The sequence below is a fragment of the Phaethon aethereus genome (assembly GCF_964289735.1).
Source record: "Phaethon aethereus genome assembly, chromosome: 2".
Taxonomy (NCBI): domain Eukaryota; kingdom Metazoa; phylum Chordata; class Aves; order Phaethontiformes; family Phaethontidae; genus Phaethon; species Phaethon aethereus.
In genome coordinates this window covers 55,286,904-55,408,799 of record NC_138582.1, presented here as the reverse complement: position 1 = coordinate 55,408,799, position 121,896 = coordinate 55,286,904, and the positions used below count along the sequence as shown (strand labels likewise).

Sequence of the window (121,896 nt, the reverse complement as noted above, 5' to 3'; positions counted from 1 at the left end):
CATAGATAACTGAACAAGCAGGAGACTGACAGACATTTACATTTGGTCTTGCTACTGAAAGAAAGGCTTGGGGAAGGATGTGCACTGTCATGCATGTGTGCTATATATATACATATATTATGAAATGCACAAGCTATACTCCAGAAAGGACAGTGTAACTCTTTTCTCAGTTAGCAATCTTACAACTTTACAAAAACCACTAGCTATTTTTAAGTAGCAGTCTTTCAAGTTGTCAGTACCCTCTGCATTTGTGCTGTCACTTGTGGTTCCATCTTCAAGTCCACTTTGGCTTGTTATTTTAACAGGTTAACTGTACTCTTGTCTGACTACTGATAAGAGCACAAATGATTTGATTATAAACAAAAAAATGAAGTTGTTCCACAGTTGTCATCACAGACGTTTGTAATCATGTATAATATATTGCAAGTAGGAAGTGTAAGCAAAGCCTTTTCGAAGAAAATGCAAATATAGTTTAATTCTTTAATGCATTTATGTCATTAAAACAAAGAAAGTTCATAAACATTTCCTTACACTTAAAACCAGTTTCACTGCTAAACACAGGAAGTACCCATCCTTGTAGAAGGCAGTATACCAGAGCTTCAGAAATGCAAAATTTTCATCTTCACCTTTTTGGTAATTACAGAGTTTCAGCCTTCTTTTTATAACTGTCTAGAATTTTGGTCAAGATTGACAATAGATCTTCAGACATGAATTCTTCATAGTCTCTGTCAATTTTTGCATTTTGTTCATCAAGATATTTCTAGAAAAGAGTTACAGAAAGTTTATTAGAACTATCATGATCTCTATTGTACTGGTTCTGCTAAAGCATTTTAAGCAGTCATTGCACAGATTAATTGATTTCAGTTAATTCTGAGTGATGTCTACCAGAAGCAGATTAAACCTGACAGGATGTTACCGCTCAAATTTAATGATCAATTCTGATTACTTATACCAAAGATTTTGTCAACAAATTTATTTAATTAGAATCCACAGACTCAGTGCAGCAGCCCTAAGTAACTGATGCTTTATTGGAAAGAGTAAGTTCTAATTTCCATGTTGCAAATGTCTCTAGAAAGATTTAACTCTGAATATCAGGTTTTAGCTTACCTCTATAGATACTACATGAGTAGCAATCACTTCTAAAAGACGATTCAAGTTATCACCAGCTTTCCTGCTCTCTTCTGTTGTTGTTTGCATAACAACTTGATATCTAAAAAGTAAAGACACTCAGAGGGTCATGTCCATTATTATAAAATTCCTGACATCTAAAACAATCACTTCACCAAGTCTGGTATATTGTCATGTTTAACCATAATTTTTTCTATTAGTATTAGCTTGAATCAAGTTAGATTTATATATTAATACTCAACTTAGAAGAAAAAGGACTGTATTGTGCTAACTGGAAAGATACGAAGTACCTTAGAGTCAGAATAGACTTTCCAGACTTTAGGCTGTAAAATGTAGTTGTCACATAAGTTGTAAACAAACTGATTTCCTTACTCAACCATATATATGAAAAAAATTACATGGAAAACAGGAGTTTTGATACAGCAGACAAATATTCTACCAAAATATTAAGTATTGAGGAGAAACATCTGTCAATTGTGACTTTATGAAATTAATAAAATGAGATGGATACCTGCTTACTGAAGAATTTTACATTAGGATTCAAGAAAATGTCTTTATCCTTAAAACACATAAAAACCAAAACAAACTACACAAACAGCTTGAAGTTATGGGCCTTACTGTCGTTGAAGATCATGCAGTTCATTTGTGGCTTCACTGAGACCTTCATTGACACCACTCTCAAGTAATTGTTTATGCTTCTCTAACAATTCCAGTTCATTTGCACATTTTTGCTCTTCCTCTTCTGCCTCCTATAAACATAAGGAAAGAAGGGGGGGAAAAAAAAAAAAGAAATTGCATAACTCAGGAATAATTAGGATTTTTTGCCCAATTACATCCTGATACTTGAATTCAGAATTCACACAAGTAACTCCAAACTCCAGAACTAAAAAAAACCCCAAGGACATGCCCCCAAACCTAACTTTTCCTGTATTTTTGTATCATCTTCCACCCAAAACCAGCCTAACCTTCCCTTTATTTCTCTAACCATATTTCAAGGTCTGTGTTGCAGCTATTTTCCCTTTAATTTCATCTCAAAAAGTGTTATTTACGTACTTTAAATAGCTTAGAAATGGAACATCATGAACGACTGTTTCTAGGTTAAAAAATAAAATCACATTTGAGTAAGAAAATGGCTTTCCATTTTGTGTCTGAAAGAGGAGTACAAAATGTAAGCATCTCTCCAAGGAGAGATGTTGACACTATACTTAGCACAATTAAATGCACAAAACCGAACTAAATTCTGCCATTAACTAAACATGCAATTCTGGTAAATTACTGAAACATCATCCTTCAAAACTAATTTTAATACTGAAGTCTTATGGATAGCATTTTAAAAATTGCATGAGGAATTACATGACTATATCTTACTAGAACCATCCAGATGCAACTGAATGTTTCATGAGCTCACCTTAAGAGAAAAGCATATGCAACAGCATAGATCAAAAGCTAAATTTCAGACATTTTTGAAAGCAATAAACTAAATGAATTGTGTTCAGCCACCTAAGCAGGTATTAGCAACGCAATAGCCCTATTTCATGTTTATAACACAGAAGTTTGGATTTGAAAGAGCAGATGTGTTAACACTAGCTTAGTTCAAAAAGCACTTTTCTTCGGGGCACCACAGCCCCACCAAAGCCACACTGTTAGAGAAGCTGGGAGGTACTGAACCAGCCACTTAGTTGTGAACTGAGAGGGCTATGTTTTGTTGCTAAAGAAGAAGTGAGGAAAAGGATAGGGACTGCTCCCATACTGGGGAAGAAAAACAAAGCAAGCAACAATTTTATATCATTAAAACACTTAATGTGCTTTTAGTCAAATAACGTTTTCATAGTTTTTAATGTGATTAAATGTGTTCACTAAAAACTGTAAATGTATTTATTACATACAAACTGAATAGACAAGGCAGATTCTGTTAACTCTAAAATCTCCTTCAAGCACATGCTTTGAGACATCCTGAGGTCAGGAGATGATTGCCGCTGCTTTTATTACTGGATGTAGTAGCTTATGATCTACAGGATCTGCCAAAGTATGATGCTGGATTCTCTTATGAGAAAGGGCAAACTGACTCACTTAAGGTAGCATTTAAAATATTTCTGAAAAGAATGAGAGAATCCTGCAGGAGGAATGGAAGGAGGCAAGTGCAGAGGTTCAAACAAAAATGCAAACCAAAAACTTACGTATAAATAAAAAGATTAAGGCTATCAGTAAGGATAAATTGTCATCAACCTAAAAGAACTTCTACCTTAAGCTTCTGATGGTAGAGATCATCCAGCTTTTCAGCTTCTTCTTTCAGCATTTTCACACTGCTTTTCTTGTCCACTACCATTACGTTCACCTAGAATGAAAACGTGACCAAGAAAATCTAGTTCAAAAAGAATTCCAACATATAAATCCATGCCATCATAAACAACATGCGATAGCCCAGGAATATTGAAACTGGGCCAGGCTGGGGTGGCATGAACTTTCTTCATAGCAACCTGTATCATGCTTTCTTTTGAATAAGCAGCTAAAACAGCGTTAGTAACACAACATTTTGACTATTGCTGAATAGTGCTTGCACAGCACCAAAGCTTTCTCTCCCTCCCGTGGCCCCTCAGTGAGGAGGGCAGAGGCAGGCAAGAAGTTGGGAAGCCACATAGCCTGGACAGCTGACAAAAATTGGCCAAAAGGATATTCCATGCCATCTACTGTCATGCTTAGCAATACAAACTGAGGTAGGGGAAGAAGAATGGGGAAATAAAATTCTCCTTCTCCCAATCCATCTTGAATCCAATATTGCTAAAAATCTTCCTGATGACAACTTGTCAGTGATGCCACACAACAGCCTGGAATGGGCAGCTTATTAAAAACAAATCTTTCCAATGTTTGTGATCAAATAAACATGAGCTACATAATCTTCAATGCAGAGAATACACATTATTTCAACCAATAGGAGACCCTAATTCTCACAAAAACTTTTAGGTTCCATCATAAAGCAGTCTTCTCACAGGTTAATCTTCATTAACCAACACACCTGTTCCAAAGTATCTTCCAAAGTCATTTTCCGTTGAGTAGCTTTCCTAATTTCTTCCTCAGTCTGGTTTATGATCTCCATAAGGGGAGCCTGTAATACACATACAAGATGTGGCTAATGCAATTTGTTACTTTGAACCAAGATGTACCCCAGTACATCTTTTCTCTCTCCCGTTTTTATTTAGGCTGCTGTACCCTCCAATACCAAATTTCCTTCCTATACTATGATGTAGTTACGGCAATGCATCACACAAGGTTTTCAATGAAGTTTCACGGAGAGGTTAAGAGACACCTTGCCAACATTTCCAAAGAAACACATTTTTTTGTGAATGGTAACAGAAGCATTCAGCGTTGACTCTACTTACCTTGATCTGAGTTCTGTATTTGACTAGGCAATTTGGTCCTGACTCAGGATTAAACTGAATCTCAAAGTCGTGGCCTTTGGAATTCTCAGCACTTACTGGAATTAATTTCAGCTTTCGAGCCAGTTTATGATACTCTGCCAGTTGCATTTCGATCTGTTCAGATGAGAAAAGGGCACAAATCGTAGAAGAAATACAAGTGAAAAGCTTTGCAAAAGGTATTTATGTAGTACTTTAAACAGGTTTCTGAGTTGCTCTGTACAAACATGATTCTGTGTCATGCCACAGTCTGCAAGAGCTGTATGTATTGACAGTCCAGCAGTTTGCATTGTTTGGATTAAGTCTGTTTTACATTCTCTCAGCTTGCTCTGCATGTATGGGCGACACTGAATGGTTTCACCTGTAGTTTTCCCTACTCATCTGGCATATTTTTTCTTGCCTCAACTTTTTGAGGATTAGTTGATAGGGAAGGAAAAACGTGCTTGGAAATAATACAATTAACTAAAATGATGATCAGTCATCATGTTGGTATGCCTCCTGTCACTGGTTTTGACAGTAAATGCCACATAGCCATCTATCATAATAACAAACTAACTTGAGCATACATCTAGACAAAGCTTATTAAATGCTCTACGTTCTGATTAATGAGTACCATTTATATGCAAACACCAAGCAACATAAGTATTTTTCCCAGTTTTATGTGCTTCCACACTTGGACAGTATGAGGAATTTAAGTTAATAGCAAGTACTTGATAACGCATAACCCTGACAAATACAAAACATTTGAAACTTTTTTTTAGTTCTCCATCTAGCAAAAGGAAAGTTTTTAAATCCCACACTTATAGAACAACATCTTTTCATTCTGTTTGAGGGAATTGAATTTGGCCCTTAAAATCTATTAGAACTTCCACGTAAGAGGCCCATCTGGTGCTAAATGCATGCAGAAATATTGATTCAAAGCACTAGTTTTGCATTACTTCCCAACTATGAAACCTTAACATTAGCCTGAAATTGCTTGTGTTACCAAAGCAATTTCAGGCTAATGTTATCCAAGCTCTTGATGCTATAACAGTAAGAGCTGACAGTGGTGCAAATTCTAGTTATGTCCCTTATGATGAAGGAAAAAAAAAAAAAGAGGAAAAGAATACATTTCCATTATGCTTAGAACAGAAAAGGGGCAACACCCTCCCCTTCTCCCCATTTTTCAGACATATAATAACAAATTCGATTTTTGTCACTTTAGCCTGTTGAGACATATCTATGCTGTTAGAGTATTTAGGAAAGAAGTTAGCAATTGTTCAAGTCACAAGTTTAAGCTTGCATGATGAAAACTGATAGCGACCTCTCAGCATAGTAGGGTTTTCACATACCGCCTCTTTATTCCTAGCATATTTTAGCTCTTCATTCCACAGCTGATGTTCTTCTGCTTCCACTTCCTTAGTCAGCTTGTTAATGGTTTGCTGCAACTCATTTCTCTCATGATTTATTCTCTCAATGTCCGCAACTGAGTACTTTTGGTTATCAAAGATGTGCTGCAGCCGGGCATTCTCCTGCTTCATTGCTTCTACTTCCATTTCTAAGTTCACAAAACATTTGTGAAATGGATGTAAAATTCCAGTCTATATAGTTAAACCTAATTTCTCTGTATTTTTACGAGTAAATAATACCTGTATTTCATTACTCTAGTGTACAAACAGCTGTCAGCCAAAAAACCTCTTTATTAGCAATCCATTTTGGAAAGTTTATTTGTAGCATCATCATACACTAAGTATCTCACTCTGTCCTAAAGCTGAGAATTACAATTATTAACCTATTTCTACCTTCACTATCCCATTTGTGACCAAGGCCACCTTACCTGCTGTCTCAACTTCCTCATTAACACCTTCCATTTTTTGGTCAAGGATGGCTATATGAGATTCCAGATTAGCCAAATAAGCCTGGTATTTCTGGACATCTGCTTGGAGAGATGATTTCAAGTTTCGTAGTGATACTCTACGATCCTAGTACATGGATAGAAAGAACAAGCATTGTTATATTAATCTAAAATAATGATCTTACTTTCCAGACAAGACAGCAGAGTAACTGGTCAACTTCAGTAGTATAAATATAAAATTAAAGAACTTTAATACATTTTTATCTCTGTGATAGATGAATCAATTTAAGCATCTTTTAAACAAAAACAAAAAAGGCTGAAGAGATGGTTTGTACCTTAACTCTTGCATTTCAGCATTTAGTCTTTGATTTGCATTAGGCATTGCATTAAGAAAATTCTTACTACAGGTATTTCACAACTTCAGTATAATATACACAAAGGGCAGATAAAACTAAGGCAAGCTGGGAACACAAGCATCACATTCTGCACAGTAGGCAGGAGTCTCAATTTGCCAGCTGCACAGCCACTAAAACATTTTAAAACTCATGAGGTATTAAAAGCAGAATCCATCTTTTCCAACAAAATATTTTCCATAAAGTATATTATTACCACGGAATGCCATGCTCTCATCCCCTAAGAAGTTCTCATACCAACACTTTTGGAAAAGATAACGTTGAAGTTCAGAAAAAAAAAAGTGGTTCAAGTATTTTATTAATATTTCAGCCAATGCATGATCTCATTACCTGAAAATATCTGCACATCATCAAACAAATAGTGACTGAAGACTCCACAGTAAGTGCCTTGTCCTATAATGGTACAGTCTGTAATAACCTGGCCTAATTAAAATCTTACAGAGAACTGAAAGTAATTTTCTATTTGTTGTAACATATCATCAGTATCTTTGTTTAATAATGATGATAATGGTCAATAATAGAAAATTGAACTCCACCATACAAACAAGCATAGACACAATTTACTAACCGGCTCGTTTTCTTTTTCTTTTTCTAGTCTTGCAATCTCTTCTTGAAGTCTTTTGTTGTCAGCTGCTAAACCTTCTATCTGGAATTCATCTATATTAAACAAATCCTCTGTGGGGGGAAAAGAGGGAGAGTGGTGGTGGTCACAAATTAATCTCACTGAATATCATCACCTAATCTGAATATCTGTGCTTTAGCTTCAGCACAGTAAACACCCATTATCTGGACAATTATTTTAAACTAAAAAAAAGCGCCCAAAACAACCAAAACCCCCATCAAAACCCCCTTTAATTACAAAGCAAATAGGCAAAAAACCCAAAACAAACAAGAAAAGAAATTAGTTTTTTAGTCCTCATGTCATCAGAGCGCTCAAAAATCACTCCTGTGAAGAGTTACCAAACTCTCATACAGCCCACACTATAGGATAGTGTTGTTAGATGTTTCATCTGTGCCAGCTTCACAAGGTAGCTTGATTTGTATACACCTTTCTCATCCACATATTTCCTTGCCTCTTGAGACATCTTTTCCTTTACTTCCCTCAGTCTGACAAACAATGACATGATTATTTTTTCCTACTAATATCTAGTAACAGTTTGGTAGCTTATGTTCCCTCTAGAACTGATGGCTCCAGATTGTACCAGAAGTGTCTTTAGTCTAGCTTTTCGTAGGAGGGCACAGAAAACAAGAACTGTTTTTCCTCCTTGTTCTCATATTCTGTTTGCATTTCTGTAATTGATGAAATGAATGAGTAAAAAAAATTAATAATTTTCCATCTCCCCCAAGACAAACACAGGTGCATGCTGAATCATATATGAGAACATTCACAACAGAGTTTGGAACTCTTGCAGACTGTTTTCAGAGCTTTTAGAAGGTGAACTTTCTTACTCATAAGATGTTCATCCTCTGGTAATATTTTTTTTTTTTAATTGTTAACTTTGTCAGGCAGAAACAAGAATCATCTGCATAGATGGAATTTATGTCTTAAGAACTGTATGCTGCTTTTCTGTCACAAAGCCATTGAAAACAATAGGGTTACACCGGTACAGCTGACAGCAGAACATGACCTGTCTGTCTGTACTAGTAACAATGCACAAAAAGAAGAGAATTAAGTCAAAATAGCTGAGAGGTACTTGGGAATTTCAGGTTCCCTCACCTCAGATCACTTTCACTTGTAAACTGAGCAAAACTGATGCTGGAAGAAAAATAAACCAGTAACACAATTAAATACTTCATTAAAACATGAAAACTTACTTAATTTTGACTGCACTTCTGCATCCAGTTCTTCAAAAGTATCTCTCCCTTTCATGAACTGCTCATAGCACTTCACAGAGTAGTCCATGAAAAGCTGAAAACAATTTTAAAAGTGTTCATTTCAATAATTTAAAGGGCTGTGAAATATCTAGATAGTCTAAATCTACTCAACTAATGGAATTAAACAGACATCAAAAATATCTTTCACTGGTTTTACTGCACTTCTGTAATAATAAGTTTTTTTTCATCTCTTTAAACATGGAATGTCACCAGAGTATATCCAGGCAGAAGGAGGCATATAGAATTCACATTAAGAAAGATCTGGAAATACTTGATACATTTTTCTGGGATACCTAACAAGGACAGCAGATTATTTAAGAATTTATTATCTTGAAGCATATGATGCTCTCAGGCTAGTTTATGGAAACTGTAGGTCTGTTTAACAGACCTCTTTAGTAAATGTAACAACTATACATCAGATGTCAGAGAATTGATCTAGAATTAAAGAAAGGTTACCTGAAACAAATTTACTGGAGACTTTAAATTACAAATCTTTCAGAAGCAATTACACCAATGTCAATTTTGTTTCAACATATACACATATGTATCAGTTTATAATACAGACTCAGAGAATCATAGAATAAGCACACATTTAGTTTAAAAGCATTTTTACTTGTCAGCTGTCAGGTTTGTGACCTTAGTCCAAAATTCTGATTTAAATTGATGTTTGCAATTTTCTAATTAAGTGTTCTGACACATCATACAACCCCTTCCAAACATCTGCTGTGAGTTAACACTGTGTTAAATCTGAATGGTACTAATAATCTATGATATATTAGAAAGCAAGCAAGTTGCTGGATTTTTAAGTGCCTGAATTACAGTGCCACCCTATTTTGTGGCTAGGAAATGAAATGTTATGATCAATTTTTAAATGGTACACTGAGTAGGTTTTGTCAGGAGCCACCACATTTATAATTAAATCATTGTCTTTACACTGTACTGCTGTAACCAAGGTGGTAGAGAATTAAAATAAAATAGGGTTAGAAAATAGGTTTGTGAATTTGTAGAAAGTTGTAACTATAAGAACATTATGCACCAGCAATGCTGCTCGAGAACCCACCTAACCCTTCTCATCTTGATTTAATTATCAAGGAGTTAAGTGTAACATTGTGATCATGGTATTATGTTTTGTTCTAATAACAAGTAGTCAGAAAGAAGGAACACCTTGGTCAGTTCTACGGTCCGGTGGGTAGGTAATTATTCATTCTATAGTCTTGTCTTAAAACAAAGGACTGTGGGGTGAATGATTGCATACTGGACTGATAGCCTGTGAAGATCTATTTAGTGTTGCCAAGCTTAAGTGAACTTTGTAGGAAAGGTAATTCCGGCAGGGGGAGATCGCGACCACCGACTCAGAGACCACCCACTCAAGAAACCCTCCGACTCAAAAGATTAAGGAAGTAAAATCCCAAGAAATTATAGTGAGCATGCGTGGTCTTTTACATGGTAGGCGAGGAATACTTAACCAATCATTGTATGGACACTTGATGAATATGTATTAATCTTGCCTATAAATGTTTGATTTTTGAACTGATCGAGCGAACACGATTTAGGAGGAGCTATCCCCCGTGTTCCCGGCGCCGTGAATAAAGAATGCCTGCCTTTTAACACTACATTGGTGTTACGAGGTTTATTCCCGATTTCGGTGACAGTTTTGGCGACCCAGATGGGACCCTGCTTGTGAATCTCGACGGATCCGTGGGATCACAGGACCTCCAGCCGGCACCGAGGGATTCTCGGGGAGAACCTCTGATCCCCGGACCGAAGAATTCTGAGCAAGTCCCCTGGAAAGGTAATAAGGCATTCTTTAAAGGATTGAAGTAACGTGGGTTCGAGTCCCACTAGCTCGCTCGTAAGGCGCGGCGAAAGCTACGCAGAGTAGGGCTGAAAGGTACCTCTGGAAAGGGTGAGGGTACGAGACCCTCACAAGGAATGCCTGCCTATAAGACGCGGCGAAAGCCTCGCAAGGTTGGGCTAGGGGCCCAGGTAAGGAGGTTGGGGGATTTCTAGCAGGGGGCTAGAAGATCCAGAGGGACCCTCGAGGAGAGTAGGGGTCCCTCTGACTAGTGCCTGTGATAGTGCACAATCACACCCACTAGTCTTGGGAAGATGGGAACATTTCCGAGTAAAAGATCTATCCCACAAAAAACACCTTTGGGATGTATTTTGAGGCATTGGAAAGATCTGGGAGGTGATCCTCTGACTCGGAAGCAATTAATTGAATATTGCAATCATTGGTGGCCAATGTATGTCCAAGGTTGGACAGTGGGGAGAAATGGTCAGAAAATGGGACATTGCAATATAAAACCATCTTGCAATTAATGTTGTTTTGTAAAAAGGAGGGTAAATGGGAAGAAATGGCTTATATTGATTTGTTCTTTACACTACAAAATCATCCAGAATGGCAGAGACAGTATGGAATACATCTGTATGATCCCATGGTAAAGATTATGAAAAAGGGAAAATGTGATGAGAACTCGAAACAGTGGTGGTGAAATTAATTTTCAATTACTGATTTAAGATCATGGAAAGAGACTGCAGGTACCTATCAGGAGGATCCCGAAAGAGTGGCTAAGGTAAAATGCTTGAAATTGCTTAGGCTGTATATAACAATAGAGTAAAAGAAAAATAGGTGAGGCAAACCCGAAGGGGTGGAAAGCTACTAGCAGTTTTGGCAGGGAATAACAGGATAGGCAGAGGGAGAGGACAAGGAATGAATATCAGAGAGAGAAGGAAAATAAGCCCCGATTGGCAGAAGATCAATGTGCTGTTTGCAAGAAGTGTGGGCACTGGAAAAGAGAATGTCCTAAGGCAGGAGAATTAGATCCGGCTCTGCAGGCAATTAAATTAATGACTCTGGATGAAGAACTATGAAGGGGACTGGGGGAATCAACCCTAGCTGAACCTCTGGTTACATTGAAGCTAGGGAATGAAGAAATAGAGTTTCTGGAGCTACTTACTCAGTATTGTATACATGTAAAGGGAAATTTAGTCACAAATCAGTAGATGTTGTTGGTGCGACAGGGTGGAAGGAAAATTGGCCATTTTTAGAGCCATTAAAGTTTAAATTGGGAAAACAATGGGTAACTCACCAGTTTCTGTATATGCCTGAATGTCCACTGTCTTTGTTGGGACGAGATCTATTGAGTAAATTAGATGCACAAAGAACTTTCAAAGATGGAGAAATCAAGTTGTTAATGCCAGAATCAAAAGCCATAGAGGCAAGAGTGTTTATGTTACAGGATTCCTACAGGGAAGAACAGATTCCAGAAGAAGTGGAAAATGCAGTTATTCCTTTGGTCTGGGCAAGTGGAATTCTGGGACGATCTAAATTGGCAGAGCTGGTAAAGGTGATTTTAAAACCTGGAGCCAAACCGGTAAGACAAAAACAATATCCTATTAAGTGGGAAGCTCGAAAAGGATTAGAGGGGTTGATTACAAAATTTTTAGAATATGGACTATTGGTAGAGTGTGAATCAGAATATAACACTCCCATATACCAGTAAGGAAATCTGGAGGTAAGGAATACCGATTGATTCAGGATTTAAGAGGTATAAATCAGATAGTCCAAGATATACACCCAGTAGTGGCTAATCCATATATTTTACTGACTTCCTTAAAAGAGGAACATAAACGGTTTACTGTACTAGATTTAAAGGATGCCTTCTTCTGCATACCTCTAGATATAGGCAGCCAAAACATATTTGCTTTTGAGTGGGAAAGTCTGGCCACAGGACGAAAGACCCAATTGACATGGACTGTACTTCCACAAGGATTCAAAAATAGCCCTACGATATTTGGGAATCAATTGGCAAAGGAATTAGAGATATGGAAGAGACAGGACCAAAAGGGAAGTGTTCTGCTATCAGTTTACTAAATTTCCTAGGCCAAGGAGGATATAGAGTCTCCAGAAATAAGGCCCAAATAGGAAAAGAAACAGTAATTTATTTGGGATTTGAAATATCCCAAGGACAGAGACAATTGGGAAATGAAAGAAAAGAAGTTATCCGTCAAATTCCTGAACCAAGTAGCCTGAAAGAATTGAGAACTTTTCTGGGAATGATTGGGTGGTGCTGACTTTGAATTTTGGATTATGGATTGTATGTAAAGCCACCGTATGAGGCTTTAAAGGAATCCAAGGATCAGTATCTAACTTGGACACCACAATGTTAGAAATCATTCAAAGAACTGAAAAAGGCATTAATGATGGCACCTGCTCTGGGACTACCTGATGTGACCAAACCTTTTGAGTTGTTTGCACATGAAAGGCAACATCTGGCTCTTGGAGTGCTGACGCAACAGCTGGGACCCTGGAGACGACCAGTGAGGTACTTCTCTAAACAACTTGACAACGTGAGTAAAAGATGGCCAGGATGTTTACGCGCTGTGGCAGCAACAGTATTGCTGATCCAAGAAGCTCGAAAATTGACCATGGGTCAAAAGACGGTGGTGTACGTACCGCATATGGTAATAACTGTTCTAGAGCAAAAGGGGGGGGGTCACTGGCTATCCCCCAGCAGAATGCTGAAGTATCAGGTTGTCCTATTGGAACAAGATGATGTGGAATTGAAAACCACACCGATTGTTAATCCAGCAATCCAATATTTTTGTCAACAGAGAATCCAACAGGAAATTTGGAACATGATTGTTTGTTAACTATTGAACAAGTTTATTCCAGCAGACCAGACCTGAGAGATGAACCCCTAGAAAACCCTGATCTGGAGCTATATACAGATGGAAGCAGTTTCATACGAGAAGGAAAACGAATGGCTGGATATGCTGTCATCACCACCTCCGAGGTATTGGAATCAAGGACACTATCTGTAAGTACCTCAGCACAGAAAGCAGAATTGGTGGCATTGAGGCGGGCTCTGCAAATAGCTGAAGGAAGAAGGGTGAATATTTGGACTGATTCTAAATATGCATTTGGTGTGATCCATGCTCATGGAGCCCTCTGGCAAGAAAGGGGACTGCTGTCAGCCCAAGGAACATCAATAAAGTATAAAGAAGAAATTCTCCAACTCCTGGAAGATGTGCAGAGGCCGAAAGAAGTGGCGGTAATGCATTGTAAAGCTCATCAATTTGGTCAGACGGCTGTAAATATAGGTAATCAATTGGCAGACAAAGCTGCAAAAGAGGCCACAGAACGAGGTATCCTTGCACTAGTACCAGTAAAACAAAAAAACAGGTGATAGTAACCCTGCAAATTATGACATAACTCACAGAGGAAAAACATGAACAAACACACTGGGGAGTAGATGCTATGGTTTCAAGTTTAAAAACGTCTGTAGTATGTGTAGGAATGACAGGAATAGTTAAATCAATAATAGCTAAATGTCCAATCTGCCTTAAAAATAACGCCATGAACCAAAAGAGGCCACCTCTAGGAATGATAAAACAAGGAAATTCTTCAGGAGATTATTGGCAAATTGATTTCTCTGAGTTACCCAGTCAGAATGGATACAGGTATTTATTAGTACTAATGGATACATTTTCTGGATGGCCGGAGGCCTTCCCTTACCGCACCAACAAAGCTAGAGAGGGAGTTAAAGTGTTGTTGAAGGAAATAATACCGAGATTTGGAATGCCATTGGGAATGTCTTCTGATAGGGGACCACACTTTGTGGCAGATGTAGTTCAATAGTTCAGTAAAGTTTTGGGTATAAAATGGGACTTATATACCCCTTGGATGCCACAATCGAGTGGAAAAATTGAGAGATTGAATCAAATGTTGAAAAGACAAATAAGTAAAATTTGTCAGGAAACATCTTTGAAGTGGCCACAGGCTTTACCACTAGCTCTCTTGAAAATCAGGATCCAACCAAGATCAAGAGACGGTATAAGTCCATATGAAGTCCTGTATGGTAAACTGTACCAGACTCCTTTAATCCCAGGGGATATGAAGGTAGCTGGGGAAACTGATTTGCAAGTGTATCTAATTTCTTTAGGAAAAGTCCTTGGAGCACTTTGGAGATATATTGTGCTGACTAGGTCACTTGCCTGTACATCAGTATCAGCCAGGTGATCTTTAAACTTGGAACTCTGAACCACTGCAGGAAAAGTGGAGGGGACCATTCTAGGTACTGTTAACAACTTATACTGCAATCAAGGTTGGAGGAGTGGAACCGGGGATACACGACACCCGAGTGAAGAAAGCCCCGTCATGGAAGGTCATCAATAGGGATTCAGAGACTGCAAAGTTGATTTTAAAACATGTTTAAGAAATTATCATTGGAAAATATGGAAAAATGGGTTTTGATTTGGAAACTGATGATGTTGGGAGCATTATTTGAGATGATAATAGATCAATTGGAAGGGAGAGTGAAGCAGAGCAGCTAATATACATTCCAAGGAGAACTCCAGAAGAAAATTTAATGGTAGGATTGATAAAAGAATTTGCAAATTTACAAAATGTAACCCAAATAACCGCATGTCTTCCAATTCCAAGAGCAGTAGGTGAATCAATTCCATGGGGAATCTTAACAACAAATTTGAGTGCAGTAAGCACAAGGGATAAACAATTATGCAAAGAAATAAGTAGAGGCCTCCCTGTACATGATCCCGAGGAAGCTGGACGTGTAGTCCATAATTGTGAAAATCAGACTAAGCTAGAGGCAGAGGCTGCATGGGATTCAGTGTGGTCTATGACTATTCTATCTCAATTTCAATATATGGCTAATACTTCATGGTGTTTTGCCTGGGACGGAACAATCTTTACAGTTTTCCCATCAGTTAATGACAGGGGAACCACATCCAGGGAAAAGGAAGACATAGTACCCTGGTGGAATTGTAAAAAGATATGTAATTGCAGTGCAGTTGATAGAGCAGTCCAAGAAGTTCCTCCCTTAGCAGCTGCATTGAAATATGGGTGTTAGTGCAGAGGACTCAAGAACGATTTAAATTTGACTAGTGTATATAAAATTAGAAAGGGATCAATATTTAGTTGTAGAAGATCTACAGTTCAGAACCCAGGACATTTAGTTTGGGCAATGAGTGATGGAACTTGGACCACCCATTTACCAATGGACGGGAAAGTAAAACAAATTACTTTAGGAATGCCAACATTATGTCCAATCTGAAAGAAATCTTCCTTTAGGGGAGATTCTGAAAATTTTAACTTTATGGACAAAAAGATCACAAATTGATGATGATGATTGGAATGAACCCTCGACAGGAGTGAAACTTGGATGAGCCTTAGAATCCTTATTGACTCCCTTGGCAACTTACAGGAATAGGGATTGGTTATATAAGTTGACAGGTCAAGTGAAAAGATTAGCCAAAATAATGAGGAAAGGATTTAAACAACTAAATTTACAGTTACAAGCCACTTTGAAGATGACCCTACAAAATAGGATAGCTCTAGATATGCTCTTACTAAAAGAACATGGAGTTTGTGGATACCTGAGGGATAGGATAGATCATTGTTGCATAGGTATCCCAAATGTTACCCAGGATGTTGAATATGATTTGGACTTATTGAAAAAAATAGAAAAGGATACTCAGGAAATGCAACAAGACATGCAAGAAAATTGGTTTGATAAAATTTTCAGTGGATAGGGATAAAACTTGAGTTCTTGGGTGAAGTCCTTTAATTGATACTGTGTTATTATTATTAATAATATCTTTGAGAATATTATTCATTTATCATTGTTTGAAAAAGAAATTTACAAAAAGAGCTACCATTGATAGCAGAATTACACTTGCATTGACTACAAAACACCAAAATTTAAATGGACTAACTATTGTATGATGGTAGGAGCATTATTAAAGTGATTGAATGTTAATAAGGAAATTAATTTGTAATGGAAGTATTGAAAAGAAATTATTTCAAAACTTCCAAAGGGGGGAAATGTAACCAAGGTGGTAGAGAATTAAAATAAAATAGGGTTAGAAAATAGGTTTGTGAATTTGTAGAAAGTTGTAACTATAAGAACATTATGCACCAGCAATGCTGCTCGAGAACCCACCTAACCCTTCTCATCTTGATTTAATTATCAAGGAGTTAAGTGTAACATTGTGATCATGGTATTATGTTTTGTTCTAATAACAAGTAGTCAGAAAGAAGGAACACCTTGGTCAGTTCTACGGTCCGGTGGGTAGGTAATTATTCATTCTATAGTCTTGTCTTAAAACAAAGGACTGTGGGGTGAATGATTGCATACTGGACTGATAGCCTGTGAAGATCTATTTAGTGTTGCCAAGCTTAAGTGAACTTTGTAGGAAAGGTAATTCCGGCAGGGGGAGATCGCGACCACCGACTCAGAGACCACCCACTCAAGAAACCCTCTGACTCAAAAGATTAAGGAAGTAAAATCCCAAGAAATTATAGTGAGCATGCGTGGTCATTTACATGGTAGGCGAGGAATACTTAACCAATCATTGTATGGACACTTGATGAATATGTATTAATCTTGCCTATAAATGTTTGATTTTTGAACTGATCGAGCGAACACGATTTAGGAGGAGCTATCCCCCGTGTTCCCGGCGCCGTGAATAAAGAATGCCTGCCTTTTAACACTACATTGGTGTTACGAGGTTTATTCCCGATTTCGGTGACACTGCTGTTAACCTTAGAAGACTCAAGTGCTAAAGAGAAATATACCTGAGACCCTACTAAGACAATAAACAAATGGCATAATGACTCTCTTTTTCCACAAAGGAGAACAGAAACAGTGGCAACTCAGAGATAAAGCATTTAAATTTAAACACCCAGTCTTCACCAACAGACTGGCCATGATGCTTGCTCAGAAAGCTAATTGATCAGACTTTTTATATAATGCTACTATACTTCCTAGAGAACTCTGTGAATATAAAAATTAACAGAATATATATAAATAGTTAAAATTGTTGTGTCATATATTTAAATAGTGTTCTTACAGCATATGGCAAAATTCAGTTGAACAATTCTGATAATCATTTACTTTTTATGGTACCTTATTATGTACAATTCCATCATCTGTCTCTCCTCCCCAGCTCTGTCCATCATCAAACGATGGTGCATTTTCCCTCATGGCAGCATACAACTGAAAGGCACAGGTGTACATCCAAAGAGCAAGTGTAAAGATCCCCATTAGTTTTCATCATAGTTTCACGTTCACGATAAGCAGAGGAGTAACATTGGATTAGGATTTCAGCAAGCAGGGTGTTAATGGTTCTGCTTCAGAATGTGGCCAATCACATCGGGGTAACGAGCCTTTGTTTAGTTGACTAAAAGCACAGATGAAGAGGCATTAACTGGCCATTCAACACCGCTAAATTGCCTTGCTAAACCAAACATGTCTTTTCAGAATAAAGGATGGGATTTTCATTTGTGCCCAGTTCAGCAGTGGTGAACTTCTGTCACAGATTCCAAATTTTGCTCAGACCTGAGCTGGCAGCAACAGAGTTACCACTATTAAAAAAACAAAAAACCCCACCCAAACACAAACCCACGCACCCTATATAATCAAAGGACACTTGAATAATTGCTGTTGAAAATTCCATCCCTAGACTTCAAATTTAGGGGAATATGGCAGATGTCACAGTAACTGCATTGAAGATACATGATTATACCCATAAACTTTTCACATTTTTAGGTATGTATAGATTGTCATTCTGCCCTTGCCCCTTCTCATACACAGATTTATCCAGTGCACACAGTAAAAAAATCCAACATAGTATAGCATTAACAGAACAGTTTAAATGTTACTAGAAGTAAAGCTAAGGGCTAGCTCCCAGATGGCAGGTAAGAACACCTACCTTTTTCTTTATGTAAATGTCAAGCAAAGAGATTTTTAGAAAGCATTTAAGAGATCTGTACTGAAACTAACATTCCAGCCTGAAAAGTGGAAATATTTGGCTTAAAGAAGACAAATGCTACCTTGACACAATCGATTAACCAAACCAAAGCTGTCACAATCTGAGGCCACGTGTGTGGTGCTCCCACTGTGTACATGGAGCTTTTTGACAAAGGGAAGGGGTACCTACAAGGCAAAAGAAAATACATTTTTAATAGCTGTGGCAAACAGTGATGAAAACAAAACGGCACATTTTCACATGTAGATCAAGGCGCAGAAGGAAGAACAAACTCAATTGTACTTTATACCGTACGTCAAAGGGAGATAAGCTGAGTTCTTACAGCACTATTTTATTCAATTATCATGGGTTTCCCACTTTGTGATTCTATGAATCATGTAATATGTGAAGTTGGAAGGGACCCATAAGGATCATCGAATCCAACTCCCTGCTCCTTGCAGGACTACCTAAAAGTAAACCATACGACTAAGAGCGTCGTCCAGACGCTGCTTGAACTCTGACAAGCTTGGTGCTGTGACCAATTCCCTGGGGAGCCTCTTCCAGTGACCGACCACCCTCTCAGTGAAGAGCCTTTTCCTAAGATCCAATCTAAACCTCCCCGACACAGCTTCATTCCTACTGCTGGTCACCAGAAAGAGGAAATCAGTGCTGCCCTCCTTGAGGAAGTTGTAGACTGTGATGAGGTCACTCCTCAGCTTTTTCTTCTCTAGGTTGAACAAACCAAGTGACCTCAGCCCCTCCTTGTAAGTCTTACCCTCAAAGGCTTTCGCCATCTCGGTTGCCCCTCTCTAGACACACTCTAATAGTTCAATGTCCTCCGTATATGGAGGTGCCCAAAAGTGCACACAGTACTCGAGGTAAGGCCTCACCAATGCAATGTAGAGTCGGATAATCACCTCCCTCAACCAGCTAGCTATTGAGGAAACGGACTTTTTTTGCATATCCAAAGATTAGGAACGATTAAGGCCTCATACAAAAAAGCATAAACTATTCCTTCATACATTCCTTATATTCATCTTAGTATGTTGCCTTGGTCTTGCTAGCAGCCAGATCTGTCTTTCTCCTTCTGAAGCTACTATGGGAGGAGAGGTGGGCACTGCAGTACTAAGGAAAAAGGAGTGGGTGTCCTGTAAGCACAAAGTGATTCATGATGAGACAAAGACCTCAAAGGAAAGGCAACAAACACAAAGGAGGGAGTAAGAGTCCAATGGATGATGACATCTGACTGGGTGTGCAAGCCTGAAAGATTTCCTAACATATGAAAACAAACAGATACATAGGAGTCCTGTTTTCAGAGCACAAGATTCTTGCTTCTTAGGTCAAATGCACTTTGAAAAGAGAAAAGCAGCTGTCAATCAGCTTAATTTCATACAATTACAGAAAAGAATTTCAGAACAGCTGCATATCAAAGTATTAATATTACCTATAAATACAGAACACACAAAGGCTATACTGCTAATTACATTCTCTCAAAATCTTCTACAGATAAAGGAACACAGAAGTGCAGATTTTATTCCATCTTTAGATTGACAGCTGCCCAAAGTTATTTTAAGAACATAGGACAAGAAGCTACTGATAAACCAACAGTTCTAAATAAGTGCTCATGAGCCATTCAACCTGAGAATCTTAAAAAATTATTTAGTTCCATTTTCTAACTCTCAAAAGACACCTTAAAGTGGATTCTCAAAATAAGTCTTTTTATCCAGGATTACACTCTTGGTGCAGCAGAGTAGAGCCTCTTGAGAGCAACTTCCTTTTCAACATTTCAGGTAGGTCAGCAGTTTCAAATGTTATAGGTTAAACCAAAATTTTATTAAAATACTGAAAAGTGAGCAGAACAGACTTATACCTACATCTAAGGAGCCCTGGTGCTTTGACACCATCACGGGCTCAAATCTACATAAGTAAAATTCACTTCACTTTTTTTTAATGAGCCTGAAAATTCACTGTTTACGACAGGCAGAGGATTTTCCTTCTTGGAAAGTGTTGGTACATTAATGAATCCAAACACTTACTGAACAAGATTAGAAATAAAACGACCAGCTACTTAGTGTGGTTTTTTTTTTTTTAAACCTCAGTGGTCATTTCTGTTAATTCCACCCCCTGCTGTGAAAGCAGAATGAGATAAATTACAAGAAAAAAAGATTTTTAACTAAATGAACTGGATCCAACATTCTGAAATGGTTTTTTAGTTCTTGGATTTTAACAGAATGGACCAGAAGAGTCTGTCAAAAAAATTTGCGTCTGTCTTTCAAAGTTTAATACAAATAAGGATAATTGATTAGATTTTAAATTACAAAGCAAGTTTCCAAGAACCTGTAGTTCCGCAAGTTCAAACATAAATGTGTAGCAGAGCCTGAGAATCAGACAGTAAACTTAGAGCTAAAAAAATGAGACAAGATAATCACAAGACTGTAGTTTCAGAGTTTCAGCTGAATGAGGAAGCCTAGCTGTTCTCCCCGGCTATCATGCAGAATTCTTAGCTTTTACATTTCTAGCTGTATGATATGATTTAGCACAACAGGCTGACAATAATGACCTTACCCAAGCTCTTTAAAAACTCTGGGAATTTCCTCTTCAAATTTTGAGTCAGGCAGTTCGTAAGAAGGGCAGAGAAATCCATAGATAAAAGTGAAGATTTTTAAAAAGTCCTTAACTGATGGAGACTGCAGTGATTTCATGGAAACATTATGCGCATAACCATTCTCAACAAGGAACTGAGAAAAAGAAACATGGCATATTAGTCACTAAAGAAAATGTAAGTTGAAACCATGAAAAATTTTGATTGGTATTTTTTATGTCTAATAATGTACACTTAGAATAAGTTAATAAGTTACCTCACAAAGCTGCTTGATACATTGTTGGATGAATGCTTTGTCATGAAGTGGCCTGGGATCCTTGATCTTTTCTGTACCAAACACACCATACTGACTGTTGCGTGAACCTCCAGCCCCACTAGTTCTAAGAACAAAAAATAAGTAGTTCTTGTGACAATACATATAAAGAAGAGTTCTCTTAATGTTAAGTCACTACAATTGCTATAATTATGTTTCTTTTGCACTTGTTTTGTATGCAAAGAGATGCCTGAAGGTTTCTCTTTATCTAGGATGATTGGGGGGGAAAAAAAAAAATCAACCTGAAAGCCATGATGCACACATGCAACAGAGGAATTACTGCATCCCAGATGAATATTTTCTTCAATTTATTGAAAGAAAAAGTTTTAAAGATCAGAAAAGTACCCCAAAGGTGAAAAAAGAAAATTATGTACATGATTAAAAATAAAGACTAAAATATTCAAGAAAAATTTAAAAGGAATACATCCCTACAACAGCAGGGTCCTATGAAAGAAGATACCTGCAAGACATCAGAACACAGAAAGCCATGAACTAAGCTGAAAGATTATAGAATTTTGGAAGACTTGAATCTTAGAAGAAACTAAGGCAGTGTGTACTGAAGGTATCGTTCTTCCTTAAATAGGCAAATATATTGATGCACTCTTAAGCTTTGCAGTGCATATCATTCCCAAGAGGAAGAACAGCTCTCAAAGCAATTCCCACTCCACAGCATTATTTTTTACTGATCAAAGAGTGGAGCAAGGCAGACCTGAAGTTCTGCTGTCCTCAGATCCATTATTCCCTATAATGAAAATCATAGTTATAGAATAGTTTGGGTTAGAAGGGACTGTTAAAGATCATCTAGTCCAACCCCCCTGCAACGAGCAGGGACGTCTTCAACTAGATTAGACTGCTCAGAGCCTCGTCCAACCTGACCTTGAAGGTTGCCAGGGATGGGGCATCTACCACCTCTCTGGGCAACCTGTGCCAGTGTTTCACCCCCCTCTTTGTCAAAAATTCCTCCCTTCTATTGACTCTAAATCTACCCTCTTTTAGTTTAAAACCGTTACCCCTTTTTCTGTTGCAACAGGCCCTGCTAAAAAGTCCATCTCCATCTTTCTTATAAGCCCCCTTTAAGTACTGGAAGGCTGCAATAAGGTCTCCCCAGAGCCTTCTCTTCTCCAGGCTGAGCAACCCCAACTCTCTCATCCTTTCTTCATAGGAAAGAGAGAAAAAAATATGTCAAGAGAGAATTACAAAGTATTTGGGACTGTTATTGTTTTAATTTATAGTACAGAGATCTAAAGCTATCAATACCTCTTCCCAAAAAAGCTGACTTTTCTTTCCGAAGTTCCAGGTGTAGGTTTGCTCATGCTCAGCTTCCCAAACGTACCTCTGTCCTTCCTGAGGGATAGGGAGAAGGATTCAAGTGACTATTTCTACCATTTCATCTTTTGCTCAGGTAAGAAAACTACAAACACATGCACATAAGCCTAAGCATCTTCAGCAGCATCTTAGAAGAGTCAACTGATTTTAATGCATTATTTGTCCATTATCAAAACTACTTCTGCAAGAAAATTTGTAAGCATACTTTTTCTACATACATGGAGCCAGCCACCTCCTAAGAAATATGTAAGAAAAAGTCTTACAATTTGAAATGTGTCATGGGTATACAAATAGATTAAAGAAAGCTCTTTGCAGAACTGGAACACTTGTGCAAATATCCTTGGCTGCAAGGGGTTTTCTTCTCGCTGCTCCCATTTTTTTTTTCAGTTGCTGCTCACACACTCAAACATACTACAATAAATCTCTTCAGAGATAGTTTTATATACCTATTAGGAAGACAATCAGCAACACTTACATCTGAGGTGTTTGAAGACCCATCTTGTTGTTGTCCTGCACTCTCAGTGCCATCATAGATTGCCGACCACTGCTTCCGGCAGTACTTGAGCTTCGTCTCATTGTGACTAAACTGTAAATGACAGTATGTCAGTACTGGAAAATCCAAGATCTAGCAGTATTTGTTTTTTCTAAACACTGCAATTACTTTCTAAAGGGTCAGAATAAGCAAGTAGAACTGTACTTTGGACCAATTACTGTGACAGTTTCCAGAAATATTGTGCTCTCTAAAAAAAAAAAAAAAAAAGGGGGGGGGGGGGAGAGAGAGAATGGTGTACATCAGACTCCAGAACTACACAGCAGCAGCCACAGCCTTTCAAATCAACTATTTTATTGATGAAGGTGCCAGTGCTTGTTTCAGACTGACAGTATCATAGCACAATAACTGGAAAGCCTATTCCAAGATAATATTATGGCCATCTTCAGACTACATACACAAAATACAAATCAAACTGGAAGTATTTAAATGTCCCCACAGTGGCATTAAGTGGAATTTTGAGGTAAATAGGATTAACTCTGCAAAACCCGACAACTTTTGCCTGCTACGGAGAATTTATTTTATTTGTGGGATGAGCTCAAGTGACTGAATTATAACTAATTGAAAATCCTTCATTACAAACATTAGCAAAACACAGTATCAATATAAATTGTGTTTCACGATCACATTTCTAGTTCCACTTCTTTCAAACCATGACAGAAGGTCAGCTTAGGCCCACTTCATAGGGCAGCTTGTCTGTGACCTCCTTTTCCCTGGGGAAGAAGCTGCATTCTTCCGTTACTTTACCAGGGATCCACTGCAGAGAGTAAATCGTTTTCACAAAGGTACCAAATGATTCGTTTACGAGCAGAGTTTACTGGAGTCAACACGCCAGCAGGGGGAGGGAGAGAAGAAGAAGAAGAAAAAAAGAAAAAAAAAAAAGGTAGGAGCGCGACAGAACCGGTCACAACCACATCTACTTGCATTAACAGCGCGCTTAAACCGTACCAAAGGCAAACGGGAAGGCCAGTGGCGTTCACACGCCGACAGCCCGACACTCCCCCCGCCGCGGGGCCCGGCCTCCTCGCAGCCCCGGTTTTTCCCCGGTGCGCGACCAAGGGCGCTCCCGGGGTCCGGGGCAGCGCCTGCCAGCCGCCTCACAGCCGCCCGCCCCCCTCAGCGGGGAAGGCCCCCACCAGAGAGGGACCCATCCCAAGAGCCCAGCCGTTACCGTTACCAGTGCTGACTCCTGCCTCTCAATTTCAAATCCGCCCGCCGATAACGTCACGCAGCGCGCCGCAGCGGCGTACGTCATAGCGGAGCGACGACGTCCCCGCGAAGGGACGCGGGGGGAGTGTCATTACTTCCGGTTGCCCGGCCGTTCACCCGCAAACTGTCTGATTCCCCCGGAAGCTCTTGGAAGAAAAGATTGTGGCCGTACAACAAAATGGCGGCGGTTACGGCGGGGCGGAGCCGCGGCCGTAAGTGTCTTAGGCGCTGCCGTGCAGCGGCGAGCCTCGGGGCTTTTCTCTTGCCTGCGGCGAGGGTCGGGGGCGGAGGGCAGCTCCCCTTCCTATCCACCCCCGTAACGGCTTGCAGCCGCCGTGCCGAGTCCCGCGCGCAGGCTTCAGCAGCTGCTCCCTCCGGCTCCGCCGCGGCGGTGAGGCGAGTGCTCGCCGTTGGGCCGCTCTTCCCGCCGAGCGGCAGTGGGACATGGCGGGGGGTGGGTCTGAGGAAAAACCCGGGCTGCCGGCCTCTGCGAGCGCTGGGACCTGGCCTCTGCTGCGCTGGTGCCCTTGTCCTGTCGCCGCTCCTGAGCGCTGTCGTGTGAAGTCTTGGTTCGTGTAATTGCTGTGTCGTAATGCTGTTTTCTAACTTGTTAAAAGGGTCATCTTGGAGTAAATCCGTGCTGTATAAAATCATAGAAACTTATTTAAAACATGCTTACTATAAAAAAGTGAAATAAGGGTGAAACAGAAGTCACAGTGGGGAAACCAGCTGAAGTCAGAAGTTTCTACAGTGTGTCCTGTAGTGCGAATGGAAAACTGTCAGAAGATAGGTGCTGCTTTATTAAACAGTGATAATTCTGAAAAGTGAACTCTTAAAAAATTCCCACAGGAGGAGTTTGCTCCAGGAAGTGTGTATGATTGCTGGCTACGGTTTCAAGGAGTTCATTTTTCTGCCTGAAAAGGGGAGCTGTGATGTCCGTGGTACATCGTCTGACAGCAGGGTGGCTCGTGGACCACCTGTCTTTCATCAACCAGTGTGGCTATGAGATCTGCCACTCCTTTGCATACCCTAGTCGTGTCACTCTCAATACTTCTGTCACATCTACTGGAGATTGTCATGCTACTTCTACCTTTGCTGCCACCTCCTCATCAAGAGATGGTCCTTTTCCTGGTCCTAGAGGTGCGATAGAAGGTAAAACAACAAAAACAAGATATGTGTTTCGGGAGGAGTTCTTTGACATTTCTAAGCCCCGTATAGCTGCAGCTCCTGAGGAGCAGCTGTGGCAGGGATGCCCTGAGGTGAGTCTCACAGATGTAAAGGCCAACAGCAACAGACAGGAACATGAAGAGGGAACCAAGAGTGGCGTCGGAGCTTCTGTTGCCAGTGTTAGGAAGGTATGTGCTCCATAAAACAGTAAACTGCAGTAATCCTCCGGTAAATAATATACCATTAACATTGTCTTCCACATTTCAGTTTCCTGCGGTTATGTAGGAGAGCGGGAATTTTTCAACAATAGGTTTCAAGATGCACAGAAAATACAAGCACTTGTGATGATATTCTTGTGTCCCTCATGACAGTAATGTGTATCCTGTGACCCAAAAGCAGCGGGTTGCTCACAAAGTCTTCTGATGTTGGTTGTGGTCAGGCACTTGAGCTGAAACTGTGGTAGCTGTCAGGATTGTGTAGATTAACAAGGAGGGAAGGACAGTATGAATTTACATTCAGTATGTAGATTGTTCGGTACCATTCCTTCTGGACTGAAAAAAAAAAAGAGGAGTCACGGGTGTAAAGCTACAAATGTAATCGTGAAGATATAGCTAATTTTCTGCTGTTATTGGTAAACTGCACTTGGCAGCTGAACAGATACCTTCTGTTATGGGCCCAAAGGAGGCGTGAACATGAACTGTGGCATGCACTAGGTACCTTCAGATCCCAGTGCCTTGAATAACATCACACAGCTTTAAGCCTATGTACTTTGAGAATGCCTGCAGCAGCCTAGGTATTTTGAGATCATCTTTTTGCTTATTGGACTTATACTTGTGATAAAGACAGACATGGAAAGTTTCTTCTGCTTTTAAAAGAGTTAATTTGTAATTCAGGTGTGTTTATTTTTTTCCTTTCATCATGGAGTAATATGGATTTTTTTTTCATTGTTTGCTTATTCTGCAAGAAACGTAAAAGGAAATGTGTATTCAACCAAGGTGAACTGGATGCTTTAGAATACCATTCAGAGGTAAGTCTGAACAAAAGTGTATTTTACAAGTACATAATACCTGACTTTACATGTATGGAGTGCAAAACATGGTTGCAAACAGGTTCTGTTCTTGTAGCTTGTTCTACTAACGACCAGGTCATCTCTCAAGTCCTTAAATGAGTAAGTACATACAGAGAATGTCTTCTGTGTACATATATGTGAAACAAACTAGACATGAAACTGCAGCTGAGACATTTCAAAGAGCTGGAAGCTGCATTCACAAAATATCTTTTACTGTTAGGGGTAACTGAGCATTATATAGTGATGAGTTGAATATTAATTGAACAGGAAGTTACTGATTTGAAATAAATACCATAACCTGTTCTGAAGATCAGCTCATCTTTAGTGTATCAGGACACTATGCTGAAGTTATTCAAAGCTTCTCTGACCAAAGGTGCTCCAAGATGTCTTGTTCTGCTAATGAGAAGGAATTTTTCCCTCTAACATTTCACATTGTCATGCTAAAAGCATCATGAATGAAGTAGAATTCAAGCCTCCATTTAGGCTCATGTCAGTGATGTACGGGTGAAGTTACAACTGAATTTCACAGAAGCTTGTTAGTAAATCCTAAAAATGTTATCTGTGGATGATGTTTGATGTAGTCTTACTGCTTTCCTAAATGGTGATGTGAACCTGAACTAGGACTTATTCTTGCTTTGTTTCCTCTGACAAAAGTGTTAGTCATATTGGGCTTTTTGTTTAATTCTGATCCGGTTGGACTGTATTTAAATGACTAAATTTTTCTTCTTTTACATGGTAACAATTTTGTAGTAAACGTGCAGTTTGCTATGATACAGTGTAGAGGTCCTGTAATTATTGTTGTGAATAAGCTATGCATGTGCAGAATCGCCTTAACGGAGAGAACTTTGAAGTTCAACATCAAACAGAGGTTTGTGAGTGTTATGGTTTAGCCCCTTATGAAAACCTTTAAATTAAAATGAAGTCATTCAACAGTAGGAATAAGGGAAGAAATGAAGAGAAGAAGTTTGATGTCTTGGAGGCCTGTGTAACTTCAAACGTTTTTTGGTGAATATGCACAAAAGACGCAGTTTTGAAAAGTCTGTGATCCCAGTTAGGCTTTGATACCTTTCACAGATTAGAATGTATTGCTTTTTACTGTATCTGTAGTGTTAAATGTTGTAGCTCTTTAAGTCATTTCAGATTATTTTGGCACTTATTTATATCTTTAGAATTGTTTTCCAAGAAATTCCCCAAATTTGTGTCCGCCAGTGAAAGTAGGTGTTGAATCCATTTATAAATTTTAGTCAGAGTCAGCATAGGGAACAGTGTAAAATATGCTTAATTCCTTCAGCAGCCATTTGTTAAAACTACTGTTTAAATTACTTGATAGTCAAGAGGCTTTGTCCACCTGCAAATGAACACATGGGTGTAAGAAGAAAAGCCATCTGCATTAATTCAGCTGTACAACTTGTAGCGTTTCTAAAGATATTCATTAATTCTGTTAAAGGAGTATGGACTTTAACTACCGCAAACCTAGGTACTAAAACTTTATGACTCTGTCCCCTCGGGTATCTTGATGGTGGCACTGTTTTCAAACAGTTTTTCAAACCCTTTTCAAACCCTGCCCCCCATTAATTTGGAAATGGTAATAAAAAGTATTTTGTAAAAACATCTTGTAAAGTTGAGGATTCCGTAATCAGGAGCTTTAGAAACTGTAGGAAGTATCTGAAACCTTTGATAAAGCCACTGTAGCTGGCGATACTGCTATTCTAAATTATCAATGAGGCATTTTTGTTCATTAAAACTCATAAAGGCTCAGTGATTTTGGAATAAACTAGGTCTCTCAATTTTGCAAAGGGAGGGTGCTGAAGAGAATGAGAGTGTATATAGATCTAAGAAACTTGTCTTCCTGGCATCACTGGCAGATTATTTGAGAGATGTGTCACGTAGAAAAGTTGCAAAAACAAATCATAATAATTCAATTTGACTTACTGATTGTACTTCTGTGTTACTTTTAAAATGCATAAACTGTTGTTTTTTGAAGTGAATAAAAATGTTGAAAAATACTGATTTTTAAATCCCAGTATGCCTCTCAATTAAAAATATATTTATGGGCACAGTAACTTGAAATTAGATTAGAATTTTAACTTAAATTTCAAAGCAATAATTTGAAGTATATATCTGTTTGGAACAATAATATTCCACCTCTGTTGTCTGTGAAGTGTTTTATTCAGTAATCTCTCACTCTTTCTTTCTCCATGCTTCTAATTATTGTAACTTTACAAAAAAAACCAGCAATGAAAATCAGCGTGGCCTTATTATCATGCTGTTGTAGCTTTTGAGTCAATGATCTCAGTATTTGGCAAGGATCCTTTTCCCACTCTGCAGATTGAAAATGTTTTGATTTCTGTTGCCTTCCCTGGTCAAGTAGATACTTGAAAGATTGTTTCTTTTTCCCTTGTTTCTTTATGACCATACAGGTCAGGAAGCTCATTTGGGAAGGCACTTTGCATTTAGTCCAAGAAGGACTCAAAAGTGGTTTTCTTCACCACACTGCTGCAGAACTCGATTGCCGGAAGAATGTCATTCCTGGACATATTGGCTGTGGGTTGGCTGAATTATGTGAAATGGCGAAGCAGTTTCCAGCTGTGAATGAAAGTGACCAACAAGCTGTACATGTGCTAGATGATGAAACCTCCATTTCAGAGCAGGACCTGCTTTCGTGTGTTACAGAAAACAGCTCAAACTGTGCAAAGATAGTTGTGTTAATGGGGCAGAAGTACTTGGTGCCACCAAAAAGCAGTTTCCTTTTATCTGATATTTCATGTTTACAGCCCCTGCTGAACTGTAAGTATCTTTAGGCATTAGAATTTACCACCTCTCTCCTGCCTGAGAAGGGCAGTTAATGTCAAGATGACTAAGGACTCAATGAACATGAACATATTTTCATATACAGCATCATGCTGACAGGAAATGCTGCTGCAAGCTTTCGAAGTGGTATTTCTAACTTTGTGCAAATAGGTGAGGGTTTTCAAAGGAATCTTGAGTGGTTAGGAGCTCATGCCATGTGGGGATTATCTATCTCCAGGAGGCTCCTTTCAAAATACGACAGTTTGTGAGCATGTTCTGAGCCACTGTCAGTATAGAAGTCATGTAAATACATTAAATTGGGACTAGCTACACTGCTGGGTCCCTGTCCCACAGGATGAGGCTTTAACATAGATAAGTCCATGCTGCTGCTGGGGTGGTGTTCCTGCTGTCTTAGTTTTTAGCTAAATTAGACCATGGGAATGGGCTGAAACTATGCACCTTAAAGCAAGGGTTCCCTTACAGATTCCTCCTGTTCAGTGGCAGGGTCTGTTTAGATTGGCATAAATTGATCATGAAACCAACCCCAGTGTCCCCCAGAGAAGGTAACAGTTTGAGGGGCTGCTGCACTCAGCTGGAGGTGAACACCGCTTTAGAAAGACCATGAGTAGCAAACATGAGTTGACTTCTTGGCTGCTGCATTTCACAGCTGAGAGTATTGGCTTAAGCCAAAATCAGTGACAGGGAAATGGTGGGATTTTAGAATTAATAACTCCTCAGTAAAAGTAAATTAAAAGCTGTCCAAGCCAGTATCCCCAGCCTTAACAGCCATGTAGAAAGCTTTAAGCTGACAACATGCAGCAGTCTTCACTGTACTTCGCCATTCCATTAGCTTTCAATTTGACCTTCATTATTATTATTGGCACCTAGGCTTCATCAGTCTTCTAGGAAAGATGTTGCCTGTGAGCGAGAGATGGAGATTACCACTGTACCCTGTAATCAGTAATTTTAGATTTGTTAGTTACATGTTTCCTCCCTTCAAGTACGCAAGTTAAATGTTCACTGATATTTTTACATTTTTTTTTAAATTTATTAAGAAGACATGCAGGAGGTGGAATCTTATTGTCCAAATAATTTTATATTTGAAGTCCAGGATTTAGCCAGCTAGCTGTTTTCAACAGTATGAAAGAAGGAAGATCACTATCACTGTGCTATTGCTGTGCATAGCTGTGCATAAAGGAAGTTTGGATTCTTCCAGAGGTCAGAGAGTGGTCCAAGAAATTTAAGAAAATTCTTTTGAAGTAACCAACAGTGAATGTTAATATAATGCCATGACTTTAGATTTCTTTTTTTAGGAAGTCTACTGTCCATTTTAATTATTATTTCTCTTCTTCCCTTTCACCTGCCAAAAGAGAAGTATTTCTTGTTGGTAAGCCCACTGTCAGGGTAACACCTCCAATGTTAAAGGAATAAGATGTAGAAAGCACATCTAATGGACATTAAATATTAAGCTGCTGTTCTTATTAGCTATTTAAATAATTAGCATCAGACTCAATGAAGGAACAAATATGTTCTGTGGAAAAAATAAAATTGGAGAGTCCTGATTTTTCTTGGATGTGTCCTGTATCCAACTAAAGTAAACCCAGCTTCTCCCATGAAAACTCTTTCAGTTCTCTTCCTCTTGTACATTAATTTTGATTTCATACACTGGGTCTAGCTCTCTGTCTCTCTTCACCTCCAATAGTGCAAAACACAGTTTTCCAGGGCTGGTTTCCCTCTCTGTGTGTCCCAGTTGGCCTGCTGAAAGATCGAACAGGACAGCAATCTTGCGTTCAGGGCTGCAGCCTTTCACTCATCTGGGTGCCTTATTACATAGCTTAAACTGAGGGAAATTTTCATCTTTGAGACTTGCACTCTGCTTTCATTTTTTTCTGGAAGTCCCCCAAGATGTTAAAAACTTCTTGGTGGGATCTGACACAGATCACATAAACGTTCTTTCTTTAGGTAATCAGCCTAAAAATCTCTGAAGTGTATGATTTTCTGAATTAAAACAAGCATGCTAGAACTTTAACTTCATATTTGGAAAGAACAGAGGAGAATTTCAGTTTTGCTGCATAGTTGGCTCTGTAAATGTTGGTCTCTATGTGGGTCACTAAGCCTTTATCAGTTTTAATTAGAAGGTTTATTTTAAAACTAATTTACTGCTTTTTTTTTTTCTTTTGGTAATTTCACTTCCCAGACAAGAAAAAATATGATGTAATTGTGCTTGATCCACCATGGGAGAACAAGTCTGTTAAAAGGAGTAACAGGTAACTTTTGTAGTAAAATCAAACAAACTTTGGCGATTGTCTCAGCTTACAAAGGGTAATGAGCATTTTAATATACTGATGCAATTCAAGACCAATATAACAGTGAGACTGTAGCTTGTACTAGTAAATGTTTCGGCACATGCCTGTCTTCAAGTCTATGAAACGTCTCGGGGATTTCACTGAAGTGGCTTGGATGCTTTGCATACAAAATATTTGCAAGAGTAGATCTTAAATTACTTAACTGGTGAAAGAATGTTAGTCCTTGAGACTTGCAAGGAAAGCCTGGAGTCAACTGTTTTGTAAGTGATAATGCATCAGTAAAATCCTCAAGTGCAATAGGAACTTTTCTGAGTACTGTAGTTTATGAAGTCATTAACTTAAATTTTTTTGGGCTTCCTTCTCCACTGAGTAACGTGAGGCTTATGCCAGTGGAGCTGTCTTGATTACTGTAGGATTGTATCCATGTGAAAGAAGGGCAGACCGGAAATATGGCCTTACAGCTTTCTAGAATAATGTCTACTGTAGCTTTTGAAGCTTGTTATGAAGACATAATTTGAAAATGCTGGTTTGTAGATTTTACTTTGAAAGCCTTCAGAATCCCCTAGAAACTCAGAGTTAAACTCATTCAGGTGTCTTTCTTAACTATATAAGTTACTCAAAGGAAAATTGTAGTTATTCACAAGCATGAATTAGCCATCAAGACTCTCTCTCCCTTACAAAATAAAGGCAAAAGGTAGAAGAGGTATCACTGCTTTTAGTTACCTTGTTGATGGCTAATCTTTGTTAAGTATTTCACATTTGGGTTGTGAGTCGTCTTTTCTCTGGGCAGTCTAGTCCAGGAGGTATTTTGGATTGTATCCTTGTTACCTGTACTCACTGTATAGGGATGCCAGGTACTCGGATGGTGGCTGTCGATTCCAGTAGGCAGTGTGCTAATGTTTTTAATACTGCAACGTGTAGGTTCCACGAGTTGCAACTCACTAATAGTGTAGAATAGCATCATGAGAAAAGTGGTAGAACAGGACAGAATCTGGAAAGCATATTGTATTCACTGATGTAGCATACAGTTAGCTCAAAAATGTGCAGAACTGTTCTGAATAACCTAGAGAACTTTTACTATGAACAGTAATTTAAAAATAATGAATAACTTCTGCAAATAATTGAAGAAGTGATTACTCTTTTATGACCTTTTCACTTGCCAGTCAAATTAGTGTTGCCCTTGCACTTTCTAAATGACTCACTTGTCATTTTCATTCAGAAGAGAGATTGCTTATTATGAAAAGTGAATAATGTTACATTGGCTAAAGAGCTACTTTTCACTAAATAGCTTTGTTCTGGTGTAAAGATGAGAGTATTGAATTACATATGATAGTTATTAAATTAAACGTGGGCTTTTAGACTTACTCAGAATCACAACTCATAATACTTTATTTGGGGAATAGTAGAAATATGTAGTTAAAGGTTCTTAAGTACATGCACTAATGATTCTCTCTCAGAATCCATTAGATTTGGCCACTGGGTGTCAGTCTTCATCCATTTTTATGTCTTGTGTTGTTGGGAGATAATGCTTGAAACATCTTGGCTGTGTAATTTCTTTATCCATTTGTGTTGCTTTGCAATTTTTATATTTGGTATATGCTAACTTGCTTTCTCACTGTATTGGCATATAGATACAGCCACTTGTCTTCATGGCAAATCAGGCAGATTCCTGTACCAGCACTAGCTGCTCCAAATTGTCTTGTAGTCACATGGGTGACTAATAGACAGAAGCACTTACGTTTTGTTAAGGATGAACTTTATCCTCATTGGTCTGTGAAAACACTTGCTGAGTGGCACTGGGTAAAAGTAAGTTCTCAATTTGTTTTGTTGCTTTTTTAGTGACTAAGAGAACTTGCACTATGACACTGTTTTGTAATTTGTCTGTTTAATACCATGTGCTCTTGTATTTGAAACGTATGGTATCGTCAGTATCTTCCTTTTTATCAAAGAAAATGTCTCAAAAAAAAAAAAGTCTTCCACTGTGTATTTTTAACCCCTTTGTGTCAGATTACTAGAGCTGGAGAATTTGTGTTGCCTTTGGATTCTTTACACAAAAAGCCCTATGAAGTCCTTGTATTGGGGAGAGTTCAAGGAGATGTAAAGGAAGCCTTAAGGTATGCTGGGATATTTATGGTAAATGTATTTTTTTGAGGCTGCTAGGATTCTCTTTGTATGTATCACTTGTTCATAATGCAATGTAATGCCCCAAAATCTTCTCTTGGCGTCATCTTTTGCCTGATTGTGGACCTAAAAATAACCTTATTAGCTTTAGGTTAAGGGAGTGCTTTGGTGAGATTAAACAATGGAAACCTTGGTCTGTTCCTTTTATCTGTGTTGGGGAACTGGCTCAGATAAAAGGCTCGTGGACAGGACTTCCTTTTCTGACAGGTTCTTTTGGACCATGAGTCCTTGGCACAGGCTGACGCCATTTTGGGGATGCTGGTGTTTTTCTACACATGCAAACGTACAGGACTACGTTGTTTGTTCTCAATGGCTTTGTATGGCTATTGTTAACCACATTTTGTCTAAAGCCTCAGTGATTTCTTAAACTGTCCTTTCATATGTTATGGCTGAGCAACATTTAACTTTCCTTAGACTTACCTGAAGTTTGACTGTGAATGAACGTTCTGTGTGTTAACTCCCATCTGAAGTAGCTCTGTGAGAGCTGCAGCATCACGTTCGGTGGTATTCATTCTCATACTTCTTTTCTTGTTCTGATTTATACGACAGGAAATCTGAAGATGTAGTTCCAATTCCAGAACATAAGTTAATTGTCAGCATACCCTGTAGTCTGCACTCACATAAACCTCCTCTTGCTGGTATGTCTTGTTTTGTTGCATAATGTTTCTGGGGGGCATTGGACTTGGATGTCTGAAATGATGTACCTAGAATGAGATACTTTTATATATGAAGTGCCTAATTTTCCTATATGCCAAGCAATTTTGCTTAACAGGACTTGTGGTTCCTCAACATTTCTAAAATGTTGTCAGACACCTAAGTCTTGGTCTCTAAAAATTAATATGAAAAGTAGAACTTGAAGCATTATTGTTTGAATATTTTGGGTAACCATGTAAAAAAAAATTGCATTTTTAAAATTTGTTTTTTAAGTGCTGCAGGAACAGTTTACAGATACTGTATGTATGAAGTTATGCCAAATGACCTAAAGTACCTTGGGGGGGAGGAGGGAACTTCTTGAATATATAAAGTAGGGTATCTTCTACATAGTTAATAAAAGCAGAAACCTCTTTATGTCATCCTGAAAGAAATGTTTTTATTTCTGCATGAGTTGCTTATGCACCTTCAGTACAGTTGTGCCTTTAAATCCAAAAACTTAATTGTTTTAAAACTCTTAACAATAGGCAACAAATAAGGCATGCCCTGCTTATTTCTGAAGAGCTGTATTTAATTTACTGAAATTGGTGCAGTAACCCCGGCCAGCCAGTTAGTGTGGGTATGAATTCAACTTTTCAGAGTTTACTCAAAAGGATTTGAAGATTTCTGTGTGATATGTTACCTTTTGCACATTGTTCTGGAGCACTCTTACTTTGACTAATTTCATCAATAGAAAGTTGTACTTCTTTCATCGTTATAGCACCTGAGTGCCTTAAAATGCTATGGTAAGAAACACATTTAATACCTCTCACAAAAATTATTTCATCCTCCCCCAAGGGGAAAACTCATGATGAATATGCAAATATTCCAGGTGCATGTGGTGCTATGTAATCACATCAGAAAAGGCAGGTAGAGGAAATGGATAATGCTGTCGGAGAGGAGAGGCATCACAGTTTGCTTCACTGACATGCTTTCCTTTTTCTGTTCCCAAGGAACAGAACAATTTCAGTTAGGATGCTGATCTGCACAGTTATCGCATGTTCAGGGAGGCTCTAAAATTTGTATTTTGCTCTTATATTTATTAAATTAGCATACATATATGTACCTGTTCAAAAACTATTCAAGATACATACTTTGGTTAGCTAAAAATAAAATTAAAAAGAAAGCAATTCTAGGAGGATCTTTTTGTGGTTCTGAAACCACATCTTTAAGAATTAGGGCTAGAGCAGCAAGTATGTGTTTTGATTTAAGCTAATGAATGGTAGAGTAGTGATTTGTGAGGCAACCACCTAGGGCCTCTTCAGAAAACCAATACTTAGCAACACACTCAGACACAAACAGGAAACTTGTGAGGTATCCAAGCGTGCAAAATGGCAGTTTGTATATATTATAGAGAATCCTCGTGCTAGAATGGTCATTAGAGCAATTCTTTTGTAGGGCAGAATCTAGAAACTGTATTGGGGTATCCTTTATAAATGATGATCCTGAATGGGTGTTGAAAGAAATTGTCCGTGCTAATTTATTTATTTTTTGAGTCTTTACTTGAATGCTGGTATTTGATACCGTTGTGCAGCATTTATGTTTCTATTTGAAAAAATGAATTTGCTGTTGAGCAATATCAGTCACTTACAAGGTTTCTATAAAAATCCACATGTATCCTACAGTTTTGGTAGCTCCCAGAATGTGGTTATGGAATGAAAAGGTAGACCATAAGACAAAAGCTAATTGCTGATGCTTTGACTTCAGTGTTGTAAAAAAAGTATCACTGTCATTATCAGACAATATTCTCAGGTGGCCAGTAGAGAGCAGCTGAGCCACATCCTAGGGTGGTTCAGAAGAAATTTGAACATAAGCAGACATTTGGCAATGGGGGAGAAGGACACTTGATGAGTCACACACATTCTTTATGCTTTGTTTAAGTAGTAACAAAGCCAAAAATATTAGTATTTAGCGATGCTGTCTGGCACTTTATTTCTTATTACTACTATAAAGGCTGTATGTTGGTACATATGTATCCACTTAATGACTGATTATAGCAGTTTATCTCTCTGGGGGGAGAGAAAGATGTAAATTAAAGTAAGCCATCAAAAAGAGATGTTTTGTTTCCTACAGTGCATTTAACCATGAAATTGTGACCGTAGGGGTTTTTGGTGATGCATGTGCTGTGTTCAGTGCTTAGAGCTTTAATATGTCATTGTAAATGTACTTAAGCTTCTTTATGCAAATGCATTAAAATTAAATTTTATTGGTCGTGGTTTTGATTCAAGTAACAGCAGGGTTATCTTCCTAATTCAATTCAGTGCTGCTCTTAGAAGACTTAGAAGGTATTGTCACACAGGTGATGTGAAGTAATGTAGAACTTCAAACATCTTTTTTCCTTTTCCTGTTTTAAAGATTGTTATAGCCATTTCTCCTCCAGTTTTAAGTGCATAGGTTTATTGTTAGAAAATAATATTGTCATATAGGAGTATGCCTAAAAACATTGGAATTAATTCTTGGCTATGTTTTACCTGTTTTGCATATTTCCAGCAGAAGAGTGCCAATGGGAAATTTTGGGAACTCTCTACCCTGTCTTGATAGGCCATGTTATAAAAATATTCTTGTAAGTAAAAAGAAGTAAATGCATTTTGTTTCCTAGTGAGCCTTTACTATTAGACTAATTGACAGGTGCATCAACATCTAGGTTTAACTTGAAGCCCAGGAAAGATGCAGAGATATAAAGACATCCTTGTGCTGAGTTTCAGATTTTTTTCTGGTTATACTCTGTTCAGGGATTAGACAAACTGGGCAATAAGGACCTCTACATTGCAAACTCTTTTGAAGGGTCATTATGAAACTAGTTCAGTTATGTCCTTTGTGCTTTGCATGGCTCACAAATAGGACAGTGAAAAGCTGACAGTCACTTTTATGTATCCAGTTTGCCATGCAGAACTTGCTATTTAGATAATGGAAGTTCAAAAGATAATGGGAATCTGTTGCTCGTTTCAAAAATTATTCCTTCTTTTGCTTATTTAAACATTTTTAGTAGCATGCATCTTCAATATATGTTTGAGATTAAAGAGTAGGCAGGTATGGCAGGTATCCTGCCTAACTGCTGGATCATGCTTCAGAAGGAAGTGGATGTTCTGGAAGACCAGTGTTATTATCTACCAGCTGGCTTTGTGCTAGCTTCATGTGTCCTAGGGCATTAGATAACCACTTATAGATGCCTGAGTTGCTGTCATAGGGTTTATGACACCTGCAAGTGGTAAAGAATAATCTAGTTATTGTCTATTTAAGCTGTTTATTGTCAGTGATATCTGTAAGTGGATAGAAGTAATTGTGTGGGGTTTTTTTTTAAAGCTATTCCTATGGTAAAGAAACATAATATTTAATCTTTCTACTGATGTAGATCCTCTAACGTGTTTGCAGAGGAAAAAACTCCAGAGTTTGCTTAAGGGCTGCAAGTCAGATCCATGTGTGTTAAAACAGCCTTCTGGTGATACAAAAGCTAAGAAAGAAGCTCTAATTTGTAACTTGAACACTGACTTTTCCTATTTTAAGGAAACTAGCCTAATGAGATTTTATGCCAACAAAATACAGCCACATTATTGCCCTCTTGATATGGTAATTTCCATTGCAGTGCAAGTTACTGCCTGATATGATTATGTAAATACCTACAATCTAGCAATGAAAAATCATACTATAATGTGATCTTGAATCTGTAATCTGTCTCTGCTTTTAAAAAAAAATGACTTTACAAAAGACACTCTCACTGGCAGCAGGAGAGGGGGAGATTCCTGGGACTTCCTTTTTAAATTCTATAACCAAGTCAATTGAAAGATTGGCACAGGCTTCCTGCTTCTGCTGAACTCACAAGCCTATGGGACCGGATGGGATCCACCCAAGGGTACTGAGGGAGCTGGTGGAGGAGCTTGCCAAGCCACTCTCCATCATTTATCATCAGTCCTGGTTAACCGGGGAGGTCCCAGATGACTGCAGGCTTGCCAATGTGATGCCCATCTATAAGAAGGGCTGGAAGGAGGTCCTGGGGAACTACAGGCCTGTCAGCCTGACCTCGGTCCTGGGGAAGATTATGGAAAGGTTCATCCTGAGGGCACTCACAGGGCATGTGCAGGACAACCAAGGGATCAGCCAGCACAGGTTCATGAAAGGCAGGTCCTGCTTGACCAACCTGATCTCCTTCTATGACCAGGTGACCTGCGTGGTGGATGAGGGAAAGGCTGTTGATGTTGTTTACCTGGACTTCAGTAAAGCCTTTGACACTGTCTGCCACAGCATTCTCCTGGAGAAACTGGTGGCTTGTGGCTTAGACAGGTGTACTCTTTGCTGGTTGTAAACCGGCTGGATGGCTGAGCCCCGAGAACTGTGGTGAACAGAGTTAAATCCAGATGGTGGCTGGTCACAAGTGGTGTTCCCCAGGCCTCAGTTCTGGGGCCGGTCTTGTTTATATCTTTATTGATGATCTGGATGAGGGGATCGAGTGCTCCCTCAGTAAATTTGCAGATGACACCAAGTAGGGCGGGAGTGTTGATCTGCTGGAGGGCAGGAAGGCTCTGCAGAGGGATCTGGACAGGCTGGATTGATGGGCCAAGGTCAACTGTATGAGGTTTAACAAGGCCAAGTGCAGGGTCCTGCACTTGAATCACAACAACCCCATGCAACGCTACAGGCTTGGGGAGGAGTGGCTGGAGAGCTGCCTGGGGAAAAGGACCTGGGGGTGCTGGTTGACAGCTGGCTGAACGTGAGCCAGCAGTGTGCCCAGGTGGCCAAGGCAGCCAACAGCATCCTGGCCTGTGTCAGAAATATTGTGGCCAGCAGGAGTAGGGAAGTGATTGTGCCCCTGTACTCGGCACTGGTGAGGCTGCACCTCGAATATTGTGTTCAGTTTTGGGCCCGTTACTACAAGAAGGACATTGAGGTCTGGAGCATGTCCAGAGAAGGGCAACGAAGCTGGTGAGGAGTCTGGAGAACAAGTCTTATGAGGAGTGGCTGACGGAACTGGGATTGTTTAGTGTGGAGAAGTAGGAGGCTGAGGAGAGACTTTATCACTGTCTACAACTACCCAAAAGGAGTTTGTAATGAGGTGGGTGTTGGTCTCTTCTCCTGAGTAACTAGCGATAGGATGAGAGGAAATGGCCCCAGGTTGCGCCCGGGGAGGTTTAGATTGGATATTAGGAAAAATTTCTTTCCTGAGAGAGTGGTCAAGCGTTGGAACAGGCTGCCCAGGGAAGTTGGTGGAGTCACCATCACTGGAGGCGTTCAAAAAATGTGTAGATGTGGCACTTTGGGACATGGTTTTGTGGGCATGGTGGTGTTGGGTTGACAGTTGGACTTTATGATTGTAAAGGTCTTTTCCAACGTTAATGATTCTGTGATTTTATGATTTTTTTTTTTGGTTACCTCTTTTTTTACTTTGTGGTGATTGAATCTTTGAGGTTGGTTGAATCTCTTAAGTATGCTTTTAAAATTTGTTGTCTTAGGCATGGAATTTTTTGGTGTTTAGTAAAACTGCTTTTGATTACTGGATTTAGTGCTGTGATGATATTTTTAATCTATACATTTTAAGAACAAATGTCAATATTACTAATGTGCTCTTAATGAAATCTGTCACCAAAATAATTGCTTCCTCTACTTAGAAGCGTATATAAAGCATAAAATGGTTCTACTTTGTTTTTATATGGAGGGGGAAAAAAGCTATATAAAGCCTGACTCTGCAGTAAGCTCTACATTATGATCTTATGCCCGTTAGGGTCAAAAAGATACCCTGCAGATGTCCAGATCTTGTCACAGAGAGCTTATTGAAAGCTTTGGAGCTTTGCTTTCCACAATCTCTCCCTTCTCTTCTGTGGAAAAAGTGCAACCTCCTGCAATGTGGACTTTCTTAGGTGATAAAGAGAATAGATTTTTGGAAGACCTTTGTTCAAGTCATAGAATCATAGAATAGTTTGGTTTGGAAGGGACCTTTAAAGGTCATCTAGTCCAACCTTCCTGCAATGAGCAGGGACATCTTCAACTAGAGCAGGTTGCTCAGAGCCCCATTCAACCTGACCTTGAATGTTGCCAGGGATGAGGCATCTACCACCTCTCTGAGCAACCTGTGCTAGTGTTTCACCACCCTCGTTGTGAAAAATGTCTTCCTTGTATCGAGCCTAAATCTCTTAAAAACTTGAAAACTCTTTCAGTTTAAAACCATTACCCCTTGTCCTATCACAACAGGCCCTGCTAAAAGGTCTGTCTCCGTCTTTCCTGTAAGCCCACTTTAAGTACTGGAAGGCTGCAATAAGGTCTCCCCTGGAGCCTTCTCTTCTCGAGGCTGAACAACCCCAACTCTCTCAGCCTTTCTTCACAGGAGACGTATTCCATCCCTCTGATCATATTGGCAGCAAGTTGTACACAAGAAATCCTCAATTAAGTAGAGCATGGAAAACAAACAATAAATTTTATCACTTTTTTTTTTTATATGGTGGATTTGCAAAGTAGTATAAAAGCATCTACTCATAAGTGGTGTCTAATTAGATGAACTCCTGTGACACCAAACAGCAATGTTCAGTGCAGCAAGTTTTCTGTTAAAATGTACATTTTCCTTTAAGCTTCCCAGACTTTTCTCTCCAAATGTTAGATTTGTTTAAACGTTTTATCTTGCCTCTAAAAGAGGAAGGCTTTTAGCTGAAGATTCTTGCTGGTAACAGTATTTTTTAGATTAAAAGCTGCTTTGATGATAACCCATCTGAGACATTCATTTGACATTTGTTGAAGATTGGGGGAAGGAGAGTAGATTTATATGCCATGCCAAAATACAGGAAAGTTTGGAAATACCCATTACAAAACATTTACAAAAAAGTTTTGCATGAATTGGAGCTTTGGAAGAGGCGATCATGTAGGTAGCAAATGCATGTGGGGTTGGCTAACACTCACTAGAAAGTGAAGTGGGTGCCTGTCTTTCTGCAACAGGAGCATTCCCTGACAAGATCAGCTCGGGTCTCACACAGGGGATTTGTGACTGGCAAACTTGGTGCAAAAAGTCAGAACTTGGATTGCACCAAAAAAAAAAGTATTCCCTCTCATAGCTTGATGTATGCTGATTGGATGTATTTTTGCTTTCTGCAATGATCATATCTGAAGAGACTGAGTAAAGCAACATAATGTTGGATTTATGAGCTGTATTTTTAAGCTACAGAAATTCAGAAACCACTGGGAGAGCTGATAAAAAGTGACCAACATATCCTTTGGAAAAGGAAATGGTTTCATAATTTTTCTTCTTTTGTCCTCAGTAACAAAAATAAAGACTGAACATGTAATTTTTAGTATAGATACATTTTTCAGTCTTTCTGCCCTATTTGCATTTGATACTCCTTAAACCTGTGCTTCTCACCTGCATTTTTTTATACATAATAACTTTGTAGCTATTTCCTGAAACCTAGTTAAGTGTTTGACCCAGCCACAAACTAAATGGCTCTGTATGACAAGTATCATGTTAAACAATAAACTGTTTGCAATAATACTTTTCAGGCAAAATGCAAGATCTTTTTCTGTCACTCCAATAATACCAGTCATAATTGGTGACACAATTTATGTTAATGACAGGCATCTATTTATTTGGATTTAAGCAGTAAAAATGCTGACATGTAGAAGAAATTTGAGCTTTACATTACTGAATGGAAGAACACGGTTATATAAATATTTTTAAAATAAAATATTATTATTCTTAAAATAAAAGATGCAGAGGAAAAGAGTGTGATCTTAATTAAGGAAAGGCTTTATTTATTTATAAAAATGCTGCCCCAGTGTTACAGGAGCTAAGTGAGTCTTCAGGAGGTGTTTGGTTCGTATTAGTGAAAAATTCAGAACTCATCTATGTAGAGGCTGAAATGAATCCTCATTCCCTTTCTCTAAATGAAAACCAGTAAGTCAAGGCTATTGAAGGCCTTGACAGTATTGCTTAGAATCTCAAGGGCACTTATTTTAAATGATTTTCTTACTATAAATAGTCCAGCTGTTTGATGAAACCCCTGAAATTAATTTGCTGTCTTTCCCTTTTTTAATGAAACATTCAGTTTTTCATCCACCAGCAGCACAGGGGAGGTTTTATTTGTTTACTATAGTTATTTGTACCATTGTCACTGTTTTCTTCTTTTCTCTTGCACAGCTGTTCTTGCAGAGTTTATCAAGCCAGATGTGGAATGCTTGGAGTTGTTTGCTCGCAGCCTACAGCCTGGCTGGACCAGCTGGGGAAATGAGGTTTTGAAGTTTCAGCACATTGATTATTTCACGCTGCTTCTGCATGAATGAAAACTGAGTTGGGTCTTGTAGCTTAATTCTGAAATTCTGCACCTTCCCAGCAGGCTCTCAAACTTGCCTTTAATACTGATGGTCCACTCAGAAGGTAACAGAAAAAAAAAAACAGTTGTACTTCAGTTAAAATTATTGAAGTGACAGGATATCTCTTTAATGGTGTCTCCATTTGTACGAGCTGGTTCTTTATATTGATGATCTTGAGATATTTAAATATTGATGTTAGAGTGTAAGTCCATCCCTGTTTTATTCCAACCTCAAGAAAAGGTATTTTAAAGTATTCTCACTGTAGCTATCAAATCTGAGCATCGTAAGTGCCACAGTGTTGCACTTGTAGTTTTTAAAGAATGGTAATGTATTATTTTTAAAGAGTGGCAATGGAAGTAAACAGTTCTGAATTATGTTTCCTTAAAGAAGCTTGTTTTTTGCAACACAGTGGACTTTGAACTAAAATAATTATGAAGGCAGTGTATCCTCGTACATGTTTGTGTCTGTCTACCTCAGAGGAAATAAAAGGAGCTGCACTTGTGTTAATTGGCAAATGTGTTGTTGACTGACCACATTCTATGTAAAATTACACTTTTAAAAGTCAGCAATTTCATCTTTTTGTGTATGGTGTTAATTCTTTGAATACATTGTAAATGATCAGTCTCAATATCTTAACAAATTCTGCATATGAAGATGTTAGATTTAATTGAAATTTTAACAGATTATAAGTATTTCAAAAATTCACTTTCCTTATGTTCTTGGAACATTAAAAAGCCATGCCAGTGAGCTGTATTTTTCAGCTAGCATAAAAATAACCTCTTTTTTTTTAACGAATAGTACACTTTGTGTGTCCTGTGCTGCCCTTAGATTTGCTTTGAAAAATAGAAAAAGGGGACTTAAAGCCTCTGCCACTTACTCATTTGCAGCAGTAGAGGTAATGCTGCTGGACAAGCTGGTTTTTCCTGGTGGCAAGCTCCTGAGTTCTGACTGTTTATAATGGGGAACAGAATGCGTTGCATACCTTCTTTACATTCATTTCCCTTTTGTTAGTCTGATGAGCTATGAAGTTTTTTAAATTAAACCTTAAATGTTAGCAGATGATTTTTATTACAAAATTATCAAAAAATAAAAAGAAAAACTTGCCAATGTCTTGTTTGCAGACCCAGTTTCTATATTACTTTTCAATTTTATGTTTTGCATATTGGAGTAGTAGAGTTAACAAAACAAGGAAAATGCTTTTTGCTTTTTTTTTCCCCACTAACAGTTAAACATATCCTCAAAATAAGTAAATAATATAACAGTGAATGTAGTCACCAGGCAAAGTACTTCTTCCTGCATGATTTTATTTAGCCTCGCTTTTAAACTGTCAGTACGTAAGCAACCTTACCTACCTTATAGGTATTGCATTCAGTTTTACAAGACATTTCCTTGTTGGAGCTTCTGAGTTCCCAGGCAGAATTCCCCTGCCCTCCCAACATGGTCTCATCCAGTACTAAATGAGTGTGAGGCTCAAGTATGGAATAAACCATAATTGCTGCGCCTATCTTGCTTTCTCTTTGTACTCTGAAAAACAATACAAGAAATTATGATAATGTCTGTTCCACATCCACTGCTATGAATGGCTCTAGATTATCTGTTAATTGGAAATAAAGGAAAGGGATGAACAAAGACATCAGGAAACCACCTTTCTCCTACTTTGAGCGAAGAAGCAGAACCCTTCTAAGGGAATGACCGTCTTCAAGCTGTTTAAGAATTGATGACCTATTTAATCTCTGTTCTGTGGTGTCGCTTTGCAAGCCACAGCCTTCTATCCCTTCTTCTGTCTTCTGAGCTGCTGTGCTCAGAAGCTGAGCAGCTAATTCCAACAGCGGGGAATCCAGCCTCCTGAGTATGGTTTGTACGTAGAGGGCAAATGTGCAGGCAGGCTGTAAGCTCCTCAGACTTGAAATCAAAAGCTGAAGATTGGAGTCTAAATAATACCTGATCCTGTCATAAATAGTTACAAAATTGTGCCTCGGACAGCTGTTTGCTCTGCTACTTTTCCAGCACTCTGGCTACGAAGAAAACCTTGTGAATATGACAAAAGTGGTATTCGACATCTGCAGCCAACCTATAATTATTGGGTTTTCTCAGGGGGAGGTTCAGTATATCTCGATTTTTTTGCTATCTCAGAAATCTCATGGTGGTATTAGCAATTGATAGTTTCAGGTTCATCTTTAAATCATAACTATTGGTCTGTTAAGCTTAATTAATAATTTAAATGGCCTCTCATACTTTTCTACCTTTCCAAAATCCCAGCTGCCCACAACCAGCCATCAGATCTTTCAGTGTCAGTCAGACGATTCATCTGAGGCAGAATGTGACGCGTACTGAAAAATCAGTGTTGAGTGAAGCCAGCTAATAAAAAAGGACAATTTAAGATCAAATTTCCTTTTAGAAAAGAATAATATTACCGATATCGATTGCTCTATATTTCTGTGGTGGAAAGATGCCCTCTGTTGTGTCAAGCCCTGTATAAAAAGGGAAACCTGCTCTGAAGAGTTCACAAACTTGGTAAGACATGAAAGAACAAGGGAGAAGGTAAGGATGGAGGAATACAGGATAGTAATGAGATGTTGAGGTGAATACGGTAAGTAGCAGCATAGGTGTTTTGCACATCTTTAGTGTTCCTAAGAAATGATAGGATTTTCACCCCCATTTTTAAAGAGTTTTGCTGCTTTTCTGCTTTGGTATGTTAAAATTCACACATTCCAAGGAAAAATAGGTGAAGTGTGTATTTTACTAATAACATTGACAAAAGAGGGTTTTTTTTAGTTCTAAATTCTTTGTGGTAAAGTGAGAGCTGTGATTGCTTAAGAGTTTTCAGAAAGTATTTGGTACACCTGCTGTTATTTTAGCAGGACAATGATAAAAATATTCTTTGGCTAAGTGTTCACCACTACTTAAGGCCTTTTAAAATTATGTCTTATTGCAAAAAAAATCTCAGTTCATAAAGCAATAAGAAGCCATTTTAAGCTGCTCTTATATGTAGAGTACATCAAGTGTCATAATCAAACTTACTTTTATGAAGTTTCAGGTTTGAGTATGACTTTGAAATGTCAAATTAGCATATGACCTTTACTTGTATCTTTAAACTTTATAAAGTAAAAAGAATTATACCAATAAGATATGTTTTTGGAATAGTGACTGCTAGGCGTGAACTCCTGTGGAAACAGGAGAGTTTCTTTTGCAAGATTAATCATCATTAAAAAAGTGAAGTAAGTGAGGAGCTCTTACCTCTTTCTAGGATTCAGCTCGGGTAGGTGTCAGCTATACAGAGTTGACTTTGAAAATCGATTTCTAACCTATATAGACAATGACCAAATAACAGGAGGAAAATGCTACTATGCCTTGAGAATTGTGTTCATTAACCTCAACATACTATTCAAGACTTACCTACTGCTTATTTTGGGTTGAGGACAGCAATATGGGAATGGAAGATGGCTAGAGAATAGCCAAGGAGTGAGGTTTCTTGTGGTGTCCCGGCTGGCCGGTATTTTCCAAATGGTCTGACAGTCTAATGCAGCTTGCTACAGTAACACGTTTGGGTTACCATGACTAAGAGTGTCCTTGTGCGGCAGCACATTGCTGTCCCATGCTCTGCAGCCCTTATCTGCATGGGGGTTGCTCTTTGCGGAGAACAGGGCCACAGAAAGGAGCTGCTGTTTCACAAAGCCGATGTCTAAACTGCAAGACCTGAAAAATGCTTCTTTGATCTAGCTGTGTGCGCTGGTTACACCCTGACTCTGTAGGAGGGACTCCCAGGATCGGAGGAGCCCTTATGGACAAAATCTGCTTTGTTGTGCTGACAATGCTTGAGCATGCAAACAAGTTAAAAAACAGTTAAAAATCATCATGCCGGGGGGGGGTTATCAGAAGCAACTTGGATGGAGCAGTCAAACTAGAGACCTTTGGGCAAGGATGCTCCTGCCAAACAGCCTTCCTAAATTGAGTCTTACAGGTTGTTTCCAAGGAGAGAAGGGAGCTTCATACAGAACAGTACGATGGAAATCCTGCCCAGAAAGCTGTTTTTATGGCTCAACCACAAGTGCTCTTTGCTGCTGAAGAAGGCATCTTGGGTACTCAAAACTAAATGGTGGACACCTGAGAAGAGAACAGGTACAATCCTGTTTCTGGCCCGGTGGTCAGATGTGCGAGGGCACGGGAACAGACGCTAAGTCTACGGCGTGATTTGAGAGAAGAGCATTTATAAGGCTGTGACTGGACAGCACTGGGAGGGTGACTGGTCTGCCAGTATTTTGTAGAGAATTGCATGTCTGTGTGTGTACCTGTATGTACATGCAAAGCTGGTCTGTTGGAGTAGTGTGCATCAGGGGTATACTGTCCTTTAAATAACAACCGGAGTTGTACATTGCTGGAGATTGAATACCTTTGCATTTTTACTTGGCAGTGCCCTAATGTTGCTAATTTATAGGGAACAAGTACTTTTCGTTCGGCTAGAGACAGCCCAATAACACACCTGGTGTAAAAGCTTGCCCTGCGGATGGCAATGAACGGTATGTTTTCCCTTGGTATATTTTTGAAGCCCTAACATTGACGCCGATACGTGAACAGCAGAGCAGCTGCCAAGGTGGGTTCCCATGGCCCTGACCACATCCCGACAGCGCAGGAAGCACGCAGAGGCTTGGGCAGATGGGTGGTTTCACTGGTTCTACGGCAGCTTGGATTCACCTTACCATCACTAAAATGCCATCCAAGCAGCTCTGCCTAGGCTGAGTCACCTTGCTGGGCATAGCTATGAGGATTTTAATTGCTGATGTAAAGGAGGTGAGGCTACTACCTCGTCAAGGTTGTTCTTTGGATGGATTGAAAATTTTCTAAAAAAAAGTTTTCTCTTGCAAACATTTTTTATTAAACTTATTGAACTCCAATGGTGTGCTGCAGAGCCTGGGCTTTCAGCTTTCGATCTGAGCCTGCCACATGGGCTGCCCATGAGTTACGGGCCTTGCTCTGTGGGGCCGAGGCCCAAAATGCTTGGGGTTTCCAGGCATCCTCTCTTGGAAGCACTCTGGCTGCCAAACTGCAGGAGGTCCTCTTCAGTGGTTCTCCCTTCTGGCTATTTAGCTCCCTATCAGTCCTATGAGAAGAAGGGCTGGCATGCACTGTTGACACTGGGCACTGGAATCTCAGTGTTGTTTCCTTAAGAAATGTGGCATTTTCAATCTTTTCCCTGTGATAAGAAAATCTGAAATTTCTATTACTCATTTCAGAACATTCATATATTTTAGTTAGCAGTTTGCCATTTACTTAAGATAAAACAAGTCTGACTTTCCATAAGCTCAGGTTATTGCTGTTTGTTCTTCCTCCTTTCTCCTTTTCCATCTTCTGTTTCTCAACTGATTTGCTTCAATCAAATGTCCATTTACACATCAGTAACTTTATTTTGTTACATCAGAGTCTCATTGGTGTTACTGGAAGTGCCTTGGATTTCATGTAACTGTTGAGAAGGCTTGGCCGTAAAATGGTGCGGTTTAGGAAAACCCAATTTGAATTGATTTATAACCTGTTCGCTCAACCAGCTGTATGTAACAGAGTGTAGCATTGGGTTGGAAACAAGTAGCTGGAGGTGAGGGAAGAAAAACAGACTGCTTAGTAAATGCAAGCAACAGCATCATTGAACGTGCAACCGTGGCCATCCTGAGGCATCTGATGTACCAGATGCTTAGACTCTTGGAGTTGAGGATTTGAAACTGTGGCAATAGCTAAACTGACTGCGGTCACGGGGACATAAAAATGTGCAAGCCACGTGAGAGAAAGCTGTGATTTCTCTGTTAATTCTTGTGTTTCCTAATTTGTAGGAATAAGAAAAGAACCAGCAGCAAATAAGATAAACAGAACAATAGCACTGTAGCAGGATTGTTTTCCACAACTGGAATTTTATTTATCAGTTTTTTGTGCTACATGTTTGATAACAAAGGAACAAAGTGAGGCCTCATTTGATGACCCTAATGGAAATGATAACGCTGCTTCTGAATACAGATGACTTTTTTCAGATCAGCTAGGGAGATTCATGGTTAATGTACTACTAATAAAATGCTATGAAGGCAAATATTTGACTACCATTTTTTTTCCCCTGACATTCAATATGCAGTGGCATGTCTTCTTTTTTCCCCTCTCAGTAAGTAAATTGTGTTAAAATAAAATACCAACATTGCCTATCGCTAGTTGGAATATTGGGCACCCTTACTCAGTTTTCCTTTTCTTTTGTAAAAATGAAACAACATCTGCTGAGGGAGGGGAAGGTCAGACATTCTCGTTTTGTCTGTAACATTGCCCCTATTCGCCTCAGATTAAACTTTGTGGAGCTGAGAGTCCTGTAAGCACCCAGAACTGGTGGGATATTCCTCACCTTGGCTTGTCTTAGACCTTCTCTTTTTTTCCATTCTCTTTCCCTCCCTAAAGAGCATTTCTTTAACAGTTAATGTGCAAGAAAATGAAGGACTGTAAAGAGGAAATATCAGAATGGAAACTGATGCCCAAAATGCAGTGGAATAATGAAAAGAGAATTGTACACTTTCATATTCCAGTCCACAGCTAGTGCCACTGCAATGCTCATGGCTCTCTAAGCCACCATTGTGGACTAGCTCATAAAGACGTTTGAGTCTTTACAACCTGTAAAGTTCCACCTCCTAGCCTCTTTGGAAATGGTAGCATTTTTCAGCGCGGAAGAGTGAGTGCAGTTCCCCTGCCCAGCGTCGTTAGCACAGTGGACATTGCATACTGCTGGTTACAGGTCAATTGCAGAAAATAGAAAAATCTGCATTTAATTTCTGACCTTTTTTTCCCTATTTTCTTTTCATTTTTTAAGAACTATTTTGCTTAAAGAAGTATGCAGGTAAACAACTGCGTTGTTCATGCAAATTGCAAAATGAAGGTCAAAAAGAAAAAAACATTGTTTTCTCGTCTGCCTAAAAGAGGCAGACAGTATTATGTATAAGTTACAAATCGAAAGAATTGCTAATAATTTAATAGGCTAAAAATATCAGCAACACGTGTCATGATTTTACAGGATCATTAACTGAAGTTTGTAGCTAAATGTTGCTGTTTTATTTAATGGTACTGTCTTGTAACAGTTACATGCTATTAATTCAGGAGACAGCTTTTTGAAAATATTTTTGTGACACTGTTACTGCCCTCAAACTGTTCAATGTGTGGTTTTAACTACATGACCTTTGTATGTTTCATACTCTGTACACTCCAAAAGTTAGGCTGAGTTCAGAAAGAAAGTATGTGTCCTCTTCTGCGGTTCATGGTTCATCTATTGGTTCATATAACTTCAAAGAGACAGTTCTGACATAAAAATTATGCTTTCCCACATCAAAGTGACCCAGTCAAAACTTCCATCTAAAATTTTAAGAGGCCTACAGCCTAACTCATTAAAAAAAAAACAGGAGGGTTTAGATTACAAAGAGCTATTTCTGACCAACTAATGGGCAGGCAAAGTTACAAGGATTTCTAAATTTCTAATAAGGTCAAGGAAGTGCAGAACATAAGAGGAATCTAAATATTATTACAATTTTCACTGCATGGTGCAACTCACACATATATATTATTTTTTGGGTCCTGTGATCTTCAAGGTTAATGGTGATAACTCTCAAAGTAAAAAATGCCACAGGAATCAACAATGGTAATGTTCCTCCTAACATTATAGGAGGAAACCTACTGTTTTTATAGTGCTGAAAAGCCTCATTTACAGAGACTGGGAACAGTCTTACGCAACAATTTCATTTTGTTGATATAATCATGGCTTTGTATAGCCATTTACATAATAACATTATAGGTCTGTAAGAGAAACAGGATTATATTATTCCATAACAGAGTTACTGAGGTTTTGGTATTATATTAAGACTCTGCTTTTACATATGGTTTTCATGAGAATGCTATTGAAAGGAACTGATTCACCCATTATCACACTGTTCTTTTTGAGGTCTTAAGTAGACCTCCAAAGCCTAGGCCTTTTGCTAACTGTCTGCTGGTGGTAGTTGGCAATTTTACTCCAAATCACTAGGGTGAACAAACTCTTCTTTTAAATGAGAAGCTTGTCTGTTCTTGTCCCCTGCATACACATACGAGAAGGTGAAGCACAATGAAATTGGATGTCTGGCTTTGTCACAAGTGTTTCTTTTCAGGAGAATTTGATTATTGTACAAAGTAGTGTGTTCAAAAGAAGAAGATAGCCCACAAATTGGGAGAGGAATGATGGTGAATAGTAATCAGACAGTGGATTTGGTCCTCTCCATGGGGGATGCGCTTCCTTGTAGCTGATCTCTCCATAGTGGTGAGTACTCTGCTTGGAAAGGTTGCATCAATTACAGGGGATTCACTTCAGATGAAGACATTGCCTCTGAGTTTTTAATTCTCAGTCATAAGACTTCACTGGAAATCTAAATAGGTCTCTGAGTTTTCCAGATCTGATCATTATGCAAAACCTCTTTGCATGACGGTAGTAGCAAAAGCAAGTGAAAATAAATCCAAATGCACTGGTAGAGTTAAGACTCCCTTTTGCAGCCCAGAGATGTGGGATGATATCTGTTGTCTTCATCATTTTTTACTGTCTAGCCATTTATGAAATGCTTACCCAGTGACGATGTAATAGTTTTCATTTAAAATCTTGGTAGTAGATATTTAGTCTGAGACCAGCTGTGACACTTAAGTATTTCCTGCTTTGATGAACCAGATGATTAAATAATCTAATTAGTCTCCTCATAAGAAGCAGTCAGAAGTATGATAGCTTTCCTATTTAGGAATCAATAAAATGGCAAGATGGTAAAATCTGTCGGGGCATCTGTAACATGAATGTTTTATTGTGGAAAAAATGGAAGCTTCATAGAGATTTGATTACGAGGACTACTTATCTTCCTTTGCAACAGCAAGGGGTTAGCAAACAGTCCTTATCCTTTCGCGTACTCTATGTACATGTATGTTTGCGAGAGAAGGGAGTATGTGAGTAAGATTTACAGTTACAAGTATTTAGTTTTCTTTCTCCCAGTGGGTACTGCAGGAGACGACTTCATTTTTGCAAGACTTTTATTCTTTCTTACCTTTCTGAATAGCAGTTCTTGGAGGTACGTGACGGTCCTCAGCTGGTATCAACTTGGGAAGTTTCACTGAAGTTGATGAAATTGTGCTAGTTTACACGAGCAAAGCTGTAGCTCTTTGCCTGACTGTTCCTGGTGTCCACTTTCCCCATCGCTGGTGATCCCTTCTGTGAATTTCTCAGCTTGTTCGGACTGTAGAAAACAACAGACAGGCAGACGTAGTATTTTCTAAACCATCTGTGACTATTTTCTGACTCATCTTTTTCCATGTGACCCCAGCCTTTTTACTCACTGCGTCAGAAGTAGCTCCTTCCGTGTCTTGCAGGGGCATCAAACCAAACCATAATTGCCTGTGTTTATACTTAATCCTTTGCCTTGAAGGAACTGAGCTGCTGCTAACAGTTAAGGGTATTTGCAGGTCCTCATCTTGTGAACGTTGCAGCCTCATGTTATAATCTGCATTTGTATCCCAGCTCCTGTGGAAATGAACTTCAGCTGGTCTTGCTATCCAACATTTTAAACATCTTTTATATCTTTTATTGACCCATAGAAACATCACAGACCACAGTTTTAGAAATACTGAGCTAAGTATCTAGCCGTTCTACCTTCTAGGTCACACGGTATGTTGGAGCAATGCTCTCTCTTTTAAGGTAGCACTTTCACCTGGAGACATACCCTTTTATCTACTTGTCCTGGTATAGCTTGTTCACCTTGTGATGTAAATCTGTTTAGACTGACCAAATATTTCAGGAGGCTTTCTAAAAGCAGCCGAAGCATTTAGCTACTTCAGTTACAAATATTCCAGCTCTACAGAGCTCTATGTCTGGGGAGAGCTTAATATCACATACAGTTCTCCCACTGGATGGGGATATTGAATGTATTGCTTGTGAGTAGTAAGACTCTTCTTTGACATTTACAGTTGCTGTTACCATTTCTTACCTTCTAACGCTTCCAGGCAGTGAGTCTTCCAGGAGGGCCTGAGACGTCTCAGGCTGAGGTTCACTTATCTCATCTGGGAATTTGTTTTGCAGTTTTGAATACTTCAGCTACTCATAAAAAGGCGATGTGACTTTGCTAGCCCTGAGGAGTACACCTATCTCACTGACTCACCACCGAAATGTGAAAACAAATATATTTGCCAGTCCCAATAGTGGTGCTTGGTTGCTTGGCTATTTCATCCAGTTGGAAGGACAAAAGTAATCCTTTTTAGGAAGCACTTTGGGCAGGCAGGTCAGGATGGCAGAGGCAGGATGGTGGCTCAACAAGAGCAAGACCTGGACTGCTGCATCATCTGGTTCATCGGAGGAGGAAGCACATAGCTGTCACAGGTGGTGTCAGACTGAATCTCTAGCACCTGGCAGAAGAAAGGGAATTGCTGAGTATGACCAACCAGGAGTCTAGGAAGAGACAACTGGTAGCGTGCAACGAAGGAGCTTTTATGAGGACCTCCAAGAGAAAAGTAAGTCTACACAAAGTCTGAGTTCCAAAATAAAGGGTCAATATAAAGGTGAGGATTCCCAGTGAAAAATGCTAATGCATGCCACGCTTGTGTTAAAAAAAGAAGTCTCCACTACTAACCTTTAAAATCTTTAATGAACCTTTCACTTATTTCTTGAAAATTTTACCTGTGATGAAGATGCCGTTTAGCTTGTGTGGTCTAAGCTCATTTCTGAGTGATTTTCTCCTCCCAGTTTATGCTGGCAGTATGCTCAGCCATGCATGATGCAAAATGCTCAGCCATGTATAACGGAAAAGATCGGAAAGGCAACTCAAGCCTTCAGCTGTTATTTTTAAAGAACCACCTTTCACATGCTCGTTACCAAGTAAGAAGCTCAGAGTCATGTGTGCTAAGTCACTGTTCTTGTTTACTTACTCCACCTTTGGGAGCAAGATTGTAGGTGAAGAATGAAAATGGAAGGTCCGGAATGGGATGAGAAAAAGCAGAAGTGATGGTTTCAAAACACTGCAATGAAGGATAATATCTAAAATAATGTAATTTAAAGGAACAGTGTTCTATTAGACAATGCGGTGGTATGTTGCGGTGGTCACAGCAATTGATCTCATGTCATGGTAGATCTAGATTTGCTTGAGATTTATTTATGCTTTCACATGATTTTGAATATCACAAAACATGGTCGTCTGACTCTTGAAAATCCGTATGAGACGAAGGTATTGTATTTAGCTCTAAACAATAAGAATGCTCAGAAGGTACAGTTGGTCAGACAGTTAACAGAACAGAATAATACTTATTTTGCTTCAGCACTTTATTTTGCTTAACAGGTAACACAGCCATCAGTCACACCTTGCCAATCTAAGCTTATATTTACAGCGTGCATGGGTTTCAAAATGTGCTCATTATCCAGCAGAGCTTTTGTCTTGTCAGACAACCAAGCTGGATGGACAATAGACTCAGTTCTAGTTTGACTATTGCTTACAACAACAACAAGATCACAGCAGAGAAAATGGTCCACAGTTACATGAAAGAAGACGTGCTGGTTTCTGAATGAACTGAAAGCGGATCCAGATGTCACTGCCAGTTCTTCTACTGTGTGCTTGAGACAAATATCCGTGGTCTCCTGGCTTACCTAGCATGTTCTTTTAAAAACCCTCTGCTGTGGAAAAGCTGGCTGTCAACTGAGGAGAAGGAGCAAGTACTGAAAACCACTGATGGTGGCACTAGAGGCCTATCCCTCTATTCTCCTCCTCAGAAAGCTAATAAAGAACATAAAAAATAGATGTTATCAGGCCATCAAGAATTAACAACATGCGGCAGATGGTCACACCTACCCTTTGCTATATACCTAATTTTAGCCCAGACTATTTACCAGCAAGTTGTGGCAAAGGTTAAGGAATCCAGCGCCGAAGAGGGGGAAGCGAGTAGAGACAGGAGGGAGTGGAGAGGTTCTCTCTCACTTCTGGCCCTGTTTTAAGTTATCGTTTTAATCAGCGGCTTTGCACACCATGATTACATGAATGAAGGTGATTCTTTCAACCCCGAACTATCAGCTGGTAGCTAGAAACTGCAGACCTCGAAATCCATGACATATCCAAGAAACTGGATATACATTTTATGGCTGAAATTGAACCATCTCCCTGAAATGTCATCAGGGGAAATGCAATTATGTCACGCATTGTACATGTGGGGTGTGCACCCGTGCTTATGCTTATGGCTGTACACATGTATTTTTGCTCGTCATGTTTTGTCCTTACCTGGTATTTTCTCTCTGCTTTATTTGTTTTTCTCTCCTGACACGAGCAAGAGTGTGATATAGGACAGTAAACGCACATTGATGCATGTTGGATTTGCCACTCTTGTGATGGATCGTCTGGACTGAGAGCACGTCTTCACAGCAGAGCACGTCTTCTCCCACCCACATTTTAGTACAAATCTCCCTGTCAGCAGTGCACTGAAACTTTTCACCTGGGCTTATCCGAGCTCTGGACAGACATCTGCTGGCCCAGCGAGGGGCACAGGCTAAAGCCAAGGTGCTGCTGGAAGGTGGTCTCTGAACGTCCAACTTGGCAATGCAGCTGTGCCATGCCCCGCCTGGCACAGGGAATGGCTGCAAAGTGCTGGGAGAGGATGAAAGGTGCCGGGATATCCGCCCCCGGGATGAAGGGTGCCGCTGGCAGGGTGGGCAGGCCCCACACCAGGCGGGTTTGAGACCAGGTGCTTTGGTTTGAGACCAGGTGCTCTGGTTTCTCAACCAGAGGAGAAGCTGGTGCCACTGCTGGAGGTGTCCACCCTGGAGGCTGCAGCAAGTCACAACTGTCATTTACCGGCCTTGCCTCTACGCTCCCTCCCCACCGCCGTGCACCGAGGCCAGGCCAAACCGACTTTGCTATCGACCTAGCTCGTGGGTGCGCGCGCTCACGTCGTCTTGACGCTAAGCGAGGGACCGAGTGGATTCTCTGTCCCAACCGACACCCTTTTACGGCCTTTTCTTGCTCGATCCCTGCTTGGTCTTTAGGCTTAAATGTGCCCTTGAGTCCGTACTGCGAAGATGCAGGGAGGTCTACAGGTGAGAAAAGCCAAAAACTTCTGAAGGAGCCTGTAAGCAATGGCAGGATTGTCCCCAGAGCACTGGAAGGCAAAACCTTCCTTTGCTCCTCCTTTGAGAGAGTCATGTATGGATTTAGTTTCTCTCTCTTTAATTGCCATAATCACAAGCGGTGTTTCCTAATGGGAAGTTCCACATGCAAAACGTTTAAAACGTTTCTCTGCGCTGGATGCTTTGCTGTGAGCAGCGCTTCCGTGAGAAACAAACCGCGCTGAGTTTCACAAGTGAGTACAAACGGCTCGAACCCCTGATTCTGACACACTGACTAACTACTGTGAGTTTTCTGTACTTCGTGCCTGGTTTGAAACGCCTGAAAGTTATTGGTTTTTATATTTATTATTTAAGAGACTTCTCCTGGGACGACAGCTCTGGCCTCTCCAGCTGTGTTTTCAAAGAATAAAAAGCTCACGAACCTCTTCATTTTGAAAGTTCAGTTAATGGGAAAAGGACTGTTGATATTGTTAAGGTTCAGTTCTCACATTTACAGTTAGAAAGATAATTCATAAGGAACCGTTTGAGGATTTTTGCTCTTTCCTTTATAGACCTGCTGCAAATTTCACAGGTATATGCGTTAAATTTCTGTGTGTATTTCAGCATGAATATTTTTTGAGGGATGCAAATAGCCTTTTGTGAGTAGTCAAAATCTGAAATACTCTTATTAGTTAGGTAAAGAACAATTTGTTATTCCCGAGTGAATCTAGTAACACCCGTGATTACAAAGTATTCAAGAATTCACAATGATGCCAGTAATTCCTGCGTAAGTGCTAACCCATATGAGCATTTAAGAAGGACAGACAATTATTAAAGTAGTATAACTGCGTATCCCAGAATTCCCAGGGCTTCAATATATCTTCAGCTTGCATTTGCATAGCATCAAGTAAAACCAGTTGCTGGGCAAATACTGCTGTTAAAACAGAGATTTTTGGGGGGTTTTTTTGTTACTTAGTTAACGCAAATAGTTGAGAAAACAAAGAAAAAAAAATTTTAAGGTTTCTTGTTCCCATACCCATTTAGTTAAGATCTCAAGAAGTTAATAACTTCTAATAAATTCTATAAAAAAACAGAGAACATCTGGCATTTGACTTCATAGCAAACCTGGAAAACAAAAAGGCGCATTTTTGCCTTTATCCAGCTGACTGCACCATCCTTGGGCAATGAGCAACCAGCCAGAGCCTGATCTGCTTCCTCAGCTGCCGTAAACTGCAACAGGCCTTAAAAAGAGACTTTCTAGCACTAATAGTGTTGAAATTAAACTTTCAGAGGATTCATTCAAGTTGAAAGTTTGAATATGTTGACGCACCCGAGGCAAATGCCCTTTCTCTAAAGGACTTTATTCTGCGGCATGCTCAGGAACTAGCAACAGCCTTGAGTTAATTGAATGCAGTATACGAGAGAAGTATAACATAGCATCCAGAGACAATACAGTATATTCAAGTATTTGTTCATATGTAAGTAGTTAATTGATTGTGCTGCTGTGAAGCACAATTCAAGGTTATTTTATTATCTTTATCACAAAGCTGTACAATTACAAAATCATACAGGTTGCCAAATACGTTTAAGGGCAATGTAGGCTTAGCTACAACATTGCAAATGACAATGAATTTTTTTGCTTGTTTCTATCTTACTGTACCCTTCATAGCTCAGGGACAGCATCTGGTGCTCAGTGAAATCCTTGTTCTATTTAGTTTTTCTGCTAAGAGGAGTGACGGTAAAAGCAATAGTGTGTGGTTTTCAAGGGTATGCATTCATGCTAAAAACGGTTCACATATACAGTCCTGATTCTTGACCAGTCCCAACCATTCATGTAGTATTATTTAAGCCTTTCAAAAATATGGAGATGTTAAAAAAAAATACAAAAAAATCCTATATAGGGGTTAGTTTCTTTGTCCTCTCTTTTGAAACCTTTAAAACACCTTTCCTCCATCACCAGGAAGTCTAGAAACTTATATAAAAGCTGAGATTATCCTGGAAATCATTATTCAAAAGTCTGGGGAAATGCTGATATTTCAAGACTTTTAATGAAATCGTGAGCGCTAGATTCTCCTTTTTCTTCTACCCAAGCATCCATCTGGACTGTGTGAGGCTGATGTGAAGACGACTATGAAAGCAACACTCCATTCTGTTCCTTCAGGTCCAAATACACAAAACCAAAGAGGTCTTGCTGGGCTAGAAATTTTTGCATTTTTGGACTGGATTTCCTATTTTTTTCTCCTCTTAGCCACCAGTGCAGCTGCAGCCAGTGCTGCATTGGATGGGGAGCAACCTGGGGCAGCAGACGGACGGCAGACAGGACACTCCGCCAACCTATGTCACCCTTGGGGTACAATGGTGAGGAGGGGGCGAAAGGGTCAAAGGGAAGGTTTTTTGTATGTTCAGGGAAAAGCTCAACCTCATTAAAGGCACACAGAATTTCCACTGGCCAAGAGAATGGCACAAGCTTTCTTTACCCCCATTCCTGTGCAAGCACAGATACACTTCAAAACGTACAATTTGTGTATGTGTGTGTGTGTGTAGCTGGGGGAAATGACATAATGTAAAATTTATAACTGTAGCTATAACTTTAGATGATGAGGTAGCTACAAATGCTGTTATGCAGTATTTGGCATCTTAATTCTTTGCTATTTAAGGCAAATAAAAATATTTTTGAAACAACTCAGAAAGCTGTTGTTTTTAACAAGTGACAGGCTCATCCTAGAACATAATGGCCAGGAGCTTTTTAGCCAATTAAATAGCATGATGTTCTTAGGATGAATGTTAGATAGGAAAAAATTCCCAGGAACAAGTATGTGAGGGCTAAAACCAGGATTTCATTGGGGAAGTAAAATTATGGGAAATTATGAGTAGCTTTGGGAAAGGAATTTCCATGCAGAATGGTTACTTTATCTATCTTATCTATATATTGGATGTAGTGTGGCTGTAAGAGAATGGAAGCACACCCTCTACATCCCCAGTTATAGTGTTTGTATCACCTAATCATCTCCCTGAGAGTGCCAATATCATGGTTTCCTCTAACATGTTAAAAAAGAATATGGATTGCATATTACTATATATGTTCTTGCATTTCTTCTTCAAATTTGATAGAAAGTTATGAGTTTTCATGTTAGTGTTGATACCCTAAAGCACTGTACGCAAGCTAAGGAATGCCTCATACCTAATAAGAAAGGAAATTGAGAAGTTGAAATGGAATAATAAAGGAAGAAAAACATTGATGCCTGCATGATCCTGCAAAATGACTGTTATGTTCTGTTACAGAAATTAAAATAACTTCAGCAAGGATTTATTACTGAAGAAAAGTAGATGTGGGACTAAAACCCAGAAAAAAAAGGAAACCCAAAACATCACTGCAAACAAAAGGCCTTTGGCAGAAAAAAGACACCAATCAAGACAGAAACTGAGTTTTAAAAGTATTTCTAATTAAAATGTTTCATTTAATATGAACAATAATACAAGAGAAGTATATTTGAAATTCAAAGCAGGTTTATTACCTAAAGCAGAGCTTCTAGATGCCAGTTAAGGAGTTATGATTTATAATATCCAAAATTAGCTGAGCTATAAAGAAATCTATCTGTTAATAGTTTTGCTAATGCATCTGCCATTTTGGTGCCTAAGCACCATTTGCTCTTTTTATCTAGAGTAAAAAACAACAGCCAAGAACCTGTGGAGAGTTCACATTTTTTAAGCGTGTTCTAACCCAAATTGTTCTAGCACCTGCAGTAATTGCCCAGCTTGGCTATTCATTAGCCATTTGCTGAATTTTGTTTCCATGACAACTTCCTATATTATACTGTCTTATAAACTCAGTAGAATTCAGCCATCACTTAAAACACCTAAATGTTTCTCTGAGTTGCATCTCTTGTTTCCTTGGCAACTTCCTCTCAAGTCACCCTAGGATATTTCAAGGCACCCAAGACAAATTCCATCGCATTGATCTTTTTAATGAATTTACACTGACCTGCAGTATACACATCGTACCAAACTTAAAATATTAGATGACAGAATCTTTATTGATTTCATTCAAATGCTGCTTCTCAGCTGAAATCCAATTACTTTGCCCCAGTACGTTCATTTTCCCTATTAAGGCTGCAAAAACAATGCTGTAAAGTGCTATCTATGTGTATGCAGACCAATCTGAAGATTAAAAACAACTTTGCATACTAAGTGCAATATTTCTGACAGAAACAAGGACACATTTTTGCTGCTCCAGAGTAATGTGTGATTATTAAGATAAATTCTAATGAGAAAAGGTAAATGCAGAAGAAACCACAAGGAGCATTAACACTTACATTCTCTCTAGTACATTACAAATGCAGTAGTTAAAAAAATCATAACACGAGAAAAACATCCCAGATGCTAAATCCCCCTGCCCACCCAAAAAAAAAAAAAAAAAAAAAAAGAAAAAGATGTAACGCTGATTCCGTGCTGGTCACAAAACATGGCAAAAGTTGGTGACTCAATAGGTCTTCCCTAATTCTGCACATGATATAAATTGTGCTGTCTTGGAACAGCGTAAGATGCTGAAACACACCAGATAAAACTTGTATCTTGGTTGCAGTCTCTTCCTCTGAATTCTCTTAAGGAAATAGTGGCCAGTTCTGAGCCAATATTTAGTTTCTATAGTGGGTAAAGACCATTTTCACCTCCCACTTTTCTCCCTTCACATAGACAGGTCCCACAGCCTAAAGAAGAAGTGGGACCTGGATCTGTGATATTTGAATGGAAAAGTGGAAAAGTGGAAAGTGGATCAGACCCTGAAAATTAGTCTCTTTTGGAGATAAGATATGTAAGATCCATGCACTTGAGTCTTATACCCATGTCCATTATTTAATCCTACCATACTCGCTTTTCCCAGTACAAATCCATATCCTATTATTTCTAAAACTGTCCTACTGTCTTACATTGGCATCTGTGCCTTGCTGACCTCAACCCTGGTTTAGCATCTTCCAATCTGTCTCATGGCTTCCTTTTATCTGGTTTATTGAGTATGCTTCACTCTAAAATAAAACTAAAACCAAACCCAGACAACACGAGTGCACAGGCTGATTTAGCCTCTGTGCAGGTGAATATGGGAATATATTTACAAAACCATTAACATTAGCACCCGCAGTGTCCTTTGCTGACACCTTTTTCAGATCTCTCCTGAAAGGGTAATTTGCTGCTTTCAGAGATGTTCTGGAAGCTTTTGCGTCTCAGCTTTGTTGATAGTTTGAATGTCTCCAGTTTGCTGTTTTTCAGAGGAAGAGAGACCTGAAATCAAGAGAGCGCTCTGCAGTGCCCGTGCTTACTGCTTTGCCCGCCTTTAGCATCATCTGCCTTTGGAGCCAGAAGAAAATTTATGTTCATGCTCATATTCATAGAGGCTCAAGGTTCAGGAACGGGTGTTGACTCTGGTAGGATATTTCTCTCTCTTTGTTCTTAAAATTTCTTCACGAGGGTGAAATAACCCTTCTTACATGGCAAGAACAACTTCCTCTTCTGATTATGTGTGACTGAGATGGGCTGGCTCAAGCAAGAGCATTTTTCTGAGTATGTCTGAATCTGAGGTTTTAATCTAAACCAGTCAGCATTACCCAGGAAAAATGTCTGGGGTAGTGTCTTTTGGTGAAGATTTTTTAAGTCTAGCTCCAGTCTGGTGCACATGAGGTCAGAAGGAAGGGAAGAAGCAGTGGAAGAGGGGAAGGACCATATTTTTACTGCTGTGGGAATTGGCTGTCATGGTGTCAAGAAATACCAATATTTGTGTAAAGGAAATAGAATTACTGCTGACAAAGAGAAGAATGAAGGATGCTTTAAGGGAGAGAAGAATGATTTTACTGATTTGAAGTTAGGCTCAGTGCTGAGGAGCAACCTGAGAGGAAATTAACTGCTTTAAGCTTTTAAAAAGCCTATCAAACAAGCAGACCTTAACAGAGCCTTCAATCACATTAATGCTAATTGACAGATGTGCAACACTTGAAAAAAAGATGTGAGACGTACAGTTATATATAAAAACTAAGTAACAATGGCTTTATAAGAGGTAACTAGAGGTGATTAATTCATACCCTTAAAAAAAGAATTAGTGAGCTATTTGTCTAAGCCAGAATGATCATTCTTCTACCTTGTGTCTGCTGCTTTCTTACTTTTGCCTGGCAGGAAACGAACCTTTGAAGACATAACGACTTGTCTAATTTTCTGCATGTTAGAAGTCTCATTAAGTATAATAAATTATTAATGCCAGAGAGATTATGGTGGAGAGCATTTGTTGGATCAGAGCTACAAGTGTTAAGCCCTTCTGAAAAAAGCTGTGGCTTGTCTATGTACAGTATCAGTTTACTGGGACCCCAAGCTTGATAGCCTGATAGCTTTGGGTAGGATAAATAATAACATTTATAAGGACCAGGTTATATGATGAATGTGTCATTTCAGGCAAACTTAAAATGTTGGGCAAGTCATCCCCAAGTCAATATTAAACTTCCTTGTCTCTTGAGCTAAATTGTATGTATTTTTTAAAAAGAATTGCACATGTTCTTCCAAATCTCAAAGCCATTTCATAGTGTTTGGTAGATGACTTGCACTGCCAAGACTTGCTGTTATGCAGAATGCACTTTAATTAATATTTTAATGGATTTCTTATGTCACCATTCAGGTTTATAATATGTTGTTCTCTCTGGTGTTTGAACCTAGTGGTAAAATATTAATATTACATTTTTAGTAGAAACTGGTATTTGAAAGTATTTTTTTGTTCTTGCTTTTCTCAGACTAATTGTTCTCTGATACACAAAACTTTATTTAGGTAGATGTATCAATACATGATAAACTGTGATTGCTGGATGGGATTAAAGACTAAATTCAGGAAAGACTGTGAAAATCTCTCCAATTATTTCAGTTGGCTTTGGATCATGCTGGAGCAAATATTGCAAGATACTTCTCTTCAGTTCTGTATTGACACTAATGTTGTGGCAGATTCTTAGTAAGCCCAGGTATATTCTTTCTCAAAGTAAATGATGCTAAGGTGTATGACTAGAAAGAAGATTTTCTGAATGTGACCATTCATTTTATTTGCTCTGAGCAAGCAATACAAATGTATGTGTGTTTGAAATAAACGGTGTTTGTTGTACCTATGGAATCAGGTTTTTTGAGATAATGTCTCACTAGGCTGTTACTTTCAAATCATTGACAGAACTGTGGGTGTTTTTGAAAAGAAGGAACAATAGCAACAGCAGCTTAATTTACTCTGAAGACAGTTAAGATCCCACAAGATTAGAGAGAGGATGCTGATCCGTGCTTGTACTCTTGGTGTAAAGGAGTGTAAAATATATGGCCTTTCTTCCACTTGGTTTCATTCCTGACTTAAATTCAGGGGGATTGCCAGAAACAACAAAATGCTGCATGACATGGTGGTACCTCTTTTGCAGCTGGCCATGTGCCAATGGCCTGAGGGTTACATCTGCTTTGCATATGAATTTGCACAGTATATTCATCAGAGCTTAATATGCAGGGTTAGCCTTTATGTATTTGTATGAATTATAAAGCAACTGCATAAAATATGTTTCAAAGGCTGCAGGGGAAAAGTGTATAAAAAGGAAAACTGACACTTCTTGTGTCCATCCCTTTCTTCATGCATTATTTAACATGCTTTCCACTGCCAATATCCATCAAGCTAAAATTCTTCAGGAAAGAAAAGCTAAAGCTTTGTTTGGAAGACAAAGAACCTCACAAGTCAGATGGTATTTGTCCTGAAGCCGAACGTTCACCCTTCGAGGTGCAACATCAGAATAAAACAAGAAAATTTGGGTGCCAGCAGCACTCTCAAGTATATGAAGGAGTGCTTGGAATTTCTTCCAAAACTGGCCAGCCAGTGAGGTGCACCATTCACTCACATTCCCTATTTACTTTTGGTTTTCCTAAGTGAAGTCTTAAAGTGATGAAGACTTTGGAGTGCAGTTTTCAAATTATGATTGGCCTCAGAAGGCCCAAATTTTGGCTTCTCTCATGCCTGCAAAACCCGAAGAGCTTTCAACCAAGAAGTTCCTGGTGGGTGAGGATTCTCCTCCTTCTCTACCCCTTACTTTGGAGAGAGACCACACGAGAAAGTAAGCTGAGGAAGAAGTGGCTATGACCATTTCAAGTTGTGTTCTGGTCACTTGGGGCTTCTGCAATGATTTATTTAGACAACTTCCTTCTCCCCTGTAGCATCTCTTGTTGTGCACAGAACGGGCACTAGGGATACCACAGGGAAAGTCCATTCTTTAACCAGGAAGCTCAACAACGTCAAATCACTTTAGAGAATTTAACTTTAGAGACATAAAATGTAGACATTTCCCCTTTGTGTGCGCTTTTTTGTTTTGTTCTCTTTCTCTTTATTTCTTTTAAATGAAAGCTTAAATCTGCCTCAGCTGGTGAGGTCATCACAGAGTGAACCACGGGAAACAAATGAAGTATTTTCTAATAGCACAGTTTAAGGCCAGCAACTAGGCAGACAAAGGGCTGTGCAGTCTAACAACATGTTAACAGAGAGGGACTGAATCTTTCATTGCACTCGTACAGTTGAGGTCAGCAGAAAGCAGTGCACTGTCCTCACATATAATCCCTTTCGTTAATAAATTGTAACAAAACCGAGGTTGAAGTGTTGAATTCTGTCCTTGTGTCTGCGTAAGGGCCCCCCTTATCTTTGTCACGGACAACTGTTGGGTGTGCGAATGCTCATACTTGGTTGTAAACCAGACCTCAACCCCTGGTGAGACCTCAGCTTGAGGCCGGCACCCCTACCCCAGGCCCACCATGCTGGTGAGGCCTGGAGACATGGATAGACACATTCATTACAGCAGAGTCCTGCTTCCAGGAAGGCGGCACACAGTGTTCATTTTGAGAGGTCTATCTGAGTCTATTATAACCTTGTCAAATATTTGCCTTTCACTTTGAAATAGTGCATGCCCGTTGTCAGTCAAGGTCACTTTTTTTTTTTGTCAGGAGGCTCGAGCTGTAGCAGATCTTCTTTTCTGTGAAGAAAATGACCTCCCGCTAAACCACCCATATTATAGCAGTGCTAGAAGTAAAGCCTTTGCAATTTAAACAAGAAAAGTGCCTCATGATGTGGAACAGACGCTGTAAATCTGATGGGAACCAAGGGGCTTGGGTTGCAGGTGTGTGACCCAATATCCTGGTGAAAATCCATTTCTGTTTGTCTACTTGTAAGGGTTTTTACATCACACTTTCAATGCAGATGATCTTTTCTAGAAGACAGAAAACGTCTTTATCTTTTAAACCAGTGAGGTACCAATACTGAATGAACGAGAGCTATATTTATGTTTGACTGAAGTGCTTTTGTCATGGTCTGATCAATCCTTCCTGGAGCTTACAGAAGCTTTCCCGCTGGCATTGCTGAACTTTGCACTGTCTTTAGGGTATGACTGTAGTTTGTAAGGGAAGGCTCCAGAAGGCTTTGCTTACCTTAGATATTACTCCCCCTTTTAGATATCCCAAGAGTATGACTGTCATGTTATTTTTTTCAAATCCTTGCAAAGATTACTATTTATTATAGGTATGGTAATAGGACATTTTTTTATAATATAACTAACAAAATTGTTGAAACCGAGTGCCTTATTTTTACAAATACTCTTGACAGTACTGCTGTGCTTGCTATACTTTTTATTACACAAATTAACAGCATGTAAAATGATGGAGGGTATGGTCTAGTGACCCCATATAAATATTTGCTCAGTCAGGGACTGTAATCAGTGTAAAACTCAGAGGTTTTTATCCTGAAAAGTTACAACTAACTTCTGATTGTTATCTGTTTCTTTCCATGATTGGATTTGGAAATTATCTGTTGACTATGGAACAACTATAACTGTATAGTCACAAAATTCTGTTCTGCCAGGTGGTAGCCTGCAGTGCTGCATCTACCTTCTCGTGAGCCTAACAGCTCCATGTTTAACTCTCAGCAGTACTTTTTCATTTGTCTGTCTGAGGCAGATGTGGATGTGTAACTAATATCACTGCAATATATGAATGCATTTCCATAATTAGTGTCTTGTGAGGATAGATTTGGATTTAATGGGAGATTCAAGTCTTAAGTGTCTTGCAAATTGCAATATATTGATTAATACTACCCTCTCAACCAGAACTTAGTTCAACAGCCACCTGTTTCCAAAAATCTGGAAATCCACAACTGGAGTAGCTTAGCATTTAAATCAGAAAAGTAAATGAAGTTAGATGGACGCACTGGAATTAAACTATCCTTGTAAAAGAAGGTTGTGTTTGGTAAACATTTGGAAATAATTTTGAATATTTTTATGCAGGATGTATTTCAGTAATTAGAATTGGCCTTCCAGGTAACCTTTCTTACAGCAGTAATATTATTTCGAAGTGGAAAAGCTGAATTATTACATGACTTAAGGGCACAATATTTACCAGATGTAATCAAAGAGAGTTTAAGAATGAAGAACAGCCAAGATTTTTTCTCTGTTTAACTGCTTCCTGCAGTAATCACACGAGCTTCTAGAACTGAAATCAGAGCATGCGTGCCGGGCAGGGGAAGGTTTGCTTCCATTGGTCCTCCTTAATTAAATTCTCCATGTATGCTACACTGAAGCCTTAGGCACCCAGAAGGAGCAAACCTAGACAAAAGGAAAGTAAGGATGCTGTGGAATTTAATATCACTTATGTTTCTATTGGGCTTGCCTTTGCACAGCGTGCTTGGAGCCCTATCAATCTATTTCTTAGGGAGAATCCAGCAGCATTTATCAGAGGATTATCACTTCTGAAAGAGGTATGCAGGAGGAAGAAAAATGAATATTAGTAGCCAGAGCTTGTTTGTTTTTTTTCTGTGGGAATGTCAGTCAAATGTTGGTAGCCCCTTACTCTAATGAAGCAGCTGCCCAGCTTTCCCACCATCGCTTTTGCTATGTATCTCTGTGTCTTGGTTTGCTTTTGGATGGAAGATTTTTCTCACCTGTTATTTCATAAGGTGAAAAGAAAGTCAGACAAAAATAATTAGAGAGATAGTGCCCTGCCGGGCAATATCCAGTTGATTTATTGATCAGGCTTATGAGGGCTCCACCGGACCAGAAGTCCTTTGATGCCTCAGTTTGCTGCCGGAGGACACTGTCTGGAACAACTTCTATCTGCAACAGAAGACAACGTTACTCGCTTCTTTTAACAAGGTGCCTGCAACTCAACGGGTTTGCAAAAGGCATGCCTACAAAGTTTATCCATGTCCTTGGGCCGGCATTATTTGGTCTAAAGTCACTGAGTATGACTGACCAAAATTTCAGAAGTAGAAACATTGAGCACTTCCCTTCTGTTTTGTTGAAAGCACAGAAGAAAGGGGCCTGAAAACAAAGTTGTAAAATTTCATTTCAAACTAATTTCCTATCCAAATAGGATAAAGAAGCAAGCATGTGGTGTGTACAAAGTCTGCAGTAATTGGCTGAGACCTGTGATTCTCCTTAAGCAGTGACCGAGTCCCCCCTTTTGGGGACTGCAGAGCGGTCATTGCCTTCCCCTTGCAGACCGCTGGCCTCCCACACTTTGATTGTCAGGAGAAAGAGACATTTTTTATCTGATTGTCAGGAGAAAAAGAAAAGAATTGCAAGGGGAAACTAATATTTCTCAGATATAGAGATTTCTTTGTCCTTTCATGCCTTGAACTTTGTTTATCTTTATTGCTACACCACCTGCAGTCCTGTTGCTAACTTCTGCCCATGAACATCAAAGTTCATGCATGGTCACAGCTCTCTTGGACTGTCTGTCACCTCAAACTGGGAAATGCCTTCTCCTGTTCCGCTATCATCCAACTCTGAACTGTTACTGAAAATCATTCTTCAGCATCTTTGTGCTTTTCCCAGAAGTTCAGAAGACAAATATTGGTGTCTTACTGCACATTTTGCAATTTGCACGGAAAATCACAGTTTTATGTTTTTGTACCTGCAGCTCAGGAATCAAGGCGATTGACAGCTATTGAAAAGTGTCTCAGGTAGTGTGGTAAGTGTGCAACGGAAAAGGTCTTTGCCCCAGCCACGAAGATCCTCCTGGTGTTGTTACAGAGAAGATTAAACTAAACCGAAAACGTTGCCCAAGCTGCAGGCATTTGTGAATTTGCTTGGGCAACGGCCTCATGTGTGAAGGTGACATTGCTGGGGTTGTAGACGTAGGTAAAAAAGAGAAACAGCACAGGACGCTCCAGTCAGACCCTTCACAAACATTGGTACAGCCCTCAGAGAAACGTGAAGAGCGGGCATACTTTTTGTTTGGACAGAGCTTGGGAGGTCAAGGAGAAAAGCTCTCCCGTCTGATTCTTCTGGCAGCTCAGGAGCCAGGCTTTGTCTCCCCGTTTCACAGAGAAACAGCTCCGCGTCGGCAAGGCCAAACTCCATCCTAAGTTGCTTCTCCTGGTGAAAAAGGAAAGGCGGTTCAACAGCTGCTTGGATTCCAGTGGGCAATATTACCTTTTTGCGTGTATAGTCCTAAATACGTATGTGCAGTTGAACTTTTTTGGGGGTATGTATTTCACAGCGATGCCAAAAGTGTCAGCCTCTGGCACTATGTGAATGGCAAAGAACTAAAGCTTATCTCCTAGTGTTGGGCAGGACTGCTATCAGCTAAAGCCACCTCTGGCACTCTCCCGCATCTGTCTACCTCATTGCCAAGTCTCAGCTCTAACTTTGCCTTTGACCCTTCCTATCTGGTCCCCATACAAGTGTGAAGAAAAAGTACAAACCCTGGTTTTCTTAGGAACATATCAGGAACATACTATTTTCAATTAAAACATTATGGCCCCCACCCCTTATATAAGACTTCTTTTGAAGTTTTTTTGGCTTGCATGTCATCAGCCAGTGGAACTTCATCCATAAGAAAAGTAATAAATCTGCCAGGAAAGCTCATTAGTTTAATTTATTCTGATTAAATACAAGGATTGCTCACTTCCTTGTTTCATCAAGGATTATAATCAAGATTTTAAATGTGGCCAGAAGGGACATTTCAGATAGTGAGTCAGTCTGTAAGACAGAAAGCAGGTTTTATATAGGAAAACATAGTTAAATATGCAAGCACAGTATGTCTGTATGTGAATTTGAAATACAGTTGCATAAGGATCTCAACATTTAACATGAAAAATGTCTGGGAGGGATTCATTTGGGGGTGGGAGTTGAACAGTATTATTTTTCCTCTCATTAGTACTGAGTTTAACATATAACCTTTTAATAGAGATATGAGGAAAATAAACAGTTAATTCTTTGTGATCCAGAACTGACTAGACAGAGAGCTTGGTTTTACGGAAGACTTTTTTGTGTATTTCTTGAATGACCTAAAATATTTCCAAAAGAAAATTAATGTTTTGAGGGACCTTTCACATAGCAATTCAACTAGCAAAGAATCATCTCTCCTAAAATTACTGCTTATAGTGCCTGTGACTCAGCATGTGTTTTCTAGCAGTGACTCGTGAGAGAAATGATCTATGGCGACCTAGGCTAGCATCCTTCTTCTTACTCTGTCCTTATCCATTCCCTGAAACCTGTAGGTTGAATTCACTTACGGTTTTGTCCTACCATCTTCCTCTTTTTTTCCTTCCTCTTTTCCATAAAACTTTCCCAAAGTAATCTCTAATCCCCACCTCCCCTGTGGGTGGAAGCTATCAGCAAGGCAGCTGTATGCCAAGGACTGGTGTTTTACCAATTGCTTGTGCATTTCTGCAGAATAGCAGAGGAAATAGAGGAACTGCCAGAATGAATCAGACCCGCGATTTCTCTAATCCACCATCCTCTGACATCTGATAGATATTCCTCTGAACCGTATACATTCTCTGCACTAGTTTCATGTTTTCTTCTCCTTTTTATAGGTCGATTTTACATAGTCTGTGGAAGTATGGAAACAAAGATGTAGAAGCAGAACACAATAGGATTTCAGTTGAAGGAGAAACATATTTCTGGTCTGTTCCATCTTCATAATAACTGCATGAAAAGGGATATCTGCTGAAGCCTGAACTGTATAATGAATAGTGCACAACACTCCTCCCACTTATAAAGTTAGTTTGGGCACTTACCACCAGTGACCGTAAGAGCACAAGGTCATTCATGAAACACAAAGAAAAAGAAGCACAGAAAGCAACATTACTATGGGATCTGAGGCAAAGACTTTGCCCTGTAAAACTCAAAGCATGTTTCTGAAGTTGAAAATCAGATTTAACCATATTTAAATAAGAGGAAAATATGGTGTAGAAAAATTTAATTACTTGTTGAATGTTACCTAAGAGGACCTAAGTCTGAAAATGATCAAAATTTGAAGAAGATACCTATATGGAAAGAAGGGATGTATTACACTTATTATCAAATGGAGCACGTTCAACATCATTTGTATTGCAGAGGAGAGCTGGCAGACCAAAACCCAAGAAAATAGCAGTTTAGTAGAAAATGCCAGTTTGTGACAACTAAAATTTGGAGGACGCAACTTAAACCCCTGCTTCATCAAAGCTGAAATTTTTGTTCTAAACTCAACCGATGACCCCGGATACCTACTAACTTGTTGATTAGGCCACCTGGGAATGGGACTTCAGGTGCAAATCCCTCCGCTGGCTGCTTTCAGCTGGGAGCTTCAGCCCAAGTGTATCGCAGTGCGAGGAAACCATGTTCCGTGGAGGTCTGGGACAGGAATGAAGTGGCCACTGCTGCAGGGATGACTTCTGGGCAGCCAAGAGCAGCGTGATTGCACTGCTCCCTGTCTCACCAGTCACCTGTACCCCGCAGCAGCATGCGGGGTAGCCTGCCATAGGGTATGGGCACATGCTGCCCATCCCACCGTGTGACCAGCTGTACTATACGTTTCTGCTTGGACTGTACGACTTCAGTAGCAGGTCCTGTGCTCAGCCATCTGTCTCAGGCCTTCAGGACTGGGAAATGTGGTTGCATTACTGTAGGCTTTTTATCACATGGAGCCAGGTGGCCATCTACTGCCGTTCTACCTTCTACTGCCATTAAAATGCAATTCTCTTCAATGAATCCTTGCATGCATGCAGGGGCTGGCACATTAGAACATTTGCAAGTCCTGCCACCATCTGGGATTTATGTTGAGTGTTATTCAAATGATACACGGTGGAGCCTCAGGAAAATAATGGCAGTGAAGAGAACGTACATTGAATGCATTTATCGACCCTATTCCAGCTGAAGAAATACAGTAATTCCCAGACACAATTTTTCTATTGCCTACGAGGAAAAAGAAAATCCATGAGACTCCTTTGATTATAGATTTTTTTAAAATAGCGATTGTTTAAAAGGAATTGTGCTCATTAAAGTTCATTTTACAAGAAAGAGAGAAAGTATCATGAACGTATTGGTGGATTATTTTCAGGTTTGGGCTCATGTATCTGACTGATTAAAGAAAGCTTGAGGTTTTCAGGCAGTCTCACATGTGATGAGGCGGTTGTTATGGCAACAATACATTTTTTATGAGTTATAATAATGACAAAGCAACATCTTTTAAATTATCAGGATTTAAAGTTACAGCTGCTTCATTGTGTCTTCTATACACACCTTGAAAATATTGAAATATTTTCATGACTATGTGGTACCATCTGTATGCAATATGTAAAAAAAAAAGACCTTTAAGAAGGGGCATACATTAAGCCAATAACAACTTTCATTGTGCCTCATGAATATTCTATTTTCCATCCTCTCTGTGATTACTTTTTACTTTTTTTTTAATCAGATATGTTTCTCACTTCCAGTGTGATAATCATAAGTGTAGCCAAGGTCCTGAAGAATTGCTAGGTGTTCTCAAAATTAATATTACTGCTACAGTAACTTTCAGTTAAGCTTGAACGTAGTAGTTATTTGGGATGCTTCTGAGAAATTCAGGAAGTAATGCACTTCACTGACCCTTGTCATTTGCCTAGATATCCCTGTTGGAAAGATTTGATCCAAGGTGTATTTCTCAGCGAAGTCTCCCAGGATGTGGCGCATCTGACCATGACCTCTGCTCACATGAGAAGTCCTGATGATACTGCAGGGGTGCACAGACAGACTTTTTCAAGAGAAGAAGGATTTTTGTCCTCTTCAACAGAGAGAAAACAGGAATTACATTCACACATAACTCGCATTTGTCACTACTTATGTTTTAAGTAGTGCTGTGGTTTAACCCCAGACAGCAACTAAGCCCCACGAAGCTGCTCGCTCACTCCTCCCAGTGGGATGGGGGAGAGAATCAGAAGAGTAAAAGTGAGAAAATTCGTGGGTTGAGATAAAACCATTTTAGTAGGTAAAGCAGAAGCCGTGCGCACAAGCAAAGCAAAACAAAGAATTCATTCACTACTTCCCATCAGTGGGCAGGTGTTTGCCACCTCTGGGAAAGCAGGGCAACATCATGCATAACGGTTTCTTGGGAAGACAAATGCCATAACTCCGAATGTCCCCCACTTCAGTCTTCTTCCCCCAGCTTCACATGCTGAGCATGACGTCATACGGTGTGGAATATCCCTTCGGTCAGTGGGGGTCAGCTGTCCCGGCTGCGTCCCCTCCCAGCTCCCCATGCACCCCCAGCCTCCTCGCTGGTGGGTTGGTGTGAGCAGCAGCAAAGGCCTTGACTCTGTGTGAGCACTGCTCAGCAGTAACAAAAACATCCCCGTGTTATCGACACTGTTTTCAGCACAAATCCAAACCACAGCCCCATACTGGCTACTACAAAGAAAATTAACTCTACCCCAGCCAAAACCAACACAAGTAGAAATAAACAGGTATTTCAGTCTTTAAGCTTTTTTTAGGCCTAGTTGCCCTCAACACATCCAAGTCATCCACTTGAACAGGCCATCCCACTGTTGTTATTGACCAGGACAATTTTATTCCTTTGGATGAGCTGGTCTGTACTAAAGTGAAATCATGAGTAGAAGCTTCAAATAAATGAGCCTTGATTAGGACAATTCTGGAGTCTATTTTTGAGATTTTACTGTCTATTCTGGAGTGTACCCCATTCACACACAGGAGCACATGTATTTTCTCTGCACTGAGAGCAGGGGTCCTGTCCTTGCAGCCTGAGGAACAAATGTTTCAGCTCAGTACTCCTCCTTTCTACTGATACTATTAATACCAGAAAAAAGGGTTGTGTGAGTTATCTGTAGAACTGTGTATTAAAAACAGAAGAGGGATCCAAGAAGAATTTATTCATCCCTCACTGTTAAGGAAGCCACACACTTAAATTATAAAAAAAAGTAGTGCATGATTTGCTTCCTGTACATGTCTTGTGTGCCTAGTGTCTAGTAAAATATTTTGCTTATTTCTGAAAGTGTTTGAAATAATATTTGGTCTTCTATAGCTGTCAAGCTGCTTTACCTTCTTGCTGAGATCTGCCTTAGGCCATTTGCTGACAAATGTCTATGTATCATTGCTTCTAAACACCTAAGAGACTATTTTAAATGTTAAAAAAGCCCTTGCCCATCTGTCCTTTGAATAGTGTTCAATGAAAAAAAGAGGCATTTTCATATAGAATCTGACAATAAGTAGATTGTGCTTTGTCCAGCACGGATAATTAGCTTTTCTTTTTTTTTTTTTTTCTCCATTTGAAAGTGAGGTCATCGTCAGTACTTACACTCCTCTTGGCATCTAAAGAAAAGCGTTACTCTTAAATTGAATGAGAGGAGTCTGAAAAAGATTACTTTTTCAACCTGAGATCAATCATCATGTGAATGAAAAAATGTCCATGACATGTTTTTATTATGGCAGCTTTTTCTTTCTTTGTACTTTCAAACAACTACTGCATCAGCACATACACTCCTTGAAAATAACCATTTTCTCATTGGTTTCAAGGGACTGTCTGTCTGATTGAAAAATATCAGGAAAGACTTTTCTTTATGTGTAGTTTGGGGAGGGGTGGAACAAAATACATCTTTTCCTAGATAGCTCTGGTTTTAGATGAGCTCTCAGAACTGAATCAATAAGTATAGTTCTAGCGTGTCTAAATATTTAATTTGGTAGGCATATAAATATCATAACATACACACATGCGACATCAGCAGTTTGGCTTTTTTTTTTGCTTCCCAGACTTTTTTGAAGGAGAAGGACTGTACAGAATATGAGACTAACATCTGGAAGAACTGCAAAGGTTTATCTTTGGAGGAGCACTCCTTAAACTTAGGAGTTTACTAAATCTGGGGCTCCTAAGGATTGAAAACTTGTAGAAGGATAGGATTATCAATTATGATCCATTGTCAATGATCTGGATGAGGGGATTGAGTGCACCCTCAGTAAGTTTGCAGATGACACCGGGTTGGGTGGATGAGTTGATCTGCTTGAGGGAAGGAAGGCTCTACAGAGAGATGAACCTCCGCAGAACTGCATGATTTTCAAACAAGACTCAGTGCCAGGTCCTGCACTTGGGTCACAACAACCCCAATGCTACAGTCTTGGGGAAGAGTGTCTGGAAAGCCACCTGGGGAAAAGGATCTAGGGGTGTTGGGACAGCACCCAGGTGTGCCCAGGTGGCCAAGGTGGCCGATAGCATTCTGGCCTGTATCAGCAATAGTGTGGCCAGCAGGATTAGGGAAGTGATTGTCCCCCTGTACTTGGCACTGATGAGGCCGCACCTCGAATCCTGTGTTCAGTTTTGGACCTCTCACTACAAGAAGGACATTGAGTTGCTGGAGAATGTGCAGAGAAGGGCAACGAAGCTGGTGAAGAGTCTAGAGAACAAGTCTTATGAGGATTATGAGGAGCGGCTGAGGTAACTGGGGGTGTTCAGTCTGGAGAAGAGGAGGCTGAGAGGAGACATTATCGCTCTCTACAACTACCTGAAAGGGGGTTGTGGTGAGGTGGGTGTTGGTCTCTTCTCCCATGTAACAAGTGATGGGAAAAGAGGAAATGGCCTCATGTTGCACCAGGGGAAGTTTAGATTGGATATTAGGAAAAACTTCTTCACTGAAAGGGTTGTCAAGCATTGGAACAGGCTGCTCAGGGAAGTGATTAAGTGACCACCCCTGGAGGTGTTTAAAAGATATATAGTTGTGGCGCTTAGGGACATGGTTTAGTGGTGGACTTGGCAATGCTAGGTTAACGGTTGGACTTGATGATCTTAAAGTTGTCTTCCAACCTAAATGATTCTATAGTTAGATGTTTTAAACTTTTTTGTTCAAATGAGAGGAATGATTTAGAGAAAAATAAAATGTAGTTTAACAAAGAGAGTTGCAAACATAACTAGGGATAGTCATGTACAGATGCAGAATGGAGAGTGATGGCTATGTAGAAATATTGCAGAGAAGGCTATTGGTTAAAATAGCTCATGAGGTCAACATGAGTCATGGTGTCGTGGCAAAGCAAACAGCACGTTATGATGTATATAAACTAATACACTACCCTTAAGATATATGAAGTCATACCATCCTGTAGGGTACTGGCACAGCCTCTGCTGCAGAGCTGAGGCTTGTATGGGTGTTGAATTTAATAACAATATGAATGACAAATTTTAAAAGGATATACATAAACTGTAGAACCATGCAGATGTAAGATTGACCAGATAAAGACATAGAAGTTACTGAATACTTCTCTGTTCATACAATCTTAATTTTTATCATCTTCCCACAGGTCACCAATTCAAAACTGCAGAAAGTAGCTACAAGAAGGAAGATAAAATTATTTTCCACAACTGCTGTTTTTCTAAGACAGGGAATACTAAGTCGAGGAATTGACTTCAGGATAAGGAGTATTCTTTTAACAAAGCAGTGAAGTGACGAAGTAGATTGCCAGGAGAAACGTTGGAATCTGTCAGATTGCCTTTAAGAACCGGTAGGAGGGACATCTGTCAAGAAAGACAGTTGATCCTTAGGGTGAAGAAATCACCTAGATAACCTCTTCAGCTCTGTTTTATAGATTTCTGTGGGTATTGCAGCGTGCTATTTTGACTTACAACACAATGCCATTCATGGCCTGTACAAAGCTAACCAAGTCTGTGTGTTTGGATTTTCTTTCACCCTCCTTTTTTTGTGAGTGTTCAGAAATAACTAGTACGTCCTGTAGCTGGTATTTCAAAAGACTGGGTAAGTGAACCTTTCAACAAAGTGCTGTTTGAAAAAAAATGTACTTGTTAAATGACACTAAGACTTGCAATGATGTGATGCAATATAACTAGAATAAAATATTCCAATATACAGGCATATTAGCTTTAAACTATAGCACCTTGGCTACCACATGAAGGACATTAGGCAAATGGTTGTTGGCTGATATCAAGACTCCACCATTCTTAGCATCTAAGCATGCATAAATACACAAGCTCCCATCCCACATCTGGGATGCAATAAATTGCAATAAGGGCTTCTCTAGGGTGCTGAAGATGTGCTGTGAAACGTCCTTAAGATGAGTTGAAACACCTTATTTAAATTTCATCTACAGTGCCTGTCAGATAGGGCCAGTCCTCTGTATCATTTAATGAATGCTTCACTCACTCTCTTCGGTGACCAGTTAATCACTGCCACGCCATTCATTTTAGTAGCATTACTTTGTCAAGTAGCTCTTCAATGATTTGGGCAGGTATTAAAAACATGGCTTTTGCAGCACCTGGAGGCCCAGATGCTGATACATTTTTGCAGCAGAGCACTTTCCTATACCATCACCATCCTTGGAATCTGTGAAACGAGGTGTACTGCAAAAGCAGTGAATTAATATCCACATTTCAGAGCCAGGGAACAAGCTAATGCCCTGAGATAACTGTGTGTCCACCCTGGCAGGTGTAGGTGGTGTCTGTGCTCAGCATGCAACACCGAGGCCTCTCCGGGCAAGACTAAAGCGTTGGCTTGCCTGCTTGACATCAGTCACACGTTCACACACTATACAGATAACTGTAGAGGATGGCAGAAGGCTATATAGGAGCAGCCGGTTGCTGATTTCTGAGTTATAAGTGAAAATCCTTTAGGTGTCTGCTAGGTGGGGATAGCAGCAAGTGACAGTTTCCACAGACTCCCTTCCAGTGAAAAGGTTTGCTTAGACGTGATGGAATGTGATGAGCACCATCCCCAAGGACTTGGCCTTTTCTTGGAAGGCAGTGTGGGCATAGTTCTGCCTGTGTCTGGCCAACACTGTTTCTGTTTTCTTCATATTATCTGTTTTTCCTCTCCATCTTTCTGGTTATGTCTAGAGATACTTTATTCCAGATCACCTTGGCGTTTGTATTTTCCTGCCAAAAAATCTTTCGACTTTGATTTGTATCATTATACTAGTTATTGTTTATATTTTTAATCTTTTAACTTTTCTGTTCTCTTTCCAATTACCTCCTAGTATTTAGTAAGATCCTGGGAAATTCAGACCATAAGTTTCATTTGGTATGGCAAAACTTTTGTTCCTCGCTTAATATAAATGGTTTTCAATATTTTTTGTCAATGGCAGTGATATTAATACATAGTTTTATGGAAATATTGTTCATATCAATGATGATCATGTGGAAAAGATTAAAACAAATCCTTCCCACTATGAAAATATTAGTAAGAAACTGTTTAAAGATGGTGATACAGATCTGTTTCTTCTACAGTGAACAGAAAATCCAGCTCATACTGTTACCTAATAAAAAGAGTGCATACAGAGGTTTCTTCTTATCTAAGTTACGGGTCAAAAGGGATCAAAATTGACTTGTTCATTATTCCCAGTGTTTAATAGCCAATAATTTCCTGTTCTTAGGTTTGTCTTTTTTGAAGCCATGAGTAACAAAATTTAGAATTAGCTCTCAAAATCTTCTAGTAAAATAACGATGACATCTTAGAACAATTTTTCTCAAAAGTCTGAAAAACTTCTCTGTAGTCTGATTTTTCTAAAAGCCTGTAATAGTCCTAAAAGTTCTGATGCTAATCCTACTTCTTAAGTATTTTTCTCTTACCTGGGACTACTTTTTCAAAGTATCTCCAAAATACTGAGTCAGCCAACGGCACATTCTTTCTCACATACACTGCACTTAAAATCTCAACAAAAGATCTATGTTTCTGAAAAACAGCAAAAACACAATAGTTTTTTTTTCAAATTATATAATTTATCAGTCTCATTTTTAGCCTGCGGGCAAAAGATGAAAAATTCAAGTTTTGTGTACTGCTGCCTAGGAATGGCAACTTGCCATTCGTGCTGTCTCTAACATCTGTTTTACCTGCACAGCTAACACGTTTTATAGAAACCTCTTATTTAAAAAGCTCTTTCTGCTTGAAAGAGCTTTGTGCTTGTAGACTCCTGGTCACTAGTATTTGCAGAGGTATAAGGGAAAGGGTGATTTTCACCTGCAAACCCGTGAGGATATTACAGTAGCAAATGACTGGCTGAGGAAGACTCAAATCTAACCTGTTAGTCAAGAAGTAATGCCTCTGGGAAAAAATAATCAGTACTATCACAGGAAGTGATGGATATATTAGTTACCACCACTCAGGAAAAAGATCTTTTAGTTGCTGTGAATAATTTTCTGAAGGTGTCTATTAAGTGAGATGTCCTACGTGCAAAGTTTTTCTGGAAGACCCTAAAGCTCCAATGGCCAAAGGATAGGAGCATATCAGAGGACAAAACGTTCAGTGTTTGTTTTAGTTTTTATATACTTTTCCTAAATAACCACAATTAACCACTTACAGAATCAAGATTTGGTAAGCTACCTCCAGACGTTATCACTTTCTATGAGAAAGCTTGCAATAAAGTTTATTTACATTGCTTGTAATTACATTCAGGTTTTGCTTTTCAGTGCTTCTTTTAACTTTTGAAGGTGGAAGATGTCTTCATATGTCTTAACCCTACATAATATGACATAATAGGAAGAATGAAGAATAACGTTAAGTAACTGCTGCTGCTTATAATGGATGCCACCTCCTGGGGTTACACAGGTAATCAAAATGGCAAATTGCAGTCCATTAGGATCATTGTTCCAATGTGAATATACAAACACTTATTTAAGTGAATAGGTGTGTATTCAGCCACCTATTACCATGTGTAAATAAAGTAATTTTTGCAACTGTCCATACATCTGGCAATCATACCTCCAATACTCAAACAGGATGGTGTCTTTTTTTGTGAAGAATTTTAGGGCTAAGTGCATGAAGACACTAGATTTCAGTGTGTACACCTGATGTTTTCCACAGCCCTAAGGATGAGATAGGTAGGTCATGCAAATAATCCATGTATTGTTACAGTTTTGGCTGCTGCTGGGTCTGCTCAAAGTACACCTTGTCCTCCACTCATCACTGCCTACATCTGAAATGCTTTTTATAAGGATGACTGCATTTGTGTTGCTATTATTGTAGCCACCCTATAGTAGTTTTTCCCTTTCTGGTTGAGGGATTGCAGAGAGTGCTATTTTCCATTAACCTTCAGTTTGACACTAGCTTTTGCACTAGTTCAGGTTATTCTAGTGGGTATGTCTGGACTGCACCATGGTGAGGCAATGGGCACAGGACCCTCAGCCTAAGGTAACCACGCTACTGAGTTCATTATACCTGCCAGACAGTCCGGTTCAGGTCTGTCTGTATGACGTGTAATAATCTGTGATTACTACTCAGATTTACTGAAGTTCCTGGGGTTGACCTGAAGAGGCAGCAGTCCTCCCTTAATTCTCAGTGTTTCGGTTTGGTTTGGCTGCTCACTTCCTAGAAACACATCATCAAGTGAAAAGGGTGAGCACATTACATGCTGTGGTATGAAAGGCGAAGCTGTTGATTTCATGAAATAATGGTGTGGCTGTTTGAATTGCTGAGAAAAACTGAGGAGCTTCCTGAGAAGAAGTGCGGAAAGGTATTTTTTCATTTACAACTTCCTTAATTAGTTCAACCAATAGCTGTTTTTCTACAGTTGCTTTGGACTACACAATACTTTTGCACTGTCTTTATATTTTTTCACCTAAGAAACACCTTGTTTTTTGATTCCTTTGACAAAGAGCTAGATCTAAGCCTCAAAAGTCATATTCATGCATTCCACCATTTTAAGAACAGATGAATTCCATAACTTGTTTTAAGCATAATGAAGAACAGGACTTAAAAAAACCCCAACACATAATTTATCAAACCAGATTTATGTTTATTAAGTATCTAGGCCCAGTTTCTATCTTTTCTCTTGCATGAATAAAGCCGTCTACCACAAATATTGAAATCTGGCTCATATAGTATTTGTCTTTGCGTCATGGTCAAATGTTCTATAAACTTCATTGAAGAAAGCGTGAATGCTCCTCTGTGAAGCATCAGGTCTGCTTTGGTGATGACATTGGGAAAGCTTAAAGTGCTGTGAATTGTGATTTGGATGAAACTTCAAAATGAGTTTGTAGCAAAGTGAGAGAGAATGTCTAGAAATCCTGACCTGCAAGCCCCTTCGTGGGTTAGTGAATAATGTTTCTTCCCAGCTGGTGACAGCTACCAGCTTCAGTTAAGGTATAGTAAGATGTGCTCTGACAACATGATCTGTGTGGTTTAGGAAATTATAATCCTGACTTCCATTTATTTATCTTTTTGGTGCCAGCTACCGTCACATCAATTAAGTCTGGTAATTGAGTGTGCTAAACCCTCCTTAGAGGGTTACTAGATCTCTAGACTAGTAGACTAACTAGACTAACAACTACTAGACTAACAACTTCTACTTTGCACTGCTGTGTTCCATCTTCTGACTTAAGCTTCTCCCAAAAAATCAAAGCAAACCTTACCAATAATAAACAGGTCCTCCCCAACACCTCTGTCAACAAAAACACTGTTGTTTGTATAAATACTTGATGTGCCCTGCTTAACAGTTTAAGGCTCATATGTATCTATTTTTTCCCAGCCATGCATGTGCGTAACAAAGAGCTGATGTTTTAAGACTTCAAAATAGTAAAAATTGTTGACTTGAATATGATACTGGGGCACAACCCCAGGAAGATTCAATGTTCATCTTTGTCTTGATCAAATATAGCAGCGTGTAGACACAATGCATGGAGTATGATGAAGATTGCAGGTGACTTTTTCAAGGTGATCACACAGGCAACATCAGAGAAACTGTTTTTAAAGAGAGTGGCCATCAGAAACAAACAGTAAGTTTGCAGAAGTTTCTACATGTCTACATGTAGAGAGGACTCTGTCGCCCACTGCCATGTGGTTATCTAATTGGTAATTTTACTTCTGTTTGGTGAAGGGTTGTGGGTAGCCATACAGCACCTACTCTTCCCTGTGAGGATGTTCTGACATTCCTGAACAGACCTTCCATCTCACATCACTGGTGCAGCTGTGAAAACAGATCTAGGCACAAAGTAATGTTCTAGCAAAAGAAACAGGAACTGACTTTCAAAGGCGTTGACAAGAGTAGCTGAAAATCAGGCACTGATGAGGAATCACGAAAATAAAAATATAAAATATAAACCTAAATCAATTGTCATAGGAAGTCTTTTTCCTGAAGCTGAAAATGTTGCTGTGGTAGTGCCGGTGCCCTGGAATAATGGGACATTTAAAAACTGCTGTACCGAGACGTGACTTGTGGTATGGAAGATGGGATTATGCTACAGCATTAGTTTTATAAGCATATCTTGATGATCTGTCAGCTACGGAATCTGTGGGCAACCCAAAGGACACTTCTTGCTGACTCTAGAGGCGCAGGAGGGTAATTAATGAAAATCTCAAAGTACTGAAACAATGCAGCTAATGAAATTTTGAAATTTTGCATGCTTGGGGTCAATACAGGTTGTTTTGACCTTTTTCAAGAGAGCTAAGATGACAAAAGAGATTAAAGCTGTAAAGAATGAGAGCACTTGACCTGAGCAGACATGAGGATTTGCCTGCCAGTATCTCCCAGGGGACCAAGGAGAACGAACTAGCAGTATCTGGTTTTAAGAAAGGCTTTTCTGTAAAATACTGGCACTATGCTTTGCATCGTATCTGGCTGGTGGCTGAATAGCAACTGACACTGAAAGAACAGAGCATTGCTGAGCCAGTGTCAGATCTCCTGCGATGGTCATCGCTGCAAATCCCAGGGCGGTTCTGACTCAAAAAGTCTGTGATCTGGCAAAAGCGGATCACAGGGCTCCATGCCTCCACCTTCCCCCAGCAGTAAGAAAGAAGATGGCCAGAACCTGGGAAATGAGCAGGATGCTTTGCACAGGCCGTAGAGATATGCATAAAGTGACATATTTTGTCAGCCTCCAGTTAATTTCAATATTGGGCAGTTGTGCTACAAAATGACAATGATTTGCTTGATCATCATGATAAAAATACATTGTTATCATAAAACTGACTATAAAAACTACTTATGGTAAAAGAAGAACTCCATAAAAAGGTCAGATAATCACTTACTAGAAAAAAGTGTGACAGCCATAAAGTCAGATGTTGAAAAAGTAGATGTATTTTAGGAAAGAATATTAGTTTTGGTATAATTTGTTATACAGACCTTTCAGCCAAAGATAAGTGTACCTTCATAACTCAAGTAGCAAAATGAAAGTGATGAATGTATGCATGAATTCCAAATGCCTTGGATTCCAAATATTAGGACCTTGAGTAATAACCAAACGAATTTTTATTTCTTACAGAAGTGCACTGATTTGAGAGAATAGCATGACATTGTCACCACAGATACTCTGGTGTTCTGAAAATCTGAAGTGATATAATTTCCAGTCATCAAATAACTTGTACTTGTGGATTCTATTTATGTCTAAGTTGTTTCCCCCATTTCATATCCACTGAGAGTCCTGTACAGTACAGAGAACAGCCTGGGATCCCTGACAAATACCTGGCAGTGCCAACAGCTGGAGTAGGCAGAATGTGAACTCCCTGAAATGGAAAGTCATCCAAAAACATGCTTCCTGAATCCTGACCCTCCTTTACTTCCTAGTAGCTAATTAAATATTTGCCATCAACGTGAATTTGTAAAAATATGTTAAAAATTAATGTCGATGATGAGCTTCACGTACTCCTCTATGCAGGCTTTTATGTCTGTCTCTTATGGGCAAGAATAAGCTGGGCCAGGTATTATTTCCACAGTGATTTTGGATGCATTTTTGTGACATGACAAATATTTGTTCACAGTTAGTGACAAGTTGCCATTGTGGTCCCATGGACTTCCCATGGAACTGCAGGAGGGAGCCTGAGGAGAAAAACTGGAGATCTAGAAACATATAGAATGGTTTGGGTTGGAAGGAACCTTTACAGATCATCTATTTCCAATCCCTCTGCCATGGGCAGGCACATTGAACTTCTGTGGAAAGATTGAATAAACTTGGTTAATTTACAGAGAAGACTTGGATGGAGATTGTAACAGTCTTCATAAAGAGTGTCTGCTAAGAGAAGGAGCATTTTCTGGTAGTGAATTTAAACTATAGCCATGGTGATTCAGTTTAGGTATTGATAAGACTTACCTTTATTAAGTATATTTAAGCTCAACGATAAAATGCTTAACATAACTGGAAAGTCTCAGTTTTGGGGGATTTAAGGAGCAGTTTAGATAACAGGTTGCCAAGACCCCTGAAGATGATTTGGACTAGGGCTGGGGATGGAGTGGGTGACTTCTCAGAGTCTCTTTGAGCCCCAAGTTTATGTGCCTGTGATTTTCATCTGTGATGTCCACTGAGAAGTTATGTAGTATCAATATCAATCAGTGAACTGAAGGACTCAGGGAATGTGGAGATGAAACTTTCTCATTGACAGCAGCAGATCAACATCAGAACTATGGTACTCCGGTTAATATTTCTTAATCTCTTCAACTGTTAGTGTCATCAGTGTGCTACTTACCATGGTATTAAAAACACTAAAGAAAAATGCCAGAATAGTATGGACAAGGGATACTTCATGGAAGACCTGCAATTTTCCATGGCTTCACTGCTTGGCATCTCACAAAGCAGAGCCTTTAAACCACAGGAGAAAAAATGTTCAATCATTTATATAGAAAGAGAAATATGTAAGTTATAGGCAAGTGCTTTGAGTTTACTCAGGGAAGAATATATGGAACATGGGTTTTCTTCCTTGGATGATAAGGGATTAACTTGCTTTGTGTCAACTACTTCTCTCCCCACCTAACAATATGAAAAATTCACAATTGTCTCACCATTAGATTCACTGAAGTCTTTAGAGCCAATGGCTGATTTCAGACCAATGTCATAATTAGAGAACAGGATTATGTTACCATTTTATTTTAATCTTGTGAAGAGCTGAAGCAAATGTATATTCAAGGCTGATTAGGCCTGCAAAATTCTTTAATTAAATGCAGAGTTGAAATGTATATATCTTTGCAATATATTTCAATGGGAGCTATGTGTTCTAATATTATTTAGATTAAGTATGTTTTAAATGTATAGCTATTCATTTTAATAAAGAAAACAGCAGTCTCTTAGTCATTTGAGTAGTTCATTGTTTACAGAAAGGAGGGTATAAATGAAGAAAACAATGATATCAGAAAGCTGACTCACCTCTTTTACACTGATGTGTAAGGAGGCAAGAGTCCACAGAACTCAGTGGAAATCTCCAGCAAAAAACTTGTGGAAGACAGAAGAAAATCAGACCTCAACTTCTTTGGGGGTGCTTGTTGACCTGAGGACCGCTGCAGATACTTGTCAGTTTATGCAAATGGCTGTACTCAACTTCCCCAAAAGAGCAGTTCATTAATGTGGCAAATCCTGTGCTCAACACACTAAATGTTCTAAGTTCACTCTGTGTGTTAATTATGTACTTACCTATTCACAAATAGTCCATGACAAATTTTAAATTGCTAGGATACTCCAGGGAAACGCTCAATGTTAAAGTTTTCTCCTGGAACCCTAGGGAGGATTTCTGTCTTTTCTACTCAAAATAGCAACATGGTCTGTTCCTGACAAATGGTAAACATGTCTCTGCATTGCTGAGCACCCTTTTCTTCCATCAGCTCTTACTGGAGTTCTGCACGTTTTGGCAGCCCTAAGTGAGTAGAATGAATTTATCAGCTTCCAAAAGACAGAAAGGAAATGAATCCTGCAGATAACGCCATGTTTCTTGTAGCCTGTGAGCACTGATATATTGAAAAGTCCAGCTGGGTTTTGTTTGTTGAATAAAACATCCCAAGAGTAGAACCCCTGGATTTATTTCCCATTCAGATGTAACATGTAACCACAGTTTACTCCCTGTGGTGTTTTGGGTTGTCTTAAAGACAACTTTTTTGTTTGTTTGTTTTCCCCCCCAAGAGGCAACATTGCATGGTTAAGTTATTGGTAGACTGGACACTTCTAACAGCAGCTTTCAGCATGGGCTGCCTCTATCAAAAAGCCTTAGTGGCATTATAGAGCAACAATCCCTTCAGAATTTTGTAATGGATGAAGTCATGCAAAAGATTTTGTCATTTGTCACTATAATCCAATACAGAAAAACAGTTACCTTATAGGGATGAGGATGGGAAAGGCTTTTATATGATTACATCACAAGATGATAAATGAGAGCAATTTGTGCTCATCATGAGAACAGCATCCCAAAGAGAATGCTGTTATAAATTTTGTCCTGCCCTCCCTTCCTCCACCACAAAACTAGAATGCCAGCTTAGAAATAAGCAGGCAGGCTCTGACAACAATCTAGATGGAGAAAAGCAAAACCAGTGAAGATTTGTCTGCATTTTACTCTATCAAGAACACTGAGAACTAAAAAAGTAAAAGAGAAACACAGGAAGATACTTAGGACAAATTCTTAAAATATATTTCCCCCTTTTTCTTGAATAAAGAATATTTTTGTTTAGTAAAATATTAATCCTGTGTGGAAAACAACTGACTTGTTCCTGAAGTAGAACAAAATTATGTTTTGCAAATAAGTCAATGAAACATTTCATTTGATAAACTGGAACTATTTCAATTTGAATGTAAAGAACATTTGAGTATGTTAATTACAAATCTGAAAGAAAAATAATTTAAAAATATTATTATTTCTAAAAGTTTTTTGAACCCAGAGATGTCAATCTCCCCCCCAGGAATTTTGGGCTGACTGATCTGCATTTTTAAAAGAAAACCCTTTTGATAGGTGGAATTTTCCAGCCTACTCTGTAACTGAATGAGTATTGAGGTCAGCAATTAGCTAGTCCTTTCTTCCCTTTCTCATATGCATCACTGCAGTGGCAACAACAGGCTGGAATGAAACCTTATGATGCATTTATTTTCTGTGGACTGGTAATTGCCAACTATTCATCCATGATGCCTTAGTTTGTGCCATCTGGATTCTAGAATTAAGAACAGCGGCATTCAGCCTTGCATCTTCATGTACATTTTAAAAGACAGCAGATCTACTTGCCTCTTTCCTCCTTTTTTTTTTTCTCTCCATCACTTTAGTAACCTCTCCATCCTCTCTGTATGGCCTGTGATATTTAACAAGTTGGGCGTGGAAAAGCAATGCAAATGCTCTTTGTGCTGATGAAGAAAAGATGAAGAGTGAGCTCAAACACCTGTGTCTCCTAAATCCTTGTGGATGTGTGATCTAAATCTGGTCGAAGTCATTACTGGATAGTGAGTTGCCTGTGCAAGGAAAAGGAAGGAGTGTGAACTGGGTTGGTACTTTTGTTGAAGAGTCAGCATTAATGCTCAAGGGTCTTGTGATACTCTTAAAATCCTCCTACAGAGGGGTTTTCTGCTAAATCACAGAGCTTAAATACAGGGCTGAAGGACTCTCTGAAGAGAGGAAATCAGGAGACTCCAGAGCAGGTAGCAGAGCTCGAGGGGTGAGGTGGTTCTGAGAAGACACCACCAGGGAGCTTTACTTCCACCCCATGATCTCACCAGCAGCTGAGGATGCAAAGAGATTTAACTCAGGCTCCTGTCTGGAGATGGTATGAGAGAAAAGGCCCAGAAATGTGTCTCTGCTATGAGTGCGTGGGCTCAGGGAAGAGTATGCTGTGTAGTAATGCTGATTGAGGGTTGAAGCAAGATCTGGCATAGGACACCAGACTAACAAAAAGTAGATGAGCTATAGGGTCCAGGCAGGCCTGTGGATGCTGAGTTCCTATCAGGAAAGGATGTAGAAAAGTAAAATGAAACTGGACAGCAGTCTTGGTTCTGCTCCGGTGCTCTGCCCACCCCATGGCCGAGATGTGGGGAGTGTTGCGTTAAGAGGCAGAGCAATTTGGCAGAAACTAAACCCCCTTGTTTTCCAGTCGATCCTCAGACATCAGAGGGACTGGGGGCGGCTGAGTTTAGGTTCTGAGTGATGCCCAAAGTCAGCGTTAGTAGTCCGGTCGCGCCCAACACCTTCGTTGGACTACCACGGGTCCGGATGCACTACTGACATCGCATGACCTGCTCAGCCGGACACCTCCTGAACTCACACGGCCGCACTCAGAGGTACGGTCGCGTTCAGGGACAACACACACACACTGAGTCAATCCATAGTGCGATTTATTGAAGCAACAGACACACAGGTTCTTTGGATTGCCGGTGATAAATTCACTGTCTGCAAAGCAGGTGCAAATGCCAAAAATATGAGTGACACTACTTGGCTATAAACGCGTTAAAAGATGTAAAGTGACTCTATAGAGATTTCTAAGTTTCCCCGGGAGGCACTTGGTAGGACCAAGTGTTCGAATCTTACCCAACGGCGTCCCGATGGGGGGGAAGAGAGGCTCAGCCCGTCGACTGATCCCAGAAGTTAGAATAGTACACGACGATGGTGTCTTCCCTAACATCCAGCTCGTAAAACACTATTTTATAGTATTTTACTTTGCAGGTGGAGCTTGCGTGACTCCAGTCATACATACCTTTATCAGGATTGGTGCAGAATTCTCTCGCTTCGCGTTTAAAGGTACAGACGAGGAAAAATTCAGTGTGCACGCTCATTGAGGAGGGATCGCACCTTGGGAGGGTGGTAACTTTTGAGAGGGGTGTGCGTTTTAGTATTATAATGATATTATAATTAGCAAAGTTCACTCCAAGTACAGCATTTCATCAAAATTGACAGGTCCTTGGCCCAGGACATCGCAAATGCAGCTTATCAACGTACACACTGTGCATCCCTAAACTCCCCTGTTCACAGAGCGTGGCCGCGAGGTCTCCACTCCGCTCCACCCTCCATGTAATCTCTCCCAGAGTCAGCACACCAAGTTCCCCTGAGATGTTGCCAACATCCAAGGCCGTCCAAGGAGTCTCCATGGCACAGACCCGTTGTACATGAGTGCTACGTTCCACCTGGTTTCAAGGCTGTTCTTAGAGGGTAAATCTCCAAACTACCCCTCAGCGATTACTCCACAGGAAGGGAGAGGGAAGCAGGCTGAAGGGACTTCCAGTTACTGGGCATTTACATCAGCAGGTGAGCATCATGGGAGTGGCAGAACAAGAGGACAACCTATACTGGACCTGGATACTGGGATTTATTTAAATATTAATGAGATTAGAGATTTGCCCTTCTTGATTATCTCACACATTCCCTCACTTCTCCTGCTTAACATTAACACTCCCGTGGCCTCATTTTCCCTTTCCCACAGGGAGGTCAGGCAGAGAGTCATTTTGTGTCATGTTGTACCACTGCTCACAGCTACCAGTCTTGGGCATCACTAGCCAATGGCCTTGGGCAGGTTGTGACATTTGTCTCCATGCGTCTCCCCCATCTCTAGGATCTTCCACATTTCCAGGACATCTCTTCCAGTCAGGAGCTTCCTCTTCTTCCCAAGACCACTTTTTCTTTCTGAGACTACTTCTTCCCACTCCTTTTCTTTGGCTCTGGCTTTTCAAATCTGAATACCGTGTATGCAGAAGACTCCTGATTAGTGGTTCTGTCTCATGCCTCTTTATTAATTGGAAGGTTTGGGATGTGTCAGTTGTTTGGTCCAAGTGTTATCAAAATTTGCAACCCGTGCATATGAGTTTCAGTAGCAGGCTTAAGGGTGCAGAAGTTCAGCTGTGGACCTTCACTCACTCACATGCATACACCCAATAATTTTCTGCCTGTCAGCATTCACAATTTCAGCTACTTTTCGCCTATGAAGCCAAGGTGCAAGGCTATTTTGGTGGGTAATGTTAGTACGTATGACTGAATATGAAGGATAGGAAAGCATTGCTATGGCTTTCCAAATTCACATCCCTTGTTAATACCATAAACTTGCTTCATTTCCTGAGTAATTCAGTAGCTGAGAGTGAGGTTGGGCTATTATGGATCCATTTTTCAGGGGCATATTTAATTTGCCTAAATTTTTGGGTGGGAGTATGAGGTGTTTTTACAAGTTTAAGAGGAAACCCTTTAGCCACTGAATCTAGCTCATGCTGCTGCCAGTTATGTTTAACAGAAGAGCTGCAAAAGCACCATCCCCTCTTCCTGCTCTTCTGAATACACAGGATTTGGGAAAGACACTGCCAGTAGTGAGAACAAGTAGTAACACCAGTGTGAGAGAGAGAACTTATTTTTCTACAGTCTCCTTGGCTTTGTTTCATATCTTCTTCATTACCAGAATAATCCACCCATCATCTTTTTATTGAGAGAAGTGTCATATGAGCAGTTGTCTTCCTGGTGCAATAATGTTTTCAAAATGTTATTGGCTGATAGGTATGTATTATACACTAGGGACATATCTGCAACACTGTTCGTTGTTCAAACATTGTTCAACTTTAATTTTAGCAGAGTTACGGGATACAACCTATCCATTATTGCCACATTTCATGCAATATTTTTCATGCCAGTAATAAAAAAGGTATACCAGTATTAATGAAATCAAGCCCTCCATTGACTTGGTTGTATGGGTACAAGAATGATGTCCACAACAGGCTTGATAAAAATGCAGCTCTTCCAGTGCCTTCTTGATAGCTGCCAAATGCCATGATCATTATTTGATATAGAACAAAGAATAAAGAAGATGTTAAGGGCAGCAGGAGACTGCCTTGTATTATGTTATAGGTCAACGTGGGGTATCTACTTTAAATGACACCTTCAAGAGGTGAACTTTTTTTTCCCCATTTTATTCCATTGTTATTCAAGTAATTACTGTCTCATCCTTTGCAGATTTGGAGAGGTGTGGCTGGGGATATGATGTTGTTCCCTCTAAATATCTTAGACTAGAGAGGGATAATTTGTTTTCATTGGAGTATTGAGACAGAAGGGGAATGAACTAAACTGGGGTGCAGAGGTGTACGCTGTGGAAAGGCAAATACTTGTTACAGTGAAGAAGAGCTGGTAAACAACCAGAGGATCTGAGGTGATCTCTTTAAACAACTTTGCAACCATCTTAGAAGATTTGCGTGAAATAGCTAGGTGGTGAATATCCAGAAGACAATTGAGATGTTTGGAAAAAAAAGTTACTGGTAATAGTTTTGATTTTGCTGGTAGTTGTAGAGAGTGGAGACCCCAGATATGCTTTCTATAGAAACTGTAATACCGCAGTGCTTTGAGTGGTTGCGGCAAGGTGCTGGCAGTGGGGGTTCTACAGGGTGAGGGGAGGCCGGGGCTGCCCCATGCCGGGCACACCTGGTTCCAGCCGGTTCCAACCGACCCCACTGCAGGGCGCAGCTGAGCCCCTCAGCCAAGGTGGCGGTGTGTCTCAGAAAGCCTAGTTAAGAAAGGGAAAAAAGTGCTGGACAGGGACAGGAGGAGAGGAAAAAAGTGTGAGAAACAGCTCTGCAGACACCAAGGCCAGAGAAGAAGGAGGGAGAGGAGGTGCTCCAGGTGCTGGAACAGAGATTCCCCTGCAGGCCTTGAGGAGGACCGTGGTGGAGCAGGTATCCATGCTGCAACCCACAGAGGACCTCAAGCTGGAGCAGGTATATATTTCCTGAAGGAAGCTGCAGCCTATGGACAACCCACACCGGAGCAGGGGAAAATTGTCAGGAGGAAGGGGCAGCAGAGGGGACTGACCCCTGGCCTGACCACAACTCCCATTCTGCTGCGCCGCTCGACAGGGCAGCGGGGCGAGGAGTGAAGCTGAACCGGGGACAGCGGGGAGGAAAGTTGTTGTTTTAATGTTTTAATGGTTGTCTCTGTTGGTAACCGCTAATCAATCTCCCTGTGTGAAGTCCAGGATTTTCCCATCCTATTGCCTCCCTGTCCCGCTGAGGCAGGGGATGAGTGAGTGGCGGGGTGGGCATTTGGCCCTTAGCCAAGGTGAATCCACCACATAAAGTCAACTACTGCTGAGGCTTATTCATTCCTTTAACACATGAAGGTGAAGCTGGAAAAAACCCCAACATTTGAAAACTTTTCAGTATGAAGAAGTGGCTTCAGCCTTATCTTCAGTATGAAGTGGCTTCAGGTCTGTATCTTCTTCCAGGATTTTTTTGCTTTCAGCCAAATACTTTGACAAATTATAATAGGTGGTTGTTACACCTTCAGTCAGAGTAGATGCTGTGAATTTTAATAGCAGTTGAAACACTGGTAGCTGAAAACAGCTACTTTCAATTTGAATCCTTCTCTTGTGTACAGGTTGAAACTACTCCCAGGGCATAGTTTATTAAGCATCTACTTGTGAGAACAACTGTAACATCACCACTACTTTATGCCAGACTTTGTGGACCTAGCCAAGCAAACCTGCTCTAATCATATGTATCACTATTGGCCTAAGTAAATAAGCTCACTTTTCTCTTGCCAGCAATATGTTTGCTCCTAACTAAGCATTTTATTAGTACCTAGCATTTCCCAGTGTTTCCCAACACTGGAAGGAGTTCATGCATAATCAAATGAATTCTTCTCATTGTAGTTTTAGCTGAACTCGTTAAACCTGGTAATATGGCACACCGAAGTTTTTTCTGTGCATATTATGAGATATCCGCCTCATAGCAACGTTGTTAAATCTTCTATTTGGTAGGTGGAAAGCAGAAAGTCGTATTAATTACATAGTTGTGAATTCTTCCAACCCTCCCATCTCACTCTGTTTTCTTTTGCCTGTGTTTTTCAACAGAGTTCTGCTGAAGGACTTCTCACTTATTTGCTCCTTACATCAGCAGAGCCTTCAACCTTGTTTGCTGCTTCAGTTATTACTTCAGTACCGTCACTAGCTTTTACAGTATTAGCACAGGCACTTGGGTCAAGTACGTTTTCTGAAACGTCTGCCTTTCTTCTAACCTTGTTGAATGGAAACTAGTCAACTCTTCCTCCATTCCCTGTTAAGCTAACCTATTTGTGAAGACTGAGAAACAACGAAGCATCAGTAATAAACTCCTTTAGTTAACGTTGATGGTTAAAATCTGGAGAGACAGAAATTAGTGGGTGCCTTAGGAAAATAGGTAATTTGTGATGGTATTTAGTTGCTTTTTATTATTCTTTGAAGCTATGCCTGGAGCTCTTATTTTCAGTATATTGTTTCTTGGCTTATTCTTTCATGCAGTAGAATAATGAAACTTGTGTTCCTAAGTTCTTAATTGTATGGAGAGGAAGGAGAGAAGATTTGAACTCTGGTCAATATTTCTAGGTTACTAAGGCATAATCTACTGATGTTAACCACATCAATATGATAACCTCAGAAATGGTAATTCATTCAGTCAATTTTGCTATGGTGAGCTCTGTGAAAACTTCGTGCTGCTCTGGATTACAAACATATGAAATGTTAGTGCTCTCAAGAGTTTGTGAATCCTATTTGTTCAGGTTTGTGCAGTTTTTCGTAAAACCTTAAATCCTTCCCATACAGTTACTAAAATTATTCTTGCATTGCTTTAAATATATTGCTATAAAAGCAGTACTATCATTTATGATACCTAAGTTGTTTCAGGATTGTTCCCATTTTCCTTTAAGTATTCATCTCTACTATTCATCTCTCCTGATCTTACCTGCCACTTACATCTCTGCCTTAATCTTTCTAAACAGATTCGTTAATATTCTTGGTACTTTACAAACATGATTTTTGGAATATGCCTTGGAGGTAGAAGTTGGAGATCAGTAGTCCCAAAATGTTACCATTGTCATGTCTGGCTTCAATCAAGAGCCAGTAATAAGCCATATAGGATTATTTTTTAGTTGTTTTTAGCCTGTAAAAATTTGATCCATAAATTGGTATAAACTCCAGTAAAGATGCTTCCTACACTGAAAAATGCCAAGTAGTCATCAAAAGCTGACGAGAGATTTCTACATCTTACTGCAGCACAACAATCATTTATGAACAAGTTAAGTATGGAAAATGGCTCCAACTACAACTGAGACTTTCACATTCATAAGTAAAGGAAAACCTTGCAATTAAGAGGATTGCTGAACTGGGGGTTTTTTTGTTCAAAAGAACAGAAAAGAGTTTTAGGATAAAAAACGAGCTGATTCAATCCTTCCCAGAAGTCTCAAAAGGGGAACCTGGTAACAGACATGATGATAGGAGAAGAGGCAATGCAGCAGCGGAAAAACTGGTTACCACCTTGTCAGAAGAGAAACACTAAGTCAGCTGGCTGAAGGAAAGAAATCTTTCTTATCTAGTCAGGGTAAGCAGATTCAATGCAATTCTTTTATTTCTTCTTCTGTGTCTTTTATAAACATTTATTAGTCTCTGCTGTAAATTGTATGAAAATGCTTGTTTTCTTTCTCTTTACCTTTATTTTAACCTGGATTGAATCAAATGTGATTTGAGGTATAAAAGCAAATCTTTCTTCACGCAATGGAGCGGCGAGGCTGTAACTGGGCCCCTGAAACACCTTGCTCCTGGGCATGTCCACTGCTGAAGCCAAGGGGCAGCAGAGTAGGACCCCACTGGAGGGCAGCTGACAACACAGAGGTCAGTTGAATCAGAGGCCTCTTACACTCATTTTGGAATATTAAAGGCTTTCAGGAGTGTGATAGGAGGCACATGCTTGAACCTCAGTGGTCAAAGGGAGAATGCCACATTTGTGTGTTGGGTAAGAAAATACCATGAGAGGATCAGATTCAGCATTGGAGAACAGTTTTTGTACACTAAGTCTCCAACTCTAGGTCTTGTAAAAATACGACATAAATTGTTTTGAAAAGAGAAGGAAAAAGAAATAGCTCTATTCAGTACAAGTTGTAAAGCATTTTTATAACATGTTATTTAGCCTGGAGTAGCACCTGATGTAAGGGGCTACCCCTGGAGCAAGGCAGTTTTCTCCCTGTTGTTCCTACATTCTAAGACCTTCAGTGGTGGTAGAGTCCTGTGACTTACAGCTGAATGAAGAAAAGAGTGGATTGTGATTATAACTAATAGTGGGCTAGTTGTGATACACAGAATATATATTTTTAATATACAATATTCACAATATAAGATAAATACTATATATGTTGATATACAATATAATATATATGTTCTTAGCACCATTGTCTTGTTTCAGTTCCAATCTCTTTCTTACCTGCTTGTTTCATCCATAAAAGCCTGTTTTTGTCGGTGCTTGTGGGTTGCTGTTTATTACGTCTGTATAGTGCTCTGCACAAGACTGCCATGACCTGTTGGGAAGCCTCTAAGCTTTATTGCAATTTGTAATAAGATAGAATTGGAGTCCGAAAATAAAATCAACCAGAAACTATCCATAAAAGTGAAATGGACTAGTCTGGTTTAATAGTGCAAGGTGGGAGCAATGGAGGAAGCAAACATCTTAGACAAAGGACAGTAAATTAGATTCTTTAAACTCTTTCGATCTTAATAATCTCTTTGTAACACAGGCAAACCAATTTGTTAGAAAGTATGGTATTTAATCTGACAATGTTCCTTTAATAATCTACCTCTGCTTGCTGTTGCTGCCATGGTCTCTCTCCTACTGTTAAATGTCTCTGCCCAAAAATGCCTTTGCTCTCTGTGCTGTACTGGGGGTGTTGCCTCCCTAAAGACCAGTTGCTGCAATTTTGGCTGCAAAGCTCCTGCTTCTCTCGCTCTCTTCCAGAAGAGAAAAAGGCTGGGGTAGGGACTGGAGCAAAGCCGATCCGCACTGGGCTGCCTGTCGGCAGCAGCGGCCTCAGGGGTCATCTGTCAAGAGGACTGATGAGCCCCGTGCTTCAGGTGCCTCTCTTGTCACATCCGTCTCCCATGGGGCAAAGGCACCTTGCTGACTCTAAAATGCTCACGGGTTTCCTGGGGTGCCGTGTCAGCTGCCAGCCATTCAACCTCTCCGTTCCCTAAGAGGTGCTCCGCGTTCATCTGCCTGGAAACCTTAAACTACGTAGAGTCCAGCTCTTGTTTGTCTTATAATGACCCCAGATTTTTCTCCAGAAATGTTTGTACATTATAGGAAGAGTTAATATTCTGCTTCCCTTTTATTCCCCACTCTTTCTGAGTTTGAGGATCTTTTGTCTTACTACCACTGTGACTAATAATGTTAGGAAAGGAAAACAGCTCAGGCTGAAGAATGTAAGAGGAGCACAAGACTGTGTACGTGACCTTACACGGAGTACGAGATGATCACTGGATCAGTGCAGTTTCAGTGGGAAAGCTCACTGGGCAGAAGGGAACGGCGTAAGACCTGGCCTTGAACATACAGCCCCATGGGCCGGGCAGCATTTCCAGGGGTTTCTCTGTCTAAACGGAGTGGCAAGAGGCTCTCGGTGGCCCTCGTCCTTGGGGGCTGCTGCTGCTTCGTGTAGCCTCGCGCCCTCTTTTTTTTTTTTTTTAGCTCTTTAGACCTTTTGATGTGTTCTGCCAGCAGTGTTCTTTAAAAGCTGCTGGAGATGTTTTACAGCAGGATCACATTCATTCAGTGCAGCTTACATCTTTCTTTCTCATTTCTGCAGTAGCTTGACAACACGGCTGTCAGATAAAAGTCACTCAGCAGAGCCACCTTTTTTAATGTATAGCTACGTGTAGCCATACACACACACACACACACACTTGCAGTTTTTGTAAGTATCTCCCAACAACTTATTAATACAATCACAAAAGAATATGTGATAAAGCACCAAATGCAGGCTTAGGAGCGAAACAGTGCCCATAATCAGAATATATGTCTGTTTTCATGAGAGAGGGAACACGAGGGGGAAATAGAAGAACTCCCATCTCACGCAAATATTAGGAATAGACCCAAGCACCAGATCAATTCAGCTGTCAAGCATGTACAACGTGTGTAATGATTTTTTTTCTCTATTATTTTTAATGAACAAAGTATTTTTAGAAAGGTGACAGATTTACTATTTGAGTGTCATTTATTATGAGATTAAGGTCCCATTGTGTGAAGCACTGTAAACATGTATCATAAAAGACAATTGCTGCTTTGCCCTGAGGACTTTACTGCCTATGGAGACAAACAAAGGGTTGCAGAAGAAATGCAGTGTTCAAAAAGAAAAGCAGAAATGCAAACTGAGGCAAAGGGAGAAATCTTAGAATCCTACTCCCATTACAGGACTTTGGCAACAGCTACATTTCAAAATTTCTCCGATCTAAGCCTTTTATCTGAGTTGCTAATGAATTTCTCAGTCTTTCTCATTTGCTACATGAATTATTTTGGTGATTTTTCTTTTACAAGTATGAGGAAATGTTCTATTAAAATGTGGTGAACTTCTAACGTGTAATGCTTGGAAACACTATTCAGTAAGTTGGCTTCTGGTCATTGGAAGACAGAAATCCTTCACTAGATGGGACCAGATTTTGGTGACTGAGGAGCGCCTGGGAAAATGTACCTAGATCATGTACAGTAACATCTAGTAGTTCTGCAAGTTTTGTGATAATCTCTTGGAAGCCTACTGGAGAGGCTATGTAGGGGCTATCAGTTCCCCTAAATGTTTCATCACTCCACAGGGAGCTTTTGGTGTAAAGTAATCCAAACTGCTAAAGGAACCTTGTGACATTGCCAACTTTTGATTGACCAGGCCAAGACTTATGGCGGTCCAGGGCCTTTAGAGCCTAAGTATTTAAGGAAAAAATGTTTTGAAATTTGTGGGAATTTTCACATGGAAGTATATAAAAAGCCATTTGATTTCCAAGCAGGAGGTCAGGAAAAGCCACCATCATTTTATCGGATCCCGGTTGCATGCGGCAATGTCCTTCCTTAGTGCTGGCTATTTAGGGAAAATCACTGCTGATGGAAGATAATTAGCCTTGTAAATCTTTGTGCAGAGTAGGTGAAACAAGGCATCTCAACTGAAAACAACGGTGACTTGTCTGTTGACCATGTGCATTTTTGTCCTGAGTGCAGCCTGTTATCTGAAAGAATTTAATCTGTAGACAGAAAGAATCTAGAAGAATAAAACCAGAACATAACTTGAGAAAGAAAAAAAATACAAATCCACCGAGAGCACAGGGAAATGGCCTTTCAGTAAGTTCCTTTCTCCCTCTGTATTAATATTACATAGTTTTATTTGCTGTACTTTGTACAGTCTGAGAAAGCTTGTACTATGAAATATTTTACACATCCTCTACTTTCCTCTCCCCCACTGCTAACGCCTCTTCTACTGCCTCACAAAAAATATTCAAATTATTTAAATATTTTATGTTGTAGGACAGTGCAATATATGTAGATACCATTGGGAAATCGATTTTAATATTACTTTTAGAAACACAAATTATTCATGCAGTGCAAATAACAAACTGGTGGAAAGCACAATCTCTGATAAAAGCACTTGCCTGTTTTTTAACATTTTCCAGTGTAGTTGGAGTTGACAGATCATCAGATGTTTAGTGCATTATTTATTAAATGTTTTAGCATAACTTTTAAATATTCAGTGAACACTGAGCCCACAAAAGACATGGCTGACTGAAGATGCAGTGACGCTGATGACGGAAGCATGTAGAGTGTTTTCTCTACACTACTGCAACATGCAGTTTGTGTTTTAAAAGGGGCTGTTTTTCTCTTGCTTGTATTAGTCATTCCATCCTTTTGGGGATTGTGGTTTATGCTTCACTGTGTTTAGAACACAGTCCAAGATTTTATGGACTGCTGTGCATGGCTTTACTGTATTTAGAATAATAGAACAATTTGGGTTGGAAGGGACCTTGAAAGGCCATCTAGTCCAACCCCCCTGCAGTGAGCAGGGACATCTTCAACTAGAGCAGGTTGCTCAGAGCCCCGTCCAACCTGACCCTGAATGTTGCCAGGGATGGGGCATCTACCACCTCTCTGGGAAACCTGTGCCAGGGTTTCATCACCCTCATTGTGAAAAATTTCTTCATTCTGTCAAGTCTAAATCTGCCCTTCATCTATTTAACTGTGGAGATCGGAAAACATTGGAAAAGTTGCACTGGTGGATGTACCAAAACTAAAGGTGAAGAAAATGCATGTTCTAGTCTAATTTATGGTTTTTCTAGGAAAGCAAAATGTGAAGAGTCAACAACTTAAGTAATTTAAGACAATGGAAAAATATACAAGAAATTAAGCAAAAGTTGAAGCTGTTCTTCAGTTTAGACATGTGCTCTGTCTGTTCATGCAGTTCGTCCTGGCGTATTGAAATGAATAGGCTGTGTATTTCTGAGAACATAATCTCTTTAATTTAATCTATCTATCTATCTCCAACTTATTTGGTGCTTTATGGCATTTGGAGATTGTGCCAGAGCAATATTTAAGAGCTACTTCAGTATTTTAGGAAGAACAGATCCCGACGTTACTGTTCACTTTTTTTTTTTTTTTTTTTTAAAGAAATCCCCCATTTCCTCCCTTTCCCAAGCAGATTGCTTGTTTGAGGAAGAAAGATAAGCATTGCAATTCAGGATTATTTCTGACATTAATATCATCTGTAACCGTCAACCTATGACAAGCCCAAAAGCTTGGTAGGGAACGTTAGAGAGGAGGTGCAACCAAAAATAGCAGAAGGGAATTCCTAGGTGAGGCTTGTTCATTTTGTGAGGACAAGCATCGTTGTTACTTGAGCCTCAAGCGGTGTGAGAGACCGAACCACGGGGCAAACCGCAGGGCGCGGCTCTCACACGTCTGGGCGCGGATTCCTTCGGCCGGCGATGGGCGTGGCTGCAGGGCCACAGAGACCTGTGATTGGTGCTACAAGGCCCAATCATGCACCACTACGTCATGCGATAGCCGCGTGAGCGTCGCGTGAGGAGCGGGGCTGGAGCCACGTGAAGCGTCTGCGCATGTGCAGACGGGCAAGTACGTGTCGTTGTCATGGAATCTGCAGCTCGCGAATGAGAGTAAAAGGGGCCGCCAAGACGTACGTGTGTGTGTGTGTGCGTGCGCGGCGGCTGCCGCTGTCACCGACCACCGAAGCATCGAGAAGCTTGGGCCCCGGGACGCCGCGGATCCATGGTGGTGACTGTCCTTGCAACTCTATCCCCAATGCTTGCTTGATTTCTGTCTTTTTATTTCATCCTGTCCTATCGCTACTAGTTTCATACTTTTAATTATCGCTACTATTTTTTTAATTATTATTTTATTTTTGATAAATAAAAGTTGTTTTGGGTATACAGCATATGACCTCGTTTGTGTCTTAATCTTGCTCTTGGGATCATATCGAAACCTCCCCCGACATTGGATCGGGACAAGCGGTCACTAATTCAATTCCTGATGTTGAACAGTAGATGATACCGGGACTGCATGGGACAGAATGAAGCTTTGGTCTGAAATGGTTGGCGTGCCTAATAGCAAGGCATGTTTGAGAGATGCATGCCTGCATCAAAGTTGCTTACATCAGTCACATTGAGTTACGTTCTGCTAGGGAACCTCATACCTCATGACTAATACAATTAGACGTGGTGTGCTGCGGCCTGGGAAATGAAGAGGCTTGAATGTGAAGAACAAGTTACTCTATTTAACTGTTAGTAGAGAAGGCATTAGGGCTACCTTTCTGATCAAAGGGATCTTTTAATTTTTGCCTCAGGAGCAATCAGCTTTAAATTGTCTTCACCTGGCCAGTATAACCATATTTAGAATAATGAATAAATGAACTCCCTCAGAGAAGCAGTAGTCACAGCAATGCTATAAAACAGTGCTGTGGGTCTTCTCTTACTATAAAATCTGCAATTTGTGAATTGAGTCCAAAGTCTCATTTCCAAGGGGATGTATGCCTAAATTAAGGCACAAGGTACTTCTCAGTAGCTGAATGTCAGCTTAAAGCTGGTCTTCTTCAAAGATTTTCTTTTCTTTCTGCTGGGTATTGGCACATGTCAAGATCTTGTAGGTTGATTCTCTGTTAGGAGAAAAAAATCTCAGTGATTCAGATGAACTCTTTGCTAGCATAACCTGCTTAATTTCACCTATTGAGAGAGTCCTTGAAGTTGTCATACAGTGTATAAACCAAACTCATTTTAAGTAAACTCAGTGAAGATGCCACAGTTGGATTATCAAGAAAAATTCTGTGCCTAATCATTGCATGGAAATAAAAATTAAAAAATCATGGGACTGAAAGGCTTCAAGAGATCACTTAGTCAATGCCCCTGTAAAAAGATGATAAAAAATAACAGAAAATGTCCCTAACGAATGTCAATCTAATAATTCTTAAAATCTCCGAAGGAGAAAATTCCTCAATCCTATTGCATATATATGTGTGTGTATTGCAGTATATAACTGTACTTGCCATTAAAAGCTAACCTGAATCTCCTTTGTTTTAAATCCGATTAGTTTCGTCCTGGCACATTCCCAGTAAATTTAAAAAAACTAACAGTCTTCTTCACAGAAGATTTTCAAACACTGGAAGGTAATTAGTGTGCTTTCCTTCCCCTTCTCTTTCCTAGGCTGAGCAAGCTCAGCTCCTTCAGCCTTTTCTCCTAAACTGCATTTTTCAAGTCGGTTATCATTCTTCCTCTTCTAGATAGCAGGTCCTAGAGACAGGTTCTAAATAGCAGCAACTAGAGCAATATGATGACTTCCACCATGTTTCGGATGTGCCAGCCCTGTTAATACAACCGGGCATTTGATGCTTTGATAGGACCTTTGTGCTGTGGAAGAAGAGACAAAGTCATCGCTTACTGCCGCTCCCACATCTTCTGCAGATCTGCTGCCCACCTGGCAGTACCATGCTCTGTGCTTGGGCAACTGGTCTCAGGATGAGACTGAGTCAGCTTGACCCATTTGGTTCTTGACAAGCCCTGACTGGCAGATTTCTGTAACTTTATTATTGTCTAAAGGCCCTCAGGCCTTGCAGGTTCTAGTATCTTATCTCTAGTAACTGGGAGTTAGACTGACTAGCATATTACCTCTTTTCTCCTCTTTTTATGTGTATGGTTTGCTTGCTGGTCTCCAGTTCTCTGATCAGTCCCCGTTCTAATCAAGCTCCTAGTGATATTTTCTAGCAGAAGTTTGGGTAACATTTTAAAAAAGAGTGAATTTGAACAGCCTGTGCCATGTTGAACACGTCTGGGTTTTTTTAATACTTACAAAACCTTTTAGTCTGTATGCCAAATCCCTTGTCAAAATTAAGTGCATTCGCAATTTGTATTTACTGTGAATACAGAAGCAAAGATGACATGATCTGTGTTTCTTTAAGCTTTTCAGCAAGTTATTTACTCTCATTTCCTCTTTTGTATGAGTCTGTTAACATCTGCAGGTGCTTAGAAATAGCCTAATAGAGCCATTTTGGTCTCCACATTCGAATGATTTACCCTTATACTTAGAATCATAGAATCATAGAGTAGTTTGCGTTGGAAGGGACCTTTAAAAGTCATCTAGTCCAACCCCCTGGCAATGAGCAGGGACATCTTCAATTAGATCACATTGCTCAGAGCCTCGTCCAACCTGACCTTGAATGTTTCCAGGGTTGGGGGATCTACCACCTCTCGGGGCAACCTGCACCAGTGTTTCACCACCCTCATTGTGGAAAATTTCTTCCTTTTATTGAATCTAAATCTACCCTTTTTTAGTTTAAAACCATTACCCCTTGTTCTGTTACAACAGGCCCTATTAAAATGTTTGTGCCCGTCTTTTTTATCAGCCCCCTTTAAGTACTGGAAGGCTGCAATAAGGTCTCCCTGGAGCCTTCTCTTGTCCAGGCTGAGCAATCCCAACTGTCTCAGCCTGTCCTCACAGGAGAGGTGTTCCATCCCTCTGATCATTTTTGTGGCACTCCTCTGGACCAGGTACAACAGGTCCCTGTCTTTGCTGTGCTGAGGGCTCCAGAGCTGGACGCAGGAGTCCAGGTGGGGTCTCACCAGAGCGGAGCAGAGGGGCAGAATCACCTCCCTTGACCTGCTGGCCAGGCTTCAACCAGGATACATCTGGCCTTCTGGGCTGTGAGCGCACATATTGCCGGTTCATGTCCAGCTTTTCACCCACAAACGTCCCCACGTCCCTCTCAGCAGGGCTGCTCTCTATCCCTTCATCCCCCAGCCTGTACTGGTACCCAGGGGTTGCCTCGACCCAGATGCAGGACCCTGCACTTGGCCTTGTTGAGCCTCATGAGGTTCACCTGAGCCCATTCCTCCAGCTTGTCCAGGTCCCTCTGGATGGCATCCCGTCCCTACTCGTATTACAGTCTTTTTTTTTTTTTTTTAATTCGGTTTGCTGGTTTTCCTGACATGTCATATCTCTCAGGTTATCTTTCCACCTCCTCCTGCTTCCTTAGTTGTTGAAATCTGCTTTTTTGTAAGCCCATCATTTTAGTTTCCTATTCTGGCTTCTTCCTATATTTAGCATTTTGATAGAAAGCAACTCCCTCGCCCCACCCTGGCTGCTTGCAACAGCTTGTCAAAAATTATTGTGTCAAAAGAGTAGCAACAACAAAAAGAAGTTCTTATTTCTCCAAGAAGAGCAATACTAGCCTATTAAAAAACCCAAACCTATAAATCTACATGTGGTTTTGCCCCATGTCATTTCTGCCGTAAAATTTTACTTCCTTTTCTTTCATCTTCTAAATTCTGTGTGGTGCAAGGGTCTCTGCTGACAATATGCATTTATTTTGCAGCTGTTTGCAGACGTTTCTGGGAGTTTTGATGATGATGATTGGAATAGCTGGAATCGTTGTGCAGACTGGTATTTTGGTTTGGATTTTTGTACTCAGAAGGCAGTTGGGACTCAAGAGGGATGCAAAGGGGGAGATGACGTCAAAACTGAGAGAAATCAATGCCAGTAATCCTTGAAAACTACATCTGCCACCCATTCCTCTCCCTGTATCTCCTACTACCTCCACTAGCAAGCAAGTACCTTACGTGATTTTTCAGTCCTTGACCAGCAGGTAAGGTGATGCATATGGAAAGTGGAAACATCAGGAAAAGTTGGCCAGTGTCATGGGACCCAGGTCCAGCCAGAGCCTTGAGGTGACTCTGCTCTGAAAATTTATTTAAAACAAGCATGTTAGCAGCACCAGATGGCCTTTGAACAACAGGAAAAGGGTTTTACTGGAGCACACACTGGAACACTGGACATTTTAAACCAGAGAAAACTCAGGCTGAATCAGAATATGAATAGGAAGGGGTTGCACAGAAAACTACCGCTATGCCTTTGTGAGATGGAGCCTTACCTCCAGCTTGTTCCCAGGCCAGTGACCACATGCTGCAGTTAGGTGCTACAAATGCCACAGAGTTCCTACTCTGGGTCACAAGGACAAGCCTTTCCACCCATTCCCAGGGCATGCATGTGTGCTGTCTCCCTGCTCTGCCTAGGAGTCTTCTGGTCCCTGCCTCTGTTTTTGTTGCTCGCTCCCCTGCCTGCCTCATCCCTGCTTGGGCGTGGGGGGTTTCCCCACCAAAGGGGGCTCGGTTGCTTCTAGGAAAAGAGGAATCTCTCCTCTCTGGCAAGGCAAAGGCAGCTTTCCTTCCTGCTGCCTGTGCATGGCATTTTGGCAGAGCGGATGCAGAGCAAATGCTCTCCTAAGCTTAACTGAGTGTAGGACATAGACCAGACACTGTCCATCCTATCCCACAGCAAATATCTCATGCTCATAGCAACACAGATGTTGGTGTACAGCTGTGTATCAAGTAAACAATCATTTACAGGTTTGATACGTTGCATTAGCAAGTATTCCATTAGTGGCTGAAGTGGCACAGGTGTCTTGTGCAATGTCCCCAACCTCTCCTACCTGGTGGCCTGTGCAAGGGGCGCCTTGCTCTCTGGCTAATTTGGAGCACAATGGCTGACCAGGCAGCATTCACATGCTGGTTGGCCAGCTGGCTGCTGCCATTCCCTCAGTGGGTGCTCTAATTTGGTACCCACTACTGATTTTATAATGCCATTTGTCAAATTTGACTGAAAATGGCTAGTGGGCTCAAAAAACTATTGAGAAGGAGGGACTGACAGACAGCTCAACAGACGAACAAGCAGATGGACAGTAAGTGTGACTGCTTAAGCCTCCCTTTCATAGGAATTCAGTCTGAAAATAATATGAAGTGAGATAAATTATTCCTTTTTTTTTTCTCTTAGTGATATTAATCAAAATGAACAACTATGAAAACCTCTCTCTATTTTCACGGTATTTTTCTGCAGACAGAAAAATAACAAAAGAAAGAAACAGATATTTCAAGCCAGAATAGTACATTCTTTTAAAATGAAGTTGATGAGTTGCTGTTGACCTGCCACAAATTATACCTTTGCACTATGTGTGATCACAGTTTAAATACTGAGAAAACTACCGTAGCACTTGCCACTCCTGCCTCAGAGAACCTCAGTGAAACCTTGACAGTGAGGAGGGGAGTAAAAGGGAGGGATGATCAAGAAGTATCTGGAGAGAAGGTATAGAAATACAATTAAATGGAAAACCCCAGATTCCTTGATGGTTAATTGAAAATATCTGTGACCTAGCAGAATGAGTTTGGTACTCCAGCATGTAGGTAATCTGACTATATTCCTGTTTAGCATTTGTGCAGTGCCTAACCTAAATGCCAAAAGCAGTAATTAAAATTCATATAAAGATTCTGGTCTTATCTAACAGGGATGATTCACCAGCAGCCATGGGACCTGTCTGAGAAGGTTGTTGGAGAACTTTCAAAGACCCTGAAGTACCCTGAGCATTGTACAAAGGGTAGACTGAGACCTTTCATCTGAGGCAAAGGGAAATACATTACGTACTGCACATTCATTTCAACTGAATGCTTTAATCTGTGGGAGTTCTAGCCCCATAGGTAGTTCTCTAGCCCTGGGAGAGGTGAATGCACCTTGGCAAAACAGGGAATGTTAGTAACACTGACTACTGGCAATGTGAAATCGCTTGTATAACAATAATCATACCTAGGAAGAGTTGGAAAATCATACCTAGGAAAAGCCCTTGGCTTTTCTTTCACAGAAACCCATGTGAATAAGTGTAAGCTACTTATACATGGGATCAAAGGCAAGTGGAAATCGATCATGGTAACATAATTGATTGACACGATCTTTATACAGATCTTTCACTGGCATTTTCTGTGTAATCTCTAGACAACAAAAGCTGTCCACATGTGAAAGTGGGCTGGTACAAGTTCTATATAGCTCTGTTAGGATAAAATTTACAATCCTGCGAAAAGCTTTGGAGGTGTCAAGCTAAACCATAGGAGGGGAAAAAAAAGTCACTCTTGAGGCTTGCTAAAAAGATTCTCTGCTAATATATGCTATTGCCTAGGGGAGCACTGCACCAAGGCCATCAGCCTGTCAAAGACAACATTACTTCAGTTAAAGTTGCTCATAATTCTTTGCTAAAGAGAGATTTTTGTGCAGTATGTCTGGGCAACTAATACTAGCGGTACTTATTACTCACAGAGAAGTTTCTGCTTGAACTCTGCCTCTCTCTTATCATATTTCTTTCCATCTCCTCTCCTTGCTTTAATTTTCCTTTACCATCACCTCTTCTACTTTTCCCAAGTAATTTGATTTATGGCATTTCAATAAATCTTTGCTGAAAGGAGTATACTCACAGTGCCTCACAGTTTCCTGCTGCAGTTTGCAGGGCCTTCATTTTGCAAGCACAAATGTGGTGGTGGGATGGGCCATCGTCTATCATATGTCATTGCTCCTAGGCCAGGAGACAGGGCATGGTTTGACTGGCACTCTTTGCTGCACCCAGTGGAGACCTGCTCAGCTCTGTTGATAACACACTTCCCTGATTTCTTGATGGCACATAAACCACTCAGGATTGTCTGTCCAGTCATTTGTGTGGAGACCTCATGACAACAAGTGACAAAGAGGACTGTAATAAGTACTTTCTTCTTTCTTTCCTTCAAGAGCCAAATATTGCAGAAACACCACACTGATGATGAAACTTCACATTTTTACCAGGATGACCCAATTTGACCTCCTGAACTTTCAGAATGGTTATAGAAAATACATAAGATGACTTAAGACACCGGGCAGAGATTTTAAATCTGGAAGTAAGGAAGAAATATATTGTTTTACTTACAATTTGGACGTATTTCATGTGGAAATCATTGAGAGACAATAAACATCAAAGCTCTTGGGGCTATTTTCAGTCATTTTCAGACTGAAACATTTTGGGCCTGATGCAAAGTCTATTGACTTTATTTGAAGGGGTCTCATTGATCTCAATAAGCTTTCAGTCAGACGTATGCAGTGTCATGACAAGGGGGAATTGTCTAGAAGCTCCTCATGCAGGTCAGCCCAGTGTTGTCTCCAGAGTGGGAATTAATAATGGTACACACTCAGACAAAATGTAACACAGAGGATGAGCTGGGAAAGAAGAAGCATCAGCTCTGTAGCTGTTCAGAGAGGGGGATAGCAAAATAAGAAACCAGAGGAATTTAGTTTTTCCTCATCTTCTCCTGCAGGTGGTTCCTGCTAAAGGGAACAATCTCATGATATTTTCTTCTTCCAGTCTCACCCTCACTTATTTCCCAACACAGCATATTTCCCATCAGTCAAAGAAAAGGATGTATTGCTGAAACTCGGAGTAAAGCAGAATTGTTTCACATTTAATTCCCTTGCAAAGCCTACAAACTGTGAGAGAAAATGGGGTGAAAAAAGATACCAAACTAGATTTCCTTATTTTTGATTGAAAGAAAAATGCTTTTACATTTGTAAAAAAAAAAAGTGGAAGGAAACTCCTGAAATGTTTAGTGGAGGAAATCAATTAACATTTAGAAATTTGAAACGGACCTTTTTAACAAGGTGGTTCTTATTGTCAAAGTTTCAGAAAAATTTACTCTTCATCGTGAAATTCAGCCCAAAATAGAAGAAACATCTTGTGGAAAAAAACTGGTAGCAACATGCATCGAAGCAAAAAAAGGCTGAGTTAACTGCCCTGCGGTTTTAAAGAAAATTAAGCTCAACAAAAAGGGATAGTAAAAGAAAATGAAAGTTCCTGTAGAAAACTGAAAGAGAAAAAAGACTTATCTTTTCATCAGAGGTGGACCTGTTTAAGGACACAGGAAATGATTCTCAAACCAAACACAGTGTCCCCGAGAGTTCTTTGCTCACATTTCTGCAGGCTGTTTGAAACTGAGATATATTTTTTTAAAATGTATTTTTATCAATGGAATTAGTTTTACACTGTTACCGTTATTAATGCAGCATTATTGCCGTTAGCCATTTAGCTGTTAGAGCAATTGCAGCCATCTACATACCCTGTTATGTAGTTCCCAAGCTTTCCTGTCCCCTGGAGGACTCTGCCTTTAGTGGTGTCATACTTCTGGCTCCCTGTCCACTTGGGTTGCAGCTGTGTGGGGTCTTTGGTCTGAGCCACGCCAGGTAGTCTGGGAGTGGACTTTACCTTGTGAGCCACAGACTGGAGAATACTAAAGTAAATAGATTCAAAACAAGACAGATTTGGAGCCAATGTGATGTTTCCACATTGTGTTTAAGTTTCCTGTTTAAGATACTCCGTCTCTGCAGTAGTCTGTGAGACCCAGCTCTTTACATGTTGAGTTTTTTGGGACAGGGAATTTCTCTTTGGCTAAGCCCATGTTAGTAACTTAAATTTGCTGAGAATTGCTCTGCTATCTGAAGCCAAACCATCAGGAAATGGTGTAGATATACTATCAAAACCTCAGCATCCAGAACAAGCTGGTTGCCAGTTGCATGCCTTTTGGGATGGTCCTCAACAGTCCTCATCTGTCTTTTTAGAGCTTTCTGATGGAGAAATCTCACAGTAAATACTTGTCTGAAAACAGAAGAAAGGGACTCCCCAGAGGTAATTTTTTCTGCCTTGATCACAAGAAAGGAGACTTATGATATCCTCTCACAGGTGTGGTTGTTTTGGGGACTATGCATCTGTACTAATTTTGAGCATCTCATCCAGGTGCCCCAGTTTGGAGATGAGTGTGTCTTGGGCACTGAAGGCAACAGAGGGAGGGAAATGTGCTCTCCCTTAGGATAGCCCAGTGACTTGTGTACCTACCTGGGGTCCCTTCTCTGGAGAAGCCTTTCTCTCCTTTTCCAGGGGGATGTAGGGACACTAGCCTTCTGAGCACTTCAGGCAAGTAACAGCTGGTGTCGCAAATGCTTCCCATGCATTCCCATTTAGCAGTGCAAATCCAACACAGCCTCCCAGTTTTTAAATCTTCCATGGACTTGCTCTTGCTCATCTTCCACACCCCCTTTCTTTCCCAGCCCTTGCCCTGTCCTGCTCCGGACTTTGCCATGCTGCCGTGGGTCTGCCTTTCCCTGCAGCTTGGGCTGCACGGATCGGCCCTGTGCATCACCTCAGCAGCTCACTGGTACAGCCCTTGCTGCGTGGTCCCCAGCTGGTGCATCTTTGCGGCTGCACTTGTGGCTTGGTGACTCTCAGTCTCTCCTGTTATTCATTTCTGAACGTCTGTTTCTTCTAACTTGGGACATCAGTCTGAGCAAGTTTATATATCGGGGAGAATGGCACTGTATTGCCTAAGTGTTAATATATTTTACTATTTGGTTTAAGGGGCAAATCTCTTTGACGGATCTGATGAAATGTACTTAGAAGGAGCCTTGAATTGAAACTGTGTATAGGATAATATCGTAAAGGAAAGAAAAAGAAGGAACTCTCAATGCAAGAGGCAAAGGTTTTAAAAGAAGTGCTTAGGACATGCCATTTTATACCAGGAGTAATAAAGCACAAGAAACAAACTCTTACAGTATATTATTTTAAATGGCAATAGTGGGAAACAAAGAAAACATGTATGTCGGCTGGGGGAAGGATGAATGTTTCAGAGGAGACAATAACTGACACAATTTCAGCCATATCGTGCTGTAACTTACTAGCACTTCCTTTTTATACTTAAGACAAAAATAAAACCAGATACTTCTTTTTCAGCTCCGATCATGCCCAGGTGTGGTCTGGGAAACTTGTGTCTGAAATCCCATTTCCCTTCTGAAACTTCAGTCTTTATTGGTTTTTACACAATATTTCTGAGGAGGGTCTAGGGTGGGTGCTTTTGTCAAGCCGGTATTTGTAGCTGTAGTCTGGAGAAACTAAACATTAGGCCACCACGTCTAATGTTAGAAAGTTGCAGAGGGAAGAAGAGCACCTAATGGACTGCCTCCTCTCTCAACTGGTATTGTTTGTTTAAAGTCAGGAATTGGCATTTGGGAAATGAAGAGACAGGGCTCTGCCTTTTGTTTTAACCTTTCCTTTTGCAGGAGGAAGGTTATTGTGCAGTGGAGCTGCTAGAGCCAGGCTGCAAATGGAACAACACGTACCCTGGGGCCCTGAGCTGACTTTAACTTCCTTTGTTATCCATTACTTCCACTTTCAAGATACGGATGCAAACTTTAGGATGAAAATACAACATGACCCTCAAATTTTGTTACACTTGAGGTGTCCTCTTCAATCTCATGAATTCCCAGAGAGTTTACCTTTTGTTATTTTTCAAAGATTTTGACCACTTCTAATGTGTAGGACCACATTGCGTGTTATTACTGCATGTTTTACTAAGGGCTTGACTAGAGGATGTGTAGGGGTTTTATAGGAAGAGTGGAAGAGCTACAGTTCTGTAACTTTTTAGAAGATCTAATTTTTTTTTTCAACAACTTGCAGAAAATTTTTATATAACCTGCTGAAAGACTTTTAGCGTTCTGGAACACAGAGAATGGAAAAATATGCTTTAGTTATGGACTGGGAGATACGAGCAAAACCAGTTTTCTTGTTAATTTTTTGCAGTACAAAATTATGAAATGGTGCTGAGAGACAAATTGGTGCAGCTGAATTTTGGGCCTAACTGATGCAAGTTTTTACCTGCAGCATTACAAACTGTCTAGGAACAGTTTGGGAATCAACAACATACCTTGTTGATTTTCATGTTTCTGTTTCATGCATCTACACCTCCTGCAGCGTTTTTGCTCATAAATTACACACCAGACTGGTGTTTGTTTAGCAACAGAAACGTGATCAAGAGTAAACGATTGTTTCTGGTGGCCAAGCATCCAGAGAAAAGGCATAGCTATAATCAAAACCTGATTGTCATATTATCTCATAGAAATGAGATAATTTCAAATAAAGCTCCGCTATCTGTGCTTGTTGTGAATTATGTTACTCACAACATCACAGTTCCTGCTAATTTATAAGGTGATAGCATTGCTGAATCAACAGTGTTGTGAAAAGCAAGCTGAACACTTTATTGGTTTGTATTTCTATTTCTTTGGCGATATTGACTTCCAGCTGGAGGCATTTGGTCATGATGTCAGCAGAGGGGAAAGCCTGTGGATCCCTTTTGTGTCCTGCCTGGAGAAACCTGTGGCTGTGCAGTCTGGGTGGAAATTGCTGGTGGTTGGGCTGGTAGTGCTTTACATCCAAGTCCAGAGAAATTACATTAGCTCCACTCTGGCCCAAGTGATCTAAAACCAGCTATGGACATGGCTGCAGGTGATGAAACCGCTCTGTGTTGCATAGAACAGAAGATTTCTACATCTCAAAGAAAACCTGTTTTATAGGTAGGGAAGTGGAAGCTGTGTTCTTCTGCTGAAAAAAACAACCTAAAGAAGCAGGTGTTAATTTTAATATATTATACTAACAAATCTCTAGAAATGTGGAGCTGCCAGAATTTTTCAGCAGCCTTGAGGTGGCATTGATTGCTCTATGGTTATGAACATACATTGAGTCCCAACATGATGCAAAGGGTACTGCAACTTCCCTGAGCCAAGCCAGAGGTGTGGAAAGTTTAAGTGTAGAAAAGCTGTCTCCGTCATCCTCCTGTGTTTTCAGATCCGGCAGTGACTCCATGGAGCTGTGACAGTGCTGGGAAGCAAACACCTCCATCTCCTTGGAGCTGCTTTGCGCCTCATCAAACCCCCACCAGTTTGGTTTCTTTGATCCTTGGAGTGGGATGGTCTGCTTGGGCTTGGATATCTGTTCAGAACTTCTGGGCTGCTTTACTCCCTTTACCACAGGACAGATGTCTGGCTTTGCTGATAAGTAAATAATGGCTGCTACATTGGTTCTTGCTGAATAGCAGACAGGTTTTTCACCACATCGAGCAGCTGTAGAAATATGGCATTAAAGTAAGAAAGAAAACTTATGAACATTAAAAGTGTAAATTGATAGTGATAGCCTTTATTATCCCTTCGGACACTAACGGCATTTTTTTTTAACAGCTTCTTCAGTTGGCCGATCGCATGAAATAAAGCAGTTATGAGCTAGGTAACATTCATTGCACAAACAAAAATCTCGGGGAAATTGTTTGCTGTTTTCAGCATCTTTACAGAACATAGCGATATTCTCAGTAGAACTGAAAGTCGTAGCGCTAAAACCAGAGTCAGGGAGAAAACAAATTCACACTGTCCTGAGTATGTATGTTGTTGTAACAGAAAAAACAGTCAAGCTAATTTTTAATTTGCAGGCATCTGTGCAAAGCTTATGGTTGCCAAGAGAAGAAATACAATCAAGGTGCATACACACCGAAAGAGCAACGACAAGGAGAATGTCATGTAGATATGAAAACAAAGCTCCTATCATCTCACTTCAATTCATAGTAAAGAAAATTCAAAAAACAAACCCAGGAAGAGGTCTGAACGGCAGACGTACTGCAGCGAATAATGGGAATGGTGTTATTCAGCAGTGCTTTAAACCTGCACTGCATTGATCGGCGAGTACTCGCACGTCAGCATGGAGGAGCGGCTTCCAGGAGGAGCTGCGACCAGCGGCAGGAGGTGGTAAGTGCTTGAACCCAATCCACAAACGTAGAACAATATCTCCCTAGCTTCTGGGATTGAAGGAGTCGTTAAATCTGGAATAAGCCACAGTTGAAATTCTGACTTAAACGCAAAGGATTATTTATTTTGTGAAGGTTGAGCTATGTCAGACTGTGCAGCTGTCTTAGTGACCAAGGAAACGGTCATTAAATGAGCTAATACTAGCAGAAAGGGCAAGGGAATCGAATGTCATATTTCCTTTCAAAATATACTAGGAATAATATGTTGGTGAGTGTCACGTTAGTACCAAGTAAATAAGGAGAAATGATACTTAAGACTGAAACGACTAAAGAGCATGATATCTTGGGGGATATCGGTAGGATTTCCATAGCAGAAATTTATGCCTGGTTAATGTCTTTTAATTCTTTGGACTGCTCAGCAAAATAATGAAGAATGAAAAATTAAGCTTTCAAAAAATCCTTGGGCAAAAGCTTTCATAAGAGGTCATTAAAGAAACTAATTACACATAAGATGAGACATAAAGTTTTCCTGCTGGATTAAGTACATCCAATGAGTTGTTGAAATTCAAGGGAACTTTTGGGGAAAAACTAAAGAATAGTTAAGACAGTCAACACTAACCAGAAGAGAAGCAGCTTGTATCAGCTAAAGGAGCTTTCTCCCTTCCGCTGGTATAATTGCATCACATCCCTGTTACGTTGGGGAAATTTATTACACCTGTCCTTTAATTACTTGCAACACTTGCAATTATTATGCTTTCAATTACCAAACTATTTTGTACATCTCTTTTTGTCTTGGCTAAACTCTACCTGTCTGAACTGAATTTCTTCATGCTGGCAACATCATTCTGGAAAATTTGAGCTGTAGTATTTTTTGCTGAGAGAAGAGATGAAGAAAAAAGACCTCCTTTCTCTACTCTAATTTAAACATCCTCTTTCCTGTAAAGTCATAGAGGCCCTGTGCTTTGGCAGCAGTAATTACAACTTGTCTTGGGGGGGGCTTTTGTTGGTCCAGCATCATCAATTTTGGACAAATTTTTGGACAAATTATAGCTCTCTGAGGGAAAAGATGTGAATACTGGTTGTCTCGGAGACCAGACTGTCCGGTGTTCTTGCGATTCGGCCCTTCTGCTCCCTCTGGCCCTGTAGAAGGGAGCGGCTTGTGCTGGGGCGAAAATGTAGAGAGGTACTTTGGCATGATTAAACTAAATAATCTTGTAAGACTGTAGTCCTGCTGTGACAACTCTACTTTTATTTTTGTGAAGCGCTGCAAATACATTAAATAAAACCATTATTAATGCAAAATCTTAAGACACTCCCCTCTTCTTATGATGAGTTATCTATTTTCTGCCAGCCGGTCAATTTCTAAACCAATTCCAGTGAGTATAGACATTTGTTTTTTTGAAATTCAATTTTTGGTACTCCTGCTTCCCACAAAACAGAAACAAAACCCAAACATCACTGAACCCCCACTTCAAAAAGTTAAGTTGTTGGCTTTCCTTGGGTTGCTCGGCTCGTAAGTTTAGGGTGGATCTTTTTTATTTTAAGGAAGATTTTCTCACAAGTTCGTGGAAAAACTAATAAAACTAATAAACCTTCTGCAGTGGAGAAGAACCTTCTAGAGAATCATTAACCAGAGATTTGTTGCCATGGATACTGAGACAGGTAGGTAGCCTACCTAAAAAACCAAAAGAAAAAAAAAAACCAGCACACAAACACAGAAACAAACAAGCCCAAACAATTTGACTTCAGCTCAAAAGTGAGAAGCAGCAGAATTTTCCTCTCTTAACAGCAGATGTTGCAGTTACAAGAAACATAAAAGCAAAGTGGTAATAAGGTAAGACGTCAGGGCTGCTTCTACCCCAATACAAAGGCAATAACAAAATCTATAGGAAAAAAAAGACTTTAACGGTGAAGTAAACTATAAGTAACGAATCAATCTTTTACAAGTCCAGAGGTTTTGTGTTCGTCATCGTTGTGGGGAAATGTCCTCATGGATGCTGTGTTACACAAATTTAAAAGTAACTGACAACTTAAGGGGTTTCCTTTTATATTTTTGCTTTTGGGTTTTTTTTTTTTTCAAACCATCATCAATACAAAAACGCAGAGCACACACAAGGAAAGGAAAGAGCTTGTGGAACCAATGTCAGTGACAAACACACACAAGTTGTAAGCGGTGCCCAAGCTCTGCATCGAGGCTCCACTCCTGGGGTTGGTGGGACCTGCGCTGACCGTGGCGATGCCCAAGGTCCTTGTCGCGGCATGTGGAGGGTGGGATGGAGAGACGGGGGTGGTGTGTCCACCTTGGGCAGGCTGGTGTGAGCCAGGGCTCTTTCTTTCACGTCACCCCAGAAACCTGTGGTCCTGAAGCGGGGTCTGCACTCACCCACCAGGAGGGAGGAACAAAACCAGGAGAGGTGTGTTTTCCCCCATGGCAGCCTCTGCTCAGGGGCGAGCCTTAGTGAGGCAGCGGTGGGGCAGGTGGGATCCCTCTCTGCGTTGTTGCAGGTTTCTGTAAAAGCCCTTTGCATTTCCAGTGCTCACCTGAAGAGTTAATTAGGGAGACAACCATGTTTCTGCTTTCCATAGCACTTAACGATCCCCAAAATGCAAATAAAGAGAGAGCTGCAGCTGTTTAAAATATGCCTGCTGCTATGTTGTTAAGCACAAGGGGACAAACACAAGGGCAGGAAGCCTCTGATTAAGAGCAGGTTTCTGTGGCGTATGTGACTCAAGCATCGACGTTGTTTGAACTCAGCTCTGGGCTCAGTTTTATCCCTGCCCATGAGGCTGAGCTTGTGCCTAAATGTTTCCTACACCTGTGCTCTTTGAATCAAACAGGATGCAAAATCCCTCTGATGTAAAGGTTTTAAGGCTGGTATTTATCGTACTGACATAAAACTGTGTTTGCTGGGAAATAAGACGCGGTGCCATAGACTCAGGAAAGTATGGATGAGTGAGAGATATTCTCTGGGACTGAGGATAAACAGAGTTAACTTGCTTCCTTCCTCCGTATTTGGCGTATGTCACATGGAGCAAAGAACCAGACCGGGAAAAAAAGTCTTTTTCGTTTTTGAACAGAGGTCTTTTTCAAGTGTCTTTGTAGTTCCTACTAAATAATCACAGTAACATGGCTAGTGCCCTGGGAAAGAGGTGTAGTATTCCTGTTTAAAAAAGGGAAATGGAAATTGAAAGAGCTCAAGTGGTACAGGAGCTTGCCTTGGGCAGCTCCATTTTATGACTCATGTTTGGATGCCTGTGTGCTATCAGACTACAAATACTATAAATCCCATGTTTTTCATCATCTTGGTCTTTCTGCCCACATATTTTATGTGGGCAGAAATAACTTTGCTAACAATGAAATAATATTAAATTCAGTCATCCACAGGCAAGAAAGGTGAGAAAGGAAAATTTGGCCTTTAGCTAATTCATATATGAAGGCCTGGAGAAAAGGATGCCGTGTTTCATTTTCCTAAGGCTAGCCTGTACTATAACATTAAGATATCACAGAATCACAGAATCACTAGGTTGGAAAGGACCTTCAAGATCATCAAGTCCAACCATTAGTCCAGCGCCACCATGTCCCCTAAACCATGTCCTGAAGCGCCACATCCACACGTTTTTTGAACACTTCCAGGGATGGCGACTCCACCACCTCCCTGGGCAGCCTGTTCCAATGCCTGACCACTCTCTCAGTGAAGAAATTTTTCCTAATATCCAATCTAAACCTCCCCTGGCGCAACTTGAGGCCATTTCCTCTTGTCCTATCACTAGTTACTTGGGAGAAGAGACCAACACCCTCGTCGCCACAACCCCCTTTCAGGTAGTTGTAGAGAGCGATGAGGGCTCCCCTTCTTCAGACTAAACAACCCCAGTTCCCTCAGCCGCTCCTCATAAGACATGTGCTCCAGACCCCTCACCATCTTCGTTGCCCTTCTCTGGACACGCTCCAGCACCTCAACATCCTTCTTGTAGTGAGGGGCCCAAAACTGAACACAGTATTCAAGGTGCGGCCTCACCAGTGCCGAGTACAGGGGCACAATCGCTTCCCTACTCCTGCTGGCCACACTATTGCTGATACAGGCCAGGACGCTGTTGGCCTTCTTGGCCACCTGGGCACACTGCTGGCTCATGTTCAGCTGGCTATCAACCAGCACCCCCAGGTCCCTTTCCGCCGGGCTGCTCTCCAGCCACTCCTCCCCAAGCCTGTAGCGTTGCATGGGGTTGTTGTGGCCAAAGTGCAGGACCCTGCACTTGGCCTTATTAAACCTCATACAGTTGGGTCTGCCCATCAATCCAGCCTGTCCAGATCCCTCTGCAGAGCCCTCCTACCCTCCAGCAGATCAACACTCCCATCCAACTTGATGTCATCTGCAAACTTCCTGAGGGAGCACTCGATCCCCTCATCCAGATCATCTATAAAGATATTGAACAAGACCGGCCCCAGAACCGAGCCCTGGGGAACACCGCTTGTGACCGGCCGCCAGCCAGATTTAACGCCGTTCACCACAACTCTCCGGGCTTGGCCATCCAGCCAGTTTTTTACCCAGCGAAGAGTAAACCTGTCTAAGCCACGAGCCGCCAGTTTCTCCAGGAGAATGGTGTGGGAGATGCTGTCAAAGGCTTTACTAAAGTCCAGGTAGACAACGTCCACAGTCTTTCCCTCATCCACTAGGCGAGTCACCTGGTCATAGAAGGAGATCAGGTTGGTCAAGCAGGACCTGCCTTTCATGAACCCATGCTGGCTGGGCCTGATCCCTTGGTTGTCCTGCAGGTGCCCTGTGAGCACTCTCAAGACCAACCGCCCCATAATCTTCCCTGGTACAGAGGTCAGGCTGACAGGCCTGTAGTTCCCAGGATCCTCCTTCCAGCCTTTCTTGTAGATGGGCGTCACATTGGCAAGCCTCCAGTCTTCTGGGACCTCCCCTGTTAACCAGGACTGCTGATAAATGATGGAGAGTTGCTTGGCAAGCTCCTCTGCCAGCTCTCTCAGTACTCTCGGGTGGATGCCATCAGGCCCCATAGACTTGTGGGTGTCCAGGTGGTTCAGCATGTCCTTGACTGCTTCCTCCTGGATTATGAGGAGTACATTGTGCTCTTCATCCCCGTCTTCCAGCTCCGGGGGCTGAATACCCTGCGGATACCTGGACTGGCTATTAAAGACTGAGAAAGAAGGCATTAAGTACCTCAGCCTTGTCCTCGTCCTTGGAGACAATGTTCCCCGCCATATCCAGTAGGGGATGGAGATTCTCCTTGCCTCTCTTTTTGTTGTTAATATATTTGTAAAAACATTTTTTATTATCCTTTACGACTGTGGCCAGACTGAGCTCTAGCTGGGCTTTTGCCTTTCTAACTTTGTCCCTGCTTGACCTAACGAGATCCTTGTACTCCTCGTGAGTTGCCTGCCCCTTCTTCCAGAGGTGATAAACTGTCCTCTTTTCCCTGAGTCCCAGCAAAATCTCCCTGTTCAGCCAGGCCGGTCGCCTTCCCCGCCAGCTCTTCTTACGGCACATGGGGACCGCCTGCTCCTGCGCCTTTGAGATTTCCTTCTTGAAGACTGTCCAGCCTTCCTGGACCCCTTTGTCCTTCAGGACTGTCTCCCAAGGGACTCTCTCAACCAGTGACCTGAACAGGCCAAAGTCTGCCCTCCGGAAGTCCATGATAGCAGTTTTGCTGACCCCTCTCCTTACTTCACTCACAACTGAGAATTCTATCATGTCGTGGTCACTAAGCCCAAGGCGGCCTCCGACCACCACATCTCTCACCAGTCCTTCTCTGTTTGTAAACAGCAGGTCCAGTAAGGCACCTCCCCTGGTGGGCTCACTCACGAGCTGCATCAGGAAGTTATCCTCCACCCACTCCAGGAACCTCCTAGACTGTTTCCTCTCTGCCGTGTTATACTTCCAGCAGATGTCTGGTAGGTTGAAGTCGCCCACAAGCACAAGGGCCAGCGAATGCGAGACTTCTGCCAGTCGCTTATAGAATGTCTCATCTGTGTCTTCATCCTGGTTGGGTGGTCTGTAACAGACTCCCAGCAGGATATCTGCCTCATTGGCCTTCCCCCTCATCCTTACCCACAAGCACTCTACTTGGTCTTCACAATCTTCGATTTCTATGCAATCAAAACACTCCCTAACATACAGAGCCACCCCACCGCCTCTCCTTCCCTGCCTATCCCTTCGGAAGAGCTTACAGCCATCCATTGCAGCACTCCAGTCATGAGAAGCATCCCACCATGTTTCTGTGATGGCAACTATGTCATAGCTGTCGCGCTGCACAATGGCTTCCAGCTCCTCCTGTTTGGTGCCCATGCTGCGTGCATTGGTGTAGATGCACCTGAGCTGGGCTATCGATTTCAACTCTGGCACGTTGAACCTACCCCTAGGTTCAACTCTAGTGAGCCCGGTTTTATCCCCTCCCCCCTCCAAATCTAGTTTAAAGCCCTCTCAATGAGGCCTGCCAGCTCATGAGCAAGAATCCTTTTGCCCCTTGGCGTCAGTTGCACTCCATCAGCTGCGAGCAGGCCCGGTGCCGTGTAAACCGCCCCGTGGTCAAAAAACCCAAAATTCTGACGACGGCACCAGCCCCTAAGCCACGTGTTGATCAGGTGTGCTTTCCTGTTCCTCTGACTCTCCAGGCTAGCCTTGGAGAGTTGGGCCTTAAAAGACTCAGCTCCCAAAAGACACAAAAGGTGAAGCTTGTTGAGGAACCAGGTGCTGGAGAATGGTGGTTCCTCACCAGGAGTCTTTGGACTAGTTTTGGCACTATTACTATTTATTTCCCTCGCAAGAAAAACACCTCCTACTGCTGGGATGTATACAGACAGTTTTGGTATCCTTTCAGGGCTTTAGTATGATAACAAGGGTAGTGTGCTTACATTTTTTTTAACTTGTGAATAGCAGTGAGCCTCATCTTGCCCATGAACCTGCGCTTATGCGGGTGGTAAGTGCTTTATTATGCACGTGTTTCATGTTGTTCTGGGTCACAGGTATGACAACATAGTGGGCTTGCAACTGCTGTCCAGGAGAGTGGCTACTACCTGTCTTTATAACTAAATGTAACCTCGTCAACAGCTTTCTGATGCAACTTGGATTTACATTATGAAAAAGGCTGACAGCCACTTTTCTGCAGAGCTTTCTATGCTGTTCCTGCAAGCGCTCCAAAGTGTTGGAATGAGAAATGAGCATGTTTTGACAGTGTCAAAGTCAACGTTAATGTTGTAGAAACCTTTATTAAAAATAAGGGTCCCACGAGATGTGCAGCCGCTGGTTAAGGCAGTTTCAGGAAGGCAGCTCTTGGAGGGCTTTGTACAGCAGCTGGAAGCAGGTTCCAGCAGCCACCAGGCATGGCTTGGCCATGCAATGACAGCTGCTGTCCTGGCTGGTGCTACCCCTCTTCATCCGGGCTGCAGTGCCCCGTGATGCAGCAGAGCACCCTATAGAAATGCTGGCTTGTACCTGAGCATCCTGCAGTCATGCCGATGGGGTTTGCTGAGCAGGGCTTCTGCCTGCGCCATTGCGCTGCGCGGCTGCAGCGGTCACTGGGGCTGCTGCCGTCTTTGGCCTTTCCGTCTCAAGCGCTCCTGCACAGGGTGGACACATCTGTCTTAGCCCTCCTTTTAGAAACATTTTGTTGTGAATAGGAATGCATTACAACAGATAACTAAAGTCGTTGCTGCTGAGGTGCGAATAACAAATTCCTGATGGCAAAGTCTCTGTGCAAAAATGACAGTGAGTCTTACTGAGGCCATTAAAAGGACGCAATATGGTAGCGTAAAATGTCACTTTCTAATATGAAGTAAATAATGAAAATATAGATTCATAAAATCTCTGAAGAAAAAGGACTAAAGCAGTCTTGTGTTATTCTCTGGAAATTGTTACCTTCTTATGTTGCTTTCATTCAAATTACCTTCATGTGCTCCTTAATGGTTTTACCTTGGTGGTGTAAGTCAAAAATTTTAGTACAAAGTAATAAAACAAAGAAAAATACATCCCTTGGTAGCCTGACATACAGAAACAGAGAAGAAAACTGCTCTGGAGGTTTGTTTCACTGCTAGGTTGTTAATTCAAAGCCAGTCCAACCTGTAATTACTCTTCTTGGCCCACTGAAATCCACGGCAAGGCAGGGGCTGAGCTCTGACAAGGCTGAAGAGCAGTTTAATGGTTCATCTGGAATTAATTTTCTAGTCTTAATCAAGGTTTGGGGTGACAAGCGTTCAGATTGCAGAGTGGGCTCGTATCCTGTGTTGTTTGACCAGACCCATTGACCCATTACATGGGCAGTGCAGAGGCTGGGGAGGCTTTGCGGTGGGAAGCAGATGCCCTCCCTTCTGGGACTTCCTGGTGTCATCTAGTCTGGGATCATTACCCCTTCTTGAAACACTGTAGAAACCATGGAAGTGCAGGGATGTATCGTGTTCGATACCGTGCCTGATCTTGCATATCTGACCTGCATTAGCTCTAGTTCCTTGAGAGGTATCAGATCTCTTCCATCTTAGGCTGTTTGCTTACGGTGGCAGAGAGCTGTGAAGGACCTACATGGAGGCAGTTCCTACTTGTTTAGGATCACTCTGATGGGTGCTTCAAGGGGAAGACATAAGGCACAGGACACTTCTCTCTGTCATTCAGGACTTTTCCCATGCCTGGAAATATCCCTGTGTTTTGATGCTTTTGCAGTGGGGCCAGCAGTCTCCATGGCCTGGTGAGTTTGGTTTATATTTTGGAGAAATTATCACTGTGCTCTTGCTTCTTGCTTTTGCTCTGCTAATTTAGCTCTGAGTTCAAACGTGCTACCAGGCTGCAGTCAATTTTTATAATTGCTTTGTGGGGACTAGGGTCATCCTTTTTGTCGAGAAGAGTGATGTGGTGGGAAATCTGAATTTAACTCACAAGGCACGACAGCTGCTACCTCAGCGCTGCTGACGTCAAAGTGAGGCTGAGGCCAGGCAGGAATTGATGGCTGCTCCAGCCTTGTCTCCAGCATGTCCAGGAGGAAACACCACTAAAGAGTCTCTAGAAAGGGTGGGGGAAGAAGAGTCATCATAAAATATTATTGCAGAAGCTGATAAAAATAATCTGCTCTTGGCTGAACCTGAAGTGCCTGTCCTTGCTGCACCTGAGCCTTTGCTCAGCGGCAGACTCTCCTGCAGTCTGAGCTGATGAAGCTGCTCGGTCACATTAAGCGCACAGCCAGCCTTACCTGCATGGCAGGGTTTTGTGTTGTAGCAGACCTTTCCCTTTCCTACCCTCACTGAAGGGGAACCATCGTACAAGAAGTTTGCCTGTGAAGCTGAAAGCCGTGCAGACTGAGAGCGCAAGGTAAAATCTTATCTGACCACACTCACATTTTTTTGATACGGCAATTGGGAACAAAATTCCTCATTGCAGGTTGTGTACTGGCCAACTTCTGACAATTCTCAGTATGGGGAGTGTTGGGCTGCGGAAAACTGAGAGTAAAAGCAGCTAATAAAGGACAAGAACCCTCTTGTCTCTCCATTATCCCTTATATCTTTCCATTATCCTTTCCATCAAAATGCATCTCACGGGCATTAATGAATCAGGCTATAACATTTTACAGGCAGACAAAGACTTCAGCAAGGCTAAATAAGGAATTTTTGTGGAGTCAGCCTTGGGGCACTTGGAGAGGCCAGTCTGGGCACTTACGTAAGACAAGAAGATGATGAATATGTGAGAGCCGAGAGCTCATGCTGCGTCCTAGGCTTGTTTCAGGCTGTAACTTTGGTGACCACTGCCTAAGTGGTGTATCTGGACATTTTCTACACATCAGTCCTGCCATAAGTGATGGAGCTCAATGGCTTTTCTCTTGTGGAGGAAGGAAATATGAACGTGTCACAGCTGATATAGGAGTGGTTCAAAATATGTATTTTACCCCTACTTTTGTAATTTTGGCACAAACTTCTGCCAGCTGATTCTTCCTGGAGATTTTAAGACACAGAAATTTCTAAATAAGGGTGGACTGAAGAAACTGTGCGGCTCCACAGGATGCACGAGCGGAAGATGCATATGCGACCAAGGATTCCGCTGAATCTGGTTGCCAGCCGGGAGAGCATACCATACAGCATCCAGGGCGACCCTCCGGAAGGCTCACAACCAGTTTTGTCCCCACTGGGGCAGGTGTGACAGACAGTCACCCCACCAGTCCCCCGTGCTGGGCGTCAGGGAGAAGGATCCTGTGTGGGAGTGTGAGGGTGAGCACACCGTCCAGCCCCTGCTCCCACCTTCTCTGGCTTGCAGAGATCTCACTTGGC

At 40.6% G+C, this 121,896-nt stretch overlaps 2 protein-coding genes across 2 annotated transcripts; one reads left to right on the top strand and one right to left on the bottom strand.

Moving 5' to 3' along the window:
• Positions 1-637: 637 nt before the first annotated feature.
• Positions 638-24,489, bottom strand: NDC80 (NDC80 kinetochore complex component; the record flags this gene model as incomplete). The annotated part of the gene is made up of 16 exons (XM_082014590.1): positions 23,154-24,489; positions 22,610-22,696; positions 21,296-21,419; positions 21,003-21,175; positions 18,523-18,625; positions 17,597-17,686; positions 8,604-8,697; positions 7,357-7,463; positions 6,358-6,502; positions 5,873-6,078; positions 4,506-4,658; positions 4,142-4,231; positions 3,371-3,463; positions 1,747-1,877; positions 1,108-1,210; positions 638-760 (listed from the first exon to the last, which is right to left on the bottom strand). Exons 1-16 carry the CDS (start codon positions 23,252-23,254, stop codon positions 638-640), a joined length of 1,923 nt encoding a protein of 640 aa, XP_081870716.1. The 5' UTR covers positions 23,255-24,489.
• An 880-nt stretch (positions 24,490-25,369) lies between these two features.
• Positions 25,370-58,440, top strand: METTL4 (methyltransferase 4, N6-adenosine; the record flags this gene model as incomplete). The annotated part of the gene is given in 10 exon segments (XM_081996949.1): positions 25,370-25,792; positions 26,569-26,631; positions 29,094-29,460; positions 31,661-31,730; positions 33,401-33,575; positions 33,777-33,883; positions 34,500-34,588; positions 58,175-58,333; positions 58,336-58,403; positions 58,405-58,440. Coding segments are annotated over 10 exon segments (1,557 nt in total).
• Between the last annotated feature and the right edge of the window lie 63,456 nt (positions 58,441-121,896).